The 138,449-nt window shown below is 44.0% G+C and overlaps 1 long non-coding RNA gene across 12 annotated transcripts; it reads left to right on the top strand.

Moving 5' to 3' along the window:
- Positions 1-93,086: 93,086 nt before the first annotated feature.
- On the top strand, positions 93,087-138,248 carry LOC148145820 (uncharacterized). 12 transcript variants are annotated; one of them, XR_015761072.1, is made up of 8 exons: positions 93,087-95,956; positions 98,007-98,200; positions 116,693-116,789; positions 120,649-120,848; positions 121,801-122,047; positions 132,004-132,066; positions 135,011-135,096; positions 137,365-138,248. It is a non-coding gene; the product is annotated as an uncharacterized LOC148145820 (long non-coding RNA). The 12 variants fall into 12 exon arrangements; XR_015761071.1 differs by lacking the exon at positions 121,801-122,047 and having other exon boundaries at positions 95,637-95,956; XR_015761064.1 differs by lacking the exons at positions 93,087-95,956; positions 98,007-98,200; positions 121,801-122,047 and adding exons at positions 99,021-100,109; positions 100,228-100,479 and having other exon boundaries at positions 137,365-138,247.
- The last annotated feature ends 201 nt before the right edge of the window (positions 138,249-138,449 follow it).

Raw genomic sequence — 138,449 nt, 5'->3', positions numbered from 1 at the left:
ATGCTGAGGTTCATGGAGTACAAGTGATTTGGAGGTCAAGTATAATCTGTGAATGCATTTGTTTCTTGCCCATAGAACTGACATGGCAGCCTGGTGATTCTGGTTTCTGCAGAAGGATGTTTGGGCTTCTTCCACTAACCCACTATAAGCAGTTCAATTCTATTAATATCAAACACGTCTGTCTGTTTGGTGACCAGTTACAATGACCACATTAATATCCAGAGATTGGTGTATGCACAGCCTTTCTCTACAAATAGGCCTATTCCTGCCATAGCGTCCAAAATGTTGTGGTATTTGTGGTTCATGCGCCCATTAAAGATTTTCAAAGCTACTGTATACAGTGTTCTTCAGTACCTGCCAACATTCCTCCTTCAATGCCATATACACACAACTGAGTATTTAACTAACTACTGCAATGAGATCTTGTGTGAATAATGGTTGCCATGGCTTCCTAATATTTATTGAATTTCAAAGTAATTTATTGAAGGTAAAGAGTTTTAACATTTGAAATGCGACCCTCAGTGCAATTCTGAACTGCATGCGCTCAGGTGAAAAGGTGTTTGGGACAGTGGTTGTGTAAAAGTAAGGTATGTATCGCTGGCAAAATAGGAATTAATTTCAATACCTTGGCATTAAAACAGATGCTGGACACACTCAGCACGCAAGACAACTTGGATTAACGCAATATATATTTGAGACCTGGAGAATGTGTGAATGGTTGCAGAAGGTTAGCAGTGGAAAAACGAAGCCTGACAAAGTAGTGGACAGTTGTCTCCCAGGAGTACAAAGGAGAAGTATGTCAAGACATCCTGCTCACTGTTTTGGAGAATTCCTATCCCAGAACCACTGGGAATGTGGTCACAGAAGTAACATCAATGGATCAGCAATCCGTAGAGTTAAGTGCTCTGGAGTCATGAGTCCAAATCCTACCATGGAAGCTGGTGGATTTAAATAAATAAAAACTGGACCATGAAATTAGTCTCAGTTATGGTGATAATGATATTGATTGTAGTAAAAAAAACATTTGGTTCACTAATATCATTTCGTGTGGAAAATCTGCCTTTCTAGTCTAGTCTAGCGATTCCAGACCTAAAGCATTATGGTTTACTTCTTACAGCCCTTTGAGCTACTTGCTGGACCATTTCAGTTTGAGGGCAATGAGAGATGGGCACAAATGCTGATAGCATTATCCTCATCCTATGGAAAAATAGTTTCAAAAAATGCTTTTTCTTGCTGTTGTGCTCATTCACAGGATGTGGGTGTCACTGACACAAGTATTTATTGCCCATCTCTAATTGCCTTTGGGATGGTGATCTGAGTGATCTTGAACCACTGTATCAATGTGGTGAAGTTGGGTAGAAGTTCTTTGACCCAAAGGTGGTGAAGTGCACACTACTGCTACTTCACTATTTGCCCTTGCATAACATCCTGACTTGGAAATGTCGCCACACTAGAACTAGTCTATGCTGGCAACCATGACAACTGTCATTGTTCTCTAAAGCCTCCAGATCACATCATTTGTGACCTGGTCATGACACTACACCCACAACAATGTGGCTGACTCTTAACTATCCTCTGAAATGAAAGAATTGAGGACTGCAGATACTGGAGAGTCCGATGAAAAGTGTAGCGCTGGAAAAGCACAGCAGGTAAGTCAACATCAAAAGAGCAGGAGAGTCGATGTTTTGGGCATAAGCCCTTCATTGCAAATTTCCATTTTTGACCTGTACTTTTCTAGCACTACACTTTTCGACTCTATCCTCTGAAATGACCTAGTAAGTGATTCAGTGCAATAACACTTGCATCCTGTCAAAAGAATAAAACAAAATTGCAAAACAGTTGATGGTTCCAGGTGCCTGCTGATGCTGTCTTTATAGGTGGCAGAGGTTGCTTAAAAAATTGCTGTTAAACTGGTGAGTTACTGCGTTACTTGGTATAAACTGCAGCCACGTTATATCCCTGAAGGAGAGAGTCTTGAAGGTTGTCGGTAAGGTCCTCCCAGTCAAATGGGCTGCATCATTGAGTATTCTTGGAACTGTATGCATTAAGACTTCTGGGAGGTATTCTGTCACACTCCTAATTGTCTTGGGCAGGTGTTGGGGTATTATGAGTTGAATTATTTGTCTAAAAATGCCCAATTTCTCACTGACTTTGTAGCTTGTCCAGTTAAATTTCTGGTTTTTACCATTGTCATGCTGGGGTGAATGTTCCTAAATGTCAGGGAGTGATTGTCCAACACTTGAATGACACAAGTGTTACTTACTCCTAACGGCTGAATTTTGAGTGCTACCCAGATCTTTTATGGCTTTGGACTGTTATACTATCCTTAGGAATTGTGAATGGAACTGAGCACAACAATCAGTGACTATCCCTCCTAATCTTTATGATCTGGAGAAAGTTATTTATGAATTTAATGGGACATCCCCTGAGGAATTCTTGCAGTGGTCCAATGGCTGAGACAATTGACCTCCAATGACCACAATCACCCTTGTGCTAGGAATTACTTAAACCAGAGAAAGATTTAATCCTGATTTCCATTGACTTCAATTTAGTATTGATCAAGGAATCCTAGCTGTCTTGATGTCAAGAGCAGTCACTGTCCCTTCACTTGTGGAATTCAGCACTATTGTTCAGATTTGAACAGGGTGGAATGAGGTTAGGAGCCAAGTGTTCCTATCAGAACACAAATTCAGAATGACTAAGCTACTTGATAGCACTTTGCAATCTTTGCATTTTTTTTTTTGCTGATAAATGAAAATAAAATCATTGATTATTAATTGTCTCATTCTGAAGCTGAAACCTTTAGAGAAGCTGGGAAGTTACCAGGGTGTGCGCACGCACTCCAATCTGTGCAGCTGTTTTACAGTATCATGCGAATTAAATTGATTTAGTTGAAGATTGGTATCTGTGCTAGTGGCGACCTTGGAGGCCAAATTGCCTTGTCCACTAGGCACCTCCAGTGCACAATGGTTACACATACTTGGGATAGGGGACACCTGTTGGTAACTTGTCACACTGCTGAATACACTTATTGTTTCTCTAATTTCTCTCCATATTGACACCCGCTTTTACAGTGTTATCATTTCTGACTTAGATTTTCCCTAATCACAAACATTTCATTTTCTCTTGCCAATTGCTGATGAACTGCTCAACGAAAAAATAGTCCGCCTGAAACTTCAACCTTACTTTCCCTCTTTTTATAAATGCTGGCTGACCATTGATTCCAGCATTGTTGTTTTTACTTAAGATGTGAAAGTGATTGGCTTTTAGGGTGCCTTGATGTCCTGTTGTGATATATTTACTGCCGTATGGCTGTACAAGTAATGCCACATGGAAAGAAAGTATGAATATGCTTGAAGTTCAAATATAAAAAGCTTGAATGAATTATTGCATATATATATATGCAGGGTGTAAACTATTTTTTTAAAAAGTCAATGTATAAATAAGAGTACTTGGCAATCCTTGTATTAATGTAACTTATTACACAGCAATAAATGCTGGCCTAGCCAGTAAAGCCATATCCCCTGATTGAATTTAAAAAAATACTATTTAGAATCTTACAGTAGAGGAGTTATTTGCTCTGCCATACCTATGCTGACTCTGACACAGCTATCCAATTATTGCAGTTTTTTGAGTCTCTTGTTTTTGCACTCTGGTTTTATATAATGTTCTCAGCACATCAGCCACAAACAGATTTAATCAAAAACTGTTAATGCATTGAATATTGGTAAGCCTGAAGGACAACTGTCACCAATCTGGTGTAAAAACATACTTCATGAAATGCACTTGTTTCATCCCTGGTGCATTTGTGTTAAATTACTGCATAGCCCTAAATTGTCTTTTGCTGTCAGCTGGGTCCTTACTTTTGATGTAAATAAGAACATGTTTATAAATTATTATGGGGTGAGGGGTGGGCAGTAAAATTTGCATATTGTCTGGAATTCCTTTCCTCCTCCACTCTCCTTTTGGATACTTCTTTTAGAACTTATGATTTGGAGATGCCGGTGTTGGACTGGGGTGTACAAAGTTAAAAATCGCACAACACCAGGTTATAGTCCAACAGGTTTAATTGGAAGCACTAGCTTTCAGAGCGGCAGTCCTTCATCAGGCGCTCCAAAAGCTAGTGTGCTTCCAATTAAGCCTTTTAGAACTTGCATTTTCACTAAACCTTTGGTCATCTGTATTGCCTTATGCAGTGCTGTGTCTACGGCACACTCTAATTTGTTGCTGTGAAATGGAGCCCTGCAGACCTCAGAACCATTAACAGTTTATTGTGCTCAGTATGATTGAGGGGTAGACCTTGCGCTTTAATTCTACATCAGCCTCTTCAAAAACCCTGCAAAACTTTGCCCAAGGTAGTATTTGTCTTGTGTGCTGAGGCAGTGTGTGAGAGCAAGCTATTAGTTAGCCCTTGAAGGCAAAGTGTCATGGCTGCTAATGCTGGAGACTCATATGTGATTTGCACGTGCAGGGTAGCTATTGAGTGGAAAACCTGTCCCATTTTGCAGAGACATTGATGAGACCACTTCCTTTGTGGCTCCAATGTCAGCTTGAATATGCTCAGTCAACTTGGCATCAACTAAGAATTATTTCCTGGCATATGCAGCTTCTTTTCTAAGAGACTCATTTGTTTTGTGTATTGTTTGACTGTAAAACTGCCAGTGCCATTCTTCACAAATGTAATCAGAATCCCTGGAGTTCATTCCTAAATTTGAGAAAGAAACCTAATTTAGTAAATATGGTTGCAAGTCTAACTGCAATAATAGAGTTAATATTTAAAATCCAAAGATAAATACAAAAGAGTAAAGCCATTCATCCATCTGACACTAGTGCTATATTGTCGGGATTATTGTAATGACAGATGTGCTATATTTTGCAAGAATAATTCCAAGGCGGTCTCAATGTCTCTGCAACATGGAGAGCAAAATTGATCAGGCTACCCTTGCAGATGACAGATGAGATTCTTGGCTCAGCTGTTATGTCGTAGAAAATATCCCATGGTCACTGTTTGAATAACTGCAAGATATTCTCTTCCTGAGCCAATGTTCTGCAGTGACACTAGGAAATAAGTATTGCTCTTCATAAACTGGCTGCATTTACTTGCGTAACTATGCATTGTGAAGAGTTTTGGATGGAATGAAATTCCATATAAATGCAAGTTCTGTTCTTCTCTCCCCTAACACCCCTAAATACAATCCAGAAAAGAGTCATTTCATTGCATCATCCATCAGAACTTATCCATCCATTTCCCTAATCAGCAGTCTACTCCATATACTCATTTGTTTGAGGAGAAATTACTGACCTTCATTCTTCTGTAGTTTTTATCCGCAATTGTGATTGTGGTTTATCTTACTATAGAGGTAGTTCTCATAGTACCATTGCCAAACTTAAACCGATATTTGTAGAACACAAACTTTCCTTACCTGTGTTGGCTATAACATGATTCTGGCCCCATTAGTTTAAATGGTGCTGGTATTACAGATTTTCTTAAAGCGAGATCGCATGGGAGCCAAACTACGGCGTTAAAAGAGAACTACCTGTACAATGTTCCTTTATGTACCCTAGGTGTGTCCATTCACTACCTGCCATACTGAAAAAACAAAAAAAATTAGCATTTAATGTGTTGGATTCTTCAAAATCATTCATATACAGCGCAACACTTATGATGTGAGCGTTTCCATAGGAACAAACATTCGTGATTGATTTAGCTTATTCAGTTATACCACTTCCTTGTCCTTTTTCCATATCCCTTCACGAAAATAAATGCAATTCCCACTAACCTTTCAGGTATGCATTCTGGTTCAAAGCTGTCTAGTATTGTCCCCTTTTGCCAGTACCTACAAATCTGTAATTGGTCACTGACTGTCCTACTATGGAATCTGTTTCTTTGTTCTTGCCAACTTGCTATCCACTCAGCTTACTGATCAAGTTATATCATTAGATTTCTGCAAATTCACCAAATTTCCTGTTTCACAAGCATTTGACCTGTGAACTACAATTTGATATTAGATTTTGAAAATGTGTACAAATCAAATTTCACTCCATCTTTCTGTTGTGCCAAGTGATGTTTTTGGGGTGAATGTATAGGGTGGAGAGTATTTTTCTCCTATTAAGTCATATATAAAAAAATGACAGTAAAATGGGATCAGGCTTGGCACTGATTGTTGTAATGTTAACCAGCTCACTGATCATATTTTGATTTATACAGAGGTCTTTCCACACTTTGAGTGGTGGCTATGATAGAAAAATCCTCAGGAGGAAATGCTAACGACTTTCAAAAAAAAAAGAAAATTGCTGAGGAATTATTTAAAGTTTGTGTACTAATTATGCACAAAGTTGCCTTGTTCTGTAATTACCCAGCCTGCGAATGGCAAAAGTATTGAAACAGAGCAAATATTCTAAATTCTGATAATCTCTCATTGAAATTTTGGCTGTTGCTCTTGCCCATTACCTATTAAACAAATACTTCTCTAAATGGCGAGAAGAAGGGCTTATGCCCGAAACGTCAATTCTCCTGCTCCTTGGATGCTGCCTGATCTGCTGCGCTTTTCCAGCAACACATTTTTCAAATCATTAAGAACTATTGGATGGATGTAAAAAATGGATTGTTACTCCAAATCTTTCGAGATAGAGACTGTGAGCAGTTAGAAGAAAGGCTTCAGTTTTGAGAAATCAGATTGCATTTTGTAGTACTCCTTTCAGTTTTAAACACTTCATCAAAAGAAAAATATATGTAGTCTTTTGGATGGAGTACATCACTGAGTGAAGCTCAAAATGTTTTTGTTTATGGAATATTATTGTCACTGATTAGATCAACATTTATTATCCATTTCTAAAAGCTGTTAATATAGTATCGATTTGCAGCCTTATCTGCTATGGGCCTTTGGATGTCGGGGTAAAAATTGTGTTGGGAAGTAGTTCCAGGATTTATATCCAGTGGTAGTGAAAGGATATTAATGCAGTTCTAAGTTGGGATGATTGGAGGCAAACTTAAATTGTTGGCATGATGAAGGCTGAGAGTGGTTTGATCAAGGCATTTATTGTTTAAAATTGTTTTATAGGATAGTTAGAGAAGCTAACTGAAACAGGGCAACACGGTGGCTCACTTGTTAGCACTGTTGCCTCATAGCGTCAGGGACCCAAGTTCAATTCCAGCCTTGGGTGACTGTGTAGAGTTTGCATATTCTCCCCGTGTCTGCATAGGTTTCCTCCCACAGTCCAGGGATGTGTAGGTTAGGTGGATTAGATTACATTAGATTCCCTACAGTTTGGAAACAGACCCTCTGGCCTAACAGACCCATTTCCCTCTGACTAATGCTCCTAACACGATGGGCAGTTTAGCATGGCCAATTCACCTGACCTGCACATCTTTTGGAATGTTTGAAGAAACCGGAGCATGCAGAGGAAACCCACACAGATACTGGGAGAATGTGCAAACTCCCCACAGTTGCCAGGGACAGGAGTTGAACCTAGGCCCCTGGCGTTGAGGCAGCAATGCTAACGACTGAGCCACCGTGGCGGGAAATACAAGGTTACTGTTAAAGGGTAGGGGGGCAGGTCTGGATGGGATGTTCTTTGGAGGATCAGTATGGAGTCAGTGGGCCGAATGGCCTGCTTCCACATTGTAGGGATTCTGATAACTTTTTTTCAATGTCAAGTCACACAAGCATGAGGATGTAACTGTAAAATTAGAGGTAGGCGATTGAAGGAAATCTGGAAGTACATTTCCTATATAAGGGGCAGTAGAAATTTTGACCTTTTACCACTAAAGATATGGAATGTTGTAAATCTCTTGAAACTTTCAAAAATAGGTCAATATTGTTGGGTAAAGGATATCAAACAAATGCAGACAAGAGCTGGAGTCAAATCAATTATAATTAATTGATTGCTTAAGGGTCCTGAAAGAACTACTAATGTTCCTTCAAACTTTCACCATTTTTCCATCTCTTGCATTAGTCTAAATTCAGAGATGCAAAATGACGCTCCTTTTCAATGAGCCTTAACATCAGAGAACAAGCATTCACTATTTTGATAACACGGGCCAAGTTTCTGGCACCTAGCAAAAACTGGATACACATTTAGGGTGGTTGGAGGGGAAATTGAAGAGGTATGTATGGAGAAGATTTTTGAAGATGGATAGAGGTTGTAGTGATGGGCTGATTGAGGTTAGTGAAAAAAGGAGTAGTAGTAAAGATAATATTTGGAGGAGAATGCTAGAAGATATGGTGTTTGACATTCCTGTGGAAAACCACCAGAGGGTGATGTATTCTGATGCTGATTCTCTTCAGTTACTTTTAACAAAAAGCTAAACTCTGCTTCATTAAATACTCAGCCTTAATTTCTGCAAGGCAGTGATGGAACTTGTACAGAGGAGAAGGAGCATAGCAATAGACATGTCATTTGTCTAAAGCTTGCTAGATTAGGGGAGATAGTTTGTTCCGTCTCCAGCTGGCTGTGCTGTAAACTTTGGTGCGAATGTGTGGATTGTGGTTGGGGGTTACCTGGGGTTTGAATTTGGGTTTTTTAAAAAATAACTTCTGTGGTTCTGAAATACAGCATACAACCCAAAGAAATCTCTCCGATTTTGGAAATTCTAAAACCTTTTTTTTTAATTGGGAAAGACAAATGTATTTGCATAAGGGTTGGGAGAGTGCAGAGCATTCCCGTGTTTTCAATAGTACCTTGAGATCTTTCACATTGACCTGCTTGCATTCTTAGTTCAATGCCTCACCCAAAAGATGGTACAGTAACTTACATTGCACTAACACTTTCAGTTCTTCTCTAACGTAGAATTCTTGCTCATGCATGGAGTGGGACAAATGCTCATAGCTTCACTTAAGAGGTGAGAATGCATACTATTGATTTAAAATATAGTCCATCAGTCCAAACTGTTTCCAGAGGTGGGAGAATTCATAGTTGGAAGATGCACATTTAAAATAATTGGAAATTATAGTTCAGAGAGATTTACTAGACTAATACATGGGTGAACAGATTGCCTTATGAGGAAAGGTTAGACTGGGTGGGCCTATATCCACTGCAATTTAGAATGGGAGTCATAATAATTAGAGTTTATGCTCGAAATGTCAACACTCCTGACCGGCTGTGCTTTTCCAGTGCCATACTTGCTGACCCCTAATCTCCAGCATCTGCAGTTCCCACTTTCTCCTGCACTAATTGAAACACACAGGGCCCTAAGGAAATTTAACTGGGTGGATGCGCCCTCTTGTGGGTGTATCTAGAATTGGGGGCAGGAGCAAATTGCAGTCGATGTTGGAATCTACTGAAAACAAAAAATGCTAGAAATCACAGCGGGTCAGGTAACATCTGCGGAGAGAGGGGCAGCAAAATTAGCATTTTGAATCTAGATGAATCTTCATCAGAATTGAAGGGTCATCTAGACTCAATGTTAGTTTGTTTTATCCATGGATGCTGCCTAGCCTTATGTGATTTCAGCATTTTTTGTGTTCTCGAACATGGGTCATAATTTTAAAGGGAAAGGGGTAAAAGCAAATTACTGCGGATGCTGGAATCTGAAACCAAAAGAGAAAAATGCTGGAAAATCTCAGTAGGTCTAGCAGCGTCTGTAAGGAGAGAAAAGAGCTGAAGTTTCGAGTCCAACTGACCCTTTGTCAAAGCGCAAAAAAGGGAGAAATAGGGAGGTATTTATTGCTACCTTTACTTCTGGAGCCATGACTCACCTTCTCTCAGCCTAGTATAAAGAGGACAGTGCATGGAGAGATTATAGGGAGATTAGGAGCTGTGAATCACCAAGGCTGAAGCCAGTGCTGTGTGACAAAATATGAGGGGGATGGTGAAGCAGAGGCAAAATGGAAAACAGGGGAGAAGGGTAGCAAAGGGGGAAGAGGAGAGGAAAAAGGTGATGAGAGAGTGGGGAGAAAGAGAAAGTGAGACAATCAAGAAATAAGTAGTACAGAACAGTGAAAAAGAGTTCTAAGAAATAAATGAAATAAATTTATGGAGCAGAATGAAAACAGAGGGGGGGTCGAGATGGGACAATCATCTGAAGTTGTTGAATTCAATGTTGAGACCAGCAGGCTGTAACGTGCCGAGGCAGAAGATGAGATGCTGTTCCTGCAGTTTGCGTTGAGCTTCACTGGAACATTGCAGCAGGCCAAGGATAGACATGTGGGCATGGGAGCAGGGTTGTGTGTTGAAGTGGCAAGCCACAGGAAGGGAAAGATAAAACAGATGACAAATCATTTTATCTGAGGATTGGGAGTCTTTGGGATTGCCTTGCTCAAAAGGCAATGTAATAGAGAAGTACAGCACGGAAACCGAGCCTTTGGTCCAACCGTGCCAACTACATAGCCTAAATAAATCTGGTCTCATTTGCCCCATATCCCTCAACTCTACTCATACACCCATCCAGATGCTTTTCAAATATTATAATTGTACTAGCCTCCACCATTTCCTCTGGCAGTTCGTTCCATGCACGTACCACCCTTTGCATGACAAGGTTATCCCTTTGGTCCCTTTTAAATGTTTCGACTCTCAACTTAAACCTATGCCTTCTAGTTTTGGACACACCCACCCCAGGGAGAAGACTTTGCCTATTTGCACTATTCATGCCCTCATGATTTTCTAAACTTTGACAAGGTCACCCCTCAGCCTCCAACACTCAAACCTATTCGGTCTCTGCTTTGCTCAAACCAAACAACCCTGGCACCATCCTTGTAAATCTTTCTGAACCCTTTCAATTGCAAGCAGCATTTCAAAAGTGGCCTAGCCAATGTCCTGTACAGCCACAACATGACCTCCCAACTCCTATACTTAATGTACTGACTAATAAAGGCAAGCATACAAGATACCACCACCTCTGTCCTGTCTACCTGCAATTCCATTTTTGAGAAACCATGAACCTGCACACCAAGGTCTCTTTATTCAGCAACACTCCCCAGGACCTTACCATTAAGTGTATGACTCTTGCGCTGATTTGCTTTTCAAAATGCAGCACCTCACTTTTACCTAAATTAAGCTCCATCTGCCACTCCTTGGCCCATTGACCCATCTGATTCAGATCCTGTTGTAATCTGAGGTAACCTTCGCTATCCAGTACACATCCAATTTTGGTGTTCTCTGCAAACTTACTAAGCGTACCACCTATGCTCACAACCAAATCGTTTACAGAAAGGATGAAAAGCAGTGGACCCAACTGATCCTTGTAGCACATCACTGGTTACAAGCCTCCAGTCTGAAAAGCACCCCTCCAGCACCACCCTCTGTCTTCTACCTTTAAGCCAGTTTTGTATCCAAATGGCTAGTTCTCCCCCTATTATGCATGGAGGCAGAATCTTTTAAGGCAGAGGTAGGTAGATTCTCAATTGTCAGGGGATATGTATGACCGTAGATTTGAGGTTAAAATCAGATCAGTCATGATTTTATGGAAGGGCTAAGCAGGCTTGAAGGGCCAAATGGCCACCTCTTGCTCACTTGAAAAGCTAAGAGTTTAAGCTGTCATCTTAAACCCGCCTCACTGGCAACAATAAGAACTTGTGAACATCTTTGTTATGAAGATCGAGGCCAACTGTTCAGCTGCCTCTAATATGTCTCACCCACCCCCAAAACCTATCGAGCCAAACCCCTCATCATGCTCCTATTATACTCTGACTCTGAACATGCATCTTTCTCAGTTTCTATCTCATCTCCCCTCATGCCCTCTTTGAGTTCATGTCCGTCACCCACCATCTTTACCTCCACCTGCTCACTCAGGCTAGTTAATATTGTTCATTTTATTGTCTGGTGATGTCCTTTCCTTTCTCCTTTAAGTTTGCAATTGTCACCCTGTCAAAAAAGGTTTTCCTGCATGTTGCTGTGCCATCTCTAACTTCCTCCTTTCCAAAGCCCTTTAATGTGGTGTTGCTTCTCAAATCTGTTCCTATTTTCTTTTTTTTTTTGGAGCTCCATATCAGAAACATTGAGAGCCTATATGGCTGCAACATCTTGACTACTTCTCTGTAGCCTTTGATAAGGTCAACCATACTGTTCTCGCCCAAAACCTTACCAGTATCCTCGAGCTGGGTAGGACTGCTATAAGTTCCATTCTAATCTATCCAATCAGCTCCAGAATATCTCCTCCAGCATTGTAACTCTGTTTTTGGGGTAATATTACTAAGGGGCAACATGTAGATGGCTTCAAGTCTTGGGGACAGCAATGTAATTTCACTTGTACCCTTCCAACTCTACACTTTAACTCAGCACCACTTTTCCTGAATCTTTCACTGTTGCTAAGTTATCAAATTGCTTACTCCACATCCAGTACTGGAGGATTAAAGGGTTCTTCCAACTAAATGTTGTGAAGATTGAAGCCATAGTTTCCAGTACCCACTTGTAAACACCATTCCCTAAGTACCAACATCAACCCTCGCCTTGGCAACAGTCTGAGACTAAGTCAGTCTGTTTGCAATATTAATGTCACAAATGCCCCAGAGATGAGCTTCTAATCTAATTTTAATGCTGTTGCTAAGACTGCCAATTTTTACTCCTATAACCTTTCATGACATTAATGGCAATAAGATAGCATACAATAATATTCACTATTCCATGGGTCAGCTCAAGTGTGAAATATGATCGTTAGTCTCGAGAATGGCTAATGCCTGATTGTGACCACTAAGACAAATTCACCAGGTTTCATTAATGAACAAGCTAAAGCCTATTTATTATAATAAATCTATCCTCAAGCATATGGCAAAAACAAATTATTCATTACTATTATGCAAGCATGTACTTTTTAAAAAAAAAATCTAAACACACATTTGTTCACAGCGGAGAGATGAGGCATCTTATTAAGAATAGCATGAGTGAAAATTGTTGGCAGAAATGCCCAGAAGTTTATAGATGAGAGTCCAAGCCAAAAGGGGTGGAATAAGATAACTTTCTCACCATTTTAATTTCTGTGCTGATATCACATTATTGTTGACTGTGGTGATCCTCAATTTGGTAGTTGGGCAGTTAGACCCAGGTCTTGGCTGAGGTTTTATTTTGTAAAATCTTTGAATGTTGTTATTTTTCAACTTTGAGAGAAAGCAATTTTACTTGCCAGCCGGTGTAACCCTTGGAATACCAACTGTTCTCTCTCCTCTCAGTTCTGTCAAGCGCACTTTAAACCAATCCAAACATTGTTACTGGGAAGTGACTATTATTTTTTTGGCCAAAGAATGTCACACAGTACCACCTTTCCTCAGTTATGAAAAAACTAATCTAAACTCCATCTTCCAAGTTTGTTTTCAAATAGAACAACAGTAGTCCTTACGTACCTCCACTCTTAGAGATATAAAGCACCACTTTCAAATGTGTTCCATCAAGTAAAGATTTGTATTCAAATAAATGCAAAAATATATTAATTCACCCTCACTCATTCTTTATACATGATTTGTACACTTCTTAAATTTTCAACCTATTCCAGTATCTTTACATACTTTATAATGCATCTGTAATTACATTATCCTTTCCAGCAATCTAATCAATTCCATTTTAGAAAATTGGCGTAATAAATTCCATCAAAATCTCACATTTTGAGTTTTAATTTTTAAACAAAAGCCAAGGGATTAGTAGAGTACTACTTTTGATTCTATTGTAATTTCTGCAGAGGTACGCAACTGGCTTTTCTATTCCCAATTCACCACTTTGCAATAAGATTGCACGTTCCCCCAAGTCACTTAAATTTTAAACAGTTTAGAAAAATAAGCCAGACAACATTGATCCATTCGTTTGGATCGCCTTCAGCTTTTCAAAAGCTGTTTGGCACTTTCTTGACCATATTATCTGTGTCTGTATTCATCATAAAGCTGTTACAAGTGTAATAACGGTTGTGAAGGTAGGTACAAACATCCAATTTTTTAGAAAACAGGCTCATGATTTCCTATTTAGATTTAGTAATAGGAAATTCTATGATTTTCACTGTTCTTCATAACACTCACCATCTTTGTTCTGAGCAAGTTACCCTCACTTTAGCAAATTCATTTTTGCAAGATTTATTACTTGGACAACTAGTGAACTAAATAAATAAATCTACCTTCTTGATCTTGTTCTTTCCAGGTATTACTGTATCTTACCCTATCATCTAAATAAAGTTTACAATTAGGTACTTTTAATGACAACCTGATTCGTTACTTATTGGAACATAACTGGGGTGTTTTCAAACTCAAATGACAAAACAATTATCTAACCGGTTTGGTAAAGCAAAAGCTGACATTTCTTTAGCTCACGATCTTAATGGTACTCGCTAATAGTGCTTCAATGGGTCAATCATATAAAGGAGTGAGGCACCACTGCAAAACCAATATAATCTAATTGAGAAATTGAGTATTAATCTGTTTTCATTACTGCAATTCAATTTTTGTAGTCTGTGCACAATATAGTTGAATCATCTGGCTTAGAAACTAACACCAATTGTGAGCTCCAGTTACAATGGCTAGGTTCAATCAATTGATATTCTATCACTTATTGAATTTCCAGTCCAAAGATGTGCAGGTTAGGTGGATTGGTCATGCTAAATTGCCCATAATGTCCAGGGATGTGCAGACTAGGTGGATTAGCCATGGGAAATGTGGGGTTAGAAATGTGGTGTGTCCGGTGGGATGCTCTTTGGAGGGTTGGTGTAGACTTGATGGACTGAATGGCCGGTTTCCAAGCTGGATGGATTCTATGATTTGGACACAAGCTTGTCTGTCTGGCTTAACCAATAAGGATGTTGTTTCATTGGTATTAATTCTGTTACACTATCTTAGCTCGGCACGATGTGACTGTATTTCTACAGATTTTCTTGAATTTCCTAAGAAACCTTAATAGAACTTCCCATTGTCCTTTCTCTACGTATGAGAATACCCAGTGTCCAACTATCAGTACTTCAGTACTCACTAGTTGGATTGTAGAAGGCTCACTTTGTGAGCTGTTTACCTCTCTTATTTCACTCTTAGTGCTTCTATCATGCTCCACTGCTTTTTCATTTGTTCACGTGGGATGTGGGCATCATTGGCTGACCAACCTTTATTGTCCATCCCTAGTTGCCCTTGAGAAGGTGGTGGTGAGCTGCCGCCTTGAACTGCTGCAGTTCATGTGCTATTTGTTGACCCACAATGCCCTTAGTCAAAATCCTGGAATTCCCTCCCTGAGTGACAGTGAATGAACGGCAACATATTTCCAAAGCAGGATGGTGAATGTCTTGGACTGAAACTTGCAGATGATTGTGTTCCCATTTATCTGCTGCCATTGTCCTGGATGGAAGTGGGCATGGGTTTGGAGAGTACTGCCTAAGGATCATCATCTGACAGACATATCCTTTATTTTCTTCTCTATGATGGTATAGCATTAAGATATTTGTGATGTAACCAATTCTTCTTTCACTGATCAGCTCTATCTACAGAAAAGACACTTCCCTAACATTTCTAACTACCTTATATTGACCACTGAATCTTGCTTTCAGAGGTTCGCATTGTAAAGATAATTAAAGACAGAGTCGTAGCGATGTACAGCATAGAAACAGAACCTTTGGTCCAACTCATCCATGCTGACCAGATATCCTAAATTAATCTAGTCCCATTTGCCAGCACTTGGCCAATATCCCTCTAAACCCTTCCTATTCATGTACCATCCAGATGCCCTTTTAAATGCTGTAATTGTACCAGCCTCCATCACTTTCTCTTGCAGCTCATTTCATACATGCACCACCCTCTACATGAAAAAGTTGCCCCTTACATCCCTTTTAAATTTTGCCCCTTCACCTAAAACATATGACCTCTACTTCTGGGCTCCCCCAACCCTAGGGGAAAAAATCTTGTCTATTTACGCTGTCCATGCCCCTCATGATTTTATAAACCTGTACAAGGTCACCCCTCAGCCTCTAATGCTCCAGGGAAAACAGCCCAAGCTTATTCAGCCCCTCCAATCCTGGCAACATCCTTGTAAATCTCTTCTGAGCCCTTTCAAGTTTCAAAACATCCTTTCGATAGCAAGGAGACCGGATTTGCGCGCACTGTTCCAAAAGTGGCCTAACTAATGTCCTGTTCAGCTGCAACATGACCTCCCAACTCCTATACTCAGTGCTCTGACACTTCACGTCCTCTCCTGTGTGATGTTCTAGTTATAGCATGTTTGTTTGGACATGTGATCCAATGTTGAGAATGTCTTTTTGTCTTAATGTTCCTTTGATCAATTTTAATGGATTTCTTATATCATGACCATCAATCCCTCCAAATATCTAAATCCAGTAGATTCATTCTGGGAATCTCTGGTCGCAAATAACAAAAAAGTCCAATCCTTTAACCCAATCTAGCAAGTATTCATAACAGTATGTTTTAATCATCATTTTAATGAATGTTTTTGTTAAATGTCCAAAGTCCCTTGTGTTTGCACATGATAGATGGTGAACATTAATTGTTTTATATCCAAATTGCTTCCTATATCTTACATCTTTAGACATAGTTAGATCAAAATTGCAACTTTATTTCTTGGAAATCTATAATAAGTAATAAAACTGAGTTAATGTTTCAGCCACAAATGTAGCTGGAATTGTCCTCCAAGGAATAGCTTCTGGAAATTGGAATCTCTTATCCGTAATAGTATGGCTAGACTGATATCCCACTCTTGTTTTCCGCAACGGTCCCATGCAATCTATTAATTCTACTCAATGGTGCTTGACAAAACCGGAATGGGTATTAAAGGTGCTGATTTGCTGACATGTTGAGATGTTACCACTACATGGCATGCCTGGCATGTTTTACAAAACCGCATTACATCCTTATGAAACCTCATTCAAGCAACATACCTGTTTATTGATGCTGTGCTTTTTGTATTCCTATTTTCTGTGCTGCATGATGCTATGTCCTGCCTGAAGGATTGCCATGTGCTACTCGATTTCCCCTTATGATACTTGGCTTGTACTATTATCTGTTGACAAATTGTCCATTCCTCCTCCAGAAGTCAGTATGGAAGTCTCTAGTTCCTCGTCAAAACTCCAATTTTAGTGTAACTCCTTCAACCTCAGCTTCTGTGTGAGCTAGCTGTATTAACTTAATAAATCCCAGATCTATTCCCAAGCCCTAATTAAAGAAGACATACTCAAACCTTTTGAATAATCCATATCCTTTACGAATTTTGTCCACTGCTTGTAGTATTACTTAAACATCTGGTGCTGAGTTTTGTTCAGCCGTTGCTCCGATCACCATGCACAGAAAAATACTTGGAGCTTTTCCCCTCATCATTAAGTCTGTTCAGCCTGATGTAGACTTTCTGTGGTTATAGATTAAGCTGTGACTTTCACTCCAGCTGAATGATCCTGATTTTAAAATTCTAATCCTTGTATTCAAATTATTCCTTGGCCTCACCTGTCCATTTTTAAAACTTCCTCCAGTCTCTCAACCATTAGCAACCCCCAATCCTGGCTCCTTGAGCATCACCAGTCTTAAGCTGCTCCATCTCTGATGGCTGTCCCTCTGGTTAATTATAGATTGCTTTGGAAAATTCTCCCTATTCCTCTCCACTTGCTCTTTGAAAGGCTTCCCCTTTGAACAAACTGTAGGACCTGAATCTTCTGAAGTGGTTCAGTGTCATTTCTTGTTTTATCATTTTGCTTTGAAGCACTTCGTTGTTAAGACTTTTTTTTTAAAACAGGGCAAGTTGCAGTGCCTTGGAATGCAATGCATAGAAGCGTAGTGAAAATAAGTTAAAGATCTTTTCAAAAGGCAACTGAAGAGAAACTTTGAATGGAAAATGTGAAGGACACAGGACAAAGCGCAGCAGTCTGGGACTAATTGCATAGTTCTTTCAAAACCCCACGTTCTACACCACATGCTTAATATTCTCAGACTACTGGACATATTCTTCTTCCCCTGGCTGATGACTGGCCTTGGAAAAGTTAATTGTAGGAATTTGATGATGCAGGAATAGCACTTGATTGGCTAGCATTCAATAAAGAAAAATTCATTTAGCTCTTTCTCTGTGACGCTCGGTAAATCCTACTAACTGTTCAACAAGAACCCTGAACCGATTTAATGACCTCAGTAACGGGGTTTAAGAGGTCACTATCTGCGAAATCTACAGAAGTGGAAAAACAGAAACAAATAAAAGAATGTGCATTCTGATAGTAATTATTTTTACAGATTAAATTTCTTGGCACTGGCTGTCAGCACTGAGTGATGAGAAAGAGCAGTAACGTGTTGTCTCCATCTCCTGGTCACTGGCAATAAGTTTTTTAAAGAAGTTTATAAAATCGGTTAATGGTCATCCAAAATGGTTCCTAATGCAAAATGATCCATCTGTGCTTTTGCACTTGCTCCAGTTGTGGGGAAGCCAGTCCCTCCTCAGTCTCCCCGAAGGCAAACCCTCTGAGCTCCGTTTGAAGATTAAACAGTGCCCTTTACTGAAAGTGGGGTCATGTTCTGAACTGTCCTTATTCCACTCTTCAATAATCCCACTTGTAGAGAATACTGATTATAAAATGATGCATCAATTAACATTTCAGGAACTGGGAGATCGGACTGTTCCCAGTAAAGACAGTTTCTAATGCATACGTTTTGGGGCTGTGAATTAACAGAATGATAACTTTCAGCACATGGCAAAGGAAGATAAGAAAATGATGGTCAGCGTACAAAGCCGTGGGGGAGTTATTATACTAGATAAAATTCACTCACTGTGTGATTAACAGGCTGCAATGTTTAATCTAGCAGTGGTGTTGCCTATTAATGCAGCCATCAAAACAACCTTACAGTTATATAGCACTTGTCACAATCTTGTAATGACATCACAGCCAGTTAAACTCACTAACTGCACCAAAGACTCAATTGTAGAATGCCAATTGGTGCAAACATTTTAGTGGACAGACTTAATTAAACTTACTTAAATGGGAAAAATGTGGGCAAAGAGTATTTACCCAATTCTCTTTTGAAAGTCACAACTTAATTTGCTGTGTTATCCCTTCAGGCAGTGCATTCCAGATTACAACACCTTACTAGGTAAAAGAAAATTGTTTCCTCATGTTGCCTCTGCTCCCTTTGCCAGTCTGTCTCCTTTGATTACTGATCCTTCTGTCATTAGAATAAGTTCTCCTGATTTACTTGACCAAAAACTCTTCATGATTTTGAAAACATCTATTTAGTCCCTTATTTGCCCTAAGGAGACTACCCCCAGCTTCTCAGTCTCTCCAAATAACTGAAGTCTCTCATCTCCAGCATCTCAATCTAATAAATTTCATCTGGCCCTTCTCCAAGGCCTTTAGAGCCTTCCTAAAATGAGGAGTCCTGAATTGGCTGGACTATTCTGCTGAGGCCTAACTATTGTAACTAAGATCTAGCATTCCTGCAAACTTGCATTTATATAGCTCCTTTAAGCAGTAAAAAGTATTAAGGGGTACTTCATGGGAATACAATAAGACAAAAATATCATTGAACCCGAGAAGATGTTAGGATACGTGGGGGTTAAAGAGTTGGTTTTATGCATCCTTAAACAAGAAGGTGTTAGCATAACTTCTCTCTTTTTCAATTCAGTCCCTCTGGAATGATGACCTAGTACTTGGTTTTCTTTCTTAAGGATCTTGTGTCAATTGTGCAACTTTTAATGGTTGGTGTAATTGCATTCTGAGATCCTTTCCCCCACTCGGACTGCCATCTTCCAGGTAATAAGTGACTTCCCTGTGCAAGTTTATTAACATCTTTCTGTGGCTTATTGACGTCCTCCTCGGGATTGACTATCTCAAGCCCACCAATTTTCTGTCATCTGTTATCTTCGGTTTTTGATTGCAAAGTCTAGATTATGATGTAAATTGTGAACAGCAGTGTACATTTCAGCACAAATCTTAGTGGAACACCACCTTCCTTCCTCTACGTCCTTCCCCTTTACTCTCAATCTCGGCCTTCTCGCGACATCCATCTTATCAGAATTTGCATGGTCTATATTGAGAGACTTCTTTAATTCTTTTAAGAGAAACAAGACCCAGTCTGTCAATTCTGGTGTCACCTGGGTAATCCAAGATGGAGGATGGAAAAAAGTGTGGCTGTAAAAAGTGCTGTTCCTTTTTTTTTGAAGTATTTTCAGTGTTGGAACTGATTTGCTCGAATTCTAGGAGCAGCAATTTCTGTTTTCTTAACTGTTACATTGTTTTGGAACTTTGGGGGGAAAAAAATCAAAACAAACGCACTTTAAAAAGGAGGAAGAGAGTCAAAAGCAATGACCACACGTGAAGTAAATCAAATGGAGAAATAAACCCATACTGCTGTCTGACCCAGCAAGGAACCTGCACAGCTGACTGCCTCTGCTGTTTGATTTCAAGTATCCCTGGACATCCCAGTTTGTCTCAGAAAAATAAACAGTGATATTCACAGCTGACCTTGGAGAAACCTGTGTGGGGAAGCTCACAGTGGATGGGCAGCTACATGGCTAGTTTTAAAATGTAACCTGACTGTTTTTATTTGTAAACTTACAATAGTGAGTTGAGTGGGTTTTGTTTTATTATATGTGTTTGTTGAGGTCTGTCTCTTGATAATACCTTCTTTCATACCTTTAAAAGTTTAAAGTTAGCTTGGAGCAATGCGTTTTTTGAGCAGCAAGACTCTGCTATTTTCTGGGCCTGTAGATTGTTAAGGCACAAAGATGGCCTTTAGGAGAGTGATGCACTCTTCCTGCCGGATGTGGGCAATTAGGGACAGTTTCCATATTACTGATAATTATGTCTGCAGGAAGTGTTCTTGGTTGCAAATTCTGTCATGTCGCATGGATTCTTTGTAGTGGCGGTTAGCGGCAATGAGGAAATTATAGGAGCTAGGGGGTAAACTCGCAGAGGAATGTAACACAGCCAGCCAGGTTTCTGTTACTGAGACTAGCACTAATGTAATGAGTTCCAAGTCAAGTTCAAAGTGATTGATTGTGATAGGGAACTCTCTAGTCAGAGGCACAGCCAGGATCAAGGATATCTCAGAGAGGGTGCAGAATATTCTCAAAAGGGAGAGGGATCAGCAGGAGGTCATTGTCCACATTGTAACTGGCGACATAGGAAGGGAAAAAGACGGGATTCTGAGGAGAGAATGTAGGAAGTTAGGCAGGAATTTAAAAAGTAGGTTCTTGAGGGTAGTAATATCTGAATTACTCTGGTTGCCACCAGCTAGTGAGGATAGGAATAAGTGGATAGAGCAGACGAATACTCAGCAGAGCTGGTGCAGGGGAGAAGGATTTACATCTTTGGATCATTGGAAATGACTGTGTAAGAAGGATTGTACCTGAATTGGGAGGGGACAAAGATACTGGCAAGGAAATTTTCTTCAGCTGCTTGGGAAGATTTAAACTAATAAATTGGGATAGGGGGACGGCGTGGTTTTGGACCCGGAGATAGTGAGGAAGGGGATCAATCGGAGACTGCTACAGTTGGGAAAAGGAGCGAATCAAACAGTCAGGGCAGGCAGGAACAAGATTGGACTGATCAATTAAACTACAGTTATTTCAATGCAATAGGTCTAAAAGGGAAGGCAGATGAACTCAGGACATGGTGAGGAACATGGGGCTGGGATATCATAACAATTACAGAGATGTGACTCAGCATGGGCAGGACTGGCAGCTTAATGTTACAGGAAACAGCTGTTATAGGAAGGATAGAAAGGGCCGGGTGGGCGGTATGTACGGAGTGGTGTTTTTGATAAGGGATAATATTACAGCTGTACTTAGGGAGGATATTCCCAGAAATGCATCGAGGGAAGTTAGTTGGGTGGAACTGCGAAATAAAAAGATGATCTCCTTATTGGGATTGTACATTAGACCCCCCCTTTAGTCAGTAGGAAATTGAAAAACAAATTTGTAAGAAGATCTCAGTTATCTGTAAGAATAATAGGGTGATAATAGTAGGGGATTTTCACTTTCCAAACACAGACTGGGACTGCCATCATGTAAGGGTTTAGATGTAGAGGAATTTGTTAAATATGTATGAAAAAAGTTTCTGATTAAATTTGTGGATGTACCTACTAGAAAAGGAGCAAAACTTCAGTTTCTTGGGAAATAAGGCATGGCCGGTGACTAAGGTGTCAGTGGGGAGCATTTTGAGGCTGGTGATCATAATTCTATTAGTTTTAAAATAGTGATGGAAAAGGATAGACGGAATCTATAAGTTGAAGTTCTAAATTGGAGGAAGACCAATTTTGATGGTCTTAGGCAAAAACTTTCAAAAGTCAATAGGAGATGGATGTTTGCAGGTAAAGGGACGGCTGGAAAATTGGAAGCCTTCAAAAATGAGATAACGAGAGTCCAGAGATAGTATGATCCTGTTAAGGTGAAGGGCAAGACTGAAAGGTGTAGTCAGTACTGGATGACTAGAGAAATTTGAGGTTTCGGTCAAGAATAAGAAGGAAGTATTTGGCAGAGAGACAGAGAGAGAAAGCGAGAACCTGCACAGTTGCTACCTTTGCTGTTTGAATTTGTGTATCGCTTGACATTGGAGTGCATCTGGAAAAATTAACAAACAGTGAAATTCACAACTAATCTTGGAGGAACTGTTGGGCGAAGTTCACAGCACAGAATCAGATAAGTGTATTGTTGTTTTAAGTCTGTCCAAGAGAAAGGCGGCAGTAGTGAGTACAGTGGATTCTTTCTTGATTATATGTTTTTGGAGATAAGTCTCTTTATTAAGCTTAATTTTAACCTGGGGCAGTGTTTGTAGAGGAATAAGATGGTGTTATTTTCTGGGTCTGTAGATTGTGAAGGAGCAAAAATGGCCTTTGCAGTGATATGTACTTCTTGTCAGATGTGGGAGTTTAAAGAGAGTTTAAGGGTTACTGCGGATTATATCTGCCATAAATGCTGTTGGATTTGAATCTTATCAGATCAAGTGGATCAGTTGGACAGACATATGGAAGCGATGAGGAATTTGCAACAGCAACAGTATGTGATGGATGGCAGTTATAGGAAGGGGGGAAAGTCTCAGATACAGTCACAGAGATGGGATAACTCCAGGAAGGGTAAGAGAGGTTGGCAGCTAGTGCAGGAGTCTTTTGTGGATATACACACATCAAACAGGTATGCTGTTTTGGAAAATGTAGGGGTGATGGATTCTCAGGGGAATGTAGCACGAACAGCCACGTTTCTGGTATTGAGACTGGCTCTAATGCAACGAGGGGTACGTCGGCTTCCAAGAGATCAATTGTGTTAGGGGATTCTGTAGTCAGAGGTACAGACAGACAGTTCTGTGGCCAGCAGAGAAAAAACAGAGTGGTGTGTTGGTTCCCTGGTGCCAGGATCAAGGATGTCTCAGAGAGGGTGCAGAATGTTCTCACAAGGGAGAGGGGCCAGCAGGAAGTCATTGTCCACATTGGAACCAACGACATTGGAAGGGAAAATGTTGAGATTCTGAAGGGAGATTACAGAGAGTTATGCGGAAATTTAAAAAGGAGATCCTCAAGGGTAGTAATATCTGGATTACTCCCAGTGCTACGAGCTAGTGAGGGCAGGAATAGGAGTGTAGAGCAGATGAATGCATGGCTGAGGAGCTGGTGTATGGGAGAAGGAGTCACATTTTTGGATCATTGGAATTTCTTTTGGGGTAGAAGTGACCTGTACAAGAAGGACAGATTGCACCTAAATTGGAAGGGGACTAATATACTGGCAGGGAAATTTGCTAGAACTGCTTGGGAGGATTTAAACTAGTAAGGTGGGACCCAGGGAGATAGTGAGGAAAGAGATCGGTCTGAGACGGGTACAGCTGAGAACAGAAGTGAGTCAAACAGTCAGGGCAGGCAGGGACAAGGTGGGACTAATAAATTAAACTGCATTTCTTTCCATTCAAGGGGCCTAAAAGGGAAGGCAGATGAACTCAGGGCATGGTTAGGAATGTGGGACTGGGATATCATAGCAATTACGGAAACATGGCTCAGGGATGGGCAGGACTGGCAGCTTAATGTTCCAGGATACAAATGCTACAGGAAGGATAGAAAGGGAGGCAAGAGAGGCAGGGGAGTGGCATTTTTGATCAGGGATAGCATTACAGCTGTGCTGAGGGAGGATATTCCCGGAAATACATCCAGGGAAGTTATTTGGGTGGAACTGAGAAATAAGAAAGGGATGATCACCTTATTGGGATTGTATTATAGACCCCCTAATAGTCAGAGGGAAATTGAGAAACAACCTTGTAAGCAGATTTCAGCTATCTGTAAGAATAATAAGGTAGTTATGGTAGGGGATTTTAACTTTCCAAACATCGACTGGGACTGCCATAGTATCAAAGGTTTCGATGGAGAGGAATTTCTTAAGTGTGTACAAGACAATTTTTTGATTCAGTATGTGGATGTACCTACTAGAGAAGGTGCAAAACTTGACCTACTCTTGGGAAATAAGGCAGGGCAGGTGACTGAGGTATCAGTGGGGGAGCACTGTGGGGCCAGCGACCATAATCCTATTCGTTTTAAAATTGTGATGGAAAAGGATAGCCCAGATCTAAAAGTTGAAGTTCTAAATTGGAGAAAGGCCAATTTTGACGGTATAAGGCAAGAACTTTTGAAAGCTGATTGGAGGCAGATGTTTGCAGGTAAAGGGATGGCTGGAAAATGGGAAGCCTTCAGATATGAGATAACAAGAGTCCAGAGAAAGTGTATTCCTGTCAGGGTGAAAGGGAAGGCTGTTAGGTATAGGGAATGCTGGATGACTAAAGAAATTAAGGGTTTGTTTAAGATAAAGAAGGAAGCATATGTCAGGTATAGACAGGATAGATCGAGTGAATCCTTAGAAGAGTTTAAAGGAAGTAGGAGTATACTTAAGAGGGAAATCAGGAAGGCAAAACGGGGACATGAGATAGCTTTGGCAAATATAATTAAGGAGAATCCAAAGGGATTTTACAGATATATTAATGACAAAAGGGTAACTTGGGAGAGAATAGGGCCCCTCAAAGATCAGCAAGGCGGTCTTTGTGTGGAGCCACAAAAAATGGGGGAGATATTAAATGAATATTTTGTATCAGTATTTACTGTGGAAAAGGATATGGAACAAAGAGACTGTAGAGAAATAGATGGTGACATCTTGCAAAATGTCCAGATTACAGAGGAGGAAGTACTGGTTATCTTGAAACGGTTAAAGGTGGATAAATCCCTAGGACCTGATCAGGTGTACCCGAGAACTCTGTGGGAAGCTAGAGAAGTGATTGCTGGGCCTCTTGTTGAGATATTTGTCTCATCGATAGTCACAGGTGAGGTGCCGGAAGATTGAAGGTTGGTAAACGTGGTGCCACTGTTTAAGAAGGGCGGTAAAGACAAGCCAGGGAACTAGAGACTGGTGAGCCTGACCTCAGTGGTGGGTAAGTTGTTGGAGGGAATCCTGAGGGACAGGATGTACATGTATTTGGAAAGGCAAGGACTGATTCGGGATAGTCAACATGGCTTTATGCGTGGGAAATCATGTCTCACAAACTTGATTGAGTTTTTTGAAGAAGTAACAAAGAAGATTGATGAGGGCAGAGGGGTAGATGTGATCTATATGGACTTCAGTAAGGCGTTTGACAAGGTTCCCCATGGGAGACTGATTAGCAAGGTTAGATCTCATGGAATACAGGGAGAACTAGCCATTTGGATACAGAACTGGCTCAAAGGTAGAAGACAGAGGGTGGTGGTGGAGGGTTGTTTTCAAGACTGGAGGCCTGTAACCAGTGGAGTGCCACAAGGATTGGTGCTGGGCCCTCTACTTTTTGTCATTTACATAAATGATTTTGATGCGAGCATAAGAGGGACAGCTAGTATGTTTGCAGATGACACCAAAGTTGGAGGTGTAGTGGACAGCGAAGAAGGTTACCTCAGATTACAACGGGATCTTAATCAGATGGGCCAGTGCGCTGAGAAGTGGCAGATGGAATTAATTTTAGATAAATGCGAGGTGCTGTGACCTTGCTCCTCTTCAAACAGAGCCTTGGAATGTTTTAAATCTGAGGGAAGACAGGTCCCCATTTGAATATGTCCTCTGAAAGACCATGCCTCTGACAGTTCAGCACTCACTCATTGATGCAATGAATTTGTGGCCTGGATTATAGGTTTACATATTGGAATAGGAATTGAACTCACTCCTGACTACAGTGAGAATGTTATCGCTGCACTCTACCTGATACCAGCACTAGATTGAATCTGAGTGATTTTATACCACTTAAAGTTGCGGTACTCAATCAGTCCTGCTCTAGAATGGTGGGGCTGGGTTGAATGGCCACCTGCACCTACTCTCATGGCTTAATTTAAAATTATGATCTGACTCCTCTATTTTCGAAGTAAGGATTTTAAAAATGAATTGTATTCTTTGGGGCTTCCATTCATATGTAAACTTTCTCAAGCTTTGATTACACAGCACCTATTGGAGCCACACTTTCTTACTGCAAGGACTATTGTCCTGTCTCCTGAAGATCAAAGGTCAATTTTCAGGGGTCTGCATCAAGCCTAACACCCAAATACATGCAAATATACTCAACATCTCATCCTCATTCATGACTTCATTATTCTCCCATCTCAACTATTTCAATGCACTCATGGAAGATCTCCTACATTCTATCCAACTGTACACACGAGGTCATCCAAAACTCAGCTCAACATATCTTAACTCACAGAAAGTCTCACAGAATCCCTACAAAAGTGTGGATGCTAGCCCATCAAGTCCAAACCCATTCTTGGAAGAGCATCCCCCTAGATGCACACCCACACCCCTACCCAATCCCTGTAGCCCTGCATTTCCCATGGCTAATGTCTCATTCCCCTATCACATCTGTGCTCACTGTTTGACCAGGTGGCAATGTGGACCAATGTCTTACATTTAAGATGTTCATTCTGATTTCAAATTCCTCCATGACTTCACTCCCTCCCTTTTTGCTCCGTCCCCACAACCATAGAATGCCTACAGTATAGAAAGAGGTAATTGGGCCATTGAGTTGGCATCGACCCCTCAAAGCACATCTCACCTACTTCCAAAACTCCACGTGGAGTTCTTCCTGTGGCTAACCCACAAAACCTGCACATCCCTGGACACTATGCCATGACCAATCGCAGCTAACCTGCACTAATATGCAAGAAAATAGAGCACCCGGAAGAAACACATGCAGAGATGAGGAATGCGTGCAAACTCCACAGAGGCAGTCACCCAAAGCTGGAATTGAACCCAGGTATCTGGCACTGTGATGCAGCAGCACTAACCACTGAGCCACCAAGCTGCTTTTGGGGAGATTAGTGCTCCTCCATTTCTGGTCATTCCAGCATTCCAAATCTGAATTGTTCCAACATTGATGACCCTGCCCCAAACCCTGAACTTTCCTCCCTCCAAGCCTCTGCCTCTCTTCCTCGCTTTCTTGCTTTAAGACACGCCTCAAAATCTTCCTTTTCGACAAAGCATTTAGTCATCTGACACAAAATCTCCTAATGTAACTCAGTGTAATTCCTTGTTTGATAATGTTCTTGTGATGTGCTTTGGTACGCATCATAATGTTAGAGATGTTATGTAAATATAAGTGTTTGTTGTTGTGTCACTCGGCCGTGGCATGGATACGGTGAATGTACATGGCTAAGTCCTTCATCAAAAGTGACTAGGCCTCAACTCGAGACTTGGCTGAATCAGGTTGTTCGTAATTATGTCATTCAGGGGTGGGGCAATGTGCTGGACAGTGTGCTGGAGCTGATCCCAGTCTGGCTTCAATTAAATGATTATTGCTCCAGCAAGGCTAACAGCCTCGGTGTTAGAAAAGGGGGAAATCAGCCAGGGTCCTGGTTTGTGGTTCCAGCGCAGAGCTGTCCATCAAAGATAGGGGGGGTGGAGAGGGAGAGAGAGAGACCCTGGGATTCTACACAATAATATAGGTGGAAGTGTGGCGTTAGTCTCTCTCACTGTCTCTCTCTGTATCTCTCTCTGTATCTCGATGGAGGGAGTGATGGAGGGGAAAACCAGAGGGAAAGATGGAAGGTGTGATGGAAGCGCTAGGAAAAGGGAGTGATGCCAAAGAGTAGGCAGTAGAAAGAAGTATGGGATGGGACAGAGATGGAGAGTGTGATGAGGTCAGAAATGATAGAGTGGAAAGGTAGAGGGAGTGATGGATGAAGAGATGGAAGGGGAGATGGAAGGAGCAACGTGGAGGGAGTGATGCCACGAGGTAGGCTGTAGAAAGATATATGGGATGGGACAGAGTCATTTCAGCACCTTGTTCTAACATTCAATTAGATCACAGCTAAACTGTATTTGAGCCTCATTTACCTGTTCTCATTCCATATTCCTCAGTAACTTTTCTAAATTAGAATAAATGAATCACAGCCTTGACAATTTCTATTGATGCCCAACATCTCCAGCCTTTTGGCAGAGAGAACTCCAAATTTCCATCGCTCATTGTGTGAAAAATGATGTTTACCCAAGTGTGCAATGCGAACATTGGAAATTTAATTTTGCCCATTGATGAATATTAACGATTAATTGCACCATGTCAACATGTCACTGACCAGGAAAGAGTCAGGAGGAAAGAAGTTATATTTTCCTTTGTCATAGAAGTTAAATATATTATACCAGAACGTAATAAATAAAACGTGTGAGGATAATCTGCAAATTTGAAGAATCACTGCAGTCCTGTCACAGTGCCAGAAGATGGCAGTAAAGCACCAGTATATCGGAATTGCTGGGCCGTCGGGAGTGTTGGCGATGCAGTATCTCCTATCGCTTTAGGCAGTCTCTCAGGATTGAGTATGACTTGGTACATTCTGAGTTATCGAGTTTGGAGATAGTTAATAAATCTAATGTGCACTCTGGAGGCTCTGCCAAATGTTGGGCGGGGTGTTGCAGCGTTGGGGAGATTGGCAGGAGGTGTTACAGGGTTGGGGAGATGAGTAGGGGGTGTTGCAGGGTTGGGAAAATGAGCAGGGGGTGTTGCAGGGTTGGGTAGAGGAGCAGGGGGTGTTGCAGGGTTGGGTAGAGGAGCAGGGGCTGTTTCAGGATTGGGTCGGGGTTGTTGCAGGGTTGGGGAGATGGGCAGGGCCTGTTGCAGAGTTAAGTAGATGAGCATGGGGTTCTGCAGGGTTGAGTAAATGGGAAGGGGGTGTTGCAGGGTTGGACAGATGAGCAGGGTGTGTTGCAGGGTTGGGTAGATGAGAAGGGGTGTTGCAGGGTTGAGTAGATGAGAAGGGGTGTTGCAGGGTTGAGTAGATGAGCAGGGGTGTTGCAGGATTGGGGAGATGAGCATGGGTGTTGCAGAGTGGAGGAGATGAGCAGGGGCTGTTGCAGGGTTGGGTAGATGAGCAGGGGATGTTGCAGGGTTGAATAGGTGAGTAGGGGGTGTTGCAGGGGTGAGTAGATGGGCAGGGGTGTTTCAAGGTTGAGTAGATGAGCAGATGGTGTTGCAGAGTTGGGGAGGTTGGGGAGATGGGCAGGGGGTGTTTCAGGGTTGCGTAGATGAGCAGGGGCTGTTTCAGGATTGGGTGGGGGTGTATCAGGGTTGAGTAGATGAGCAGAGGGTGTTTCAGGGTTGGGGAGATGGGCAGGGGGTGTTTCAGGGTTGAGGAGATGGGCAGGGGGTGTTGCAGCGTTGGGTAGATGAGCAGGGGGTGTTGTAGGGTTGGGGAGACAGGCAGGGGGTGTTTCAGGGTTGGGGAGACGGGCAGGAGGTGTTTCAGGGTTGGGGAGATGGGCAGGGGGTGTTTCAGGGTTGAGTAGATGAGCAGGGGGTGTTGCAGGGTTGGGTAGATGGGCAGGGGGTGTTGTAGGGTTGGGGAGACAGGCAGGGGGTGTTTCAGGGTTGGGGAGATGGGCAGGAGGTGTTTCAGGGTTGGGGAGATGGGCAGGGGGTGTTTCAGGGTTGAGTAGATGAGCAGGGGGTGTTGCAGGGTTGGGGAGATGGGCAGGGGGTGTTTCAGGGTTGGGGAGATGGGCAGGTGGTGTTGCAGGGTTTGGTAGATGAGCAGGGGGGGTTGCAGGGTTGGGGAGATGGGCAGGGGGTGTTGCAGCTTTCGGGAGATGGGCAGGGAGTGTTTCAGGGTTAGGGAGATGGGCAGGGGGTGTTTCAGGGTTGAGTAGATGAGCAAGGGTTGTTACAGATTTGAGTAAATGAGCAGGGGGTCTTGCAGGGTTGAGTAGTTGGCAGGGGGTGTTTCAGGGTTGTGTAGATGAGCAGAGTGAGTTGCAAGGTTGGGTAGATGAGCAGGGGGTCTGGCAAGGTTGGGGAGATGGGCGGGGGTGTTTCAGGGATGGGGAAATGGGCAGGGGGTGTTTCAGGGTTAAGCAGATGAGCAGGGGTTGTTGCAGGGTTGGGGAGATGCGCAGGGGGTGTTGCAAGGTTGGGGAGACGGGCAGGGGGTGTTGAAGTGTTGGGTAGTTGGGCAGGGGGTGTTGAAGGGTTGGGATTGGGGAGACGGGCAGGGGCCGTTGGAGGGTTGCGGAGACATGCAGGGTGTGTTGCAGAGTTCGGGAGACGAGCAGGGGGTGTTGCAGGGTTGGGGAGACGGGCAGGGGGTGTTGCAGCGTTGGGGAGACGGGCAGGGGGTGTTGCAGGGTTGGGGAGACGGGCAGGGGGTGTTGCAGGGTTGGGGAGACGGGCAGGGGCTGTGACAGGGTTGGGGAGATGGGCAGGGGGGTGTTGCAGGGTTGGGGAGACAGCAGGGGCTGTTACAGGGTTGGGGAGATGGGCAGGGGGTGTTGCAGGGTTGGGGAAATGAGCAGGGGGTGTTGCAGGATTGAGTAGATGAGCAGGGGCTGTTTCAGGATTGGGTCGGGGTGTTGCAGGGTTGGGGAGATGGGCAGGGGGTGTTGCAGGGTTAGGGAGACGGGCAGGGGGTGTTGCAGGGTTAGGGAGACTGGCAGGGGCTGTTACAGGGTTGGGGAGACGGGCAGGGGGGTGTTGCAGGGTTGGGGAGACGGGCAGGGGCTGTTACAGGGTTGGGGAGATGGCAGGGGGTGTTGCAGGGTTGGGGAAATGAGCAGGGTGTGTTGCAGGGTTGAGTAGATGAGCAGGGGCTGTTTCAGGATTGGGTCGGGGTGTTGCAGGGTTGGGGAGATGGGCAGGGGTTGTTGCAGGGTTGGGGAGATGGGCAGGGCCTGTTGCAGAGTTAAGTAGATGAGCATGGGGTTCTGCAGGGTTGAGTAAATGGGAAGGGAGTGTTGCAGGGTTGGGTAGATGAGAAGGGGGTGTTGCAGGATTGAGTAGATGAGCAGGGGATCTGGCAAGATGGGCAGGGGGTGTATCAGGGTTGAGTAGATGAGCAGAGGGTGTTTCAGGGTTGGGGAGATGGGCAGGCGGTGTTTCAGGGTTGAGGAGATGGGCAGGGGGTGTTGCAGCATTGGGTAGATGAGCAGGGGGAGTTGTAGGGTTGGGGAGACAGGCAGGGAGTGTTTCAGGGTTGGGGAGACGGGCAGGAGGTGTTTCAGGGTTGGGGAGATGGGCAGGGGGTGTTTCAGGGTTGAGATGAGCAGGGGGTGTTGCAGGGTTGGAGAGATGGGCAGGGGGTGTTTCAGAGTTGGGGAGATGGGCAGGGGGTGTTGCATTGTTGTGGAGATGGGCAGGGGGTGTTTCAGGGTTGGGGAGATGGGCATGAGGTGTTGCAGGGTTGGGTAGATGAGCAGGGGGTGTTGTAGGGTTGGGGAGACAGGCAGGGGGTGTTTCAGGGTTGGGGAGATGGGCAGGAGGTGTTTCAGGGTTGGGGAGATGGGCAGGGGGTGTTTCAGGGTTGAGTAGATGAGCAGGGGGTGTTGCAGGGTTGGGGAGATGGGCAGGGGGTGTTGCAGTGTTCGGGAGATGGGCAGGGGGTGTCGCATTGTTGGGGAGATGGGCAGGGGGTGTTTCGGGGTTGAGTAGATGGGCAAGGGTTGTTACAGATTTGAGTAGATGAGCAGGGGGTCTTGCAGGGTTGAGTAGTTGGGCAGGGGGTGTTTCAGGGTTGCGTAGATGAGCGGAGTGTGTTGCAAGGTTGAGCATGGGGTCTGGCAAGGTTGGGGAGATGGGCAGGGCGTGTTTCAGGGATGGGGAAATGGGCAGGGGGTGTTTCAGGGTTAAGTAGATGAGCAGGGGCTGTTGCAGGGTCGGGTAGATGAGCAGGGATGTTGCAGGGTTGAGTAGGTGAGCAGGGGGTGTTGCAGGGGTGAGTAGATGGGCAGGGGTTGTTGCAGGGTTGGGTAGATGAGAAGGGGGTGTTGCAGGGTTGAGTAGATGAGCAGGGGGTGTTGCAGGATTGGGAAGATGAGCAGGGTGTGTTGCAGGGTTGGGTAGATGAGAAGGGGGTGTTGCAGGGTTGAGTAGATGAGCAGGGGGTGTTGCAGGATTGGGAAGATGAGCATGGGTGTTGCAGAGTGGAGGAGATGAGCAGGGGTTGTTGCAGGGTTGGGGAGATGAGCAGGGGCTGTTGCAGGGTTGGGTAGATGAGCAGGGATGTTGCAGGGTTGAGAAGGTGAGCAGGGGGTGTTGCAGGGGTGAGTAGATGGGCAGGGGGTGTTTCAAGGTTGAGTAGATGAGCAGGGTGTGTTGCAAGGTTGGGTAGATGAGCAGGGGGTATTTCAGGGTTGGGGAGATGGACAGAGGGTGTTTCATGGTTGGGGAGTTGGGCAGGGGGTGTTTCAGGGTGACTAGATGAACAGAGGGTGTTGCAGAGTTGGGGAGATGGGCAGGGGGTGTTTCAGAGTTAGTGAGATTGGCAGGGGGTGCTGCAAGGTTGGGTAGATGAACAGGGGGTCTGGCAAGGTTGGGGAGATGGGCAGGGGGTGTTTCAGGGTTGAGTAGATGAGCAGGGGCTGTTTCAGGATTGGGTGGTGTATCAGGGTTGAGTAGATGAGCAGAGGGTGTTTCAGGGTTGGGGAGATGGGCAGGGGTTGTTTCAGGGTTGGGGAGATGGGCAGGGGGTGTTGCAGCATTGGGTAGATGAGCAGGGGGTGTTGCAGCATTGGGTAGATGAGCAGGGGGTGTTGTAGGGTTGGGGAGACAGGCAGGGAGTGTTTCAGGGTTGGGGAGACGGGCAGGAGGTGTTTCAGGGTTGAGTAGATGAGCAGGGGGTGTTGCAGGGTTGGGGAGATGGGCAGGGGGTGTTTCAGAGTTGGGGAGATGGGCAGGGGGTGTTGCATTGTTGTGGAGATGGGCAGGGGGTGTTTCAGGGTTGGGGAGATGGGCAGGGGGTGTTTCAGGGTTGAGTAGATGAGCAGGGGGTGTTGCAGGGTTGGGGAGATGGGCAGGGGGTGTTTCAGGGTTGGGGAGATGGGCAGGGGGTGTCGCATTGTTGGGGAGATGGGCAGGGGGTGTTGCAGGGTTGGGTAGATGGGCAGGGGGTGTTGCAGTGTTCGGGAGATGGGCAGGGGGTGTTTCAAGGTTGGGGAGATGGGCAGGGGGTATTTCAGGGTTGAGTAGATGGGCAAGGGTTGTTACAGATTTGAGTAGATGAGCAGGGGGTCTTGCAGGGTTGAGTAGTTGGGCAGGGGGTGTTTCAGGGTTGCGTCGATGAGCGGAGTGTGTTGCAAGGTTGGGTAGATGAGCATGGGGTCTGGCAAGGTTGGGGAGATGGGCAGGGGGTGTTTCAGGGATGGGGAAATGGGCAGGGGGTGTTTCAGGGTTAAGTAGATGAGCAGGGGTTGTTGCAGGGATGGGGAAATGGGCAGGGGATGTTTCAGGGTTGGGGAGATGGGCAGGGGGTGTTGAAGGGTTGGGGAGATGGGCAGGGGGTGTTGCAAGGTTGGGGAGACGGGCAGGGGGTGTTGAAGGGTTGGGTAGATGGGCAGGGGGTGTTGAAGGGTTGGGATTGGGGAGACGGGCAGGGGCTGTTGGAGGGTTGGGGATACATGCAGGGGGTGTTGCAGGGTTCGGGAGACGGGCAGGGGGTGTTGCAGGGTTAGGGAGACAGGCATGGGGTGTTGCAGGGTTGGGGAGATGGGCAGGGGCTGTTACAGGGTTGGGGAGACGGGCAGGGGAGTGTTGCAGGGTTGGGGAGACAGCAGGGGCTGTTACAGGGTTGGGGAGATGAGCAGGGGGTGTTGCAGGGTTGGGGAAATGAGCAGGGGGTGTTGCAGGATTGAGTAGATGAGCAGGAGCTGTTTCAGGATTGGGTCGGGGTGTTGCAGGGTTGGGGAGACATGCGGGGGTGTTGCAGGCTTAGGGAGACGGGCAGGGGGTGTTGCAGGGTTAGGGAGTCTGGCAGGGGTGTTGCAGGGTTAGGGAGACGGGCAGGGGGTGTTACAGGGTTAAGGAGACGGGCAGGGGGGTGTTGCAGGGTTGGGGAGACGGGCAGGGGGTGTTACAGGGTTGAGGAGACGGGCAGGGGGGTGTTGCAGGGTTGGGGAGACGGGCAGGGGGTGTTACAGGGTTGAGGAGACGGGCAGGGGGGTGTTACACGGTTGGGGAGATGGGCAGGGTGTGTTGCAGTGTTGGGGAAATGAGCAGGGGGTGTTGCAGGGTTGAGGAGATGAGCAGGGGCTGTTTCAGGATTGGGTCGGGGTGTTGCAGGGTTGGGGAGATGGGCACGGGCAGCTGCAGGGTTGGGGAGACGGGCAGGGGCTGTTGCAGAGTTGAGTAGATGAGCATGGGGTTCTGCAGGGTTTAGTAAATGGGAAGGGAGTGTTGCAGGGTTGGGTAGATGAGAAGGGGGTGTTGCAGGATTGAGTAGATGAGCAGGGGGTGTTGCAGGGTTGGGAAGATGAGCATGGGTGTTGCAGGGTTGGGGAGATGAGCAGGGGCTGTTGCAGGGTTGGGTACATGAGCAGGGATGTTGCAGGGTTGAGTAGGTGAGCAGGGGGTGTTGCAGGGGTGAGTAGATGGGCAGGGGTTGTTGCAGGGTTGGGTAGGTGAGAAGGGGGTGTTGCAGGGTTGAGTAGATGAGCAGGGGGTGTTGCAGGATTGGGAAGATGAGCAGGGTGTGTTGCAGGGTTGGGTAGATGAGAAGGGGGTGTTGCAGGGTTGAGTAGATGAGCAGGGGGTGTTGCAGGATTGGGAAGATGAGCATGGGTGTTGCAGAGTGGAGGAGATGAGCAGTGGGTGTTGCAGGGTTGGGGAGATGAGCAGGGGCTGTTGCAGGGTTGGGTAGATGAGCAGGGATGTTGCAGGGTTGAGAAGGTGAGAAGGGGGTGTTGCAGGGGTGAGTAGATGGGCAGGGGGTGTTTCAAGGTTGAGTAGATGAGCAGGGTGTGTTGCAAGGTTGGGTAGATGAGCAGGGGGTATTTCAGGGTTGGGGAGATGGACAGAGGGTGTTTCATGGTTGGGGAGTTGGGCAGGGGGTGTTTCAGGGTGAGTAGATGAACAGAGGGTGTTGCAGAGTTGGGGAGATGGGCAGGGGGTGTTTCAGGGTTAGTGAGATTGGCAGGGGGTGCTGCAAGGTTGGGTAGATGAGCAGGGGGTCTGGCAAGGTTGGGGAGATGGGCAGGGGGTGTATCAGGGTTGAGTAGATGAGCAGAGGGTGTTTCAGGGTTGGGGAGATGGGCAGGCGGTGTTTCAGGGTTGAGGAGATGGGCAGGGGGTGTTGCAGCATTGGGTAGATGAGCAGGGGGTGTTGTAGGGTTGGGGAGACAGGCAGGGAGTGTTTCAGGGTTGGGGAGACGGGCAGGAGGTGTTTCAGGGTTGGGGAGATGGGCAGGGGGTGTTTCAGGGTTGAGATGAGCAGGGGGTGTTGCAGGGTTGGAGAGATGGGCAGGGGGTGTTTCAGAGTTGGGGAGATGGGCAGGGGGTGTTGCATTGTTGTGGAGATGGGCAGGGGGTGTTTCAGGGTTGGGGAGTTGGGCATGAGGTGTTGCAGGGTTGGGTAGATGAGCAGGGGGTGTTGTAGGGTTGGGGAGACAGGCAGGGGGTGTTTCAGGGTTGGGGAGATGGGCAGGAGGTGTTTCAGGGTTGGGGAGATGGGCAGGGGGTGTTTCAGGGTTGAGTAGATGAGCAGGGGGTGTTGCAGGGTTGGGGAGATGGGCAGGGGGTGTTGCAGTGTTCGGGAGATGGGCAGGGGGTGTCGCATTGTTGGGGAGATGGGCAGGGGGTGTTTCGGGGTTGAGTAGATGGGCAAGGGTTGTTACAGATTTGAGTAGATGAGCAGGGGGTCTTGCAGGGTTGAGTAGTTGGGCAGGGGGTGTTTCAGGGTTGCGTAGATGAGCGGAGTGTGTTGCAAGGTTGAGCATGGGGCTGGCAAGGTTGGGGAGATGGGCAGGGCGTGTTTCAGGGATGGGGAAATGGGCAGGGGGTGTTTCAGGGTTAAGTAGATGAGCAGGGGCTGTTGCAGGGTCGGGTAGATGAGCAGGGATGTTGCAGGGTTGAGTAGGTGAGCAGGGGGTGTTGCAGGGGTGAGTAGATGGGCAGGGGTTGTTGCAGGGTTGGGTAGATGAGAAGGGGGTGTTGCAGGGTTGAGTAGATGAGCAGGGGATGTTGCAGGATTGGGAAGATGAGCAGGGTGTGTTGCAGGGTTGGGTAGATGAGAAGGGGGTGTTGCAGGGTTGAGTAGATGAGCAGGGGGTGTTGCAGGATTGGGAAGATGAGCATGGGTGTTGCAGAGTGGAGGAGATGAGCAGTGGGTGTTGCAGGGTTGGGGAGATGAGCAGGGGCTGTTGCAGGGTTGGGTAGATGAGCAGGGATGTTGCAGGGTTGAGAAGGTGAGCAGGGGGTGTTGCAGGGGTGAGTAGATGGGCAGGGGGTGTTTCAAGGTTGAGTAGATGAGCAGGGTGTGTTGCAAGGTTGGGTAGATGAGCAGGGGGTATTTCAGGGTTGGGGAGATGGACAGAGGGTGTTTCATGGTTGGGGAGTTGGGCAGGGGGTGTTTCAGGGTGAGTAGATGAACAGAGGGTGTTGCAGAGTTGGGGAGATGGGCAGGGGGTGTTTCAGGGTTAGTGAGATTGGCAGGGGGTGCTGCAAGGTTGATTAGATGAACAGGGGGTCTGGCAAGGTTGGGGAGATGGGCAGGGGGTGTTTCAGGGTTGAGTAGATGAGCAGGGGCTGTTTCAGGATTGGGTGGTGTATCAGGGTTGAGTAGATGAGCAGAGGGTGTTTCAGGGTTGGGGAGATGGGCAGGGGTTGTTTCAGGGTTGGGGAGATGGGCAGGGGGTGTTGCAGCATTGGGTAGATGAGCAGGGGGTGTTGCAGCATTGGGTAGATGAGCAGGGGGTGTTGTAGGGTTGGGGAGACAGGCAGGGAGTGTTTCAGGGTTGGGGAGACGGGCAGGAGGTGTTTCAGGGTTGAGTAGATGAGCAGGGGGTGTTGCAGGGTTGGGGAGATGGGCAGGGGGTGTTTCAGAGTTGGGTAGATGGGCAGGGGGTGTTGCATTGTTGTGGAGATGGGCAGGGGGTGTTTCAGGGTTGGGGAGATGGGCAGGGGGTGTTGCAGGGTTGGGTAGATGAGCAGGGGGTGTTGTAGGGTTGGGGAGACAGGCAGGGGGTGTTTCAGGGTTGGGGAGATGGTCAGGAGGTGTTTCAGGGTTGGGGAGATGGGCAGGGGGTGTTTCAGGGTTGAGTAGATGAGCAGGGGGTGTTGCAGGGTTGGGGAGATGGGCAGGGGGTGTTTCAGGGTTGGGGAGATGGGCAGGGGGTGTCGCATTGTTGGGGAGATGGGCAGGGGGTGTTGCAGGGTTGGGTAGATGGGCAGGGGGTGTTGCAGTGTTCGGGAGATGGGCAGGGGGTATTTCAGGGTTGAGTAGATGGGCAAGGGTTGTTACAGATTTGAGTCGATGAGCAGGGGGTCTTGCAGGGTTGAGTAGTTGGGCAGGGGGTGTTTCAGGGTTGCGTCGATGAGCGGAGTGTGTTGCAAGGTTGGGTAGATGAGCATGGGGTCTGGCAAGGTTGGGGAGATGGGCAGGGGGTGTTTCAGGGATGGGGAAATGGGCAGGGGGTGTTTCAGGGTTAAGTAGATGAGCAGGGGTTGTTGCAGGGATGGGGAAATGGGCAGGGGATGTTTCAGGGTTGGGGAGATGGGCAGGGGGTGTTGAAGGGTTGGGGAGATGGGCAGGGGGTGTTGCAAGGTTGGGGAGACGGGCAGGGGGTGTTGAAGGGTTGGGTAGATGGGCAGGGGGTGTTGAAGGGTTGGGATTGGGGAGACGGGCAGGGGCTGTTGGAGGGTTGGGGATACATGCAGGGGGTGTTGCAGGGTTCGGGAGACGGGCAGGGGGTGTTGCAGGGTTAGGGAGACAGGCATGGGGTGTTGCAGGGTTGGGGAGATGGGCAGGGGCTGTTACAGGGTTGGGGAGACGGGCAGGGGAGTGTTGCAGGGTTGGGGAGACAGCAGGGGCTGTTACAGGGTTGGGGAGATGAGCAGGGGGTGTTGCAGGGTTGGGGAATGAGCAGGGGGTGTTGCAGGATTGAGTAGATGAGCAGGAGCTGTTTCAGGATTGGGTCGGGGTGTTGCAGGGTTGGGGAGACATGCGGGGGTGTTGCAGGCTTAGGGAGACGGGCAGGGGGTGTTGCAGGGTTAGGGAGTCTGGCAGGGGTGTTGCAGGGTTAGGGAGACGGGCAGGGGGTGTTACAGGGTTAAGGAGACGGGCAGGGGGATGTTGCAGGGTTGGGGAGACGGGCAGGGGGTGTTACAGGGTTGAGGAGACGGGCAGGGGGGTGTTGCAGGGTTGGGGAGACGGGCAGGGGGTGTTACAGGGTTGAGGAGACGGGCAGGGGGGTGTTACACGGTTGGGGAGATGGGCAGGGTGTGTTGCAGTGTTGGGGAAATGAGCAGGGGATGTTGCAGGGTTGAGTAGATGAGCAGGGGCTGTTTCAGGATTGGGTCGGGGTGTTGCAGGGTTGGGGAGATGGGCAGGGGCTGTTGCAGGGTTGGGGAGATGGGCAGGGGGTGTTGCAGGGTTGAGTAGATGAGCATGGGGTTCGGCAGGGTTCAGTAATTGGGAAAGGGGTGTTGCAGGGTTGGGTAGATGAGCAGGGTGTGTTGCAGGGTTGGGTAGATGAGCAGGGTGTGTTGCAGGGTTGGGTCGATGAGCAGGGGGTGTTGCAGGGTTGGGTAGATGAGCAGGGGGTGTTGCAAGGTTGGGGAGATGAGCAGGGGCTGTTGCAGGGTTGGGTGCGGGTGTATCAGGGTTGAGTAGATGAGCAGGGGGGTTGCAGGGTTGTGTAGATGAGCAGGGGGTGTTTCAGGGTTGGGGAGATGGGCAGGGCGTGTTTCAGGGTTGAGTAGATGGGCAAGGGGTGTTGCAGGATTGGGTGGGGGTGTATCAGGGTTGAGTAGATGAGCAGGGGGGGTTGCAGGGTTGGGGAGATGGGCAGGAGGTGTTTCAGGGTTGGGGAGATGGGCAGGGGGAGTTGCAAGGTTGGGTAGATGGGCAGGGGGTGTTGCAGTGTTGGGGAGATGGGCAGGGGGTGCTTCAGGGTTGGGGAGATGGGCAGGGGGTGTTTCAGGGTTGAGTAGATGGGCAAGGGGTGTTGCAGGGTTGAGTAGATGGGCAAGGGGTGTTGCAGGGTTGAATAGTTGAGCAGGGGCTGTTTCAGGATTGGGTGGGGGTATTGCAGGGTTGGGGAGATGGGCAGGGGTTGTTGCAGGGTTGGGGAGATGAGCAGGGGCTGTTGCAGAGTTCAGTAGATTAGCATGGGGTGTTGCAGGGTTGAGTAGATGAGCAGGGGGTGTTGCAGGGTTGGGGAGATGAACAGGGGGTGTTGCAGAGTTGTGGAGATGAGCAGGGGGTGTTGCAGGGTTGTGGAGATGGGCAGGGGGTGTTGCAGGGTTTGAGAGATGGGCAGGGGGTGTTTCAGGGTTGGGGAGATGGGCAGGGGGTGTTTCAGGGTTGAGTAGATGGGCAAGGGTTGTTACAGGGTTGAGTAGATGAGTAGCGGGTCTTGCATGGTTGAGTAGTTGGGCAGGGGGTGTTTCAGGGTTGAGTAGATGGGCAGGTGGTGTTCCAGGGTTGCGTAGACGAGCAGAGTGTGTTGCAAGTTTGGGTAGATGAGCAGGGGGTCTGGCAAGGTTGGGGAGATGGGCAGGGGGTGTTTCAGGGTTGAGTAGATGGGCAAGGGGTGTTGCAGGGTTGAGTAGTTGAGCAGGGGCTGTTTCAGGATTGGGTGGGGGTGTTGCATGGTTGAGGAGATGGACAGGGGCTGTTGCAGGGTTAGGGAGATGAGCAGGGGCTGTTGCAGAGTTCAGTAGATGAGCAGAGGCTGTTGCAGAATGCAGTAGATGAGCATGGGGTGTTGCATGGTTGAGTAGATGAGCAGGGGGTGTTGCAGGGTTGGGGAGATGAGCAGGGGGTGTTGCAGAGTTGTGGAGATGAGCAGGGGGTGTTGCAGGGTTGTGGAGATGAGCAGGGGCTGTTGCAGAGTTGAGTAGATGAGCATGGGGTGTTGCAGATTTGAGTAGATGAGCAGGGGGTGTTGCAGGGTTCGGGAGATGGGCAGGGGGTGTTTCAGGGTTGTGGAGATGGGCAGGGGGTGTTTCAGGGTTGAGTAGATGGGCAAGGGTTGTTACAGGGTTGAGTAGATGAGCAGGAGGTCTTGCATGGTTGAGTAGTTGGGCAGGGGGTGTTTCAGGGTTGAGTAGATGGGCAGGGGGTTTTCCAGGATTGCGTAGACGAGCAGAGTGTGTTGCAAGGTTGGGTAGATGAGCAGGGGTTGTTGCAGGGTTGGGGAGATGGGCAGGGGGTGTTTCAGGGTTGGGGAGATGGGCAGGGGGTGTTGCAAGGTTGTGGAGATGGGCAGGGGGTGTTTCAGGGTTGAGTAGATGGGCAAGGGTTGTTACAGGGTTGGGGAGATGAGCAGGAGGTCTTGCATGGTTGAGTAGTTGGGCAGGGGGTGTTTCAGGGTTGAGTAGATGGGCAGGGGGTTTTCCAGGATTGCGTAGACGAGCAGAGTGTGTTGCAAGGTTGGGTAGATGAGCAGGGGTTGTTGCAGGGTTGGGGAGATGGGCGGGGGTGTTTCAGGGTTGGGGAGATGGGCAGGGGGTGTTGCAAGGTTGGCGAGACGGGCAGGGGGTGTTGAAGGGTTGGGTAGATGGGCAGGGGGTGTTGAAGGGTTGGGATTGGGGAGACGGGCAGGGGCTGTTGGAGGGTTGGGGAGACATGCAGGGGGTGTTGCAGGGTTCAGGAGACGAGCAGGAGGTGTTGCAGGGTTGGGGAGACGGGCAGGGGGTGTTGCAGCGTTAGGGCGACGGGCAGGGTGTGTTGCAGGGTTAGGGAGACGGGCAGGGGCTCTTACAGGGTTGGGGAGACGGGCAGGGGGTGTTGCAGGGTTGGGGAGACGGGCAGGGGCTGTTACAGGGTTGGGGAGATGGGCAGGGGGTGTTGCAGTGTTGGGGAAATGAGCAGGGGTTGAGTAGATGAGCAGGGGCTGTTTCAGAATTGGGTCGGGGTGTTGCAGGGTTGGGGAGATGGACACGGGCAGCTGCAGGGTTGGGGAGACGGGCAGGGGCTGTTGCAGAGTTGAGTCGATGAGCATGGGGTTCTGCTGGGTTGAGTAAATGTGAAACGTGTGTTGCAGAGTTGGGTAGATGAGCAAGGTGTGTTGCAGGGTTGGGTAGATGAGCAGGGGGTGTTGCAGGGTTGGGTAGATCAGCAGGGTGTGTTGCAGGGTTGGGTAGATCAGCAGGGGGTGTTGCAGGGTTGGGGAGATGGGCAGGGGGTGTTGCAGGGTTGGGGAAATGAGCAGGGGATGTTGCAGGGTTGAGTAGATGAGCAGGGGCTGTTTCAGGATTGGGTCGGGGTGGGGCAGGGTTGGGGAGATGGGCAGGGGCTGTTGCAGGTTTGGGGAGATGGGCAGGGGCTGTTGCAGAGTTGAGTAGATGAGCATGGGGTGTTGCAGGGTTGAGTAGATGAGCAGGGGGTGTTGCAGGGTTGAGTATTTGGGAAAGGGGTGTTGCAGGGTTGGGTAGATGAGCAGGGTGTGTTGCAGGGTTGGTAGATGAGCAGGGGGTGTTGCAAGTTTGGGGAGATGGGCAGGGGCTGTATCAGGGTTGAGTAGATGGGCAGGGGCTGTTGCAGGGTTGGGTGGGGGTGTATCTGGGTTGGGTAGATGAGCGGGGGGGTTGCAGGGTTGAGTAGATGAACAGGGGGTGTTTCAGGGTTGGGGAGATGGGCAGGGGGAGTTGCAAGGTTGGGTAGATGGGCAGGGGGTGTTGCAGTGTTGGGGAGATGGGCAGGGGGTGCTTCAGGGTTGGGGAGATGTGCAGGGGATGTTTCAGGGTTGAGTAGATGGGCAAGGGGTGTTGCAGGATTGGGTGGGGGTGTATCAGGGTTGTGTAGATGAGCAGGGGGTGTTTCAGGGTTGAGTAGATGGGCAAGGGGTGTTGCAGGATTGGGTGGGGGTGTATCAGGGTTGAGTAGATGAGCAGGGGGGGTTGCAGGGTTGGGGAGATGGGCAGGAGGTGTTTCAGGGTTGGGGAGATGGGCAGGGGGAGTTGCAAGGTTGGGTAGATGGGCAGGGGGTGTTGCAGTGTTGGGGAGATGGGCAGGGGGTGCTTCAGGGTTGGGGAGATGGGCAGGGGATGTTTCAGGGTTGAGTAGATGGGCAAGGGGTGTTGCAGGGTTGAGTAGTTGAGCAGGGGCTGTTTCAGGATTGGGTGGTGGTGTTGCAGGGTTGGGGAGATGGGCAGCGGCTGTTGCAGGGTTGGGGAGATGAGCAGGGGCTGTTGCAGAGTTGAGTAGATGAGCATGGGGTGTTGCACGGTTGAGTAGATGAGCAGGGGTGTTGCAGGGTTGGGGAGATGAGCAGGGGCTGTTGCAGAGTTGAGTAGATGAGCATGGGGTGTTGCACGGTTGAGTAGATGAGCAGGGGTGTTGCAGGGTTGGGGAGATGAGCAGGGGGTGTTGCAGAGTTGAGTAGATGAGCATGGGGTGTTGCACGGTTGAGTAGATGAGCAGGGGTGTTGCAGGGTTGGGGAGATGAGCAGGGGGTGTTGCAGGGTTGTGGAGATGTGCAGGGGCTATTGCAGGGTTGGGTAGATGAGCAGGGCGTGTTGCAGCATTGAGTAGATGGGCAGGTGGTGTTGCAGGGTTGAGGAGATGAGCAGGGGGTATTGCAGGGTTGGGAAGATGAGCAGGGGGTATTGCAGAGTTGAGTAGATGAGCAGGGGGTGTTGCAGCATTGAGTAGATGAGCATGGGGTGGTGTGGCAGGGATGAGTAGATGGGTAGGGGGTGTTTCAGGGTTGGGTAGATGAGCAGGGTGTGTTGCAAGGTTGGGTAGATGAGATGGGGCTATTGCAAGGTTGGGGAGATGGGCAGGGGGTGTTTCAGGGTTGAGTAGATGAGCTTGGGTTTTGCAGGGTTGGGGAGATGGGCAGGGGGTGTTTCAGAGTTGGGGAGATGGTCAGGGGGAGTTGCAAGGTTGGGTAGATGTGCAGGGGGAGTTGCAAGGTTGGGTAGATGGGCAGGGGGTGTTGCAGTGTTGGGGAGATGGGCAGGGGGTGCTTCAGGGTTGGGGAGATGGGCAGTTGATGTTTCAGGGTTGAGTAGATGGGCAAGGGGTGTTGCAGGGTTGAGTAGTTGAGCAGGGGTTGTTTCAGGATTGGGTGGGGGTGTTGCAGGGTTGGGGAGATGGGCAGGGGCTGTTGCAGAGTTGAGTAGATGAGCATGGGGTGTTGCAGGGTTGAGTAGATGAGCAGGGGGTGTTGCTGGGTTGAGTAGATGAGCAGGGGGTGTTGCAGGGTTGAGTAGATGAGCATGGGGTGTTGCTGGGTTGAGTAGATGAGCAGGGGGTGTTGCAGGGTCGGGGAGATGAGCAGGTTGTGTTGCAGGGTTGTGGAGATGAGCAGGGGGTGTTGCAGGGTTGCGGAGAGGAGCAGGGGCTGTTGCAGAGTTGAGTAGATGAGAATGGGGTGTTGCAGGGTTGAGTAGATGAGCAGGGGGTGTTGCAGGGTTGGGGAGATGAGCAGGGGGTGTTGCAGGGTTGTGGAGATGTGCAGGGGCTATTGCAGGGTTGGGTAGATGAGCAGGGTGTGTTGCAGTATTGAGTAGATGGGCAGGTGGTGTTGCAGGGTTGAGGAGATGAGCAGGGGGTGTTGCAGGGTTGGGAAGATGAGCAGGGGGTATTGCAGAGTTGAGTAGATGAGCAGGGGGTGTTGCAGCATTGAGTAGATGGGCAGGTGGTGTTGCAGGGTTGAATAGATGGGTAGAGGGTGTTTCAGGGTTGGGTAGATGAGCAGGGTGTGTTGCAAGGTTGGATAGATGAGGAGGGGGTGTTGCAAGTTTGGGGAGATGGGCAGGGGATGTTCCAGGGTTGGCGAGATGGGCAGGGGGTGTTTCAGGGTTGAGTAGATGAGCAGAGGTTTTGCAGGGTTGGGGAGACAGGCAGGGGGTGTTTCAGGTTTGGGGAGATGGTCAGGGGGAGTTGCAAGGTTGGGTAGATGGGCAGGGGGTGTTGCAGGGTTGGGGAGATGGGCAGGGGGTGTTTCAGGGTTGGAGAAATGCGCAGGAGGTGTTTCAGGGTTGAATAGATAGGTAAGGGGTGTTGCAGGGTTGAGGAGATGAGCATGGGGTCTTGCAGGGTTGAGTAGATGAGCAGGGTGTGTTGCAAGGTTGGGTAGATGAGCAGGGGGTGTTACGAGGTTGGGGAGATGGGCAGGGGGTGTTTCAGGGATGGGGAGATGGGCAGGGGGTGTTTCAGGGTTGGGGAGATGGGCAGTGCGTGTTGCAAGGTTGAGTAGTTGGGCAGGGGGTGTTTCAGGTTTGAGTAGATGAGCAGGGTTGAGTAGATGAGCAGGGCATGTTTCAGGGTTGAGTAGATGGGCAAGGGGTGTTTCAGGGTTGAGTAGATGAGCAGGGTTGAGTAGATGAGCAGGGCATGTTTCAGGGTTGAGTAGATGGGCAAGGGGTGTTTCAGGGTTGAGTAGATGAGCAGGGTTGAGTAGATGAGCAGGGCATGTTTCAGGGTTGAGTAGATGGGCAAGGGGTGTTTCAGGGTTGAGTAGATGAGCAGGGGCTGTTTCAGGATTGGGTGGGGTTGTATCAGGATTGAGTAGATGAGCAGGGGATGTTGCAGGGTTGGGCAGATGGGCAGGGGGTGTTTCAGGATTGGGGAGATGGGCAGGGGGTTTTGCAAGGTTGGATAGATGAGCAGGGGGTGTTGCAGGGTTGGGGAGATGGGCAGGGGGGTGTTTCAGGGTTGGCGAGATGGGCAGGGGGTGTTTCAGGGTTCAGTAGATGGGCAAGGGGTGTTGCAGCGTTGATTAGTTGGGCAGGGGGTGTTTCAGGGTTGAGTAGATGAGCTGGGGCTGTTTCAGGATTGGGTGGGCTGTATCAGGATTGAGTAGATGGGCAGGGGGTATTTCAGGGTTGGTGAGATGGGCAGGGGGTGTTTCAGGGTTCGGGAGATGGGCAGGGGGTGTTGCAGGGTTGGGGAGATGGGCAGGGGGTATTTCAGGGTTGGGGAGATGGGCAGGGCGTGTTTCAGGGTTGGGTAAATGGGAAGGGGGTGTTGCAGGGTTGGGGAGATGAGCAGGGGCTGTTGCAGAGTTGAATAGATGAGCATGGGGTTCTTCAGGTTTGAGTAAATGGGAAGGGTGTGTTGCAGGGTTGGGTAGATGAGCAGGGGGTGTTGCAGGGTTGTGCTGATGGGCAGGGGGTGTTGCAGGGTTGGGGAAATGAGCAGGGGGCGCTGCAGGGTTGAGTGGATGAGCAGGGGCTGTTTCAGGGTTGGGGAGACGGGCAGGGCGTGTTTCAGGGTTGAGTAGATGGGCAAGGGGTGTTTCAGGGTTGGGGAGATGGGCAGGGGGTGTTTCAGAGTTGAGTAAATGGGAAGGGGGAGTTGCAGGGTTGAGTAGATGAGAGGGCTGTTGCAGGGTTGGGTAGATGAGCAGTGGATGTTGCGGCATTGAGTAGATGAGCAGGGGATGCTGCAGCATTGCGTAGATGAGCAGGGGGGTGTTGCAGGGTTGAGTAGATGAGCTGGGGTGTGTTGCAGGGTTGAGTAGATGAGCACGGGGTGTTGCAGGGTTGTGTAGATGAGAAGGCTGTTGCAGGGTTGGGGAAATAAGCAGGGGGTGTTGCAGGGTTGAGTAGATGAGCAGGGGCTGTTTCAGGGTTGGTGGGGCTGTTGCAGGGTTGGAGAGATGAGCAGGGGCTGTTGCAGAGTTGAATAGATGAGCATGGGGTTCTTCAGGGTTGAGTAAATGGGAAGGGTGTGTTGCAGAGTTGGGGAGATGAGCAGGGGGTGTTGCAGGGTTGAGTAGATGAGCAGGGTGTGTTGCAGGGTTGGGGAGATGAGCAGGGGGTGTTGCAGGGTTGGGGAGATGAGTAGGGGGTGTTTCAGGGTTGGGGAGATGGGCAGGGGGTGTTTCAGGGTTGAGTAGATGAGCAGTGGGTGTTTCTGGGTTGGGGAGATGGGCAGGGTGTGTTGCAAGGTTGGGTAGTTGAGCAGGGGGTGTTGCAGGGTTCGGGAGATGGGCAGGGGGTGTTTCAGGGTTGAGTCGATGGGCAAGGGGTGTTGCAGGGTTGAGTAGATGGGCAGGGGTTCAGGCTTGGGTAGATGAGCAGGGGCTGTTGCAGAGTTGAGTAGATGAGCAGAGGGTTTTGCAGGGTTGGGTAAATGAGAAGGCTGTTGCCCGGTTGGGGAAATAAGTAGGGGGTGTTGCAGGGTTTAGTAGATGAGCAGGAGCTGTTTCAGGGTTGGGTGGGGTGTTGCAGGGTTGGGGAGATGGGCAAGGGCTGTTGTAGGGTGGGGAGATGAGCAGGGGCTGTTGCAGAGTTGAATCGATGAGCATGGGGTTCTTCAGGGTTGAGTAAATGGGAAGGGTGTGTTGCAGGGTTGGGGAAATGAGCAGGGGGTATTGCAGGGTTGGGAAGATGAGCAGGGGCTATTGCAGCATTGAGTAGATGAGCAGGGGGTGTTGCAGCATTGAGTAGATGGGCAGGGGGTGTTGCAGGGTTGAGTAGATGGGCAGGGGGTGTTGCAGGGTTGGGTAGATGAGCAGGGGGTGTTGCAGGTTTGGGTAGATGGGCAGGGGGTGTTGCAGGGTTGAGTCGATGGGCAGGGGGTGTTTCAGGGTTGAGTAGATGGGTAGGGAATGTTTCAGGGTTGGGTAGATGAGCAGAGGGTGTTGCAGGGTTGGGGAGATGGGCAGGGGGTGTTGCAGGGTTCGGGAGATGGGCAGGGGGTGTTGCAGGGTTGGAGAGATGAGCAGGGGGTGTTGCAGGGTTGGGTAGAGGGGCAGGGGGTGTTTCAGGGTTGAGTAGATGAGCAGGGGTGTTGCATGGTTGAGTAAATGGGAAGGGGGTGTTGCAGAGTTGGTTAGATGCGAGGGCTGTGACAGGGTTGGGTAGATGAGCAGGGGTGTGTTGCAGGGTTGTGTAGATGAGCAGGGGATGTTGCAGGGTTGGGTAGATGAGCAGGGGGTATAGCAGGATTGAGTAGATGAGAGGGCTGTTGCAGGGTTGGGTAGATGAGCAGGGGGGTGTTGCAGGGTTGAGTAGATGAGCAGGGGGTGTTGCAGGGTTGGATAGATTAGCAGGCGGGTGTTGCAGGATTGAGTAGATGAGAGGGCTGTTGCAAGGTTGGGTAGATGAGCAGGGGGTGTTGCAGGGTTGGGGAGATGAGTGGGGCTGTTGCAGGGTTGGGTAGATGAGCAGGGGGTGTCTCCGTGTTGGTTAGATGGGCAGGTGGGCTGTTTGGAGGCTTGTGCCTTCCCTCCTTCGCCTCAACTTCACCTATGCATGTTCCTGATCTATCCCCTTCATAAAATCTGCTTCTTTCCCAATGAGCCTTTGGATAGCCATTAGCTATGGTTCCCCATGTGTCAGTGGGCCGGGAGTTCTTTGACCTATTCAGTGATACTTTGCGGTTATCTCTAAAGTCTTTCCACTTTCCTCCATGGAGTCTCCTACTGTGACCGTATTCCAAGGACATCAGTTGCTTTGAAAGTTTGGTTTCAGACAAATAAGTGACATATCCCACCCAGAGAGCTGGTTTTCAGTGATTAGCACCCCAATGGTCATCAAAATTGGAGGTGTTGTGAAGAAGATTATCTCAGAGTACCACAGGACCTTAATTAGATGGGCCAATGAGCCAAGGATGGAGTTTAAATTAGATACATGTGAGATGTTGAATTTTGGAAAGGGAAACCAGGACAGGAATTATAACTAAATGGTAGGGCCCAGGGGAGAGTTACCAAACAAAGAGGCATTGGGGTGCAGGTTCATAGTTCCTTGAAAGTGGAGTTGCAGGTGGACAGGGTGGTAAAGAAGGTGTTTGGCACACTTGCCTTCATAGGTCAGAAAATTGAGTATTGGAATTGGGATGTCATGTTCCGGCTGTACAGGACATTGGTGAGACCACTTTTGGATTACTATGTACAATCCTGGTCACCCTTCTACAGGAAGAATGTTGATAAGTTGAGAGGGTCAGAAAAGATTTACAAGGATGTTGCTGGGACTGGAGAGTTTGAGCTATAAGGACAGGATGAATAGGCTGAGGCTTTTCTCCCTGGTGGATTGGAGGCTGAGGGGTGACCTTATAGAGGTTTATAAAATCATGAGGGGCATGGATAGGCTAAATAGACAAGGTCTATATTTCCAGGGAAAACTAGAGGGTCATAGGTTTAAGGTGAGAGGGGAAAGATTTTAAAAGGACCTCACGGATAACTTTTTCATGCAGATGATGATGCATGCCTGGAATGAGCTAAAAGAGGAAGTGATGGAGGCTGGGACAATTACAACGTTTAAAAGGCATCCGGATGGGTATATGACTAGGAAGGGTTTAGAGAGAAATGGGACAAATGCTGGCAAATGGGACTAGGTTAGTTTGGGATATCTGTTCGACATGAACGAGTTGGTCTGAAGATTCTGTTTCCATGCTGTACAACTGTGATTCTAAGTACAAGCTGGACAGTTATGACTATGATTCTAAGTAGGCTTGGCAGAGGATGATTACAATGAGACCATCTACATTGCAGTATGTGCTGTAGTGGAGGGAATGAGTGCAGAAACATTATTTCCCTGGGTGGGGGAGTCAGTGATGAAATGAGTCATCAATTTAAAATTGTCTCTGAGAGAGAGAGAGAGAAAAAGAGAGAGACAATGGAATGATTTGCTACAAGGAGCATTGGAGAAGAAACCTTTGCATTTCTTAAGGGAAAAATGCATAAATATTTGAATCAATGGCAGGCGCAAAGGGTTATCAGGGAGGTGGCGGTTGTAAAATAATTCTTGAAGTAAAAAGTGTTATAATTCTTTGTTGTTACAAGTAAACATTTCCTTTTCTTTCATCGGCCTCTCCAATATTGAGACAAAGCTGCCAGACCTGTCATTCAAAATTGCATTGACACTGTCTCATATTTATTTTCCAATATTACAAAAGTGATTGCAGTTCATGAGTACCTCAGTGATTATAAAGAGCTTTGGGACAACCTGAGGTCACAGAAGACCCATTACACAAAGGTGAGGTCTTTTCCCCTTTTGGACAGGACCTTTTCATGTTTTCTGCCTGGGTTGATTTTGATTCAAGATACAACTATGAGAGTTCACCTTGGTTATGCTCAGGAAAGACATATCAGCCTCATTGTGGGTTAGGGATAGATTCGTCAGAATGGCACCCGGGACTAAATAAGAGGAGATTGCATAGTAGATTGTTTTCCCTTGAATAGAGGGGTTTAAGGGGGTGATCTGATCAAAGTATTTAAAATATTCAATAGCATAGGCAACAACTCTCCTCTGGTGAGGGAATTCAGAGCAAAAGATAACAATATAAAATCCAACCAGGTCATGTAACAATGTTTCTTACTTCAAGGTTATCCTACTCTCGGAAATATTTTCTCAAACATCCATCCTGTCAAGCCCTGTCAGAATTTTGCATGCTTTGGTAAGATCACCCTCATTCTTCCAAACTTGAACAAATAAAGGCCTGACCTGTTTGACCATTCTTGACAAGTCAACTCCATCCTAAGATCAGCCTCCTGAATCTCTTTAGAACTGCCTCCAAAGGCAGTATATCCCTTCTTGAATACAGGGACCAAAACTGGACACAGTTCTCCAGGAGTGGCCTTACCAATATTCTGTACAGCTGTAACTAGTGTTCCTTATTTTTAAACTCTGATCCCCTAAGTAATACTTTTTGACACAGACAGTATCAGACAGGTGGAACACTGGAGATAGATTGATAGCTTCTGCTGGACAAAGGTGTCAAGGGATATGGAGCAAGGAGAAGTCAATGGAGTTGAGTGGCAGATCAGCCACACACTCGTTGGTGAACTCTAAACTCCAGTCATTCACCCTGAAATTGATGATGCTCAGGAGACCAAAATCAGGGGTGTACAGATACCTTGGAGTGTTGTAGGAGTGGAGAAGATTAAAGACATTCAGAAGTGTGAGGTAATGGTGCAATGTGGATGAGAATTCGAAAATCGTAGAGTTGTCAGTCTGGGAGGCAATGGAGGTCAGGGATGATTTGTGAACAGGATTTGAGTGGATTAGGATGTGGGAGGCTTTGGATGAGCTTAAGTATGTGGCCCCAGAGAAGGCAGTTAACTGAGGACAAAGCAAGGCAAAATGGAATGATAGTTAGATTGTGGTAAGAAGATGGGAGTGGGGTGGTGCAGTGACATTGAGGAGACTGAATTAGCCTGACCAACAACTACCTTTGTCACCATGAAACAGCACAATGCCAACAGTTTGATGCTGTCAGTACTCTCCCACTGCTTTGCTCTTTGTAGCTGCCCAGAGCCTGGACTCCAAAAGTGGAATCTATATCCTCACCATGTCATTCAGAGAATAGACACAATCCCTACATGTTACTAATCTATTCATATTCAGATTTCAAATGATCAATTGTTTGATCTTCTGGAAATGCAGAATGATTCCATGATTCCATATGGAGTTTAACATAAGAAAACAGGAGGTCATGTATTTTGGAAAGATGAATCAAAAGGTAAACTATTATTCAAGTGGAAAGAGGCTCCAAAAATGCACAGCTTAGATGGATCAGGGTGTTCTTCATGAAACACAATATGTGATCTTACAGGTGCAGTGAAAAGGTGAATGGAACTTTAGCCTTTATTACTAGGGGATCGGAGTTTAGAATAAGGAACACTAGTAACAGCTGTACAGAATATTGGTAAGGCCACACCTGGAGCACTGTGTCCAGTTTTGATCCCTGTATTCAAGAAGGGATATATTGGCTTTGGAAGCAGTTCTAAAGAGATTCGGGAGACTGATCTTGGGATGGAGTTGACTTGTCAAGAATGGTCAAACAGGTTAGGCCTTTATCCGTTCAAGTTTGGAAGAATGAGGGTGATCTTACCAAAGCATACAAAATTCCAACAGGGCTTGACACGGTGGATGTTGAGAAAATATTTCCGAGAGTGGGATAACTTTGAAGTAAGGAACATTGTTACAGAGTATGGGGACAGTCATTTAAAACTGAGAATTTATTCTTTCAGGAGATAGTGATGAGTGATGTCAGGGGGAGATCAGCCATGACCTTACAGAATGGCAGGGCTGGTTTGAGGGACTGAATGGGCTACTCCGATTTCAATTTCTTATGTTCTTATGTCCTCATACAGATCTACAATTATTTGTCAATATTTTCTTTAAATGATTCACCAGTCTGTTATTGGACTGATCTAGAACTGCCCTTGTATGATTCCAGAACTGATCAGAATTACAAGTGATTATGGAAAACTCCAAAATGACAGTAGGTCTAGCAGGGTTGCAGTGGGAAGGATCAGATGAAGGCATTCTTACACTGATCCTCTCCAGGTGCTGTATGTTTCCAGCTGCTCTTGGCCTCCATTACACAGTCAGTCCCCATGTCCCCTTTAATTTACAATCCCTGAGCAGAATGACTTTGCAGCAAAAGGCACACAGAGAGATGGAAAAAAAACACAGCTTGTTTTTCATTTCTTTAATGCACCTGGCACTCGATGAGTTAACTACTGCAGAGAGTATGCAATGAAATATTCAGTCCCTGCTCCGCATTGCGATAAACAGGTTGTCTGCAGGTGGTTTTGCTGCAGCCAGGGATGAGGTCATGGTGTCTGTTGCTGGGTGCTGCTATGGAAACCGACGAATATGCAGGCCACATGACAACAGGGATCAAGTCTTACTTAAAGGGGCAATACCTCACAGGAGAGAGGCGATGGGGTGATGTTGTATTTTGCAGGTCCTTGTGGGCAAAATGGAGTTTGCTTTTGATCGAATTATTGGGGGTTTTGGTGGGATTCAAATCTTCAAGGACAGACGCGCGATACAAAAAAAAATTAAGAAAACTGCCCCTTTAAAACTCCATCGGTTGTCGGCGATTAGGAGAAAAAATAAAAGTTATTTCTACCTTGCAGATTTCTGACAAGCTGCATGATTTTTTCATTGGACAAGAGTAAAGCAGGATGTGGGAGGCTGCTGTACAACCAAATGGGCTGTTTCTTTACTGTCAAAGTCACTGCAGTTACTGAAAGTCAGGAATGGTGAGGGATGAGAACGGGTCATCCAGTTTTACATGATGACTCCTTCAATCATTCAGACAAAATGGACAAGGCTTCTAGAGCATAAACACCAGCATGAGCTCAATGGCCTGTCTCTGTGCTGAGTTCTGTGTCATTCTGTGTTTATGATAAATTTCCAGTTGGTGTTCATTCAAGATGTTCGAAATAAATGCTACACAAAGTATTTCGGTCTGAACCTTGGTGGGAAACAAGCTAAAGGCCTTATAGCTCATTAAAGCTTTGTACATTCCATCCCACCGTGAACTAAACCCATCTATTTAAACTGCCGAGGAAATGTTCCACGTAAACACTCCCCAATCCCCAATGGTAATGGAGCAAGTACTGCAGAATACCTGCCCAGCTTCAGTCCTGAAACCTCATCTAACAACACTGAGAGAGCACACTCACCACAGGGGGTTCAGAAAGAAGGTTCACCACTAATTTTTTAAGGTAGCCGGGGAGAAGTAACAAATGCTGGCTTTGTCAAAGATGTCCACATCCCAGCAATGAATTTTTTAAAAACTGAGTTTCTCTCTGCTGATGAATTCCTTCTTTGCCTGATAGTATGACTGCTTGCTGAATCAATTCTTGCAGGATGCTAAAGTGATCATAGAATCCCTATAGTGTACATTTGGCCTATCAAGCCCACACCAACCCTCCAAAGAGCATCTCACCCACCCTATCCGTATAGGATGCGTTTCCCATGGCTAATCCACCCAGCCTGCACACTATAGCACGGCCAATTCACCTAATTCCCTACAATGTGGAAACAGGCCTATTTGGCCCAACTAGTCCACACCGATCCTCCGAAGAGTAACCCACCCAGATCCATTCCCCTTAACTAATGTACCTAACTCTACGGGCAATTTAGCATGATCAATTCACCTAAACTGCACATCTTTTGGACTGTGGGAAGACACAGAGCACCCAGAGGAAAACCACACTGACACAGGGAGAATGTCCAAGCTCCACACAGACAGTTCCCAAGAGTGGAATCGAACCAGTGTCCATGTGCTGCAAGGCAGCAGTGTTAATCCCACTGAGCCACCATGCCACCCAGATTTTCCTACCTATAATCAATTGAATAGCCAGAAGATTGCTTAATTTTGAGGATCATTGCACACCCCAACCTACAACAATCTGCATCTCGGTTTAGTAAGCAGATGCACTCCATTGGGAGGGGTGGAGGTGAGGGGCACAAGTTAGATTTCAGGAACAGGACTCTTGTCATCTATTCCTGTTCTTTGGCCAAACGTTATGTAGATTACTGTTATTGCCCTTTTTGTCACTCTGCTGATCAATATTGTCCTGCACCTTGCCCAGTCAACAACCATCACTCCCATTTATATGGCAAATTTAATGTTGTGAAAGGCGCAACATGGTGGCTCAGTGGTTAGTACTACTGTCTCACAGCACCAGGGACCCAGGTTCAATTCCTGCCTCAGGCAACTGTCTGTGTGGAGTTTTCACATTCTCCCTGTGTCTGCGTGGGTTTCCTCCGGGTGCTCCGGTTTCCTCCCACAGTCCAAAGATGTGCAGGTTAGGTGAATTGCCCATGCTAAATTGCCCGTAGCGTTAGGGGTAAATGTAGGGGAATGTATCTGTGTGGGTTGCTCTTCGGAGGGTCGGTGTGAACTTGTTGGGCCAAAGAGCCCGTTTCCACACTGTAGGGAATCTATTCAAAATCTTCTGAAGATGTTTAGCAGGTAAGTTATCAAATAGAGTTTGACAAGTCCCAGTCGGTGATATTGGAACAGAATACCAAAAACCTGGTGAAGGATAAATGTCTTGAAGATGAAGAAGCAGCGAGATTTCAGAAAGGAATTCCAATGCTTAGTGTCTAGTGAAAAGACAGGCAGCATTGGTGGAGAGATGGAAATCAGAGACACACAAGAAACCAGAATTGGAGGGGAATTGAGGATTGTAAAGCTGAAGCAGTTTTTGGAGGTGGGATGAGGGGAAATCCATGGAAAGTTCTGAATACAATAATGAGAATTTTAAAATAGAGGCAATGGAATTTAACGAGCACATTGATGATGGGATTTGGTACAAGTCAGGGAATCATTTTGAATAAGTTCAGTTTTAAGGAGAGGTAGGATACTGGCCAAGAGAACATAATGAAAGTATGAGTGAAGGTTTCAGCAGCAGACAAGCTGAGGCAGGGGCTGGTGGTGCTATAGGAATGGAAGTAGCTGGTTCTGGTGATGCCCAACTTGGTGTCACCATTTGACCAAAGAGAGAAAGTTGGGTTCAGAGGTAGGGACTGGGGAGAAGCCTGGATGAGGGTGAGGTGAGATGAGAGGGTGATTGTGTGTGTTTACGGCAGCGGAGGGCTGTTTGGTGGTTGGGATCAGGACTGCAGGAGTCCACAAATCTATTTTAGAGCCAGTAGGACTCCAATCACAGCTTTTCTGCATTTTCTTATTCACCTTTCCTCCCTCCATTCACCTGTAGTGATATACCCCTCTGCTCTGGATCAATATTTCCAGGAAAGGATAAGGGAAGAATGCCTTCATCCTCTCATGTGTCACGTAAGACTCCGTGACGGTAAATGCATTATGAGAGAAATTTGATGGTGGTAATGTTAGATCAAAGCCCAGACAGAAAGGTTCAGAAGCTAATTAAAAAGAAAGCGCACTTATTCCGTACTGTAAAACAATCTCTGGGTCTCCAGTGACTGTACATCCACTCGTGTTTCATTGCTCAATTGTGTTTCAATCTGCTAATAAACTTACACTCATCTATAATTCCTGGTATTTTCCACCAGGAATATGGTTCATGGATTGAGACAATAATGAGAAACAGAAAGTTTGTCAACTGTAAATTCTCATTTTAACTCCTGATGAGCCAAAGGCTCAATAATTCCCTCACTGATAATGACTATCAATTACATTTCTAATGTTTATTAAGGTTTAGAAAAAGGGTAGTGGCTATGGAGCAGATAAAAATAAAGGGACACTGGGAATGTTGGATGAGAGCTGTAAGATTGAGTAAGTCAATAAACTCTCTCTGCAAATAAAAGCCTGTGCCTTTTTTTTACCTTACAAATTGGTTTATGATCTGTTAACACTCATCTTCACCCATAACATCTGCATCAATACCTTCAATGAAAGCTTATTATGTCCTCAGAGAAGAGAAGGTGTTCAAGATCAGGAGGAGTTTGGACAAAATAAACAGGTGATTGCTGTAACCATTGCCAAAAGGATCAGGAACTAATGAATACCAATTTGGATTGATTAACGAAAGAACTGCAGGTTTTTTTCACACTCTGAGTGATTATGTTTTGGAATGGACTTCCTGAGTTTGTGGTGGAGGCAGATTCAATCTTGGCTTGGCTATCGGGAAAGAAGTGACTCAGTGCAACTCAATAGTTCTTACAGAGAGCTTGCATGGTCATGGTTGGCTGAATGGCCTCCTTCTGTGGTGTTGTCATTCTCTGAGTTTAAGAAAGAAAAGCTTGTATTAATAAAGCAACATTCATCAACTTAAAACATTTGAGGTTGTTTTGCAACCTAGGAAATACGTTTGTGGTGCAGTTATTGTTGTAATTCAGGAAACACAGGGGTCAATTTGTGCACAGCAAGTCCCCACTGACAGAAATGTGATAGTCTGGAACAAGAGTCAAACCAGACTCGAAACATTAACTCTATTCCTCACAAAAGCCACCAAATTTGCTATGTTTTTCCAGCATTCTCGGTTTGTTTCAGGTTTCCAGTATCTGTGGTATTTTCGATTTATGTAACAATGTGGTAGCCCAGACGATCTTTTGTTTCTGTTGATGTTGGTAAAAGGATAAATATTGGCCAGGACATTGAGGAGACTTCCTTTGCTCTTCTTTCAATAGTATTGTGTGATCTTTTGCATCCACTTAAGAAGGCAGACAGTGTAATGTTTCAGCTGATAATAAGCACCTCTGACTGTGCAGCACTGTTCTTGATCCAAGCACTGGGAGTTTCATTCTGAATTAGAACAGATCCAATTTTGATGCCACTTTCATATCATAGTTGGCATCTGCTATCCAAGTTCATGGATGTAGACATTTTGTCCATGGATCTGCACCGCAGGTCTGCACTCTGAGGAGGAGAAGAAGGACAGGACAGAAAAGAGGGTCTTACGCTTTAATATCAGATCAAGTCTGAAGCATCTGGTATGGTCAGCATTCAACTGGATATATACAACTCATCACCATTCCAGATAGTCGATGTAGTGGGTATAAGTTATTCATTAGAAATCACATTCCTGATGAAGGGCCTATGCCTGAAACGTTGACTCTCTTGCTTCTCAGATGCTGTCTGACTTACTGTGCTTTTTCAGTGCCACACTTTCTGACTCTGATTTCCAGAAAAGGCAGTTCTCACTTTCTCCCACTGTTCAAGATACAGCAAGTCAATTGCTTTGTTCTTCCCTGTTACTGGAACCACTATCCAGACCTCCACTATTGGCTCGTTGAGACAGCAAATTGTATTGTACAGGTCATTTGATAGATGTATAGAATCATACAGTGTAGAAGTCCTTCAGTCCATTGAATCTGTACTGCTGAAAATATACTATTATCTACACTAGTCCCACTTTCCTGCACCAGGCCCATAGCCTTGAATGCTATGATTGTACTGGATACACTGGCATAACACTCCAACAGTACTTTAACAGCAACAGTCCCTTGCAGCCTCCTCAATAAAAAGAATAAGAGTGGAAATGTCACAAGGGCACCATTATATCTCCCAGGGATTTGGGCATATATACTTGTTTCTTCCACATCACTGGGATTTCCCCACCTTTCCAAACTGGAGTACATTATCACTTCAAGGACTGTATTGCTTTATGGGGAAAGACCACCACCACTTGAGAATATAGAGGGAAGCTACTCAACTCCTGGGGGAGCCTATTCTCCAAGCATAGCAACAGGAACCCTCAAGATTATTCCATCATTCAGTGAGATAATGCTTGATGTGTGAAAATTCTGTGAGGAATTTATTTCATAATACCTTTGGTTACTCAAAATCTATTAATACCAGATTTGGACGGGTCACCACAGATGGACAATAAGTACGGCTTTGCCAAAATTTCCCATGTGCTGACAATAATTTTAAAAATTAAAAATAAATCATGAGCAGCATTTGTCAACAATGGGATTTCACATATAAGCCACATGGTTTCGATCACTGGGGCCTCAATCACAGTTTAGAAAACATATATGAAGTATTGTCATTCACAGAGAACATATAGATTAAGGGAACATTGGTGGGAAGGTGTTGAGTATTGGATAAAGTGTGAGGTTGTGTCTTGAAACAGCTGTAAAGACAGCGAGTGAGATTAATAGAGAGATGGAGATACAGAGTGAGGTGGTACAGGGGTGGAGATCAAATAGTTAAAACATTTGGCTTACCCAGTGTAGCTGGTAAATGGATGAGGGAGGGAGTGAAGTTGATACAAGGTTTGGGGTGAAAGTTGAATAACACACTCAAGATTGTCCCATTCTTCATCCAGATACAATGAGAAAGGTTTCATTTTAACAAAAACAATTTGAATTTGTATTGCACCTTCAACACGGTAAGATATTCAAAGGTGATTCAAAGAAGCGATTATCGAAAACAATTGTGAATGACACACGTAAGCAGATATTGGCCACAGCAGATGACCAACAGCTACTGCAATTTTATTTAATATAGAGTCATAGAGTCATAGAGATGTACAGCACGGAAACAGATCCTTTGGTCCAACCTGTCCATGCCGACCAGCTATCCCAACTCAACCTAGTCCCACCTGCCAGCACCTGGCTCATATCCCTCCAAACCCTTCTTATTCATATACCTATTAAATGTTGCAATGTTCTAGCCTCCACCACATCCTCTGGCTGCTCATTCTGTACATGTACCACCCTCTGTGTGAAAAAGTTGCCCCTTTGGTCTCTTTTACACCTTTCCCCTCTCACCCTGAACCTATGCCATCTAGTACTGGACTCCCCCACTCCAGGGAAAAGACTTTGTCCATTTATCCTATCCAGCAGCTCAGACAGCATCCAAGGAGCAGGAAAGTCAACGTTTCGGGCATAGATCCTTCATCAGGAATGTGAAGATGAATTAATTAAGATCTATTAATTCAGTTCAATCTCCTGATCAAACCTGGAACCTAATGGTGCAAATATCCACTGACCACCAAGAAACAGCAGCCAATTATCAAGAATTTCTTACAGTTGTGTTTTCCATATAGTGGCCCAACAGTGTCTAGATGAGATCCTGTGGGGCAGCATGGTGGCTCAGTGGTTAGCATCGCTGCCTCACAGCACCAGGGACTTGGGTTTGATTCCAACCTCAGGCAACTGTCCGTGTGGAGTTTGCACATTTTCCCTGTGTCTGCGTGGGCTTCCTCTGGGTGCTCCAGTTTCCTCCAAAAATCCAAAGATGTGCAGGTTAGATGGATTGCCCATGCTAAATAGCCCATAGCGTCCAGGGATATACAGGCTATGTGGGTTAGCCATGGCAAATGTGGGTTTTCAGGAATAGTGGAAGGAGGTGGGTCAGCTTGGGATGCTCTTTGGAGGGCTGGTGTGGACTTGATTGGGCTGATGGCCTACTTCCACACTGTAGGGATTCTATGAAGTTCCAGTCCTTGGGCTAGAATGGGATATGTGTAATTTATGTTGGGAAGAAAGTGAGGTCTGCAGATGCTGGAGATCAGAGCTGAAAATGTGTTGCTGGAAAAGTGCAGCAGGTCAGGCAGCATCCAAGGAGCAGGACAATCGACGTTTCGGGAATGAGCCCTGCTTCAGGAATGAGCCCTTCTCAGACAATTTGAGAAGGGCTCATTCCTGAAGAAGAGCTCATGCTCGAAACGTCGATTCTCCTGCTCCTTGGATGCTGCCTGACCTGCTGCACTTTTCCAGCAACACATTTTCAACTCTGATCTTTTTGGTATGCTGCCGTTCACTAGTCAATTGTATTAATCTTGACCATTAGTCAAACATTTTTTATCACCTATTTGACAACACTTTTACAATTGAGGAGTGAAAATATTCAATTAAAATGAATAAAGCACAATTTTTAAGAAGTCCTTGACTTCTTTATCTCTTGGGTTATGCTCACAACAGTGTTCTGGAGATTCCTTTTCACATGTGGGACCACCAGGGCAATTATGACGAGTTGGGAAACCTCAGGAGGGGTGCAGTTCCACCACCGACCCTATATCGAGGATACGAGTTGCTGTTGGCTGCCCTGCCATTGCCAATCCCTTGGGTCATTAGGGGTGGTGTTGTTGGGGATGGGGGAAGAATGGGTGTGCTTGGAAGAGGAGAAGGGAAGCAGGGAGCTGGAAGGAGCAGTGACACTTAAGCAGGCATTAAAAGAGCTGAATGAACACAAACTAATGCATATGCTGGAAGTTTGAAGTGATAAGTGCTGGAGAAACTCAGCAGGTCTGGCAGCATCTGTGGAGAGAGAAACAGAGCTAACCTTTCAAGTCTGAGATGACTCTTGTTCAGAGCCAATGCTTTGCTGTCAGCTTAATGATGAGCAGGAGGATGAGAGGTTTGGTTATCTGAGCCCATTGATCAATGTTACGAAAATCAAACTGAGAAATCCTTGGAACGCAAATATGAAGGTCTAATCAGCTCTGCATCAGCTTTTTGGATTAATTCCGATCAGCTTTTAGATTCAGCATTGTGACTTTTAGAGTTAAAATTGCACCACAGCATTGACAACATCATTAGGCCATGATGCTTGAATGAAAAATAAGCTCCTGCCTGAGACAGATGCCCCCTGCCCATTCTGTGCCTTTTGTTGGTGATTTAAAGTGGCATCAGGAAATGATGTATTATGAATCCTGTCTGAATTCCTGCCCACATTTTTAACATTCTTATTCACATAATCCAGCTTTAAGTCTTTATATGTCTCTGGGTCTCCATCTGTATACTTATGAGTGCAAATCTCTATTTGTACAGATGTGCATTTGCCTGTATATCTGTGAGCATGCATGTGTATCAGTGTATGCCTGTACAGTAGCTACCCCCCGTACCCGCGGGGATACGTTCCAAGACCTGCCTCAGAAGCCCGAAACCATGGATACTAGTGAACCCATTCATTTAAATGGAAAATTTACCTTCCCAGCAGCTTCCTGGTCCCTGGGTCTGGAATGTTCCCTGTAATGTGTTTGGGCGGCGGTAAACCGCCAGGTAATTGAAACTGCGGAAAACAGACCCATGGATAAGGAGGTCACCCTGTATATTTATGTGTGTTTGTGAATACGTGTGTATAATTGTGAATATATCTGTTGATGTGTGTGCGTAAGTCTGTGTCCACATCCATGTGCCTGTGTTCATATGATTAGCAGTTAATATGATGGTGTTTATAATATATATAATGTATGAGAGCATTTATGTAAATACATGTTTATAATCTGTGTAGAATTGTGTCCGCATGTCTCTATATGTGTATTTGTGTAAGGACATGTTTTTATCTATATGAAAATTGTCTGAGTATATTTGCATGTGAGTTGGTTTAATGCTGTTCTCAAGTGTTCCATGCCCTATCAGGTCCTTATGAGATGGACAATAGGTTCAGTTGCACTGATAGATGGGTTGGTTTTATCAGGAAATTTGAACGTTCTGTCTCTGTTAAGAAAATAGACACACTCAGCAAATGGGTACATGGAAACAAAAGATTTCAGGAGGCTAGCTCTTCAATTACAGGATCCAATGTACAAGATGTCAGTGACTCAGCCACCCGTGAAATGCCTGTTCCATATTTTATTAGCTCATGCTGTCCTCCAGTACCACATTATTTTATGGATTGTTTTCTTTTTTTTTAATCAAATTTCTTTTTAAAATCATTGTCTACATCAAGTTCTTTTCACCTGAAGACCTATGTATACTGGCGAAACCCAGTCCTACCTGACCACTGGCCATCTCACTTCCAGCACTGCTTCTACTGATTTACATCCAACCAGCTATCTTCTCCATCAGCTATACCACTTGCTTCTGTTTTGAAATATCCTTTAGTGTTACCTCTGCTTCAGAGAATCTGCTGCTTAAACCATCCATGGAATTGTCTCAGACTATTTTGATGGTCTCATGTCCAGCTTTCCACTGACCACAATCCCACTTGAGCCCAACCAAAACATCCATGTCCTAACTCACATCAAATGTCATTGATTTACCACCATTGTGATCACTGGCCTGCATTGTATCCCAGTCTAGTGAAACCTCCATTTCACGTTTTACAATTTTCTTTCTTGCTTATAAATCTCTTCATGTCCTCATCACTCCCTACCTCTATAAACTTCCCTCAAACTACAACGTTCCAAATTTCTTCTGAGCTCCTTCAATTCTGGTCTCATGTATGTCCCTGATTGTAGTCACTTCACCATTGACAACCATGCTTACAGTTTCCAGGTTTCTAAGCTCTGGAATACCCTCAATATGCTCTCTCTCTATCTCTTTCTCTCTCTCTCTCTTTACCTGCCTTTTGCTCTCTTGTTCTCTCTCCTCATTTCAGTCTGCACCTAAAAGCTACACCTTTGACAAGGCTTGGCATTAATGTTTCTTTGATTATGCTCCTATGAAATGTATCAGAATATTTTACCATGTCATAAGCACTATACAAATGCAAGCTGTAGTTTTGAATTTCAGGTTGGATTCAGCAGAAACAACAGCTTCCTGCCCCTTTCCAGGATGATTTATGATTGCTGATGGCTCAATGAGTAGCCTCATTGTCTCTGAACCTAGAATGTGTGGGTTCAAGATCAACTTCAGTACGAAACCTCGGTGGAGTGCTGCATTCAGAGATGCGGCCTTTTGGATAAGATGGTAAATCAAATTCCTATTTGCTGTCACAGTGACAGTAAAAGGTCAAGGGTAGTGATTCCAAGAAGAACAGTAGTATCCCTGGATGCCCTGCTATTATTTATCCCTCAACCAACATCACTAAAATACAATAGCTGGTACTTATCATATTTCTGATGTACATTGCATATTACAACAGTGAATATATTTCAGAAGTATTTCATTGGGTGTGAAGCACTTCTGCGTTCACGAAAGGAATTATGTAAATGTATCTTTATCTCAGTATAACAATTGTTGTAAATCTCTTCTGTCTCTCTGCCCAACACCCCACAGATTGCAGACGGACCATTCTCTTTAGCAAATACTCCCACGATACTCATGAAATGCATGCACCCAGATATTAAGAACTGTAGAGCCTCCTGGATCATGCTCCCTGTGGTCAGTCCACATCTGGTCTTGGGTGAGTTCACATAGCAATGTCTGCAGAATATCTCTTAATAAGGAGAGCAATCTCCCAGAAAGACAGGACAATAAACTTGGTCCAAATGTCAGATTTTAAGTCATGTATGACAGGCACCATAAACCATTCCATTATCGCTAAAGTGTCTTTCAATTCCTAACAAGCAATCAGCCAACTCCTTTTTGAAAAAGCTTGTTGAATTTGCAGTGACGAAGTGGTGATGAACACCCATTTCACATTTTAATCTCTCTGCATGATAAAAACACTTAATCAGACACTAACTGTTTAAACTGTATTGTACCTAACAAGCTGTCTCCTGATTACAATCAGAAACACACTATATGAGTGGTGGAAACAGATTCAATAGTAACTTTCATAAGGAAAATGGATAAATACTATAAGGGAAGACAGTTGCAAGACTATGGGTGAAAGACAATGGCATGGGAGAAATTGAGTAGACCAACGCAGATACAGTGGCCCAGTGCCCTGTTTCTGCACTGTTTGATTCAATTAATTTTGCATCTATTTCATTTAACGCTTTAATCATTTCAAAGAGTTTAACAAAAAGTTATTTTTGTCAATGACAATGAATCCAGCTTCTTCTGTCTATCCTAAGAATCCTTCCATTGTTTCCATGCATTTTAATGATGAAGTGGCCTGAATGAAACACCATGCTCCAACCATGGATTCAAACTCGGAATGTGGAACCTAACCCCTGATTATTTACCGACTTAACATTGATCACTAGGAGTGAAGAACCAACCAATTGGCTCTGACAAGAATGAGTAATGGAAGTGAGGAGAAACACTCACTGCTTCTCAAAGTCATACCCAAGAAACAGTCAACATGTCAAGTGATCTTGCTTGGGGTTGGTCATTGAGAGGGATGACATTAGCCACATTTCATAAGGGAACATTCAAAACTATTCCCAAGATCTTGTTGGGGTGGCCAGGTGATAGCTGAACCCATGGTCCAGTTGGCAATTTCTGAAGCTGACTTGATGAAGGTGACTGTTTCTCTGGAACCTTAACTCTGATTGAAATTTTAGGAGGAGGGAATGGGGTAGGTGTCAAGAGGACTGGCCACTCTTAGCTGTACTGATGCCTTTAACTTGCATCCTAATAAATGGTTAAGTGTCTCAGCCCACATTTTACCTGGCAAGGGGTGAATGCCACACTGTCCAGGCAGCCCAACATCTTTAGCAAGTGGCCTGGCGTTGGTCAAGTAGCATGGATCCCCAGGGCCCATTGGATCCTCAAGGTTATCCCTTCCTTTAATCCTTTTCTCCAGCCTCATCCACCTCCATCAGTCCCTTTTCTGAGCCCCTAAATCCCACATTAAGCTGAGCTCCTGGTGGTGGGGCTATGTGCGGTGCCAGTACTGGCCACAGCTCCTAGTTGGCGCTGCTCTAACTGCAGAGCTGTCACTCAGTCTGATTGCCAAGCAGCTCTTGAAAGTTGCCCTTTCTTCCCAAGATGGGGGCAGAGCTCACCCGTGTTCAATTGTTATGAGGCAGCTGTCCAGAATGTGAGCCATGTTCCCCCTGATTTTTAGCCAGGATTCTGAAGGAGAAGAAGGAACTGTGGCACCCTGTAAAATCCAACCCCAGTTATTTCAAAAGCAAATTGGATGGGCATTTGAGGAGAATAAACTTATGAGGAAAGTGTAGGGGAATGGAACTAATTAAATTGCTGTATTGAGAGCTAGCATTGACTTGATGGGCTGGATGGCCTCTTCTTTGCCATAATGACTCTATGAACCAGAGTTTCACAAAGTTGGGAAGATTCCATGAACTTTTATAAAGGTGAATGGGAGCCTGTTGTGGAAGTCCTGCTTTTATTTCTGACAGATCCACATTTCGCTGAGTTCTGTACTAAGTTCAGATAAACCCCAGTATAACTGGTGAAGGGGCCTTCACCTGTATTACAAGTCGCAAATTGATTGCATAGACATAAACACTTAAAGGGTGGATAAGGGTCCCTAGTGCTGCCATGATCTGAATTTTTAAAAGTCCTCCCTTTTTAAACTTCAAAGAAGAGGAGACTCCAGCTGTTGGGATGAGTTAAAAAGAAATTGCTGTTGGTCTGCTTTGATTGGCATGTGTATGCTAACAAGGTTTAACTAACTTGCATGTAGTTGCTGAACTTAGTTTACACCCACTTCTGAATAAGAATGTAATTTTTTTCTCCTCCAGGTCTTTAGCATCACTCCTGAATTTCAGGTGAATTGGATATCCACAGCCAGGCCTTCCACAATCCCCTCTGCATCCTCAAATTCATCCCAACCAGTCCTGATAATTTAGCAATGTTAAATAATCTAATTCCTGCTATTTATCCATTTTCAGTCTATCCAGTGTCTCAGCTATCGTTCTTTTAATAGTGCACTCCTGTCTCGAAGTGTAACATGGAGATCTGCGTGATCCCTAATCAACTTTACCTCTCCACCCTGTTACTACTTACATGCCAATAGAAGAGTTTTGGATTCCCTATAATGTTAGCTGTCAGTCTTTTTCCGTATCCTATCTGTGACTCTGCTGTATATTTTTTCGTTCCCTCCCTGAAATCTCTATATTCAGGTTGACTCTCATTTGCCTAGTATCAGCCTGGCACATGTCACTGTACAGTTCTTCAAAAGTATACTTAACTGGCTATATCTAAAGTACTTTGGGGTGTCCTGATATTGTGAATGGTCTTATATGACTGCAAATTATTTATTTTATATATATTATTGTGAAACATCTTAAATGCCACTCAAGCTTTGACAATTCATCCTAGGCAACTCCCACTTCAACTTTGCTTTATTATTTTCTTTTTTTCATCCTGTTTGTGTTTTGTGGATCATGAGGTTTGGGATGAACTATCATGTCATTGAGGCTTCATTATAATATAATCCCAATTACAAACACTGGAGCTATATGTTGTAATTGACCTTGGTGGGCTTGCTATAAGAAGACTGTCTTTAGTTCTGACCTGCCTATGGTTGCAAAGATGTCATACTGTTGGAGCGAATCCAGAACAGGTGGCAAGGCAGATTTCTGAATGTGGAGCGCAGGATTTTGAGGAGAGCTTGTCTACTTTGGGATTTTGTCCTCTGAAGAAGAATAAGTTGAGGTGAAGTTGGTCTGAGGTTTCTGTCTGAATGATGATCCTGAATCCAAGAGCATTTCTTAGGCAGGCTCAGAATTTAAGGAGTATGGGAGGTTTTGGAAGTTAAGGATGTCAAACAGAAATGGGAAACTTAGGTGATATATTTTAGAAAGATGGGTTAAGATTGTGGAACAGATTACCAGAGGAGAGAGTGAAAAAGTAATCAGTTTCAGTATCATTAAGAAAAGGGATAGAGAGCTATTGGTTCCAGACCATGGTAAAGTGATTGGAGAGATGCATGAAAAGTTGGCTTAATAGCCCAATGGTTATTTCCTAAGATACTATTAAGTTACTACATGAATAGTTTGAAAATTCATAAGAATTTTTATTGAAAATTTACTTGCTTTCCTGTGGCTTCCTGACCCTCAAAGATCAAGGGTCTGTAAATTGTGAGGAGCAGTGATATGTACTTCTTGTCAGATGTGGGAGTTTAAAGAGAGTTTAGGGTTACTGCGGATTATATCTGCCATAAATGCTGTTGGATTTGAATCTTATCAGATCGAGTGGATCAGTTGGAGAGACAGATAGAAGCGATGAAGAATTTGCAGCAGCAACAGTATGTGATGGATGGTAGTTATAGGAAGGGGGGAAAGTCTCAGATACAGTCACATAAATGGGTTAACTCCAGGAAGGGTAAGAGAGGTAGGCAGCTAGTGCAGGAGTCTTTTGTGGATATACCCACTTCAAACAGGTATGCTGTTTTGGAAAATGTAGGGGGTGATGGATTCTCAAGGGAACGTAACACGAACAGCCAAAGTTACTGGTATTGAGACTGGCTCTAATGCAACGAGGGGTACGTCGGCTTCCAAGAGATCAATTGTGTTAGGGGATTCTGTAGTCAGAGGTACAGACAGACAGTTCTGTGGCCAGCAGAGAAAAAACAGAGTGGTGTGTTGGTTCCCTGGTGCCAGGATCAAGGATGTCTCAGAGAGGGTGCAGAATGTTCTCACAATGGAGAGGGGCCAGCAGGAAGTCATTGTCCACATTGGAACCAACGACATTGGAAGGGAAAATGTTGATATTCTGAAGGGAGATTACAGAGAGTTATGCGGAAATTTAAAAAGGAGATCCTCAAGGATAGTAATATCGGGATTACTCCCAGTGCTATGAGCTAGTGAAGGCAGGAATAGGATAGAGCAGATGAATGCATGGCTGAGGAGCTGGTGTATGGGAGAAGGATACACATTTTTGGATCATTGGAATCTCTTTTGGGGTAGAAGTGACCTGTACAAGAAGGATGGATTGCACCTAAATTGGAAAGGGACTAATATACTGGTAGGGAAATTTGCTAGAACTGCTTGGGAATTTTAAACTAGTAAGGTGTGGGGGTGGGACCCAGGGAGATAGTGAGGAAAGAGATCGGTCTGAGACGGGTACATCTGAGAACAGAAGTGAGTCAAACAGTCAGGGCAGGCAGGGACAAGGTAGGACTAATAAATTAAACTGCATTTATTTCAATGCAAGGGTCCAAACAGGGAAGGCAGATGAACTCAGGGCATGGTTAGGAACGTGGGACTGGGATATCATAGCAATTACGGAAACATGGCTCAGGGATGGGCAGGACTGGCAGCTTAATGTTCCAGGATACAAATGCTACAGGAAGGATAGAAAGGGAGGCAAGAGAGGAGGGGGAGTGGCATTTTTGATAAGGGATAGCATTACAGCTGTGCTGAGGGAGGATATTCCCGGAAATACATCCAGGGAAGTTATTTGGGTGGAACTGAGAAATAAGGAAGGGATGATCACCTTATTGGGATTGTATTATGGACCCCCCAATAGTTAGAGGGAAATTGAGAAACAAACTTGTAAGGAGATCTCAGCTATCTGTAAGAATAATAGGGTAGTTATGGTAGGGGATTTTAACTTTCCAAACATCGACTGGGACTGCCATAGTGTTAAAGGTTTAGATGGAGTACCTACTAGAGAAGGTGCAAAACTTGACCTACTCTTGGGAAGTAAGGCAGGGCAGGTGACTGAGGTGTCAGTGGGGGAGCACTTTGGGGCCAGCGACCATAATTCTATTTGTTTTAAAATAGTGATGGAAAAGGATAGACCAGATCTAAAAGTTGAAGTTCTAAATTGGAGAAAGGCCAATTTTGACGGTATTAGGCAAGAACTTTTGAAAGCTGATTGGAGGCAGATGTTCGCAGGTAAAGGGACAGCTGGAAAATGGGAAACCTTCAGATATGAGATAACAAGAATCCAGAGAAAGTATATTCCTGTCAGGGTGAAAGGGAAGGCTGGTAGGTATAGGGAATGCGAGATGACTAAAGAAATTGAGGGTTTGGTTAAGATAAAGAAGGAAGCATATGTCAGGTATAGACAGGATAGATCAAGTGAATCCTTAGAAGAGTATAAAGAAAGTAGGTGTATATTTAAGAGGGAAATCAGGAGGGAAAAATGAGGACATGAGATAGCTTTGGCAAATATAATTAAGGAGAATCCAAAGGGGTTTTACAAATATATTAAGGACAAAAGGGTAACTTGGGAGAGGATAGGGCCCCTCAAAGATCAGCAAGGCGGCCTGTGTGTGGAGCCACAGAAAATCGGGGAGCTATTAAATGAATATTTTGCATCAGTATTTACTGTGGAAAAGGATATGGAAGATATAGACTGGAGGGAAATACAGATGGTGACATCTTGCAAAATGTCCAGATTACAGAGGAAGAAGTGTTGGATGTCTTGAAACGGTTAAAGGTGGGTAAATCCCCAGGACCTGATCAGGTATACCTGAGAACTCTGTGGGAAGCTAGAAAAGTGATTGCTGGGCCTCTTGCTGAGATATTTGTATCATTGATAGTCACAGGTGAGGTGCCGGAAGACTGGAGGTTGGCAAACGTGGTGCCACTGTTTAAGAAGGGCGGTAAAGATAAGCCAGGGAACTATAGACCAGTGAGCCTGACCTCGGTGGTGGGCAAGTTGTTGGAGGGAATCCTGAGGGACACGATATACATGTATTTGGAAAGGCAAGGACTGATTTGGGATAGTCAACATGGCTTTGTGCATGGGAAATCATGTCTTACAAACTTGATTGAGTTTTTTGAAGAAGTAACAAAGAAGATTGATGAGGGCAGAGCAGTAGATGTGATCTATATGGACTTCAGTAAGGCATTCGACAAGGTTCCCCATGGGAGACTGGTTAGCAAGGTTAGATCTCATGAAATACAGGAGAACTAGCCATTTGGATACAGAACTGGCTCAAAGGTAGAAGACAGAGGGTGGTGGTGGAGGGATATTTTTCAAACTGGAGGCCTGTGACCAGTGGAGTGCCACAAGGATTGGTGCTGGGTCCTCTACTTTTTGTCATTTACATAAATGATTTGGATGTGAGCATAAGAGGTACAGTTAGTAAGTTTGCAGATGACACCAAAATTGGAGGTGTAGTGGACAGTGAAGAGGGTTACCTCAGATTATAACAGGATCTGGACCAGATGGACCAATGGGCTGAGAAGTGGCAGATGGAGTTTAATTCAGATAAATGCGAGGTGCTGCATTTTGGGAAAGCAAATCTTAGCAGGACTTATACATTTAATGGTAAAGTCCTAGGGAGTGTTGCTGAACAAAGAGACCTTGGAGTGCAGGTTCATAGCTCCTTGAAAGTGGAGTCACAGGTAGATAGGATAGTGAAGAAGGCGTTTGATATGCTTTCTTTTATTGGTCAGAGTATTGAGTACAGGAGTTGGGAGGTCATGTAACAGCTGTACAGGACTTTCGTTAGGCCACTGTTGGAATATTGCGTGCAATTCTGGTCTCCTTCCTATCGGAAAGATGTTGTGAAACTTGAAAGGGTTCAGAAAAGATTTACAAGGATGTTGCCAGGGTTGGAGGATCTGAGCTACAGGGAGAGGTTGAACAGGCTGGGGTTGTTTTCCCTGGAACGTCGGAGGCTGAGGGGTGACCTTATAGAGGTTTACAAAATTATGAGGGGCATGAATAGGATAAATAGACAAAGTCTTTTCCTTGGGGTCAGGAGTCCAGAACTAGAGGGCATAGGTTTAGGGTGAGAGGGGAAAGATATAAAAGAGACCTAAGGGGCAACTTTTTCATGCAGTGGTGGTACGTGTATGGAATGAGCTGCTAGAGGATGTGGTGGAAGCTGGTACAATTGCAACATTTAAGAGGCATTTGGATGGGTATATGAATAGGAAGGGTTTGGAGGGATATGGGCCGGGTGCTGGCAGGTGGGACTAGATTGGGTTGGGATATCTGGTCGGCGTGGACGGGTTGGACCGAAGGGTCTGTTTCCATGCTGTACATCTCTATGACTCTATATAAACCCATGTACATGCTGTACCCTGCCTTTGAACCCAAAATCTTAGCAGCTCTGATACTGGGAAGAAATGCTTTGAGTTTTTAATCTGGAATACTTACTTACGACTTTTCTGGTGAATGAGCTCAGGTTGATGAAGATATATACGTCGTGATTTATTGGGAAAGGAATAGCTGGATGGGCTGAAAAACCTTTGATTTTATTGTTACAAACATTTTGTTATTTCCTTATGTCCAATTACTTCCCGGATTGTACCTATGGGGGTTGGATGTTAGCCAATCAGGTTTTTCCAGACCCCTGTGGGTTTTGGGAAAATGTGAAACTCCCTGACAAAGCAAAATGGTCAAGTGCACTGACACTAGCACAGCTGCCAACCTTTGTGTTGTTAAATTTGGGATTCATCAGATAAGATAAAGATGAGAGAGAAAGAGAGGGAGGGAATGGGGCTGAAAGGGGAATGACAAAAGGCCTGAAACATTTCTTTGAAACCTGTTGAAAAGACACCTGGTGATCAGTGCAAGTAGGGCACTACATGTTTTGAAGCACATCTCCCTTAGATATCAAAGCCTAAAAATTATTCAGCAGGAGGATCTATTTTCATTATTAATGCATGAGGTGAAGATTAAAAAGGGAACGCTATAGTCTTGAATCATGCTGATTGACACTACATTTTAGCCACAACATTTTGATATAAACTGACCCCAGCTAGGATTTCAATATCAGGTTATCTTGCCCGATGTTAAAAAAAGTGGCATGTATTTAACTACTTGTTGCATTACTCAATAAATTGTTGGTTGAAAGTAAAATCATCAAGATTATTTATGCTAGTTTAATCCTTTTGTTTGCAGCACATCAAGTCACCATCAAATGCTCTAATTTCAGTTGCAGACTGGGTAAGATACAGAATAAAACTCCCTCTCTACACATTCCCATCAAACATTCCCAAGGTTTAGATACAGAGTAAAGCTCCTTCTGCACTGTCCCATCAAATACTCCCAGATTAGGTTCAGGGTAAACAGTGAATAAAGTTAGTCCAAATAATGACACAGTGTGTAACCTTTCCACTCAACATGAACAACATCTTTGTATAATAACACAGTCAACAACCTAGTGAGTAAGCAGTCACTATTATCATAGAGAGTCATAGAGTCATATAGCAGGGAAACAGATCCTTCGGTCCAACCAGTCCATGCCAATCATAATCCCCAACTAAATTAGTCCCATCTGCCTGAGCTTGGCACATATCCTTCCAAACATTTATTCATGTACATATCTAAATGTCTTTTAAACATTGTAACTGAACACACATCCACCACTTCCCTGGAAAGTTAATTCCACACATGAATCACTCTCTGTGTAAAAAAGTTGTCCCTTTCTCTTTTTAAGTCTTTCTCCTCTCATTTTAACAATGTGACCCCTGGTCTTGAGATTCCCACCCTACAAAAATGTCACTTGCCACTCACCTTAAGTATACCCCTTATAATTTTATAAACCTCCATAACCTTGCCCTTCAACCTCCTATATGTAGTTTGATCTTAGAGTAGGATAAAAGGTCGGCACAACATCAAGAGCTGAAGGGCCTGCACTGTGCTGTAGTGGTCTATGTTCTTTGTTCTATATTTGCACAGACTTCCTCTGTCTGCATGGGTTTGCTCTAGTTCCTTCCAACAGTACAAAGATGTGCAGGTTAGGTGGATTGTTCATGCCAAATTGCCTCATTGTGTCTAGGTGGATTAGCCATGGAATATGCAGAGTTTCAGGGATAGGGTAGGGGTGTGGGCTGAGGTGGGATGCCCTTCGGAAGGTTGGTGTGGGTTTGGTGGACTGAATGGCCTCTTCCCTCACTGTAGGGATTTTATAGGTCAAAGATCAATGAGCAACAAGTCAAAGAACATTTGGAAATGTCAGCTGTGGAAAAACTGGCCAAAGCTTATAGAGGCATAGAGTCATAGAGCTATACAGCACAGAAACAGATCTTTAGGTCCAACTCGTCCACGCCGACCAGATATCCCAACCTAATCTAGTCCTATTTGCCAGCACTCGTATCCCTCCAAACCCTTCCTATTCATATACCTATCCAGATGCCTTTTAAATGCTGCAGTTGTACCAGCCTCCACCACTTCCTCTGGCAGCTCATTCTATACATGCACTACCCTCTGTGTGAAAAAGTTGCCCCTTAGGTCCTTTTTATATCTTTTCCCTCTCACCCTGAACTTATGCCCTCAATTCTGGACTACCCCAGCCCAGGGAAAAGACTTTGTCTATTTATACTATCCATGACCCTCATGATTTTATAAACCTCTATAAGGTCACTCCTAAGCCTTCGACGCTCCAGGGAAAACAGCCCCAGCCTCTCCCTATAGCTCAAATCCTCCGAACCTAGTAACATACTTGCAAATCTTTTTAGAACCCTTTCAAGTTTCACAACATCCTTCCAATAGGAAGGAGACCAGAATTGCACGCAATATTCCAATAGTCGCCAAAACAATGTCTTGTACAGCTGCAACATGACCTCACAATTCCTATATTCAATGCTCTGACTAATAAAGGAAAGCATACCAAATGCCTTCTTCACTATCCTATCTACTTGTGATTCCACTTTCAAGGAATTATGAACCTGCACTCCAACGTCTTTTTGTTTAGCAACACTCCCTAGGATCTTACCATTAAGTGTGTAAGTCCTGCTCTGATTTGCTTTTCCAAAATACAGCACCTCGCACTTATCTAAATTAAACTCCATCTGCCACTCTTCAGCCCATTGGCCTATCTGATCACGATGCCGTTGTACTCTGAGGTAACTTTCTTCACTGTCCACTACACCTCCAATTTTGGTGTCATCTGCAAACGTACTAGCTATACCTCCTGTATATAAATGACGAAAAGCAGTGGAACCAGCACCAATCCTTGTGGCACTCTATTGGTCACAGGCCTCCAGTCTGAAAAGCAATCCTCCACCACCACCCTCTGTCTTCTACTTTGAGCCGGTTTTATGTCCAAATGGCTAGTTCTCCCTGTATTCCATGAGATCTAACCTTGCTAACCAGTCTACCCATGGTCGAACGCCTTACTGAAATCCATATAGATCACATCCACCGATCTGCCCTCATCAATCCTCTTTGTTACTTCTTCAAAAAACTCAATCAAGTAATTGGCTTGCTGAAAGAAAATGGATCAGTAATTGGCTTGCTGAAAGAAAACAGAGGGTTCTAGTTGATGGAACATGTTTATCTTGGTGTCCAGTTACAGTGGCGTACCGCAAGGGTCGGTGTTGGGTCCACTGCTGTTCGTCATTTTTATAAATGACCTGGATGAGGGCTTAGAAGGGTGGGTTAGTAAATTTGCAGACGACACTAAGGTTGGTGGAGTTGTGGATAGTGACGAAGGATGTAGTAGGTTGCAGAGAGACATAGATAGGATGCAGAGCTGGACTGAGAGGTGACAAATGGAGTTTAATGTGGACAAGTGTGAGGTGATACACTTTGACTGGAGTAATCGGAATGCAACGTACTGGGCTAATGGTAGAATTCTTGGGAGTGCAGATGAGCAGAGAGATCTCGGTGTCCATGTACACAGATCCCTGAAAGTTGCCACCCAGATTGACAGGATTGTTAAGAAGGCATACAGTGTTTTGGCCTTTATTAATAGAGGGATTGAGTTCCGGAACCAGGAGGTTATGCTGCAGCTGTACAAAGTTCTGGTACGGCCACACTTGGAGTATTGTGTACAGTTCTGGTCACCGCATTCTAAGAAGGATGCAGAAGCTTTGGAAAGGGTGCAGAGGAGATTTATTAGGATGTTGCCTGGTATGGAAGGAATGTCTTACGAAGAAAGGCTGAGGGCCTTGAGGCTGTTCTCGTTAGAGAGAAGAAGGTTGAGAGGTGACTTAATAGAGACATACAAGATAACCAGAGGGTTAGATAGGGTGGGCAGGGAGAGCCTTTTTCCAAGTATGGGGACGGCAAGCACGAGGGGACACAACTTTAAAGTGAGGGGAGATAGGTATGAGACAGATGTCAGAGGTAGTTTCTTTACTCAGAGAGTAGTAAGGGTATGGAATGCTTTGCCTGCATTGGTAGTAGATTCGCCAAGTTTAAGTGCATTTAAGTTGTCATTGGACAGGCATATGAACGTACATGGAATAGTATAGGTGGGATGGGCTTCAGATTAGTATGACAGGGCGGCGCAACATCGAGGGCCGAAGGGCCTGTACTGCGCTGTAATGTTCTATGTTCTATGTTCTATGTTCTATAAGTTCGTGAGACATGGTTTCCCACGCACAAAGCCATGTTGACTACCCCTAATCGGTCCTTGCCTTTTCAAATACATGTAAATCCTGTCCCTCAGGATTCCCTTCAACAACTTGCCCACCACTGACGTCAGGCTCCCCAGTGTATTGTTCCCTGGCTTTTCCTTACTACCTTTCTTAAACAGTGGCACCATGTTAGCCAACATCCAGTCTTCCAGCACCCCACCTGTGACTATCAGTGATACAAATATCTCAGCAAGGGGCCCAGCAATCACTTCCCTAGCTTCTCACAGAGTTCTAGGGTACACCTGATCAGGTCCTGGTGATTTATCCACTTTTATGTGTTTCAAGACATCCAGTACTTCCTCCTCTGTAATATGGACAATTTTCAAGATGTCACCATCTATTTCTCCACATTCTATATCTTCCATGTCCTTCTCCACAGTAAACACTGATGCAAAATACTCGTTTATTCTTTCCCTAGTTACCAGTTTGTCTTTAATGTATTTATAAAAAACCCTTTGGATCCCCCTTAACCCCATTTGTCAAAGTGATCTCAAGTCCCCTTTTTGCCCTATTGATTTCCCTCTTAAGTATACTCCTACTGCCTTTATACTCTAAGGATTCACTCGATCTCTCCTGTCTATACCTGACTTATGCTTCCTTCTTTTTCTTAACCAAACCCCCAATTTCTCTAGTCATCCAGTATTCCCTACCAGCCTTTCCTTTCACCCTGACAGGAATACACTGTCTCTGCAGATAGAAGATTTTATAGAACTCCCATTTGGGTTATTAGCAGAACTCAAATGTGAGACGGAATTCAAGATGAATTATGTTGACATAAGAAACATGTGACTATATTGGATTGGCAGAGATGTTTTCTGTAGCTATCAACACAGAAAAGAGTTCAGATTGCAAAAATCAGCAGGTTTTATGAGAAAACACAAGCAATAATATATCCAAGATTAATATGCCTCATTGGAGCTCATTGATGCATCCTCACATATGTTGACTCACAGTGCACCACAATTTGGTGAACAAATGCTTCTGATAGATTTAAGTTTGATGAGATAGTGGTAGCAAATCTGTCAGATAGCTCATACAACATGATGAGCAGTGGGATGGATAGCTTCTCATTCAGATAGCCAAAGGTAAGGGCAAAACGGTCTGGAGTGTGAGGGTTGTTTCTGCAGAATAAAATAATGGTTTGGAAGAGGTTAATTTTCATGTTATACTGGTGCCATTCATTCTACTGATGTCACACACAGAATGTGGGTGAAAATGAGAAACTCTACTCTAGCTGTTGGAGGGAGCAGATGTATCTGCTCTAGTTTTCTAAACTCCTCGTAATTACCCTGACTAAATGTACTTTATTTATTGTTACCATGCAGTAAACCATCTTGATATTTAAGAATAGCACCTTGTCACCAACACTCTGGTCATGGTATTCTTTTATTTAATTTCAAACTATACTTTATTCATTAAATATCTTTATATACAAACATGGTTACTGAAGCAGGTTGTTTCTGTACAGTAGCATATGAAGAAACAAACAAACACTAGAGTTTGACTTTATCCAGCAAACAAACCAAAGACATTTCTTACTTGTACATGGCTATATTTACATATATTTGAGGCATCAGGAGGGTCCCATAATTATACAGAACCTTATTTAACTTCAGCAGAAAGACCTTAGACAGTGGTCTTTCCCCACTGCGCCTTCACAGTAGCTGCTCTGAGCTTTAATGTGTCCCCCCAGTATGTAGCCCTGGATCTTGGAACGTGCCAGACTGCAATACCTGAGTCAAGGTCAACTCCTAGTTCTGGAAGACCAAAAAGTTTCACATAGACCAAAAAGAGTCTTTCACCAAGTCCTCCAGGTGAAGATGTTTGTCTTGGTGTACATTCCGAGGATCAGCCCATAGAGCACAGAGTCCTGCATCATTTCATCGGGATGAACCTTAACAAAAGCCCCTGCATCTCTCTCCAGCCTTCCTTTTCAAAGGTACATTCCAGTAGGAGATATGTGACACTCTGAGTGCCGGCCCCTGCAGCAGCTTTGATGGCAGCGTGCAGTTGTGCAGAGAGTCTGGGTCTAGATGAAGGATCTCACAGGGAGTGCCCTTCTCACCAGCAGCCAAGTGATGTCTTGGTACTGGTTGCAAAGTTCTGGCAATGAGGCATTCTGCCAAACGACTTTGACAGTCTGCTCAGGGAACAAGGATGAGCCCTCTCTTTTTCCTGCAGGGTCATGAGGACACTGCATGCTGACCACTTCCTGATGGACTTGTGGTCAAACGCAGTATGCTTTGCAAATTTTTTGACAAAGAACAGGCGATATGGAGCGGTCCACCTCCTTGGAGCATTCCGCAGCAGCGAGGCCAGATCCATCCTTTGCAACACCAGGGGTAGGTAGAATCTCAGTACACAGTGACATTTGGTGTTTGTGTATTGAGGGTTTATGCACAGCTTGATGCTGCCAAACACAAGGTAGCCATCAGGATGAGGTTGGCATTGGCTACATTCAGGCCCCCCCCTTATCCAGAGTTTGTACATCGAGTCCCTGCAGACACGGTTCTTCTAAGACCTCCAGATGGAATAGAAGATGGCTCAGCTGACTGCAACAATGGTGCAGGTTCTGGGAAGGGTCCAGACCTGAGCCACATACAGCAACAGAGAGAGTGCCTCGCTCCTGGTGACCAGGTTTTTACCACGATGCGGGAGAGTGGTGCTCCCAAAAGTCCAGTTTCTGCCTCACCTTGGCTATACACTCCTGCCAAGCTCCGGCCCCTCCGCACCATATTCCCAGGACATTCAAGTAATCTGTCCTGACAGTGAAGGGGATAGAGGATTGGTTGACCCAGCTCCCAAAGAACATGGCCTCGCTCTTGCCTTCAATTGCATTGGCTCCTGAGGACAGTTTGAACTGATCACAGATGCTCATGAGTCATCGTATTTACAGCGGATTTGAGCAGAAAATGCCAACATTGTCCACGTACAGGACCTGCAGGCTTCCGCTGCTTGGAACAGTCACCCCTCTCAGGCTAACATCCTTTCTGATGGACTCAGCAAAGGGCTCTATACAACACACAAACAAGGCAGGAGGGAGTGGACAGCCCTGCCTGACTCTGGATCTGATCAGGAAGCTTTCTGATTCCCACCTGTTGATTGAGACTGCACTGACGATGTTGGCATACAGCAGTCAGACCCAATTGCAGATTCCCTCCCCAAAGTCCATTTTGGAGAGCACGTCCCACATGTATGTGTGCGTTAAGCTGTCAAAGGCCTTCTCCTGGTCCAGGCTGTTGAGGTAGGCATCCCCACCCCCCGTCCTGCATGTAGGTGATCATATCCTTGAGGAGTGCAAGGCTGTCAGCGATCATCCTGCCCAGTACAGCACAGGTTCGATTCGGGTCAGTCATCAATCCGAGAGCAGGCCTTACCCGGTTGGCCATGAGCTTCGACAGGATTTTGTAATCGACATTCAGCAGTGAAATTGGCTGCACATTTCTAATATCCTCCCATTCCCCCTTCCACTTGTAGATGAGGGTGATGATGCCTTTCCTCACGGATTCGCACATGCTCCCTGACAGAAGCATATTGTCGTACATTTCCAGTGAGTCACACAGAGCTGAATACAACACAATCAGTAAGCCATCACTTCCTGGAGTTTTATTATATTCAAAGGACTCAAGGGCCTTGGTCAGCTCACCCAGAGATGACGGCTGGTCCATTCTCTCCCACATGCTGTTGTCTATAACTTGCGTGATAAAGGACAGGAACAACTGGGAGACTGTGCTATCTGTGGGCTTTGTGTCGTACAGTCTGTTGTAAAAGGCTTTGCTAAATCTCAGGATCTCGGGCTGAGATGACGTTACCGAGCCATCTTCTTCCTTCAGGCTGCTGAGCACAAAGCTCCACCTGTGCACCTACTGAAAGACGAAACACAAGTACGTCTCGTCCTGCTCCACGGTGTAGACCCTGGGCCAGAAGATTATCTTTGAGGTCTCTGAAGTAAAAACAGAGCCTTGCTGGCTCTTCACCTCCTTCATGACATTGACACCCTTCTTCTGCAGTAGGAGTAAGTTCTACGTGATTTTCTGAAGTTTGGACAGTTTTCCTTATATCTCTCTCACCTTCTGAACACCTTTGAGGATAAAGAAGTCTTGATGTTCTCCTTGACTGTTTCCCACCATCAGCTGGAGACTGAAAGAGAGGCTTCACAGTTTTCCGACCTGCGTCATCCCTTTTGAGCTCTTCAAAGTTTTCTGGGGTCAAGTTTCACTTTCAGCTTCCACATTCCTTTGCCAGCCATCCTATAGGTAACAGTCAGCCAGCAGGAGGTAGCAGTCAGAGAAGAATACCACCTTGACATCGGTGGCTCTGACTGAGATTGCGCGGCATGCAAACAGGAGAAATCTACCCTTGAACAGATTGACCCATCTGACAGTGGCTGAGTGTATCTACGCTGCTCCATGTCTCAGGGGTGCTGAAGACATCATGCAGCTTGGTGACTTTAACCATTTCCATCAGGAATCTGGACATGGAGTCCAGTTCACCATCAATCCCTCCGGATCGTCAGTCTGCAGCGATGATGCAGTTGAAATCTCTGGCCAGAATGGCCACCCTGGACATTGCCAGTAGCAGTAAGAGCTGCTGCAGAATGGTCAGCTGCTCACTCTCTCCCACTGAGGCATACATGTTAAATAGCCTGAGGGGAGAGCTTCTGTACATAATGTCTGCTAGGAGGAGGTGCCCACCTACCACCTCCTTAACCTCAGAGATGGTGAAGTTACCTCCTCACAGGAAAATACCCAGGGTGGAGGAATGGCAATCATTTCCCCCTGACCAAATCTAAGGCCCATGGGCCCATTAGCTTGGCCATTTCTTCTAGCTGCTGAGGTATGGTATCCCACACTCCTCTAGAAACAGGAGATCTGCTTTGACATTGGCCAGGTAATCCAATGTGGAAGCACATTGCATAGTAGTTTTAAACTTACACACGTTAATACTGGCTGTTTTCAAACCCATTTTGATAGTTTGTAGAATTACCCACAGATCCAATGTCCATTCGCCCGCCATCTTGTCACTGGGGGAGCCCCTGCATCCCCGTGGTGTGGGTGAACTGTTGGACACTCTCTGCACTGAGGTAACCATCCTGTCCCTCCCTGAGGGGATTGCTCTGATCTGATGTTGTCGGGGGCAAGAATGAGGCCAGAAAGGTCCAGTTTGGAGTCCGACAGAGGGACCATCGTGTTCTGCTCCTGATTCAGAACATTACTGCGCCTGGTTGGCTGGAGCTGTGGTGCAGTGAGTATCCCTTGATTCCTGAAGGTTGGGTTTCACTGGGTCCCTTGTGACATCTGACATTTCCGAGTTGGGGAGTTCTCACCTCTGTCCCTCCCGTGATGCTGTGCCTCTTTGTTTTTGTTGGTGGCCATCCCTCTGCATGACTTCATTGTCAGTGGAGCTGCTATTGTGTCCATCACACAGCTGCCTCTTTCCGTTTGACTGTGGAACCATTGGGCCTTGACATGTTTCTGACCAGTACCCACTCTCCCTCCTCCTTCATTGACTTTATCTATTCAAGTGAAGGTTGGGTCACATTGCAAGCAGAAGACAAGAACCTGATGTTACAGTGTGTGCTGTACCTCCACACTGGCTACCTTTTCCTCCTCTCTGGCCTGTCCCTCCTTCTGGGTGCCCCTCATTTCAGTTTTCTTGCTGGAGGGTTGCATAGAAGTATCGTAGAAGCCCTACAGTATGGAAACAGGCCCTTCAGCCCAACAAGTCCATCCTGACCCTCCAAAGAGTAACCCACGCAGACCCTACTATCCTATAATTACTCCTGACTAATGCATCTAACCTACACATCCCTGAACACTATGGGCAATTTAGAGTGGACAATTCACCTAACCTGCACATCTTTAGATTGTGGGAAGGAAACCCATGGAGACACAGGGAGAATGTGTAAACTCTACACAGACAGTTGCCTGAGGCTGGAATTGAACCTGGGTCCGTGGTGCTGTGAGGCAGCAGTGCAAACCACTGAACCACCGTACCACCCCTGCCACAACATTCTGTCCTTTGGAGGTCCACAGCTTGTATTGCCATTCTAGCCATCTGAACATCTGTGCTCCCCCTTTCTTGGACAGGCCTTGTACAGGTTGTAGCTCTTGCACTCCCTGCAGTCCTCAGTCAGGTGGCCCTCTGTTTGCAGTTTCTGCAGAGAGTCACTTTCCAGTCCACTACCATGTGCCCTGACCTCCTGCATGTTCAGCATGCTCCTAGGCTACCCTGCATGTGTCAGATAGCCTCAGCTCCCTCCCGATCACAAAGTTGGTCATGATATTCACTGTCAAGATAAAACAAAGATGATTGTGGAAACCAAACACCTCGAACATCCCTGAGCTAGTTCCACACATTACTAGAAGTGGCAAATACCTCAAGGTACCAGGAATGGTCTGTGAAAATATCAATGTTTCAGAATGAGAAATGGGTCACATTGCAAGCAGAAGACAAGAACCTGATGTTATTATTTTTTTAATTTGGGAAAGAGTGACGAGGTTTATGTAAAGTGCAAATAAATTGAATGCAGATCTAAGTTTCCATCGGCCCCTGCTTAGTTGTGTAACCAGGAGCAATTAGTGGGATCACCCAGTCAGCATATTCGTTCCAAAATCATTTAAACTAGTGGAGAGAACATGGAAATCTGAGGGGAGTTTTTAATTCTCCACATCAAATAATGTTTAGAAATATCAAATGAAATGAAAGTTCTTTAATTCTCTCCTCTCTCTTTGTACCTCACCCATGCTTTAACATAGAACATAGAACATAGAACATTACAGTGCAGTACAGGCCCTTCGGCCCTCGATGTTGCGCCAACCTGTCATACCAATCTGAAGCCCATCTAACCTACACTTTTCCATGTACGTCCATATGCTTGTCCAATGACGACTTAAATGTACTTAAAGTTGGCGAATCTACTACCATTGCAGGCAAAGCATTCCATACCCTTACTCCTCTCTGAGTAAAGAAACTACCTCTGACATCTGTCCTAGACAACTATGGATGTAATGTCCTTTCTTTATCTCTTTCTCGCTTGCTCTTTCTATTTCTCTCCCCTGCTGAATCTATCTGTCCCTTCTTCTCACTGTCTCCTACTCTCTCTCTATCACATATCATATTTTATTTGTTCTCTTTTCTTTTCTCTTGCAGGCTTTCTCACTATCTCTTTGCCTTTCCCTCTTTCTCATTTTGTCTGTTTCAGTGTGGCTCTTTTTTCTACTGAGGCTTTCATGCTCTCCCTCTCTCTCTCTCTCTTCTATTCCTTGTCTATCTCTCCCTCTCTCTTCCAGATTAATGAAAGTTGAGATGCAGTCTGGATGGTTTCTAACAGGTTTAGAAATGCATCACATCCATAGTTGTCTAATTCCATTCCATCAATATTTCATCATCATTTGATGCTTGTTTCTAAGCGAAGCTCCCTACATCAGCAGTGGGGCATTGAGTTCATTGGCCGCTCTCTTCATTTATCTTAACAGCATGATATCAAATTTCAATCTGCTCTAGGTTTAATAGGTTCAACAACTGTAAGCAGGCCACATGTCTTTTATGATCAGGGGCTTGCTTGTGCAGCCAGTTATCTAGTCATAGAGTCATACAGTCACAGAGATGTACAGCACGGAAACAGACACTTCGGTCCAACTCGTCCATGCCAACCAGATATCCCAACCCAATCTAGTCCCACCTGCCAACACCCGGCCCATATCCCTCCAAACCCTTCCTATTCATATACCCATCCAGTTGCCTTTTAAATATTGCAATTGTACCAGCCTCCACCACTTCCTACAGCCCATTCCACACATTCCCCACCCTCTGAAGGGAAAGGTCGCCCCAAGCCTCTTTTATATATTTTCCCTCTCACCCTAACCCACCCCAGGGAAAAGACTTTGCCTATTTATCCTATCCATGCCCCTCATAATTTTATAAACCGCTATAAGGTCAACCCTCAGCCTCCGATGCTCCAGGGAAAACAGCTTATTCAACCTCTCCCGATAGCTCAAATTCTCCAACCTTGGCAAATTCCTTGTAAATCTTTTCTGAACCCTTTTAAGTTTCACAACATCTTTCTGATAGGAAGGAAACCAGAATTGCACGCAATATTCCAACAGTGGCCTAACCAATGTCCTGTACAGCCACAACATGACCTCCCAACATCTGTACTCAATACTCTGACCAATAAACAAAAGCATATCTAATGCCTTCTTCACTATCCTATCTACCTGCGACTCCACTTTCAAGGAGCTATGAAGCTGCATTCCAAGGTCTCTTTGTTTAGTAACACTCCCTAGGACCTTACCATTAAGTGTATAAGTCCTGTTAAGTTTTGCTTTCTGAAAATGCTGCACCTCGCATTTATCTAAATTAAGCTCCATCTGCCACTTCTCTGCCCATTGGCCCATCTGATCAAGATCCCATTGTATTTGGAGGTAATCTTCTTCACTGTCCACTACACCTCCACATTTGTTGTCATTTACAAACTTACTAACTATGTCTCTTATGTTCATATCCAAATCATTTATATAAATGACCCAAAAGTAATGGACCCAGCACAGATATCCAGTATCGGTCTTTGTAGCATTCCACTGGTCACAGACCCCCCAATCTGAAAAACCTCCCTCCACCACCACCCTCTGTCTTCTACCTTTGAGCCAACTCTGTATCCAAATGGCTAGTTCTCCCTGTATTCCATTAGATCTAACCTTAATAACCAGTCTCCCATGGGGAACCTTGTGGAACGCCTCACTGAGGCCCTATAGATCACCTCTAACGCTCTGCCCTCATCAATCCTCTTTGTTACTTCTTCAAAAAACTCAATTGAGTTCGCAAGATATGATTTCCCATGCATGAAGCCATGCTGACTATCCCTAATCAGTCCTTGCCTTTTGAAATACATGTAAACCCTGCCCCTCAGGATTCCATCCAACAACTTACCCACCACTGACGTCAGGGCTCACTGGTCTATAGTTCTCTGGCTTGTCCTTACCACCTTTGTTAAATAGTGGCACCACGCTATCCAATCTCCAGTTGTCTGGCACCTCACCTGTGACTATCGATGATACAAATATCTCAGCAAGGGCCCAGCAATCATCCCTAGCTTCCCACAGGTACACCTGATCAGGTCTTGAGGAGTTATCCACTTCTATGCATTCCACAACATCCAGAATCTTCTCCTCTGTAATATTGACATTTTTCAAGATGTCACCATCTAGTTCCCTACATTCTGTGTCTTCTATGTCTTTTTCCACAGTAAACACTCTGCAAAATCCCTGTTTAGTATCTTCCCCATCTCTTGTGGCTCCACACAAAGGCTGCTTTGCTGGTCTTTAAGGGGCCCTCCTCTCTCCCTCGTTACCCTTTTACCTTTTATGTATTTGTAAAACCCTTTGGATTCTCTTTAACCCTATTTGCCAAAGCTATCTCATGTCCCCTTTTTGCCTTCCTGATTTCCCTCTTAAGTATACTCCTATTGCCTTTATACTCTTCTAAGGATTCACTCGATCTATCCTGTCTATACCTGACATATGCGTCCTACTTTTTCTTAGCCAAACCCTCAATTTCTCTAGTCATCCACATTCCCTACACCTACCAGCCTTTCTTTTCACCTTAGCTGGAATATACTCTCTCTGGACTCTTGTTATCTCATTTCTGATGGCTTCCCATTTTCCAGCCATCCCGTTACCTGCGAACATCTGCCGTCAATCAGTTTTTGAAAGTTTTTGCCTAATACCATCAAAATTAGCCTTCCTCCAATTTAGAACTTCAGCTTTTAGATCTGGTCTATCCTTTTCCATCACTATTTTAAAACTAATAGAATTATGGTCGCTGGCCCCAAAGTGCTCCCGCACTGACACCTCAATCACCTGCATTGCCTTATTTCCCAAGAGTAGGTGAAGTTTTGCATCTTCACTAGTAAGTACATCCACATATTGAATCAGAAAATTTTCTTGTCATATGATAGAATGATCCAGTATACATAGCAGTGGATCACCTCCTTGCTAAAGGACCCAGATGCTGTAGGCTGAAATGCATCCTTGATATTTCCAAAAGTGGGATGGTAAACACTAGTGATACAACAACAATTATAAACAAACAGAACAATTTATTTTGTATATAATTTATCAGAAAAAAAGCAGTACAGCAGGTTGGAGATTTGGTGGTATAAGCCCTCGTCATTACATCTTAGAACTTGTTTTACATTATCCATAGCAACAAGCAACTTTGCTTTCAGGAAACCATTGTAGAATCCTTGTCTATCAGGTTAAAAGGGACCATAAATTATATCTTCAGTCAATAATATCTTTGACTGGAAAGAACCAGCTTATGTCTTAAGCATGCACTGAGTTGGCACATCATTGCCAATGCATTAATAAAAAGGTTGAATTGGTGCTTGTTTAACAAATGGAAGAAAGAGGGAATGCAGTCCATCTGCTCCTGCTGGTTGGACCTGCTGGCCACTCCTTCTGACATTGGGTGAGGAATGGATCAGGAATGAGAACACAAAACCATTCCAGCCAGAACAACAAGGCAACATTTACATCCAAGCACTAGACTGCGGCTGCTACAGTCAAATAGCCCACTGACATGAGGCTTACACTCAAAGAATGATTCCATGAATGATGAAATAAAAGGCTATTTGGCATCTTGAGGCCTCTGAACCAGCCAACAATCAGGAGGGAATAGTGGTTAAAAAGCAGATAAAGGGGGGGGGGGGAGAAAATCATCCAGTTTTAACTTAAGAAATGGTCAGTTTAGCTTTCTTTAATGATCTGTGTTTGAATCCATGATATTTATTAAAATATAACTTTATCTGTGTGTGTAATTGAATTGTTGTTACACTGTCTAGCGTGTTCTTTAGTCTCAGTGATTATCCCTGTTACATTTGGAATCTGATCTTGAGGCACTGCACAGACCGGTTTGGCTGATTTTTTTTCTCACTTGTCCCTGCTTTCCCTCCACACATGTCTGCCCTGCTCCCATCCCCCAGGACACTCTATCTCATTCACTGTATCTCCTCTCTCTCACCCTGCATCTTTGCCAAAAGCTGGTGTCTGTGTGTCTATTCCTTTCTTTGGCATCAAAGCCTATGACTCACTACTAGGTAAAGTGTTTGGTAGTGACCTGCTGATAATGACCCTATCTCATGAAATAGTAACAACGTAAAAATAGAGAACAATAGATAAATAGATAAAATAAATAAATAGCAGTCATTTCATCTTCCAGAACCTCAGGATGTCGCGAAGTCCGATACATTCAGTGAATTACTTTAGAAGTTACTGTTGTAATATAGGAAACACAGTGACCAATGTATGCATAGGAAGATCCCATAAGTGGACTTAAGATATTAGCCAGAAAAAAACTGATTTCGTGATGCATGTTGAGGGATAATTGTTTGCCAGGACACTGGGGAGAATTCCCCTGCTGTTGTTTAAAGTGATATTATGGGATCTTCTATATTTATTTGAGAGCACAGTTGGTGCCTTAGTTTATATTCTCAAAAGTGTCACTATTTGTGTGGCACAAAGTAGAAGACTTCATCGGTGCTGCACTGGACCTGTTACTCTTGGTCCTACTGGGTAATTATCTCACCTCTCAACCCCATGGCCTCTGTTTGAATCTAGCCCAAACTGTTTCCAGCCTCTAATAGCTGTAAAGGACAATAAGGACAGTCTCAACCCAAAGATCTCTCCTGTGAACAGAAGATTAATAGACAGCGTACCATCACTTCATGACCTTGGACTGGGTTTGAATACATATCAAAGATTTGAAATGGCAAACCAAGATAGCTTGTTGGACCATCATCTTCTCAGCACTTTTTTTTGACTAGTTTTGAAAAACGTATTACCACTGTGCCCACAATACAAATAACAAACCTGAACTGAAGGGCTTCCAGTGCTAACATGTGATTCAGCATCACTGAGATGGGCTTTTACCAAATGCTACTTAAACTCAGCTTAACAGGAAGCCAGACAACAATTCAAGCACTATCACCAAAACAATCAAGCATAGAGTCGTAGGGATGTACAGCATGGAAACAGACCCTTCTGTCCAACCCGTCCATGCCAACCAGATATCCCAACCCAATCTAATCCCACCTGCCAGCACCCGGCCCATATCCCTCCAAACCCTTCCTATTCATATACCCCTTAAATTCATATACCTCTTAAATGTTGCAATTGTACCAGCCTCCACCACTTCCTCTGGCAGCTCATTCCGTACACGTACCCCCCTCTGTGTGAAAACATTGCCCCTTAGGTCTCTTTTATATCTTTCCCCTCTCACCCTAAACCTATGCCCTCTAGTTCTGGACTCCCCCACCCCAGGGTAAAGACTTTGTCTATTTATCCTATCCATGCCCTTCATAATTTGTAAACCTCTATAAGGTCACCCCTCAGCCTCCACTGCTCCAGGAAAAACAGCCCCAGCCTGTTCAGCCTCTCCCTATAGCTCAAATCCTCCAACCCTGGCAACATCCTTGTAAAATCTTTTCTGAACCCTTTCAAGTTTCACAACATCTTTCCGATAGGAAGGAGACCAGAATTGCATGCAATATTCCAACAGTGGCCTAACCAATGTCCTGTACAGCCACAACATGACCTCCCAACACCTGTACTCAATACTCTGACCAATAAAAGAAAGCATACCAAACGCCTTCTTCACTATCCTATCTACCTGCGACTCCACTTTCAAGGAGCTATGAACCTGCTCTCCAAGGTCTCTTTGTTCAGCAACACTCCCTTGGACCTTACCATTAAATGTATAAGTCCTGCTAAGATTTGCTTTCCCAAAATGCAGCACCTTGCATTTATCTGAATTAAACTCCATCTGCCACTTCTCTTCCCATTGGCCCATCTGGTCAAGATCCTGTTGTGATCTGAGGTAACCCTCTTTACTGTCCACTACACCTCCAAGCAGGGTGATGAGGGGTGTTCTTGCTTGGTGTAAATTTCCTACATTATACAATTGGGAGATAAAATGCCAACTAATGTTTATTCCCATTTTCTCCCTCAGTTTTTGTTCCTGTAGTGAATGATGCTTACTTCTCTTCTACATTTCCACTCCCGCCTTCCCTTCTCTATCTCTATATCTCCTCCACTCCTAATCAACTTTCTCCTTTTTCTCTGTTTTGTCTCACTCATTTATTATTTCATAATTGCAATCTTTCTTCATTATTCATATCTTTCTCTCCCAATTCACTCTTTTTAAATCACACTTCCTATCTTATTGTTTTCTGTATTTTCATTTCTTTTGTTCTCATTTTTAGATGTTTTCTCAGTGAATATATTCATTTAAGCTGATTACACATTGCTAATGTGCCCTTTGTGGTCAAATATTGCAAAGTTCACAACTAACAAATATTACCTATAGTCAAAGCCCAGTAAAGAGTTAACACCTACAGGAAAGATAAAACTGAATAAGTCAGCTCTAAATTTTAACCCAGAGAGTGGCTAGAATGTGGAAGTCATTGCCGCAAAATATGTTGTGGTGAAAAACATGGATGTATTTATGGAGAATTTAATGAGCACATGAAGGAACAGGGAAAGGAGGATTTGTGATTGGGGCTAGGTTGAATGAGATGGGAGTATGTTTGTATGGAACATAAACACTACATTGGCCAGTTGGACGGCCAGTGGTTTCATTGCAAGCTTTTCTAATAACTCCACATGGACTAAGTTTGATGGAATTTCAGTCCAGTTCATATTCATGTTGGAAACACAACACAAATCTCCCGTAGTTTGATGCTAATTGTCATTCTTGTTAAGAATGGTCACAAGTTGGATATGGAAACATAACACTACTAGTGTATTTGAGTAGTGTTCTTCTGATTTTGGGACAAGGCAGGCCATATCAGAGCTGGGATCCTGTTTCTGTCGGTGAAAATGTTCCATTCCCCAGCACAAAGTATTCTAATGTATGTGCATTTATAGGCATAGGAATCATATCCCTTATAACTATATATCTTGTGTTAGCTATGGCTCAGTTGGTAACTCCCAACACTGCTGAAACAGAAACATGTGTGTTCAAGGCTCAATGTAACATATGTACATGAAAATCTGATCTGATACTTAGATTAAAGTAAGCACTGTCAACTCTCTCAGTAAAGGAGCAATCACACAGCTGCAAAAAAAGAGCAAATGTTTGGCCATTATTTATCCCTCAAATTTATGTGATCATTTTCACATTGCCATTTGGAAGGAACTTGTTGTACCTACCATGTTTCTACATTGCAACAATGTATGTGCAAATAGCATAGTTAATCTAAAAAGAATCCCAAGACACATCTCAGGAGTGATATAAAGTGACACTGAATCAGATGAAGTGAAAGTATGGCAAATTGGCAAAAGGTGACTCAAAAGGATTGGCTTTGATGAACATCTTAAAGGAGGAAAGAGAGGTAGGGAGCGAAAAGGTTTAGGAAGGAATTTTAAGAGCTTAGGGTCAAGGCAGCTGAAGGCAGCGCCACTAGTAGATGAGTGGTCAAAATCAGAGCTGCTAAAGAGGTCAGAATTAACTGAGTGCGGATGCCTTGGAGAGTCATGAGGTTGTCAAAGATTAGAAATAAGGAGGAATTCCATAGAGGGGCTTGAAAATATTAATGAGACTTTTAAATACAAGCCGTTGTTTGACCAGGAGTCAAAGTACATCAGTGAACACATGGGTGAAACATGAAGGGGACCTAGTGAGAAGTTTGCATAACCTCAATGTTACAGAGGGTAGACTGTGGGCGCCTGATCAGGAATGCATTGCAATAGATAGGTTTGCTGTTAACAAAAGAAAGATGAGAGTTTCAGCAAAAGGTCCCTGTATTTTCTTTCCTTCCTCCTGCATGGAATTCCAAGGTCCAGCACAGCTGTGTATATTGGAAGTGGGAGTCATGCAGCAGCAGTGACAATCGATGTGTGGGGCCTTCCCAGAGGTTGTGTGGTTGTGCAGCTTAGAGGGAATATTGGTTTCAACAAGTGAATTAAAGTAGGGATGAAATCAGGTGATGTTATGGACGTGGAAATGGGATGTCTTAGTAATGATACAAACATATAAGTTCCAGCTTATCTTGGGGTGAAATGTGAAACCAAGGTTATGGATATTATGGTTCAAACTCAGGAGATAGATAGATTCACTGACTCAGGGGTGCTTTGATAGAGACCAAAGACAATGGCTCCAGTATTCCCAATATTAATTAGAGGAAATTTCTGCTTATCTAGTACTGGATGTAGGATAGACAGTCTGACCATTTTACAACAGCAGAGGTTATGGACACAGACACAGAGTCATACAGCATGGAAACAGACCCTTTGGTCCAACTTGTTGTCATAGTTTAGTGCTGTCACTGGTAAGTTTCAGCATTGTGACAGAATGGAAACCTGCTTGGAAAGATTCTAATATTGATTTATTTTTGGGAGCGATGAGCATGGATTTGGGGAACAAGGATGCACACAAGATGAAAGTAAGTTGGAGAACAGACAAGGTTTTGCATGGATAGTGGGGTGAACATTTAGATTTTTTTGTGGACTGGGGGAGATGGAAGATAATGCTAGTAGATTCAATGGGGAGAGGGAGTACACCTGAACAGAGACAACCATTGACCTGGACTCCAAAAAACATTTCAAAACAATGCATTTGACTGCAAATACTTTGAGATACCCTGAAATGTTGTAGATCAAAATAAGTGCAATTTTAATTTTAGAGAAGTTCTAATGTCCAAAGCTGTTTTTTTTTACAGTCAATGTAATACTTTCAAAGTGTTGTTCCCGCTGTAATGTAGGAAATGAAGCAGTAAATGTACCCACAGCAATATCCCAATTTGAAAACATTGTTATAATGACCAGCTAATCTATTGTAGTGATGTTGACTAAGGGTTAAATGTTGTAAAGCGAAAACTTCAGATAATTCCTCCGAGGTCAGTGTAACGTCGCAATGAAAGATGACTCTGGGCTAGCAGCTAGACTTGATGTTCAAGTCTCTGAAGCGGGATTTCACAGTCAGGGGTGAGAATATTGTTCACTGAACCACAGCTGCATTTTGACCAGCAACACCACGGAAGCCACCGAACTTAAAAAGAATGGAGGCCATCAGTTTCAAAGAAGAATATTTGGACAAACAGAACTCTGTTTCTCGCTCCACAGACCTGCTGAGTTTCCCTAGTATTATTTTTATTTTAGAAGCTATTGCTGGTCGATTTAAAGCAATATAAATTAAATTTTTGTTTTCGATACAATTAGACCCTGGTCAAAGGATCTTTTAGAAGTGCGGGTTTTTGCAACGAAAGGGGGACAATACTGGCGATCCACAACAGATGGAGTGAGGGAAAGGGGTTGAATTTGAGCGTAGGGGCTTTTCGTCAGAAACTTTTACGGATCTGAAATGTCAAAACCACAGCATTGGCCAATTACTTACACTTGTCATTTGGGCCGGGCTAACAGATTTATTTTTTAAATCTTATGAATGTCACCTAACAACTCAAAAGTTTTCAGGGGAGACTGTTTAGCCCTGAGAGGAGTTAGGACCAAATTACAATCTTAATCAGAAAGCCAGGGGTTGAAGGGAAGTTGTCTATTGAAGAGGGAGATTGACTGGACTGTCAGGAGATGCCGCATGATCTGTTCGCCTGTCAAGCGTGATACGCTGACAGACAATAATTGTTTTTTTTCAGTGTCAACACGATCTGTGGGGGGAATATCACAATGGAATTTCAGCCTGCCTTTGCCTGACGACTGTACACTGTTCAAGTACTGACAAGGGATCCTAACATTAACATGGGATGCACATACACAAAGCGGGCTAGCTTCATGATCGACAACTTCTCATTAGGGATAAGTAAGAAAACAGCTGAAGCGACACCCCCCTTCAAAAATATGTGGAATAAAGTGACCCTGTCTGCCGCCAACTCGACCACTTGGTTTTAACCCATTCGGGGGTCCTTTTTTTAACAGATGCTTCTGAACTTGTTTCGAGAGATGCATGTAAGGGTGGGAAGAGGAGATTACCTCATCAGACTCCGAGTCCACATTTAGGATTTGTACATACACCCGAAATGCTAACTCTGGTTTTCTCTCTCCGCAGATCCTACTGAATTTTTCTGTGTTTGATTCAGATTTCCTGCACCCGCAGCATTTTGCCTTTATTTGTGCACGGATGGGGTTAGTTTGTTGACAGATTCGTGTCTTTTTTCATATTTTTTTTTCAATTCAGTGTTGACGTACGCATTATGAAAGGATAGTAACAACCTCTCTGAGACCTTTGAATACTGTGTTCCTCGCTCCCAACCGGTAAATGCAGAAACAGCAGAATCCCAGTGCGTTGATTCAACGTGAGAAACAAAGGCACAGCGAATATCCATAACTTGTGCCTCGGGTCAAAATAAAAATGACCATGAAACCACAAAGTTTCTCTTGCACTTTTAAACGAAATTGATTGTGTCAGCCTGGGATCATTTCAAGAGCATGATAGACTGAATTCCGCCCCCCCCCCCCCCAATCCCAGGACCTATCCTCACTGCAGCCCGCAATTCTAATCGTTTGCCGCCCCGCCCCCATCCCAGTAATATTTCGCTGTATTGTATCCAATAGCCAAAAACAAACATAGTACAGTTGCGAGCTTTCGTTATATGATGGACGTGGGGGTTGGGAAGGACCAGGACCTGTCCGTTAACCGGGAGCTGCCTGCATTGATCCCAGTTTATGGGACCGCTATCGAGATCATAAACGACATTGTGTTGATGATATTTTTTAAAAACCGATGCAGGGGAAAGAAGTGAAACCATTTTTGAAACAATCCGAGCACCATTCTGCACTGAATATGGAGACGGCCAAAATAAAAGCGAAGGAGCTTATAAAAATAATGGCGTTAACTGGTTTCCCCCTTTCCTAATATAAAGCGAACAATTTTCATTTCACTTGTAACTGGTCTCCTGGATGTAACTGAGATTATTTTAAATGGAAAGAGATGCTAGCAGAGAAGCGTGGGTTATTTCTTTGACATGATTCGAACCACTTCGAGGATGAACAGTTGTCGTTGTCTTAAACACGGAACCGTGCAGAAGAAATGAGGGCACCCGTGTTTAAAAATTATATTTGTAAGTTAGTGAAACCCCCACGTAGTCTACCGAGTTCACATGCGAAGGGGGCGGATTAATTAAAGGTTGTTCATGTAGATGCAGAACATCACGAGATGACCTGAAACCAGCAAACCTCCCAAATGTTTGATATTTTGCACATTTTTAAATTATCTACAATGATTAAGAACATCTTGGTTAGAGGTAGAGTCGCTGAGTTTCTCCCGATGACTCCATGTTACACCAACTGAGGATTGTTTTTAAAAATAAGATTCCGTTGGCGTGTCGATATATTTCCTCTCTTAACGAGTTAATGAACAAATAAACAGGGAACGGTCACTTTATATTTTATGATGGGAATGAAATTTCCGATCGAGCTGTGTCGTAGCTACATCAGCACCAGCACCTCACAGTTTGCTAACTCACTCAGTCGAGAGGGTTTTTTTCCCCTTAAAAGCGCTCTTTTCTCAAAACGGATATCTCCCAATTTGAACTTTTTTAAAAAATTTGGTTTAAAATGGGAAAGTACTTGGCAGGCATAGAGCCATCGCCCTGAGACACTGAAGTGAGTCGCGGTTGATACATTGTATCATGATTAAACGGTCAAATGATTTGTTTTGATTCATTGTTTGAGCGAAAGTGAGGACTGCAGATGCTGGAGATCAGAGTCAAGATGAGAGTGGTGCTGGAAAAGCACAGCAGGTCAGGCAGCATCCGAGGAGCAGGAAAAATAGGCAAAGGCCCTTCATCAGGAAGACCCTTCCGGAGAAAGGGCTTTTGCCCGAAAGGTCGACTTTCCTGCTCCTCGGATGCTGCCTGACCTGCTGTGTTTTTCCAGCACTAATGTAATCTTGACTCAATCATTGGTTGTGCCGGGGTCTCAATTGAGCATTTCTTTTTGCAGTTCATCTTGAAAGTTGTTGGTTCAGGTAGTATTGACTAAATCCTGTGGTGTTTATCCATTAACTGATGGGACAACTGTGTACAATAAAATCAAAGCAAAACACCACGGATGCTGGAAATTCGAAATAAAACCGGCAGAAATTGAAAAGTCAGACAGGGTTCGAAACGTTAACTCCGTTTCTCTCTCCACTGATGCTGCCGGGACTGCTGAGTTTCTCCAGCACTTGCTGTTGTAATGGACCAGCGGCTAACTCTCCTGAAGAACCTCTGTTTTAACAAGAAAGCAGTGATTGAATTCCCCATCTTCCTTGACATGTGATCTCACTGAAAGGTGCACGTTTCTACAGGGGCTTGACACGCTCGACAATGGGATTGAACCCCCTCACTTGAGGCTGGGGATCAGAGACCCATCATTCATTGTTAGGTCTTGTTTCTCTCAGGGGATACTCCACTATTGAATATTAGGCCCTGAGATAGATTTTTGGTTTTTCAGGGGCTAGGGGATATGGTGCCATTCGTGTGTCAGCTTGTCCGAGGCACACAATACCAGGGAGTAAAACACTTTTTCATTTCGGGGTGTCGAGTATCAGCACCGAGTTCTCCCTGGAGAGCTACAGGACAGATTACCCTTACTCGCCATGTTCCATGTTGGTTGCACGACTCCTGCTGGGATTTCCAAATATGTGTTCAATGAGGACTGTTTTTTTTTGTTCAGGTCCATCAGGAATTAGACTGAATGGATGTCACACCCAAACTTTACAACCAATAAAAGCTTCCATTCCATGGTCTGGGCTAGGCTGGAACTCAGGCCCGGGAGCTGAACAATTGGCTGTCTCCCTAAATCTAATATTCATAACGTTAACTGAATTTCCTCAGCAAGAACAGGAAACGATGACTGCGGAACTGCCTATAATTATTATTTGGTTGGGGATTTATCAATGAAACTATAATTTAATTGTGTCCATACGCTCACGGGCCCATTCATTTGTACCCTGCCACATTCACTGTTACACAAAGAAGCACATTCATGCAGCAAAGGATACATCTGAAGTGGTACCTATAGCGAACACTCGAACAAGCGGAGAGATACCCTCACTCGGGGACATCTACATAAGAGCCGGGAATCGGTTTAGCTCAGTTGGCTGGGTGGTTGGTTTGCAGAGCAGTGTAATGCCCACAGCATGGGTTCAATTCCCATGATCGGTTTGAGGTTACCATGAGGATTCTCCTTCTTAACCTCTTCCCTCACCTGAGATCTGGTGGTCCTCAGTTTAAAACACCACCAGTCGCTTCTCTCTCTAACGAGAGCAGTCCCGATGATCTGGTATGACTCTGGCGGCACACATAGTAGCTGTTCATTGCCCTTTCAACTACCTCTAGACACTCCCTCGTTAGGAAACATCCGTTACATTGTTTCAGAATTGGCACAGGATGTGTGGCATGTTTTGTTAGTAAGTCATCGATCTGAAACGTGAACTGTCTCAATCCTGAGAGGCTGTCTGACCCGATGAGCATTTCCAGCTCCCTTATCCCTGTGTGCATCACATATAATATAAATGTGATATATCCATTGTTTTTTTTTCAAAATTGTATTTCATCTAACACTTGTTGCAGAGTGGGTTTTGTGTGAGATTGAGTAAAAACAAGGACTGCAGATGCTGGAAACCAGAGTCTAGATTAGAGTGGTGCTGGAAAAGCACAGCATCAGATGAGCAGGAAATCGACGTTTCAGGCAAAAGCCCTGTGTGAGATTGGGTCAGTCTCATTCCCAGGCAGCGAGATCTTTCGGGTCTAAATGATCCAACACTAGAATGCACAGGGGCTGAAATATCCTCGTAATTGTAAAAGTGCGCGCACATGGAAAATTTAAATCAACCTGCCCAGTGCGTGTTAACCGCAGGGGGGCTGTATTTAATTCCCTGCATCCTCATTGTTCCGCTAGATTCGATTACGGTGACTGGACGAGAAAAATGCCAGACAGGTTGAGATAGCGTTACACCTGGTGATGATAGTAGATAGCAGGGGTTAGGGGCTTCTCACGCAGCCCGGCGGAGTAAAGTGGAAGTTTAATCCGGCCCTGTTAAATATTGAACAGCCACTGGAGCCCAATCTCCTCGTTGTGAAGGCGGCCGGTTCGGCTTTCAGTGCTGGCCCATATTCAGGCGGGTCGCCTTTCCTGTAATACTGGCCGGCTCGAACACACGTGGGCGCGAAACAATCAGGTCTGCTTGAATTCCTTTCCCAGGGAGCCCGGCCTAGGCTTGGTGAAAGCTGGGGAAGAGATTGAAAAGACAAGGGAGGCTTGTTGGTTGGGAGGGGCTTGTGGGGGAATAGAGACACAGGATCAAGTTCAAATGCTTCATCAAATATGGAAAAGGGGCTTCTAACCGTATCTGAGTCATTGTCAACAGCAGGTAAGCGAGAGCAGGGAAAACAAACCGACTCACAGGAGGTCAGGCTGGGTATAAAGGGAGTGCCAATTTGGCAGAGAGGATCAAACCAGTTCTGGTGCCTGACCTCCACTCTTTGCCTGTCTCACCCTCGATTCCACCCCCCCCCCCTCCCCATTTACTTCATTATTTTGTCGTTTGTTCTGAAAAGTAAAGGGGGAGGTGGGTAGTCGATGCTCCGTCATTACTTTGCCTTTCCACTCGGTTTTACAGTGGGCAGAGGCAGAAGTGGAAGGAGCGAAATCCTATCGCGTCCACGAATCCTGTCTCAGGGCCTTGGCCAAGGAGAGACTGTCCCTCCAGGAGAAAGAGAGACCGGCCTGGAGGGCGCATAACTTGTCTGGATGCTCAGGTAGGCGCTAGAGTGAGTTAAAATATCGAGAGATTGGAAGGAGATCTGGGAGGGAGAGTTTGGAGGCTTCTATTTGACATTCCACACTGCCTCTCCCTGAGTCACGTTTTCACATAACGTTTTTAACTACATTCCTAGTTAAACCAAATTCCTATCCTACCAATAGCCACCGCAGCTTATTTTTTCTAAGTCTTCTGATTATATTTTCCCCCCGTATCCCCACAGTACTACCTAACTGCGGTAGTGCAGCTTATATTAAGCACATGCTAAATTCAAAGATAATAGAATTAATGCACGAACTTAAATAGGGGCACGTTAACCTTAATCATTAATTAGGTTCACAGCATGTGTTGCAAAGACCTTTTGGCCAAGAATGGTTATTGTTTCTGGTTAATAGGAGGTTGATTCTGATTACAGTAAACAGAGTGGGTGATTAGGTTGAAACCGGTTTATGGCCAGAGAATGGGAAACTGGACTGAAACTGGTCTATGGGTAACTGGGTCGAAACTGATTCATGGACGGAGAGTGGGGTAACTTCGCACTGGCCTAGCCTGTAACGCACACGTCCTACCAACAAATTTTGAAAAACTCCGTGGACAAGATAACTGAATCAAGCTACGTTCATGGGCAGAGAGAGGGTGTAGCTGGATTTGAATCGAGTTATCGATGGGGTCTAGTGGGATGAGGCAGAAAGTAAACTTGATTGATGACCAAAGTCTCTGTAAATAAGTCAAAATTATTTCAGATTCAGTCATTGGAAATGAAGTTATTTTGTATATATTTGCATTTTCAATTTAACCTGGTTAAAGGTTCAAGTTCGATCCCTATAGTGTGCTAAATATACTATTTAACATCCCTGCCTTAATTCATACGTACTGCAGAGCTTTCTCTTATTCAAAAAGAGCAACTGCCGGACCTGGGACGTGGTTTAATTCGCCCTAAATGCATTTGAAAGGAGGTGGCAGCAGGTGCAAATATATTATATTTGGACATCTAGCTGATCACACGATTAAATGCAAATCCAGATCCCTTGTCTCATTGGTACATAATATTTCAGATTCTTGAACGATATAAGTCTGCTTTCCCAAGATCTTTAATTATTTCTCATGGAATTGGAAAGTCAACAAGATTTGAGCAGGGTACTGTCAATGCGATTCGCCAGTAATCCTGGACCAATCAGTCAGAAAAGAAGCTCTCAGCGACCCCGCCCCCCCACCCACACCTCACCCCCCAAATCGCCGTTTGAGAATTGGAACTGAGTTACTCAGAAATATCTGAGAACAAATATCTGAAATCACTGAAAGTGACCATGGCCAATCTAATTGCTCCATTAAATTACCTTTAGCAAACCATCCGTGTCATTATCCATGTCACCCCAGTCCCACTTATTAGGATCAGAGGCTGGTTATTTTAATCCACGATGTAAAATTCTTCAATCGCACATCTTTTTATTAGTTAAAAGTAAAGTAGGGGGTTGCTGGAAATCTGGACTAAAAACAGACGATCCAGGTCTGGCAATATCTGTTGAGAGAGAAAGCGAGTTAATGTATCAAGCTCAATATGACTTGATTCTCCAGAGCTCTGAAGCGGGGCCAGATCGGACTGGAAACATTAACTCTGTTTCTTTCTCCGCAGATGCTGCCAGAGCTGCTGAATTTCTCTAGCAATTTCTATCGCCATCCTTTGTTACAGAACAAGCTGTAGACATGCTGCTTAGTTATAAGGATTCGTGTTTTGTAAACAAATTGCCTGAGCATAAATTTATATCCGTTTAATTCAGTCTGGTTTTGGAAATATTTAAAGGGTGATGGTTAAATTGACAGTAAATATATGTTGCACAGCACTTGTTAAACTGCTTTCACAACTTGTTCAATCCCTTGCCCTCAACTCAATGGTTAACTGCATTTAGAGAGCGGTTACTCTGGAACAACTTTTTCGATTTCTGCTTTGTGAGCAGATGTATAATTACGTGTAAAGAATGCGTGTCTGAAATTGTTACCTGTGTAAACGGAAGGGAGATTCTAAAGCAGAGACTTGTCTGTGCTTCCAGGATGAGGTTGATGACGAGGGCTGGCTCCCTGGAAGAGGCTACACAGAGGAGGCGCGAGGAAATTCATCTGCACCATGACATCCGATCTTTCCGAATTGTTAGACAGGAGGGGAAGCACCGAGAACAGAGAAAGGGAGAGACGCCCGGGTTTGGAAGCAAAACTAGAAGAGTACGCTGGATGGATTACTGAGCAGGTCAGATGTGATTCGCACATTCATATAGAAAAGGCACATATGCACAATTGAGATGCATACCCAGATTTACAGAAACGCATATATACAGATAGGTACTCATAAACCGAGATATAATATAGGGCGGAGGGGGGGCAGTGCGATTTAGCAAAGTTTATTGCCATGAATTATTTACCTATTAGAGGGCGAGTTTGGACAATAAAGTTAAATTGGAAAATTTGTGAAGAAATAACAAAATAGGTTTTAAAAATACACCACTAATGAATCAGGAGCAGAACTCCGGATTGAGAATCTGGGTTACAATGAGCTGCAAAACGGCCAGTACTAGTTCCAAACGGCTGTTTGGAACATTTGAAAGGTGTACGTAAAGTATAATTGCAACACATAATTTAGCCTGTATTGTGGGCGTTAGCTCCATGATCCAAACACGCCTCATTAGCGCGTGCTGGGGCGCGGCTGGGCTGGGATATTGGTTAAAAATTGAACTTCGATTTCAATGGCTCAGAAATCGAATGAGAATGACGAGAGAGAGAGAGAGAGAGAGTGAGTGAGGGGTGAACCGTCCGACCGAGAGAGAGAGAGAGGCCAAACGAAAGCGGCAGAGGGAGAGAAACAATGAGAAAGGCGGAGAGGTCTAAGAGGCTCAGAGACAGTGAAACATTGAGAGAGAGAGATGGGGGAACGTCAGCAAAACTCTGACAAATTCGAAGTGCAGAACATGCGATGAGACATTAGACTTCAATGAAATGCCCCTTGCAAAGAGACTCGGGAGACCATGCAGAACCGTGAAAGGCGTGTATCTGGGAGGAGGTGAGTGGCAGCCTCCCATTCATTTCAAGAGTGTCAACTGACTATCATTAAATCGCGGTTTAGATGTCAGTGTACGGGCCAGGTAATGCTAATCCCATCCCCCAGCTGGCGGGGAGGGGAGCATTGCAGCTGTCTGTCCTCTGTGAGCGGGTAAAACACCGCCTGGCTCCCTCATCACACACACATACACACCCAGAGAGCAGGGAGAACACTTTGTCTGAAGCTTAGGTTAGTGACTGTGCGCCTGAATCGGCAGCGAGCGAGCAGGGGAGTGATAAGGGAGGGGGAGAGCGAGAGAGAGGGGACAGGCAGAAGACTGATAGAGAGAGGGGTTAGCCTGGGAGAGAGTTCTAACCGCAGACAGTGATCACTGCGGCCTGCGGCATGAACAGGTAGGTGTGTCAGCAGGGAACTCAATCCCACAGCAGCACCATGACCGCATATCTCCCCAACCAGTGAAAACACAGCAGTACTTTTACAGCAAAGGATCTCTATCAACAGACTGCTCTCATTAACATATTGCTTTGTGAACAGGCCCCCTTGCCCTTGTATAATTTTGCAGAAAGGTATTTCTAAAATGAACCATCTCAGCGCCCACCCCCAAGAACTCCTCCCTCCCTGTCCAGGCCTGATGGTAGATCCTGGCTGGTTGCGAGGAATGGTATGTGCCTGTGCTTCTTAAGGTGAGCTTGGTTCATCTCTGAGCCACCTTAAAACTCACCTGGAGAGATTGCAGAGTCAGTGACAGTGGAGAGAGAGGGAGAGGGTGGGTTAAGATTACCACTGAATGAAAGAAAGAAGATATTTACAGTCTCTGCAGGCAAATCCCCACCTTGGACTTTGTCTGGTTCAGTTGCTTCGTGAGAGAGAGTAGGAAAGATGGGTTAGATGGCGAGGGGGGAGGTAAAGAGAGAGATGGTGAGGAGGATTGGGGCAGACTCCAGCAGAAAGCGGACAGACGGAGCCAGTAGCTCCCGTACCTGACGGTACAAGGACTAGAGACAGTCCGTTGAGCAGATTTGCGATGTGGTATCACGGAAGGCATTTACCAGCAGCCGCTCTCGGCTCCTTCCTTTGTCTGACGGCGCTGCCGATGAAACAGGTAACTTCCAAAACCCGAGCCGGGGGAATGGGGGTGGGGTGAGGAATGGGGGGGGGGGGGGGGGAGGTGGAGGGCGATGGTGGTCTGCAGCTGTGGGACTCTGAAATAATTGTTGCAGGCAGTCCGGAGGGGGAAAGAGTTCCGAATCACTGCGGAAAACTTCATGTAGATGTGTGTTTGGACAAGCTCGGAACACTTTCAGAGGTTTCTGAGGAGGGAGAGGGGGAGCTGGTTCAGTCTTGCCGGCCCGATCCGGTGTCACAAAGAACCTTTTGAGAAAGAAATAAACTCCCTTTGAGGCAGGTTCGGATTTTAGATCCGAATGAGAACATGGCCGGAAAATGGCGAGACTTCTCACCGCTCATTCCAGGTAAGTCTACCTCACCAGGAGGGAATCTTTATTGTTGCTTACACAGCACTTTTGAAGGGAATCATAGATTTTGCTTTACATTTTTGGAAGCGGTATGTTTTCAATGGTCCAGTGATGGCTTTGCAGGTGAAGGTTCAGGATGTGTGAGAAACCCGTCTGTCTCCTTCCGGCGATTTTCAGTCGTTTGTATTAAGCGGGAATCTGAACTGACTGTACCCTAAATCAGGCTGTGAGTCTCAGATTGCAGACTATCCCACGCAATCATAGACTGAACGAATAGGATACGAACGCCTGATATTGTGGAATCATCCAGGCCGTGGAGGCATTTTCTCTCCACATTTACAGAGGAGTTTTTGTTTTGTAACTGAATTGAGAAATTCACGCGGTGCACAGGCTTTCACAACAACCACAGATCTCACAGTCATAACTGAGTCATTTGAGGTGCAACGTTTGAAGCCAATTTTTTTTTGTTTCTTTAATTGATTCTGATGAAAATTCTCCCCTGGATATTCGTTTGTAGTCGCCGATATGCACTTGGCCCATGATTCGATTCATAAGCTGCTTATTTCGTCAACATTTTCCAAATCATGGCGCTCCGCAGCGCCCTCCTCCCCCCCCCCCCCCCCACCCCCCAACCTCCCCACTCCCTCCGTTTTCAGTTTCATGTCATTTGCATGCATTTATTGCCTTACTATAAAAAAACTGCAACTGAAAGGAGCCTCCGTTAAAATGTAAATCAGAAAGGGATATGTCTGAGAGAGTATCTGGAGGATGAGGCAGCAAAAAGGATCAGCAACGGGCTGGGATTGAGGTTGACTCCTCCTTGTCCCATTTTCCCCCTCGTTTTTATTCCAGAGATGACCACATTTTAAATGAACAAATCTCTATAAAGTGTTGCAGGTGAATGTAAAATAGATATATATAGGCTATTGATAATTGTCAACGTAAAGTATAGATTGTTGTTAATTATAATGTAAAATATAGATCCATACAGGCCACTGATAATTTTCAATGTAAAATATAGAAACATACAAGCCATTGATAATTTTCTTAATAAAATATAAATATAAACAGGATACTGTACTGATAATTTACAATGTAATATAGAAGTATATAGGCCATGGAATATTGTCAATGTAAAATACAGATATATAGGCCACTGATAATTATCAATGTAAAATATAGACATAGAAAGAACAATGATAATTCTCGATTTAAATATATATAAATGTAAAAATTAACATGCTATTGAGAATTTCGAGTCATTGCCTAACAAGCTTCGAATTATTGAAGAGTTAAAACTTAGTCGAAGATCTAAAATAGGAAGTTAGTCAGAAGAAAATCAATTACCCGGCAATTTGAATTAAACTAATTTTAAGTGGGAGGAGAATTCTTCAGTAGTTCCTTTTGTTAATCCAAGCATTTGGATCCACTTAATTTTTGGTTTGTGCTTGTTAAAATCGCAGTCTATCCTATTTAACTCGCGTTTTAGTAACTTTATTAATTGAAGCAGGTTTTGAGGAATTGTTTGGCAATTGTTTTGGCTTCTTAATTTGAAAGATCCCCAGAGATCTCTCTTTGAGATGTTCGCATATTCGGGTCTTTATTTATGAAAAAAAAATAAAGTTACTTAAGGAAAGAGTTCTCAATCCAGGAAACAAAGGGAGGCTTTGTGCAGCTGGGTTGATGATTCCTTGCTGCGTCAAAACCCCTCTGTTTTGTGAATATTAAAAATGTAAAAATTATTGTATGAGAACATAACATCTAATGAGTTCAATTTTCAAAGATTTCACTTCCACAGATGCATCCAAAGCTATTGAGGTTATTTCGTATGAATTAGTATAAAATACAGACTTAAGAAAGGCTGCATCATATTCTCCTCTATTTCAGATAATGTAGCTCCTCTCAATCAACCTCTGCATCCACCCCCACTTCCCCGCCCACCCCCCCCCCCCCAACAATTCTGCGGCAGTCAGTACAATTTATCACGAATAACAGCGCAATATCACACGAAAATGCCATATTTGTGTGATGTTTATATTAAAGGTTTAATATATCCACACCAAAGTTGTGTATTGTAACTTAGATCAATATATCAGGTACAACATAAAAGTTGTCGGGTCAAGCCTACAGAACACTACCCCGTACCAAAGACAAAAGCGCTTCGTGTTAGAAACACACCATATTCAATACACCCAAACAGAAATGCCGTCAATCTCCCCTTGTAACTGAGACATTTCGATTTGTAATTTCGCTCTCAGCTACTCCCCAGTAAAGACCTTCTCGTTAATATCGGTCTATAATGTTCCTTTGATGTTAATCAGTTTCAATCAGGTGCAAGCGAATTCCGTTTGCAATGCTGGACTTTTAAACAGTGGGCTGTTTGTGTCGCGCTGAAATCTCCACTTTACATCAATACAGCAATATGAACAGAATTCTAGAACAATCCATTGTGTGTCAATCGTTTTCAGACGTTTATATTTTCATCTATTGATCAATATCTTATAATATCCTCACTTGCATTAGCACTCTCTCGGCATGTGTGCTAAAGTCAAAGTAATAATTTTATTTAAAACAGCGCGGTAACATTATCGTTTAGAGAATTTCCGTGGTCGTGAAGAGACTGAGGAATTTAGTTCATCAGGCTGTCTTAAGACTGTTGTCATTTTGTGTCACTGTTTTCTGAAATTAACAATTCTTCCCTCAACAACAGCTCTCTAACTCTCTCTGCGTCGTTCTTCCCCGACTCTCACTTTTTATATCTAGCTTTGTCTCTATTTCTCTCGGTGTCTGTCGTTCAGTCTCTGTCTGATTATCCTCGGGGTCAGGGAGCATTGGTCTGTTACTTTTGACGATACAGGCAGTGTCAGCTTTTGTACTCTGCGCCTCTTTTCCTTTATCCCTGAAATCCGCTCGGCATTATTTTATTTTGGTCTTTTTAATACGTTAAAGTCATTTCTGGGAAGGGCTGAAACCCTTTCATATAGAATAGAGGCCACTTTAGCACAGTTCACAGGTTGGAAATTAGTAACATGTTCTGCAGATCTTCGATCTAGCTATTGTTTATAGCAATAGGATATCGATGGAAAAAGAATTTTAAAATAGCAAGTAATTGGATAAATATGGTTTATTAGGAACCAGGTCACCAATATGCCTTCAGAAAGTAGTAATGTACAAAATATAGGCAGCAAAGAATGCATTAAAATAATTAGTGTAAGTCTGGTGCTAATTGATATAGCGAGGTTATGTGATGATTAGCGCACTTTTAATGCGGATTTTTTGCCATATATTTTGGAAGACACGTGTTGAACTAGCAGCGTTCAAAATATGATTTGTTAAAACAAAGTCTCACAATTGGATAGAAATTGAAGGCGGTTAATTTCATGTTAAGAGGGAGGGGGTTGGGGAGTTGGGGGGAGGTGGGGGCGTGAGCTCCAGTTTGTTATCGGGTTGATTAGGGACGCGGACTGTAACAGAAGGCAAGAGACTGTCATCTGATCTAAAGCCGACAATGTCCTTCTCCGTCAGCACATCTTCCCGTTCTCTCAACGCCCTCCCTCAAACGCCTGTCACCCATTAGCCTCCACCCCTCCACCTCTGCATCACATCTCTCCCAGAATAACTCGGGTCTATGTGCAGCAGCCGGCCGTGCGCTAATCAGATCGAGCTGAGATTAACAGCACGCATTCTGCAGCGTTGAGGAGATTTTCCAAGGCGGATTGACAGGACCCCGTTAACTCTTTCCACACCTCACCCCACCCACTCCCACAAGCAAAGGGAGAGGGAAAATATTGCAGATGCTGGAAGGCTGAAATTTAAAATAAAAGACAAGAGCAAGTTGGAAATACCCAGGCTGTTGGGCAGCGACTGAATGAGAAATAGATAAACTCTACTCCCCCCACACACCCTCCCTCCACAATAATTGGTTTTCTTGATTCCAGAATAAAAACAATGCCAACATGACTGGACTCGACCTGAACACTCTACCTGACGGGGGAATAAAACCCACCCACAGGTGCAGTTTACCCCTGATTAAAATATTACTGCAATTCTGGCTGCGAAAGATTTTTAATGTGAAGTGAGTTACGTTTGAGCTTCGCCCAGCGTCTCTCGTGAGTCCAGCCATTTGAGGGTAGTTCCCTGCATCGCTTCAGAACCACACTGGCAGCTCAAACTTCTGTGTTTTTTAACATTAAAACAAAGGGAGAGTGAGTGTGAGATCCAACTCGGTTGATGACAAAATACAGTCAGGAATCTGGAAATCGGGCTAACAATCAGAATGGCACCAGCACAAGAGGGATGTACAGTATAGGGCAATTTACAAAGCTGCTGCCAATTTCCATCATTGCATCTCCGTATCCTGGGTTTCATCTTATACAGTAACACAAGTTGTTCATTTGGTTTTTTTTTTCAAGACGATTCGATTAGAGGGAAAACTTAAAGGAGGAAACAGATAATAGTTTTTGTTTCTCAGTGAACAAACAGAATTGAACTGAAAGTTGATTCAAGAGTATGTTCTTTAATTCCCCATAGTCAACTCCGAGAGAAGTTTCAGAGTTTGGGAGCTGTACTGTGATTCTTCACACATTACCACACTCACCTTGTGTGCTGGATATTAAACATTACTCGTCTTTTTTTTTTGTTGTTTGGAAATACTTCATTCTCAGCAAATGTGCCCTTCCTGTGAGAAGTCTATCACAAAAGATCACTAAAAACAGACCGTTTAAACAAAGCTGTCGCAAACGCTTTTCCAGTAAGTGGGAAATCGGATGGACTTGATTGCTGCATTTATTTCGTTCGTTTCTAGAAAAAATATATCTTGTAAAGGGGCTAAGTCTTTTCTGCACAGCTTTTCAGTGAAGCTCAGAAAGGGGATGGATGGCTGAACGGTGCTGTATTGAGTGACAAAGTGACGCTTAAGGTGAGATGGGGACGGGGCCGTGAAGAACGGTTTAGCAATTCTCAGAGAAGGAATCTCGGAAAATTCTGGTTAGAAAACCGCACTTACACCTATACCTCCTACCTCGCTTCTTCCTATCCATTAGTGTGAGAATATCTCAATCAAAATTCGTTCCATTTCTAGCAACAAAAATCTGAGAGCGAAATAAAATGAAGTTGAGGAATTCCGAAATGTATTTTTTATGAGGAAGATGGACCCAATTAAAATTGATAAGGGAAAGTTCCTTCAATCTGCGCTGGTCTTTAATTCCAATCTCTAAAATCCATTAGAGTTTGTTGATAATTCAACAGCGCGGCGGCAATGTTCCCTGCTATTCAACAGCAATCTAATATTGAAACATAAACGGCCTGTTCCGGCCTATGCTCGATAATGATGTGTGCCTCCTGCATTCGTGTGTCTGCCTCTGCCAGGCATTGTGTGCTGAATCTAGAATCCTTTGTGACGAATCAAAAAGCAGTTGAAATGGGACGCGGGTGAGGTTACCATTTTCAAAGATGGGATTGATAGGTTTTTGAAACACCATTGTATTAATGTCTAGGGACCCAAAGCAGCTAGACCGGAGTTAGGATGCTCCAGAGGGCTGAATGGCCTCCTCTTGTTCTTGTGTGCCCTTCCCTTGTGTGACATTGCGATCTGCGGCGCATCTAGTGTGCAGAGGTCTGACTCCGCAGTGTGTATTACACAATGTTTCCAGCCAAGGAACAGAACTGGAATGGTCCCTTTTCCACTAACCTGAAACCGGTCATTCAGAATAAAGAAACGCTTGTTAGGCTGAAGCTTTATCCTCTGTTCCGGCATCTGTCCCAGACAGCTTCACTGACAGTAAATGATATGGCAAAGGTTGTTGTGTAAAGGGCAGTGCAGGTTTTAGACAGTCAAATAACCGCTATTTATATTTGCATAAGGATGAAGCACACCGGAAAACAAATTTGCATCCAGCTTTCGTCTGGATTTTTACAGCGGCCATCCATTGATTTGTGCCAAATATTCTGCATGACGAAGGCGTCAGTTTTACTCGTCCACCCCCCCCAAAAAAATCACCCCCTTTCCTCCTACACCAGATTAGTTTCAAACACATTGAGCAACGCCAGTACATTAGAGGCATTGCTCCAGGTTAAGAGAATGGTTTGGTCAGAAATTTAATTTTGGTTCAAACATCGCTCACTGCCCGTCAAATAACTTACTTTGGAAACTATTTTGCGATGATTGATTTGATCACGCTTCACGTAATAAATACCAGGATCACTTGCTCAATTTAATGTATTAATTTGTCCCTAAATTTCCGCCTCACCCGATCCTAGAATATGTTGAGTTAATATCCTTGAAATTAAAGCCAGTTTTTGCAATGTTATTTGGAACAATGTCCTACGAACACGATTTAATAATTTCACTGTTGAGTATTTCAGCGACGAATTTTCTCCACATAATAGTGATTGTTGCAAATGCCTGATCACGAAGTTAATATATGAATGGACAACAACAATAAATAGATGGGCAATATTATTGAGGTCACTCAAATTCCTCTATTTGCTAATCGTTGCTCTGTATTCCTCTCTCTGATGGTCTCTCTGTCTCTCTACCGTGTCTCTCGTTTTTGTTCATCTCTGTTTTCCCTCTCTTGCCCTCTCGATGCCTTTCCTGTGTTTTATGGCCAATTCTGTGTATTTAACTTTTCCATCTACCCCTTTCTGCATCATTATATTCTCCAATTCTCCCGCCCCCTCCCAACCCAAGTCCTCCGCGTATTTTTCTCTCCTCTCCTCCATGTCTTCCTTCCCCCTCCCTTTACTCTGACCCTAGTTTAAGGAGATCGATTACACCAGGAAATGGGACAAATTAGTGCTGCTTAGAGAGCCATTTGGGCGTCGAAAAAAATCACTTACAGCATCATTGCAGCCTGAAATCAATCATTGGTGCACATCATCTTTCTGAACAGAAGCAAATATCGGAGTACTGGTAGGGCGGGGCAGAGGCTAATGCACAGAATGTCGCAACACTGCGGCATTTTCTGGTCAATATGTCGCTCCAGATGTTGGACTATTTCAAGAAAGTACAGTGCAGTGAGATTACAAAGCAGGCCAGAACCCGAATTTAGTGAATGAAGACTCGAGTGAGACATAAACGCTAGACCTACAGTTTTTGACTGATCTTGCAGTTTGTAAGTGTGTCTTAACCGATTCCGGACAATATAGCTGCAGAATTGCCGATGAATATCTTGAAAGGGATTCACATAGGCTGGTGCAGGGAGGAAAGGCTGAATTCTCTATATTAGACAGACAGGTTTGAGGTCATATTCCATTAATCAAACAGATAGATGAAAACCAAACAGAAAAAAAGGTGAGGATTGATAGACAAAGTGAATAGAGAGACATAATGACAGGTGCGGGGACATGCCGGGAAGCGAAAATGGGAGCAGGAGTGGATGTGAATTCGCATTGGAACTGAAGGTGAACGTTTTAATATTTTAAATTTAATACTTTGCAGTCTGCTTAAAAGCCTTGAACCGAATGCACCCACCGATCACAGTTATCAAACCCCAAGTATGACCAACTGAATAGCCAATCCGAGTGAAGGAGAAGATCCAAAGGTTTGGGAGATGGCGATAGATTGCTGGCAAACTGAGGTCGATAAATCGCCAAATGTGGATTAGAACCGGCTCCCACTTCATTCGGAAGATATCAAACCAAAATATAACACAGATCCTAGAACTGGAGTAGAAAAACTTTGGAATTACATTGTTAATCGTTTCATAATTTTGGTAGAGTTATCACCCGAGTAGCATGTTTTCGATTCCCTGGAAATTTCTTATGCCAGGGAGGTGTCTCATTGTTTCAGGAGTTATCTGGATTTCACGCAGACTGGTGAAGGGGTAGGATGGAGTATTGAGAGAGGGATAGAATGTGGGTATGGACTCAGCTGTCCCGTAGCGATGTTGGGATAATTCCTTCCTGTTAAAATCAGCCTAGGCGGGCTGATTTTAAATATTAATATGCCATAAACTCTCGAGTTTATTTTGCGACCGTTTGCTCAATTTGCTGAATGCAAATTTCAGGGTAAGCTTTGCTGCTTCAAATCAGATAAATTCAAGCGAGTGGATGGTTTTCGGGAACAGCCATTAGCCCAGCCCGAGGTACAGTGCAGCGCCGATTTCTCTCGATGGGGCTTCTAATAGAATGGGGCGGGGAACTGAGACTATCGATTGGAACCACGGAGGGAACGGCAAGCAGCAAATAAAACTCAGGACGTTGAAAGATCTCTGAGCATTTTTCAGGTTGGAGAAACAAATCCTTCATTTATTTCCATAAAGACTTGATCAGAACAAACTATCTCAATGAGCTGGAATGGGTGGAGGTGAGCAGCCTTCAGACGGAATCCCGCAGGACTTAAACAGTAAAAAACAAAGGTTTAAAATCTGGGTTTATGTCAATCGATTCCGCTGGTCCAGAAGGCATCAGGTTATAGTGAGAAATTAATCTTTCCAATTGGAACTAAAATCAGGCAAAGGGGAAACATTGAGAGAAATGGAAAGCTTTCCAAATCTCTTTGTTTAGATATAATTATTTTCCAAACACTTGCACCTGCAGAATCCTTTAACGTGCATTTCAATGTTGTAGCTAAAGATCTGATCAGCAAACAGCTTGAATTGTGGATTGGGTGATCATAACAAACGCTGCTATGTTCGGTATTCCCACTGCGTTCAATGCATTCGCAGTTTTATTTCTCCCCGGCCTTTTCCTTTATAAATAGTGATTTTGAGGTGAGATCTCTTTTCAAAATATATTCGTATTGAATCTATTCGAAAGATCTGCTTCGATCCACCCCACCCTCTCACTCAGATAGAAATATAACGACCTACAGCACTAAAAAGGCTCTTTGGCCCATCGAATCTGCACCAGTCAAAACGAATTCTCATCCCGATTATCGCCATTTAGTCATTTCTAAACATTAAGCCCGACTGGTGCCTTTAAATCAGCTAAACGACGGCAGTGAAGTCTAGGATTAATGGCTCAGGTCTTTTATATTCCTCGTGTTTAAATCTCCAAAAAGGATGAAAACTCCCCATTAAGGCGCCCGACTGTGTGTTTTTTTTAATCAAATCTCCCAAATCATTGCAGTGGACATTCACAGAGAGGGAGAGTGCGGACACGATGGGTCGAATGGACTCATCCGCCCCGTAGTGATGCTGGGATAATTCCTTCTGATTGAAAAGTGTTCCTGCCAATCAAGTCTTTATACCAGATATCAACCAGCAAACAGAAGGAAAGACAGCACTCATTTTTGGACCGGAGGAGGGACACTGCAGAATTGGGGAAGTGTAAGGTTTGTTGTTGGGAGTTGGAACGGGGCCAGGATATTTTGGTGCAGTGCAGTTAGTCCCCACCCTCGGCCAGTGCTGCAGTGCATTGGCTCGGCTCTGACCATCTGCTTCTGGATTAGTGGTGCTGGAAGAGAACAGCAGTTCAGGCAGCCTTCAGCCTGAAGGGCTTTTGCCCGAAACGTCGATTTCGCTGCTCCTTGGATGCTGCCTGTACTGCTGTGCTCTTCCAGCACCACTAATCCAGAATCTGATTTCCAGCATCTGCAGTCATTGTTTTTACCTCTGACCATCTGCTTTCTATTCACTTTCAGAGGCCACTCTCTCGGAAACCATCCTAGACACTTCAAGCTGTTCACTCTGTTCTGATGAAAGGTCACAGGCCTGAGAAACTTTAACCCTGTTTCTCTCCGTACAAACTGCCAGATCTGCGCAGATTTCCCAGCTTTTCCTGTTCTTGAGGACAGTTCAGCAATGACTCGCAATCTAGCAATGCACCAATGAGGATCACCGTCCCAGTATTGGTCCCTCAGACAGCAGGAGGTCTATTAATATGGACCGCAGTTTCTGATAATGGCTCACTATTTGGGGATTCTCGAGACGTAGTGGTAATGTTCCTACCTCTGAGCTAGGAAGCCTTGGTCCAAGTCCCTAAGCTCCAGGTTTATTAAAAATGCCAAAAACTCTCTCCCGTCATGTCCTGTGATTTGACTTCCTCAGTCAGACTAAATTTCCTATCTTTTGATTTTTCTCTCCGACACTGCATTCTCTAACATTGGCCTTGATGCAGTGTGGCTGCACTCACTACATGCCCTGCCAAGATCCAATAACACATTTTAGATGACTGACTTGAACCGTTCTCACTGCTTGGGTGATGGAGCCCACGCACCAGCACCACCCGAGTGCATCAACTCATTACCCAGCACAATAATTCAACGTTCAACTTCTCCTCGGATTTCTCAGCCACTTCACCTACAGTTTACAGTTATTGTTTTGCAAACATATTTCTCCATTATCTCAACAGAATTCTCACAAGAAAAGCTCACCATTAATTTACGAATTCATAGATGCCACTCTATTTTCTCTTTCTAATCACGATGGTTCTATCATTTCTAAAGTTACTCTTTCACATAAAGTATGTAATGCTGAGGAAATTATCAGAATGTTTTAGCTTGCCCCATAGCCTCTTGAACCAGACTACAATAATCACTAAACAAAATCAGAAAATGCTGGGGAAACTCAGCAGTTCTGGCAGCATCTACGGAGTGAGAAATAGAGTTAATGTTTCCAGTCAAGCGACCCTTCTTCGTACCCCTATCAGGGACACTGGGCTTTAAATGTTAACTCTGCTTTCTTTCTGCACGGATGCTGACAGACCTGCTGAGTTTCTCCTGTTCTTGTTTCAGATTTCCAGCATCTGCAGTTCTTTGTTTTATTTTCGTGTATTAATTAAGATTTGCCTGCATCCATGGATTCTGTTCAAATTTAGCAGAGGTTCTATCTGTAGGGAAAAGAAAAATTATTGGTGATTTTTTTTTGCTGAATATCCAAAGTGTTCAGTACTACTTGTTCAGATTTGTTAATTCTGTACAGACATCATTACACTTCTAGGCATGAGTTAGGTTTAATGCATTGATTGTGTAACAGCTTATGGGCATGATCCTCACCTGACAGCCACCCTCCTCTCCCTCATTCTGCTTCTGTTGGCCTCCAATGGCAGATTGTGCAAGCCATTGTTCTGTTGGTGTGCCTTCAGTTTGGTTCATCCCAATGGATATTTGTAAAGCCTCCTCCAGCAACCAAGCCACCAACTCCATTTTTTTTACCTGCCATCACATCTCCCAGTTTCTGATTCAGTTCTCCCACCATTTGCTTTGGCACAGTTGAACCTAAACGTTAAAAGGTTTTGATCTGAATGCAAAATTATCTCATATTTCTCTCGACTTCTCTCTTGGGGCTTTTAAAGGACTCTTTTATTTTCTAACACCATTCCCACAGTATCTAGTTTCTCCATGGTCAGGAAGCTGTACATTTTGTGATCTTGCCTTGTGTAGAGACTGTCTGACTTGGGCTGAAACTAAGGTCAGCTGCAAGAATCTTGAGAGATAGTTACTTAAGGTGAAAATAACACGAAATAACATGGATTACCTGACACTAGAGTCACCAAGAATTTTAACAATTTACACAAGGGATGACTGATCCTTTCTGAAGAGTTTCACTGCATAGTGTTTCATAAGATGATACATTTCTCACTCCAATGCAATTTCCCTCAGAGTAAATTGTTCTGTAAATTCAATGGGAACATTAACTTTCCAGTTTCTATTTTATTGTTTGTTGCCAAGATTTCTCTGGAAATGAAATGAAATTTCTTGTCAAGGACACAATGGAGCATAGAAGGCATTTTGATACATAGTGGAATCCAATACCTGAAAGGGTGCTGGGTTCATAGTGCTTTCAAAAGAAAATTGGATACATCATTGAACAGGAGAGACAAAAAAAAGGTACTATCAGAGAAGAGAAGAGGAATGGAATGCATTGGTGGACTCTTTAAAAGAGCTGGTACAGGAAGGATGGGCTGAAAGGCCTCCTGTATGAACTATGATTCTGGGTCAGACACACCACATTTTAAGACTATTTCATGCAATTTACCAAAGGATTGTGCAAGCATACAGGTTCTACAGCAATTGTCAGAGACCAAGTAATAAGAACATTGTCTATAGGCACAACATCCCTAAAATATTTACATATCTACAAGCCAACAAAGGCAAATTCTCAAGTTCAGGCTCCAAAGCTGGCTACTTTAGACCAGTGACCTGATTTATTAAAGACCTGTGTTTCTAGTTAGGTGGATGTGATTGGCATCTTTGATTTAAAGAGTCACACCATGTATTTCATATTTTTGAAAAAAAATCTTTCACAGGATGTGGTGTAGCTGGTTGGGTCAATATTTAATGCCCATCCTCAATTGACAAAGAAACCACTAGAGTCCTTGGGGTGTGGGAACACCCACAATGCTTTTAGGGAGGAAATGCAATGAAAGAACAATGATATATTTTCAAGTTAGGAAGGCATGTGACTTAGAGGGCAAGTTGCAGGTGGTGATATTCCCATATATCTGTAGTTCCTGTCCTTCTTGGTGGAATCAGCTTACTAGTAATGGTTTTCAGTGCTTTTTAAATAAAAGAAAATACAAAAAAGTCAAATTACTCCATATTACTGTGGATTTTCAGTCAGACTGTACGACATTAAGTTTTCTTCCCTAGCATTCCTGAAAAGGATTTCTGTATAGTTTACATTGTAGCAGGCCTCAACATTTTTGAAATTAGAGTGAGTATTTATTGCTGTTATATAACTAGGTAATGTACAAATGCCACATGGAAAAAGCATTTTACCTTTGCACTAATTTATAAAAAGAATTTTAATGGACAGCACTGGCAAGACCAGCATTTATTTCCCATCCCTAATTGGCCTTGAATTGAAAGGCTTGCTAAATTTCAGAGGGCAGCTAAAAATCAATCACATGACTGTGGGCTGGATCACTTGGAGACCAGGTAAGAAGGGCAGATTTATTTTGGCTTGATGAGATTTGAACCCACAGTCCCAGAACACTCATTTGAATCACTGGTCTGGTGATATTACTAGTATGACACCATCTCCCCTAATGTTTACATTTTGTGAGTTGATATCTAACATTATCGTAGATGACCTCAGCCACACTGTGAATTATTGCATTGGAGTGAGTGTCAGTGAATGTGTACTGTGTGGTCCAAACCACTGAGCAATTTCTTCTCAGGAAATGTTGCAAGGGAAGAAACTTAATGTATCATAAAGTCTGCAGTCTGTAGGAGTGGTATCTGTGATGGAATAACCACAGAAGGATTCTGACTGGAATGGATTAATTTGGTTGGATATTTTCTCATTGTGTTGCAATACTTCTCACTTTAAGCATCTGACTGGAAAAGCTCACCAACTGTTTGAATAAATTGAATACAGAATGTGTTAGAAACCTATAGGAAACCCAAATGACTTCTGGTTTCACCCTAGCAAAAATATCACTTTTGTTAATTTTCTTGCTGGTGCATAGCATCCTTCAGTAAACTGGGCAGTGCCCACATCTGCAGTCACAATATAGGATAAATCCACCTTCTAAATCCTTCAATTACCTTCACCACGAGCCCCAACGCCTCCATAGCCTTGAGATCCTCAATGGCACATTCAGACAAATGCTGTTTTGATACCAAGAGTAGTCCCTCATACCTCACATCATCTCACCTCACCTCACCTTCCCCATGGAGTTCAGCTCTTTTGACCATTTTTGGACCAAGGCTATAATGAGGTCAGGAGCTAATAGCCCTGTTGGAGCCCAAAACCAATCCTCAATGAGCAGGTTATTGCTGAGCAGCTGCTGCCTGGTAGCATTGTTATTGACACCTTCTATCACTTTGCTGATGATTGAAAGTTGGGCATGTCCGAAACGTCGATTCTCCTGCTCCTTGGATGCTGCCTGACCTGCTGTGCTTTTCCAGCAACACATTTTCAGCTCTGATCTCCAGAATCTGCAGTCCTCACTTTGTCCTCGAAGGTTGGATTTGACCAGTTTTTGTGTACAGAATATACCCTGGTAATTTTCCACATTGTTAGGTAGATGCTGGCATTGTAGCAGTCTTGAAACAACTTGAATCATCATGTGGCTAATTCTAGAGAATAAGTCTTCAGTACTATTGTCTGAGTGTCCAGGACACATAGCCTTTGTAAAATTCAGTGCCTTATGTCATTTCTTGATATCATGTGGAACAAACTGAATTGGCTGAAAACTAGAATTTGTGATGCTGGGGACTTCATAAGGAGGCTGAAATTAATCACCCATTTGACAGTCCTGGCTGAACATTGGTGCAAATGTTTCATTCTTGTACTTTCCGATCCCACCTTTGAAGAACCTCAACTTTGTATTCATTATTTAATTCTCCACCTTCATTCACAACTGGATCTGGCAGGTCTACAGAGTTTAGATCTGATTTATTAGTTGTGTGATTGTTTAGCTTTGTCAGTTGAATGTTTTTTTTCCCTGCTGTTGGACTTGCATAATCCTATGTTGTAGTTTCATCTAATTTTTATATATGCCAAGCATTGATCCTTGCAAGCCTTTCTATACTCTTCATTAAACTGGGGTTGATCCCTTGGCTTGATGGTAGTGGTAGATTGGGGGATATGCTGGGCCACAAGGTTGAAGATTGTGATCAAATACAATTCTGCTCTTATTGATGGCCCATTGGTATCCCAGTTTTGAGTTGTTAGATCTGTTCAATATCTGTCCTATTTAGCAAGGTTGCAGTGCTGCACAACACATTTGAGGGTACCCTCAATGTGAAATGAGATTTGGTTCCACAATGACTGTGTAGCCGTTACTCCTACTGCTACTGTCATGGATGGTTGTATCTATGAGAGGTAGATTGGTGAGGACAAGATCATGTAGGTTTTCCCTCTTGTTAGCTCTATCTCCACTTGCTGCAGACCCAACCTGAAGCTATGTCTCTTAGGTCTGCCATATCAGTCAGTAATGGTGCCACTGAGCCACACTTGGTGATGGGCACTGAAGTCCCACAAGCAGAGCACATTCTGTAGACTAGTCACCCTCAGTGCTTCCTCCAAATAATGTTCAACATGAAGAAGCACTGATTCATCAGCTGAAGGGTCACTGTAGGTGGTAACCAGCAGAAGGCTTCCTTGCTCATGTATGACTTGCAATGCCATGAGACTTCAGTCAATCTGCAATTGATGTTGAGGACTCCCAGTGAAGCTCACTCCTGACTGTATAAAACTGTACCGACCTCTCTGGTGTGTCTGTCCTGCTGATGGGGCAGGGCACATACCCAGTGGTGTTTGGAAGATTATCTGTAAAGTATGAATTTGTGGGTATGAATATTTCAGGTTGCCAATTGATTAGTCTGTGGGATAGCTCTGCCAAATTTGGCACAGGCTCCCAGATATTGGGAAGGAAGACTTTGCAGTGTCAACAGTATGGGTAATTGTCTCGAGGGGATGATAGTAAAACCAGAAATTGTATTTATACACAGTGTGCTGTGTGCTGTTTTCATTTCTGCTGCTGGATTGATGCTGGGTGGTCCTTCCAGTTACATTCCTTTCTTTAGGTTTTGTAGCAGTTTTGCTATAACTGAGTGGTTTGCTAGGCCATTACAGATGGAAGTTAAGAGTTAACTATGTTAATGTTGGTCTGGAATCATATGTATGCCAGGCTCAGAAAGGATTCCTTCCCTACAGGGCATTAGTAAGGCAGGTGGATTCTTTTGATGAGTTTCATGGTCACCATTAGACCATCCAGATTTTTATTGAATTCAAGTTTCATCTTTTGCCATGTGGGGGTTCAAACCCATATTCCCTAAATGTTAGGGTAGGGCTCCAGTAGCATTACCACAACACCACTACTGCTCTCATCTGATCTATGAAGGCTATCAAGCAGAATATCAGCATCTCAGTCCATCCTCAAGAGTTCCTCAATTCAAACTTAGTCATTTGCTCTCTGGAGCCCACATTTCTTTCCCCCCACCTCCATTACTGACTGTCCATTTCTCTTCTCAGACAGATAGCTAATCAGCTGACAATTCCCTGGTTGTGCAGACTGAGCCTTAAAATCAACTAATTGTTGTGTGTATAAATACAATTTCTGGTTTTACTATCGTCCCCTCCAGACAATTACCCAACATTTTCTCTGGTATATAAATTGTCTTTATTGTACATACACACTTTTATTATGAGTGGGGTTGGATGTTCTTCCAATCTTAAGTCATGCTAGAGATCTTTTAATGCTGTGTTTTTTCTTAAATCAAATGATCATAATTCACAAGAAATAGTCTATGTTCATTGTATTTTGCATATATGACATATGGATTATAACCATCTCTCTCTCTTGTCTTTTCTAGTGGAATTATATTCCTCACTGGGATCCTCTTCTTATCAGAATTAGGGTACAGTCCTGAATCATCATTGTTACTCCATTGCAGTAACATAATTTTGAAGGTAGGAGACACAAACTTGCTATCATATCCAAACTCAGACTGAGTACTGAAATATCCCGCATTAGAATAATGTGCTTCAGCAGCTAATGTCATATAATTGTGATGCATCATGCAATGTTTGTCAGATTGTGTTGATGATGGCTGGACATCAATTAGAAACCTCCCAGAAATGGCAATTGTCACAAGTTGCTGTGAGTCCCAGTATTTGTATCACCTGACTACGTATCTTGGTGTCATTGGCTAATACTTGTTTCTTGCTGTTGGATATCCCTTCATCAGTTACATTTATTGGTGCTTTTTGTTGACATGTACAAAAAGTTGCACTTATCTGGATTTTAAAAACGTTTGTCAGTTCTTACGTATTTCACCAATTGTTCTAGATCACTTCAAATGATCAGTATACTAATTATATAGTATATGTACTAATTTTCTGGAGCATAACGTGGGAAAATGTGAAATTGTCCATTTTGGCAACAAGAATAAAACAAATTGTATTATCAAAATGGTGAGAGATTTCAGAGCTCTAAGATGCAGAGGGATATGATTGTCATAGTGCATGAATCTCAAAATGTTAGTACTTAATTTCAGTAAGTACTTAGGAATGGAACATTTTTGTTTACTGTAAAGGGAAATTGAATATAAAAGTAGGGAGTTAAGCCTCAGTTATGCACAGTGCTTGTAAGATCACATCTGGAGTACTATGTAAAGTATTGGTTTCCCTTATTTAAAGAAAGATGTAAGTGCATTGGAAACAGTCCAGAGAAGGTTTACTAGACTAATACTTGGAATGGTGTGCTGTCTTTAGAGCAAAGATTGAACAGGCTAGGGTTCTATCCACTCACATTAGAAGGGTAAAAGGTGACTTGATCAAAATATATGAGATCCTAAGGGACCTTGACAGCGTACATGTGGAGAAAATCTCTTGTGGGAAAATCTAGAACCAACAATCATTATTTAAAAATAAAGGGTCACTCATTTAAGACAGATGAGGAGAAATACTTTCTCTCAGATGGTCATAATTCTTTGGTGTTTGCTTTCTGAAAAGTTGGTAGAAGCAGAACCTATGGATATTTTTAATAGAGAAGTGGGTAGATTCTTAATAATAACAAGTGGATGAAAGGTTATCAGGGATAAGTGGGATTGTGGAATAATGAAATCAGCCATGATTGTATTGAATGCCAAAGCAAGCTCAAGGGGCCAAGTGGCCAACCACTCCTAACTCCTTTGTTTATATGAATGTATTTAATTATGTTGTTACCCAGCTCTGTAGCTTGGCATCATAAGCACATTACATTACAGGAAGCACCTGATTCTGTATCATGTTAGATAGTTTAAAGAGCAGAGGAATCATGTAATTATGTCCTGACTAGTTGCCAACTTTGTGTCAACTTATCTGCTACAATGGAAAAAGCAGGTCCAAGGCTTACTCACTTTTACTGAAATGCTTGGGGTGACTCTGACTCCTGTTCTGTGTATGGCACTGGTAGAATTCACTGTGACAACACACAATCAGTGAATTACCATAGGGCCATAAACAGAGCAGAGAAATAACCAATATACTACAATGCCGACCCTGGAAAAGCACCTTCTGTAGGCCCCATGGAGTATGATAAAACCCTGCTTCAACAACTAGGCACTACCAACAATGCAATGCTAATGGCTTCCTATTGGAGTAGCAGTGAGAAGTGCATGTATTGTAAATTACAGTTGAAAAATGTTTCTACAAAACTCTGGCTTGTCTTGTACTACATACATCAAATGATACATTGGAATGAGAATGGATGGAACTTGCCACTTTAAAAAGGAAACACTTTATAAAAGAGTGCATGACTAGAACTTATCATTTGCTTGTGAGCACTTGATTTAATGATGTATTACTTAGGCATTATGTCATAAAATGATTAAGTGTTTTTGGTTGTGCTACCTCCAGGGAATAAGAAAGATCATTAAAGATTTCTGTGTGAATACTGGGGCCCCTTTAAGTGAGGTGTAGGTATAAATGCAAGGAGCTAAGTCAATTTCTTAACTGGAATGCTTATTATCTTCAGCCTTCAGTAGACACAAGACTTATTCTACCCTCAACAGACTATGGTGCCATAAGATTATGTGCAATGGGTTGCCTCAGCATCTGGAGTGGGATGGTTGGATTAAAAAATATAAGTTCATAAAATAGCAAATTTAAAAGTTATTGTTAAGGCAGAGTGCCCATCAACTCATGGATACTTTAAAGTGTTGGATGCTGAATAACTTTAGCAAATCAGTCAGTCATTCACAGTCCAGATCTGAATATCATACATCCTGATATGAGCAACGAATGTCCGAACTGTTATCAGTTGAAGTTATTGCTGTTTTTTCTCCACACAAACTGTTGACAAAGTTCTCAACCCTTACTAATAAATTGACCATGCACACTAAAGACAGCAAAGACATAGAGAGGAAAGCCAAAGAACAAAGACAGAAGTACCCAATTTCAGAAGCTGAAATATTTATTGTTGAACAATTTCACTTCCTTCCCCAACATATGTAAAGATAACAGTGCATTGCAGAATTAGCCACTTAGCCATAAAAGACTTACGCTGTGGTCACACAGAGTCAAAGGAGGTTTCTGATCTCTCAAAGGATTGATGTAGATGTAATGAGGAACTGACAAGCTCAGTTGCCATAAGCAACTGTTAGTGATTAAAGAAAAGCTAAAAACAAAACCCAATGACGTGGGTGTACTGAGGTTGTGATTACCAAATGTCTCAAGGTACTGGAGGAGTACAACCTCACCTCTTCCAACTGGTAAGTTTGAGATAGGGTTTCTGTAGGAAAGTAATTCTCCCCAATATTAAATACAGTGGAAAAAAAAACTTCATTCATAACCATTTAGAAATTAAGGTTAGTCATAGCAGTCAAAAACTTTATATGTCAATGTGATATCCTCTGTCCACTTCTTTAGGGCATTGTGGACTTATTTACTTTGACTGGAATGTTAACACATTGTTATTTAATGTGCCTGTCCATTGACATTAGCACTAATCATTTTTACAATATCTTTCCATTTCTTTTGCACTTTCTAATTGATCACCTTCTCATGAAGGAGTTTGATCTGCTGGTAAGTATATCCCAAGGTGTGGAGAGATGGGAGGGTGAGGGATTGGGTGGTGTCACTGGTACTTTGCTCAACAAACCATTACTCATCTACTTGCCTTGCAATAGGTGCATTAGTCTATTGAACCATTGGGCCATTGAACAAAGCTCAGTTTTAATACTTGTTATGTATTAGCAGGAGTCAGCAGGTGCTTTTCAAGGTAGTTTTCTTTTCCTTAAACCAGGATGCATATCTGCCACTGCCATACCTATGTCACATGGTTTATTGACCAAATTTCAGACATTCATGGCTTTTAATGGCTCAGTTCCTTTTTGGGTAAACTTTCTGAACTCATGCTAGGGCCAAATGATTTTCTTAACAGACCTCCTGATATCAATTAGTAACTTCATGAGAGAAAAAAAAACTCCCTTCCTATCTTGAGCTTGGGCAACGTAAATCATTCAATAACAGTATAATATCTGCAGTAGTATGTTTGTATTTCTGGTTCATTTCTGATCCAAGATATTAATAAAACTATTTTTATTTTCTTGTCTCTACAGTTGAGACAGGTACGTTAAGGTCTGTTGAATTGAATCCTGAAGCAGTTACTTTCTCAAGGACACTAATAAAGTACAGGAAGACACAGTCTTCAGGTCATGTGGAACCAACATCAGAACTTTGCCTCTCAGGGACCAATCCGACACATAATGTGCTGCCAGGCAAGCAAAGAATACACCTTGCCTGTGCTAGATGTAATATCGTGCCTTATTTTTCTCTCTCTGCACAGACTGGAAGATCTTCAATAACAAACCAAGGAACTTATCCAACGAACAAGGGGGATGCTAGTTCTTCAATAACAATTTCAACATCTGGGAGACAGCTGGAATAGGATACATGTTTACCTCGCTTGGATATTGACAACTGCCATGCCATTATTTAATCAGGCCTGCAGATGCCTGCTGTTGTAATGGGACAGCCTAGAACAAGGTGAATGGGGTACAATCAGCTGGAAGAGCAAATTGGCTTCATGTTCTTCTGCTCTCCAACCTAGATCCAGGAGGTTGCAATTCAGAACTCTACTGAGACCTCTGAACATCCACTTGTGGAGGTTTCAGGGCTCCAATATACAGCTCTCAGCTGGCTGATGTGGCACCCCAACACAAAATGCCCCTTTTGAGGCATCTTGAACAATTAATTCATAAGATTGACATAAGGCTGCAAATAGAGTTTTGGAAGTATGTGAAAATTTAATTTCCCTGTATTGGTACCCAGCATTTTTTCAGATCTTTCTTGATCCATCACTGTCTCTTTGGCAGAATCTTGGAGCAATGGTAAACTAAAAATGCCTTTCAAAACATCCCTTTGGAAGTTCCACTTAACTTTCACCCAAATCCTGCCAAATGTCAGGCTCAGTTTAGTGGTGACCCTCTTACCCCTGAGTCAGAAGATTGAGACTTTAAGCCCGAGTTGAAGATTTATGTAGATAGGCAGATACAACAAGTCATTTCTGTTTTCTTTTTTTGTTGAAAAGTAATTCCTGGGAGGTTTTCCGCCTCCCTCTGCTTTCTGTCAGAACTCTGTGTAAATGAGCTTTGTCACAGCCCAAAGAATGTACATGTCCCAAATTGACACTGAAATAGTGGTCTTGTTCCAAGACAGTACATAATGAAAAGTGGGTGAGATGGAAGCTATCACTAAGCTGCTGCTCGGAGTAAAAGGGGCTTTAATTGAGATTGAACGATGTCATAGCTGACTTCCAGGCACTTTGCACTGCCAGTGGAAGCATGAAACAGGAAATATTTCATACCCCTTTAATAAGCACTAATAGAGAAATTGATAAATGAGTTATTATCAGTCAGTTAATGGTACCATTTGCATTTTAAAATGCCACCCCATGAGATGAATAGAATACTTAGTTGTAGATATTTTATTTTCACAGTTGTAAAATATTTGTTGCTGCTCCTGATGCCAAGAGCTTCCATACTCTTCAAAAGATTCCCGGAACATGATGTGGTTGGCAAAACGTGCATGGAGTATTTGCTCACATTAACAGGCTACAAGAGCAACTCGGTTTTTCCAATAATCTTGCTAACAGGCTGAAAACGGATGCATTTGAACCAAGTAGAGATGGGAGATGAAGTACAACATCTTGCTTTTTGACTACTCTTCAGGAATGTTTCACAGAGGTGAAGAGCCAGATTGAGCAGTTGTTGAAATTGGAAGGTTTGAACAAATACATGTGCAAAGAGATAGGTGTTAGGAGGCATCTGAAGGTGGGGAACTAGGTAACAGGGTGAGAGTCTGGAGGAAGAAAAGCTGAGTATGAGGCTATTACAAATCACAGTTCTGTCATTAATGAATTAAATGAGGGTCAATGTATGGAAACTTTGAATCTGAAGGGTCAGATGGCTTACAATGACATTTAGAGCTGAAGAAACTTCAAAGAGAGGGATAGAGCCATGGCAAGATTTGTAAAGAATGGACAATGTTGAACTCATAACAATCATCTCGAACTGAGTTAGAGTATAGGTGAAAGGTCTGCTGCAGTAGAAAAGACAAGATCTCATCCTCCCATTCTAGTTGAGAATGAAGAGTGTTCCTTGGAAAGAGTAGGAGACAAGTATCCTCAGCAATATTCAACCACTTCCACAATTTCCTTGTAGACCCTTGGTCTGGCACCTTGATTTCAGCTGTCAGACTGCATCAGTCTAGGCTTAGAGTGAAGAACTGATCACTTACACATAGGATTTCTTCTTCTCCATCCAAATAAAACCTTGTCAAAGTTCTTACAAGGGTTACAATTTGACAATGGCCCTTTGGAAAAGGACTAAGGTGACGGCAGGGAAAGGCATTTCTCCTTTGCCCATTTTGGCACTAGCACATTTTTGCTTTTGTATAAGGGCTTTGAGCAATTATGTGTAGTGCCAATATAGGAAAAGGAAACACAGCAACCATCACAGTCAAGGAAGAGAACACAACTTCCTCACGGCAGAATCTTAGGGAAGAAAACCCACAGTGTAGAACACCAGAGAAAGTAAGAAAGATAATGTATCAAAAACAGTGATCAAAGGACACCAGATGTGGAGCATAACATACCTGAGAAAGCAGAAGGATGGTAACAATGGGGAAAACCAGAGCTGAGGATGAAGGAGGTTACAGCCTTTATTATCTCACCAGCTCTCTAAGGCATCTGCAATCTCACTTACTGTCATTTACTGTTTGATGGTGGTCAGATGATCCCTGGTGAATTGTGACCATACTTTATTTTTCCTACTGATTGCTCAGCTGCATCAATGGTATTGATTTTCACATCATGTTTCCTTGGCTTTGGGACCTTTATGCACTGTTTCTAATTTCGGAGCAGTCTGATATGGAACCAAGTGTTGGATGCCTTCGTGGATTTCTTTCATCGCAGGCACTTCATTGGAGGACAATACCTGCCTTGGTAATAACAACATGCCATCAGACACAATGCCATCTGGGCAGAAGAGATAGCTGCCTGGCTGTTTTTGGCAATGGTAGAACTCACACTGGTGAGATAGTGGGATCCGGTGGTTCTAGACTTGCCAACTATAGCCAGAGAGCAGAGCACTCCTTCCAACATTGTTTTTTGATCGTAGCAAGTGGGAGTGTGTTACAGAGGTGGATAGGTGGAGTGGATCAAGTCTGACAGGTGAACTAGTGCTGCAACTGTGAAAGGCCAACAGCTACAGACAGACTTAAAGGGGTAAAAGGGGAATATATGACATCGGTGACACAAGAGCATCATTTCTGGTGAGGATCTGAGAAGGCCAAAACACCTGCTTCATGTGAAACACAGCGCTGAACATTCAGACAGAGATAGGGATCATTGGCGATTGAGCAGACAGAGCAAGGAGGAAAATTTACTTTAAGCACCGAGTTATGATCTGGACTGTTCTATCTGAAAAGCTAGATTCAAGAGAAACTTTCAAATGGGAACTGGATAAACACTTGAGAGGGAACATATTTCAAGAATATGAGTGAAAAGCAAGAGTGAGGGAAGAATTAGTGAGCACTTTTTGAGAGCCCTCACAGGCATGATGGGGCTGAATGATTCTCTAACAGCCATGCAGGGAGTTTCAAAACTCATAGAGAAAAGGGATATACAGAAATACACCAGGTTGCAGGCAAGCATGTGTAAGAAATAATGGCCACATACACACATTTATATATAGAAATGCCTCAGAATAAAGATATTGGAACGCTATTGTACAACCCATACTCATTTGAAATGTATTGAATAATGTTCATTGCGAATTTGCACCGAGTTTTGTTCTGTATGTATGTTGACATTAACTTGCTGTATAGTTGTGAATTGACCAGAAGTATTTCCTCCTGAAAGAACGTAAAGGCGTCCTGTCACCAACAATGGGTTCGTTTGTAATATACTGCCCCTGGCGATCAAATTCGTTTTTACTGACTGCCCAGACCGCCCCAGGTCGATCAATTCGGGAATTGTACACAAACATTACACAAGAAAGCCCAGCGAGCGCCCTCCGGGCCCAGTGCTACTGACCCTCTTGCTCCAGAAGTGTTTAGTAAAAACTCTGCACACATTGACTGGAAAATATCACGAAAACCCCGTGACTGTTAAATTCATCGCTGCCTCAGTGAAACTATCAAATCAATCCTTGCGCGCCCTGTTGAATTTACACATTGGGGCCTCACAGTTCCAGGTTTTTCACATATATAGAGAATCCAGGTGTTGAAGTCAACTCACAGAGGATGCCTCCCTACTGTGGGTGGGTGTGTTTGGATCCAGGAGTCTTTTAAAATCGGGAATCTTTAAACCTGAAAGTGTTCCACAGTGGCGGCTGGTGACAGATGCCGTGTGCAATGATAATCCCACTGAACCTTGAACAATTGTGGCATCATCGCTGCAAACTGACTGACAGACAACCAACACTTATTATCAAAGGGAATAAAGCCGCCATTATATTCATTCTTCTGTATAAATTATGAGGGATTAAGAAATTCCACGTTCAGTAATCTGCTGGTTATAAGGTAGAGGAGCGGTTTGGAGATTGCTGAGGGTACACTGTCCATTTTAAACAGGTCCTGTTGATTTCCTCTGGCGTACTGGGGTCTTTTTGACTTAAGACTTTATGTGCAAGACTTTGTTCCCCAGCCTCTCAGACTGGGAGGAGACAGTGGATTCGTCTGGTGACTGACTGAGCTCCACATTTCAGGAAAACAAGAAAGCTAAATAAAAACCGAAAGAACTGCGGGTGCTGTAGATCAGAAACAAAAACAGAAATTGCTGGAAACTCTCAGCAGGTCTGGCAGCATCTGTGGAGAGAAATCAAAGTTAATGTCTCGGGTCCAGTTCCTCAGAACCGTAGGGCAGGAGCAGATAGGCTCCCAGCCTTACCTCCCCTCCCGGAGTGGTCACGGTAGAATAGTCTACCAATCATTTCGGGTCTTGGCTCTGATTTTGGGGTGGGGGATAGGAGACTGAGTGACAGCCACCTCCCCAAGGAATGGGAGGAAATGAACAAACATGAAACCGAAGGGCAGACTGGAACCCAGATTCCTGGAGCTGAAGAAATCACAGTGCTCCCAGGACTGAGCTCAAGAGGAAATTTGCAGAATTGGAGACAGGAGAGCTGTGACTGGGCTTTCCACACACTGTGGGCTCTTTACACCGAATCATCCAATTCCAGGCAGCCTTGAGCCTGCGGGACATCCCGGGAATTCATTCTGTGCATCCACTTGGAATCACTGGCCCTGGACAGTTCTCAGTGATTGCTCGGCCGGTCTGCCCCAGCTCTGATAGCCGACTGGGCAGGGCTGGCTGAAGGGCCACCAGTGAAGTACTGGGTACACCATCCGTTCCCCCATTGCCCAGCCCCTGGAGTCCCCTCCTCAGCTGCAGGACTGGATATTCACAGGCCCCTGACTTCTCACAGTCAGTCACCGCGCTGCAGTACCACTGGGACATTTTCCGGCTCTGGCTTTGGGCCTTAGTGTTTTCTTCCAGGGTCTTAGCTGCTACTTTTGGTTCTGCCAGATAACTGGGCCCTCCGTTCCTCAGCTTCCCTCTTTTCTGCTGGGAGGATTTGCAACCCGTTTCCTACCCCTTCACTATCTGAGGAAGTGGTCCCCGTTCTCTCCCTGATCCCCACCTCTTCCTTATCTCCACCCAGGGCAGGGATACAAGATTAACCTCTCCACCCACACACACAAAGCTCTCGGTCTTCAGCTACTCTTTGGATGCCCCCGCCTCTGTTTTCAGTCCAAGTCCCACCCAGTCCTGTATGGAATTCTGTTTTCATCAATTTAACATCAGAAAGACCAAAGGCATCTTGAGGTCTCCAAATTCTGACTCAATCTCACTCTCTCCATCCCATTGTCTCAGGCTGAATGGTTTGCAACCTCAATCCAAAATCGACCTTGCAAATGCACGTGCACAATAGACATTAAAGCATTTTTGTATAGAATGTGTAGGATAAGTGCATTCGTCAGGGGTAAATATGGGATAGGGAAAATGGGTCTGGGTGGGTTACTCTTCGGAGGGTTGAAGTGGACTTGGGCTGTAGGGCCTTTTTCAACACTAGGGATTCTATGAATCTATTCTATATTTGCGACTGATTGCAAAAGGGGAGGAGAGAAAATTGTGTACTTTTATTTTGTCCAGTGTTGAGGTCAATGTCTAGCTTCAGACCCATAACTATTCATTCAGATTTTGGAAAAACTCAGCAGGTCTGGCAGCATCTGTGGAAGAAATCAGAGTTAACCAGTCACTTGACTGGAAACATTAACTCTGATTTCTTTCCACAGATTCTGCCAGCCCTGCTGAAATTTTCCAGCAATTTCTGTTTTTGTTGCGGATTTACAGCAAACAAAGCAGAGAACAAAGTAAGACTGATAAATTAAACTGCATTTATTTCAATGGAAGAGGCCTAACAGGGAAGGCAGATGAACTCAGGGCATGGTTAGGAACGTGGGACTGCGATATCATAGCAATGTGGCTCAGGGATGGACAGGACTGGCAGCTTAATGTTCCAGGATACAAATGCTACAGGAAGGATAGAAAGAGATGCAAGAGAGAAGGGGGAGTGGCATTTTTGATAAGGGATAGCATTACAGCTGTGCTGAGGGAGGATATTCCTGGAAATATATCCAGGGAAGTTGCTTGGTTGGAACTGAAAAATAAGAAAGAGATGATCACCTTATTGGGATGGTACTACAGACCCCCTAATAGTCAGCAGGAAGTTGAGAAACAAATTTGTAAGAAGATTTCAGTTATCTGTAAGAATAATAGGGTGGTTATCGTAGTGGATTTTAACTTTCCAAACATAGACTGGGACTGCCATAGCGTTAAAGGTTTAGATGGAGAGGAATTTGTTACGTGTGTACAAGAACATTTTCTGATTCAGTATGTGGATGTACCTACTAGAGAAGGTGCAAAACCTGACCTACTCTTGGGAAATAAGGCAGAGCAGGTGACTGAGGTGTCAGTGGGGGCGCACTTTGGGGCCAGCAACCATAATTCTATTAATTTTAAAATAGTTATGGAAAAGGATAGACCAGATCTAAAAGTTGAAGTTATAAATTGGAGGAAGGCTAATTTTGATGGTATTAGACAAGAACTTTCAAGACCTGATTGGAGGCAGATGTTTGCAGGTAAAGGGACGGCTGGAAATTGGGAAGCCATCAGAAATGAGATAACGAGAGTCCTGAGACAGAATATTCCTGTTAGGGTGAAAGGGAAGGCTGGTAGGTATAGGGAATAGTGGATGACTAGAGAAATTGAGGGTTTAGTTAAGAAAAAGAAGGAAGCATATATCAGTTACAGACAGGATAGATCGAGTGAATCCTTATAAAAGTATAAAGGCAGTAGGAGTATACTTAAGAGGGAAATCAGGATGACAAAAAGGGGACATGAGATAGCTTTGGCAAATAGGGTTAAGGAGAATCCAAAGGGCATTTATAAATACATTAAGGACAAACGGGTAACGAGTGAGAGAATAGGACCCCTCAAAGATCAGCAAGGCAGCCTTTGTGTGGAGCTGCAGGAGATGGGGGAGATACTAAACGAGTACTTTGCATAAATGTTTACTGTGGAAAAAGACATGGAAGATATAGAATGCAGGAAAATAGATGATGACATCTTGAAAAATGTCCCTATTACAAAGGAGGAGGTGCTGAATTTCTTGAAATGCATAAAGGTGGATAAATCCCCAGGACCTGATCAAGTGTACCCTCGAACCCTGTGGGAAGCTAGGGAAGTGATTGCGGGGCCTCTTGCTGAGATCTTTGTATCATCGATAGTCACAGGTGAGGTGCCGGAAGACTGGAGGTTGGCTAATGTGGTGCCACTATTTCGAAAGGTGATAAGGACAAGTCAAGGAAACACAGACCAGTGAGCCTGACGTCAATGCTGGGCAAGTTGTTGGAGGGAATCCTGAGGAACAGGATTTACATGAATTTGGAAAGGCAAGGATTGATTAGGGATGATCAACATGGCTTTGTGCGTGGGAAATCATGTGAAATGAACTTGATTGAGTTTTTTGAAGAAGTAACAAAGAGGATTCATAAGGGCAGAACGGTGGACGTGATCTATATCGACTTCAGTAAGGCGTTCGACAAGGTTCCCCATGGGAGATTGATTAGCAAGGTTAGATCTTACAGAATACAGGGAGAACTAGCCATTTGGATACTGAACTGGCTCAAAGGTAGAAGACAGAGGGTGGTGGTGGAGGGTTGTTTTTCAGACTGGAGGCCTGTGGCCAGTGCCACAAGGATCAGTGCTGGGTCCATTTCTCTTCGTCATTTATATAAATGATTTGGATATGAACATAGGAGGTATAGTTAGTAAGTTTGCATGATGATACCAAAATTGGAGGTGTAGTGGACAGCAAAGAAGGTTTCATCAGATTACAATGGGATCTTGATCAGATGGGCCAATGGGCCGAGGAGTGGCAGATGGAATTTAATGTAGATAAATGGGAGGTGTTGCATTTGGGAAAGCAAATCTTAGCAGGACTTATACACTTAATGGTAAGGCAAAAGTGAGGACTGCAGATGCTGGAAATCAGTCTAGATTAGAGTGGTGCTGGAAAAGCACAGCAAGTCAGGCAGCATCTGAGGAGCAGGTAAATTGATGTTTCAAGCAAAAGCCCTTTGTCAGGAATGAAACCTGATGAAGGGCTTTTGCCCGAAATGTCGATTTTCCTGCTCCATGGATGCTGCCTGACCTGCTGGGCTTTTCCAGCACCACTCTAATCTAGACTTAATGGTAAGGCCCCAGGGAGTGTTGCTAAATAAAAAGACCTTGGAATGCAGGCTCATAGCACCTTGAAAGTAGAGTTGCAGGTAGATAGGATAATGAAGAAGGCGTTTGGTATGCTTTCCTTTATTGTTCAGAGTATTGACTATAGGAGTTGGGAGGTCATATTGCGGCTGTACAGGACGTTGGTTAGGCCACTGTTGGAATATTGCATTCAGTTCTGATCTCCTTCTTATTGAAAAGATGCTGTGAAACTTGAAAGGGTTCAGAAAAGATTTACAAGGATGTTGCCAGGGTTGGAGGGTTTGAGCTAAAGGGATAGATTGAATAGGCTGGGGCTGTTTTCCCTGGAGTATCGTCGGATGTTGAGGGGTGACCTTATCGAGGTTTATAAAATCATGAAGGGCATGGATAGGATAAATAGACAAGGGTGGGAGAGTCCAGAACTAGAAGGCATAGGTTTAGGATGAGAGGGAAAAGATGTAAAAGAGACCTAAGGGGCAACTGTTTCACGCAGAGGGTGGTGTGAGTGTGGAATGAGCTGCTAGAGGAAGTGGTAGAGGCTGGTACAATTGCAACATTTAAAAAGCATCTGAATGGGCATATGAATAGGAAGGGTTTAGAGGGATAAGGGCCAAGTGCTGGACTCGATTAGGTTAGGATATCTGGTCAGCATGCACAAGTTGGACTGAAAGGTCTATTTCCGTCACTGTATATCTCTGTGACTCTATGACTATCAGCAGTTCTTTCAGTTTTTGTTCATTCTGTTGTTTGCCTGATGCACTGAATACCTCATTGGCATTATTATCTCTTCCTTTTGGGAAGAGAGTAGGTGAAAGTGATTGGTGTTAGCATTGGGAACCAGTTAGCTTCTAAAAGTGTGGAAGAGGCAATTTTAATCATGTGTTTAAAAGGGAATTGAATAGAACCTGATCATGATTACATTTGCAGCACTTTGGGGGAGATTAGCAGAGGATCCAAGGAAATTGCTCTTGAAGGGACCTGCATAGGCTTGATGGAACGAATGGCCTCTTAATCAATAACTATTCCATACTATCCTTTTGTAACATTGTCTTCAGTCTTGCCACAGCTCATGAGCAGCTCAATTATTTCATGGTTGGACACCTATCCTCTACTCTCTCCAACATCTAAAACACCGCCTGCCAATATCGTATCCTGCATTATGTTTTGTTCACTTATCATCTTTTCCTCACTGACCAACAATTGATTCTTGTACCTCACTGCCTCTAGTTTAGTAACCTGATGCTTGAGTTTAATTCTCATCATGGCCTCACCGTTCATTACCTCCAATATCTCCCCCATGTCCACAAACTTCCCAGAAGTTTCCATTTCTCTCTCTCCCTGAAATCTTGTGCAACTCCTCCTACTGCATCTACCATCAGTTGCTATGTCTTTAGCCATATAGGACCTATGTTCACCAGTCATCCCCTACTTTTAAGAGCTTTTTTATAAAATCCAATTTCTTTGACCACATTTTTTACCCTAATCCTTACCATATTCCTCCTTGGCTCAGTGGTCATTTCATCTGATGAGGACTTTGTGAAGCTCTTTGGGACATGTCTCTTTAATACATGAATGTTATTGTTCTTTTTTTATGGCTTTCTGTAGTCTTCTGCATTGGGTCCCCTATTCTTCCCATGTTTCACATATGATGTACAGGCCAATATGTCTTGTAATATACCATCTACTGACAACACAAAAAGGCAAACAATGAACTAGTAGGCCTTTCTTATTAAAACCTCATCTTGGTGTAAATTAAGAAAATGCTGTGAATACTCAACAGGGTAGGCAACATCTGAGGAAATGAGCAGTTATTGCTTCTTCAGAACTGTTTTGAAATCTTGTAACATGTTTAGTCAATGAGTATAGGAGATTGACAGCATTTAGACAGGTTTGCATTAACTGGGCGAATATAATGAGTAGCAAGGTTATCATGTGGAGTAATTGACATAAGAAGCAAACTGCAATCCAAGAGAGAGCTTTCTTGTATAGTAAATGGTTAGGACCTCGAACGCACTGGTTGTAAGTGTGATGGAGGCAGGTTGAATTAAAACATTAAAAAGAGAGTTAGAATGTTACTTGAACAGAAACAATATACAGGTTGCAGGGAGAAGGCAGGAAATTGGCACTAAAGTGAGTGTTTGTTTGGAGAACCAGTGCAGACTTATTGGGCCAAATGGCCTCCTTCTGCACAGTAACAATTCTATGATTCTGCTACAGACAGATTTATAAACAATATCAATGTGAGATTTTGGATATTGAAACCAGAAAGGTGAACCATCTGTATGAGATAAACAGGTTCTATAGGAATGTACTAACTGCAGATGTAGGTAATATCAAATCCTACCAAAAATACACTGTGTCTCTCATTCACGTTGAGTGTTGTTCCTTTGAGTTGATCCTTTACTTCATGAAACAGCTAGTTAAATAGAAGTACAATGGATGCTAGAAAGCTGAAATAAAAACAGAACCTATCGGAAACACTCAGTAGGTCTGCCAGCCTCTGTGGAGACAGAGAGACTTAGTTAACATTTTTATGTTAATGATCTGAAGAAAAATATTAGGTGGAGAATAGGAAATTGGGACGGGATGTTGACTTTGGAATATTGGGGAACAGCATTTACTGTGCCAAGAAGCAGAAAGATGGGACTGGATGTGTTTTTTACTTTGTTACCTTTGGGAAGCAGTGAGTCATCGGAATACTCCCTCAGAGTCTTAGGTGAGTGATATCATGCCAATAATAGACTGGATGACACGTGTTTTGGTGGAAGGGACAAGTTTGGTAAGCTAAATGATCCTCTCTACCAGATGTTCTAATATTCAGTTGTTCAAGTAAAATATTTAATTGATTTCCACTTTTCTTGACAGATATGTTTTGAGGATCCACTGGAGGTGCACTTGAGTCCGAAGTTGAGGCGGATACACAAACTGGTTAGTATGAAACAAAGACAAGTTCAGGTCAAAAAATGACATGCAGTTTTGCAGGGCAGAAATTGTAAAGTTGTGAGTTAAGAGGTGCTGAGTAATCAGCCATCAAAAAATTCTGCCAATAACAATATCAATGACTTCTGGAGAGTAAGGAAATCAAAGGATGTGAGAATAGTGCAAAACAAAATGGAGCTGAGGCAGAAGGTGAGTCATGATCTTATTGAGTGGTGAAATTGGCTCAGTGGGCCACATAGTCTGTTCCTGCTCCAGTTATTCATGTTCTTAGCTGAATGTACTGCCCTTTGTAATGCTGAAACACCCAGACTAGAAGGATCCCATCTTCAACACTAGTCTGTGGAGTTGGCTAATGTCACTTGCAATAACACCAGGGAATCTTACATGTGATCAGGCCAGGGAACACCAACCAGATCTCTGTCTATTGGTCACTAAGTAACAGTTGCACTGTGAACATGGGGTGAGGGTAGGGTTGAGTTTGGCTGTGATACTCCCCCTTCAGTCTATTAACAATTGCGGTTTTGCAGACACATTTATAATGGGTCCTGAAATAGATATTGGAAAATAACCAGTGCTCATGGGATTGCACCTCATCATGATCAGTGCCTACAGTGTGGGGATTTGGGGGTGTCTTAACTGTTGATACATATGAAATTTATACTAAATTCTAAAAGCATTTCCATAAAGAGTAGTTTGAACTTGCCCACAGGAGGTTTCTGTTAGTAAGGTTTTTTTTGGCAGATTGATGTTATTTCTTAAGACATAATCTGTCTAATCCCTGCTTGTTCAAATCCCATATGTATTCTGTAGTAAACATCTCAAAATAATTTTGCTGACGAAGCATAACCACAATCCTAGAATCCCATAATTGTGTTTAGCGCTGCCTCTACAAATACACAGATTAGAATCTAAATGCTTAACTTTAAATTTAGAGATGTTATTAGATTAGATTTAGATTACAGTGTGGGAACAGGCCCTTCGGCCCAACCAGTCCACACTGACCCTCGAAAGAGTAACCCACCTTGACCCATTTCCCTCCGACTAATGCACCTAACACTATGGGCAATTTAGCATGGTCAATTCACCTGACCCGCACATCATTGGACTGTGGGAGGGAACCAGAGAAAACCCATGCAGACACAGGGAGAACGTGCAAACTCCACACAGACAGTCACTCGAGGCTGGAATTGAACCTGGTGCTCTGAGGCAGCAGTGCTAACCACTGAGCCACCGTGCCGCCCATTGTGTAGTGACATTCCAAAGCACTGTCACAGAACAATGTGATCTGGTGCTTGGGATCACAATCTACCCGATGGCAGTTTCCTGATGCTTGCTATTTTAACTCTGGAAGGAAATTGATCAGTGATGGGGGTGGGGTGTGGGGGTAGGTGGGGGAGGGGTTCTGTGAAGTAGAGATTGGAAGGACTGACAAATAAGGGACACTTTCTTGTTTCCTCAGTGACCTGTCTTATTCCCAAGTCTGGTAAAAGGGACTGTACAATAGCATATTTTTTGCAATACCAAAAAGACTAAAGTCCACCTAGTTCACCTTCTACCAACCTGACAATTATAGTGTCATAGAGATGTACAGCATGGATACAGACCCTTCGGTCCAACTCGTCCATGCTGACCAGACCCAATCTCGTCCCACCTGCCAGCATCCAACCCATATCCCTCCAAACCCTTCCTGTTCAAATACCCATCCAGATGCCTTTTAAATGTTGCAATTGTATTAGCCTCCACCACTTCCTCTGGCAGCTTATTCCCTTATCATAACAACCAATCTCTATTAATTAGTCTACTTGAGGTGAAGGAAATACAAGGAGTGGAAGACTTTGGGAACCGTAGGTCCAACAACATCTGTACCTTCCAAATACATTACATTTACCACATATAATGTGTCAATCATAATTCAATGCAGAGGCAGAAAAGGTAATTGAACAGAATAGGATTTGAATTTTGAAAAAAGGTATTTGTGTTAAGTATTGACAACTAAATGCATATGGGATCACACTTTAATAGTGAAGGATATGATAGCATAATGATTGCATTATTTGGTAAGGATGCAGTGAATTTAAATCCCAACAAAGTGTTCCCAAACTTGCATTCTGTTATTAAAGAATTAGAAGTTTTTAAAAAAATGCTGCTATCAGTAAAATCAAACATGAAGCTTATTGTAAAAATCCAATAGTTTCACTTAAAGTCTTAACCCCATCTGCCCAATAAGTAAATTCAGTCCCTCACAAATCTTATCCATCCACTGAAGTAGTTGGTCAAGCCTCTCAACTGCATCAAACTTAGGAAATGCTCATATCTGAAGAATCAATTTTAAAAATTTAAAATGAAAGTCAGATCATAGTTTACAAAATGTTACCGAGGATACAGCAAGACAGCAGGACGACTTTGATGGAGGGTCACTCCTACGATGCTATTTGATAAAGAAGAGCAAACTGTTTATCCTGGGCAATGATTATCTCACAACCAATACTAAAATCTCCCCAAAACACAAGCATTTAAAAATCATTCACAGTTAACGAGGCTGACCATTAAACACAAACATTAGCTCTACTGTGGAGAAGAGGAGCTGTAGAATTAGAGGAGAGGAGTATGGCATAAAACCAAACAAAAATACTATGGATGCTGCAATTCTGAAATAAAAACAGAAATTGCTCACAGGTCCAACAGCATTTTGGAGAGAGAAACAGCATTCTGTTTTGGGTGGATGAACTGTCATCTGAAATTTAGTGTCTGATGTGTCTTATGAACATCCATTGAGCACATGAGAGAATTGTGTGAAGGATGATGCACTGTACTGGATCTTAACAGAGACATTTCTGCTGAATACAAAACTTCAGAATGAAGATTAATGGTCCTATTCATCTCAATATTTCCTGTTAAAGATCCTGAGATTATGTTCCCATGGTTTCTGTAGATGTTCTACTAGATGGGATGAGAAGGGAAAGATGATGGGGAAGAACTTTGATTGATCATCTCTTCAAATTGGACATCATGTGGTCAGTAAGTAATGGTTTTAATTATGATTCATTAGAATTAGTATTGAACCCAGCAGAACAGGAGTGAATTGCCAAATTACAAATCCGCAATATCAACGGGATTAAAAGAACTTTACTTGCTGTATGCTCTTTAAACAATTTGCAACAAGGCTTGAGAGTAGGTTTCACAAGTCAACTAACTGACTGACTTCATCAAGACCTCTTCCCCTCCTCATCTGCTACAAGGGCAGATTATAGTCAGTAACAAGGATTATTCTACTTTTCCTTCAATTGTCATTTTGTTTTCCTTTGATCTGGCTGAGTGAATGGGTCAAAAACAATGAATCTCTTGATTGGACTTTCACTTCTTTTAGTGAATACCCACAGGGATAAAAGGCATTCAGGCAATTTGAGTATGAGGTTCTAATCTTCACCTGGGAGAGGCAAGATGGGAAGTGAGGGCAAGAAACTTCATAAAGGGAACAATGATCATAACATGATGTAATTTTACATTCACTTTAACAGTGAAAGTTTTGAGTCTGAAGCTAGAATCTTTAACTTAAATTAAGGCAGTTACAAGAATATAAAGATGGAGTTCACTAAAATGGAATGGGAAAATAGGTTAAAAATTAAGAAAATACAGAAGCATAGCAGACATTCAATAAGATATTTCATAATTCTCAACTTAAATAAATTACATGTTGAGCAAGAAGGTTCCTACAAGAATGATGAACCATCCATGAATAGGTAAAGAAGTTGAGGATAACATCAAATTGATAGAAAAGAGGTACAATGCTGCAGAGATTTGTGGTACTCCAAAGATTGGGAATGTTCTAGAAAACAGTGAAAGATAAAAGAAAAAAGAAATTGGATTATCATCTAAAATTAGTAAGAAAGATAAAAATAGACAGAAAAAAGCTTTCACAGGTACATAAAAAGGAAGAGAGTAGAGAAAGCAAGTATTGGTCCCTTAAGAGAGTGAGACTGAGGAATTAATCATGGGAAACATGGAAATCAGCAGAGTCTTTGACAAGTATTTAGTTTCTGTCACCACAGTAGAAGATATAGAAAGCATCACAAAAATAGTTGAAAAGGAGAGACCGGAAATTAAAACATGTACAATAATGAAAGACAATACTAGGAAAACGTATGGCTGACAGATCCCCTGGGCTTGATGGGCTGCACCCTAAGATCTACAGAAAGAATCACATGGGTTCAGAAAAGATTTACCATGATGTTGCTGGGAGTGGAGGGTTTGAGTTATAAAAATAGGTTGGATAGAAAAAAGAAATTGGATTATCATATAAAATTAGTAAGAAAGAAAAAATAGACAGAAAAAAAACTTTCACAGGTTTTTGACTTTTTTGACTGGAGCATATGAGGTTGAGAGGTGACCTAGTAGAAGTTTATAAAATCACAAGGAGCATAAATAAGATGAATAGCAAAGGTCTTTTTCCCCAAGGTGGGGGAATTCAGAACAAGTGGCCTATCTTAAAGGTGAGAGGAGAAAAATTTAAAAAGAACCTTAGATGCAGCTTTTTTGCACAGAGAGTGGTTAGTGTGTGGATTGAACTGCCAGAGGAAGTGGTGGATGCAGGTATATTTAAAATGTTTAAAAGACATTTGGATAAGAACATCAATAGGAAACGTTTGGGGGCATATGGGCCAAACTCAGTGTAGTTAGTGGGACTAGTGTAGTTTAGGAACATGGTTGGCCTGGATTAGTTGGACCAAAGGGTCTGTTTCCATGCTGTATGACTATGAATCCACATCAGAGACAGTGCATGCATTATTTGTAATCTTCTAAAATTGTCTAGATTCTGAAAAAGTACTAGAAGTTTGAAATACTGAAAATGTAAGACTACTATTCAAAAAAAGGAGGAGAAAATGAAACTGGACATTATTGGCCAGTTAGTTTCCTATCTTTCATTGAGAAATGATGTAATTCATAATCAAAGAGATAGTAGCAGGACATTTAGAACATCATAACACATTGAGTCAGAGTCAATAAGTTTAATGATAGAGAAATCACATACATTAAAAACTAATTATTTTATTCCCTTTATGTTTGGATTTTGGACTAAAAAGAGGAAGATATAGCTTTAAACAAAGGAGATTTGTAAAAAAAAGGCTGCAATTTTTAAAATCATGCTTGCATTAGTACCTTGTGAGTTGTATGCAATGTTGCTTTCACCTTGAATAGTTGAGAGCAGAAGCAGACACTACAGAGCCAATGGATTCTGAACTAAAGAAAAACTACTTGACAACAATATTCTGATTTGCTCCTGATTAGGTGACCATGGCTTGTGTGTGGAGCTGGTGCAGAACTGCCAAGGCTGAAAAGAGAAATCATCAAAGAACAATCTCTCTCTCTGACCCTGTCCCATGTTGAGGTACTGAAAGTCTCCAGCAAAAGCTACTAGTTCAATTTTTTCCCTGCAAATCCCCTCCAGAAGAAGGATTAGAATGCATTTAAAGACAGTGAAAGAATGAATTCTCAACCAATGAATGAGAGCGCATCACTGTGCAAGTAATCTTGTGTCAACAACAAAGTTCTAAAAGGAATTGGAAGAAACCTTGAGAAACAACTAATTGGTTCCTGCTGTCTGGATTGGTGATCTGGAATTGTGCTTCCCTGATTTTATATTCTCTTTTTCACTCATCCACGTCTTCTCTGTCTGTTTGTTAAGGGGAAATTTTAAAAGTGCAGAATAAAATTGTTCAAAGTTACAAATTAGCTAGTTATTCTTTCTAACTGCCATCGGTTAAAGAGAAATAAACTCATTATTTTCTTGTTAAGTACAGAAACTTGCTGAGGATTTTCTTTTAACTTGAGTTCGCTGCTCAAGTATATTAGGAAGTTTGGATGAGTTGAATAAATCTTTCCACATTTGTGAGGACTCTGGAAATAATAAGGTTTGATTTCCAGTCCCCTACCCAAGTGACTTGTGACACTTTTGACAAATATATTAGAGTTCTTTGAGGCTGTGGCAAACATGGTAGATAAAGCAGAATCAGTAGATGTAGCTTTTTTTGTATTTCAAAAAGACATTTGGTAAGGTCCCACATAAAATGTTACTGAACGAGATACAAATTCATGCTACTGGGGTGATGCATCAGCATGGAAAAGGAATGGCTAACTAACAAGAAATAAACAGTTAGCAATCTGTAACAAGAGGATGCTGAAGTGCTTAGATGCTGAAATATCAACTATATGTGTTCTGTATTCATGACTTGTAATGGTTGGGACAGGCTGTGTTGTAACCACACGTACTGATGATGCAAAGCTAGATTGGAAAGAAGGTTCTGGGGAGGGTTCAAAGACTTTGTAAAGGGATGGAGTAAAGGTTAAGTGATCCAGAAAATAATTAGCAGATA

The sequence above is a fragment of the Chiloscyllium plagiosum genome, unplaced genomic scaffold (genome assembly GCF_037043375.1).
Source record: "Chiloscyllium plagiosum isolate Xiang-an unplaced genomic scaffold, Cpla_swu_hap1 HiC_scaffold_23, whole genome shotgun sequence".
NCBI lineage: Eukaryota > Metazoa > Chordata > Chondrichthyes > Orectolobiformes > Hemiscylliidae > Chiloscyllium > Chiloscyllium plagiosum.
The sequence above is the reverse complement of the archived record's forward strand: the minus strand, read 5'-3'. Positions and strand labels throughout refer to the sequence as shown.